Raw genomic sequence first — 144,179 nt, 5'->3', positions numbered from 1 at the left:
GCCCCAGGGCAATTTTTAGATGTTTAACTGCCTACTTTTCTTGTGTCTTCTATCTCTCCCACATGTCCACAGTTCCCTCAGAACTTACACACTGCCCAGCTCCCAGCTGAATGCTCCTTTGCTCAATAAACTGCTTTCTCCACTCGTATAGAGGTATAGATTTAGTGACCAATTCTAACGGAGGCTTGCCCTGGCAGGTGGCACACAGGTGGAAATGTAATTTCATACTGAAGTGTTTGTGGTCAATAAAGCCAGAAAGAAGTACTGCACCACTTAAAAACATTAATAGACTTTGTTTTAAAAAATCTCTTTAGATTTACAGAAAAGTTGAACAGATAGTACAGAGAGTTCCCATATATCCCCCTTCTTGCGCAGAGTTTCCCTATTAACATCTTACATTTTGTTGGTCTCAATTAATGAACCAACATTAATATATGATCACAATATTGACACGTTGAACCAAACATTGATACACTGTTATAAGTATGAGTCAAATAGATACATTGAACCAGTATCAATACATTGTTACACTACGATTAATGAACAAATATAGTTACATTGAACCAATATTGATACATTGAATGATATTGATGCAGCGATATATTGTCCATAGTTTATTCAGATTTCGTTAGATTTTACTTAATGTCCTTTCTCCTGTTCCAGGATCCCGTCTAGGATACCACATTACATTTACTTGCCATGTCTCCCTAGGCTTCTCTTTGTTGTGATAGTTTCTCATATTTTCCTCTCTTTTTATGACCTCGGCAGTTTTGAGGAATACCAGTCATTTATGTTGTAGGATGCTTCTCTATTGGGATCTAATGTTCTTTGTATGGATAAACTGGGGTTAATGAGTTTTGGGGAGGAAGATCACAGAGGTGAAGTGCCGTTTTCATCACTTCATATCGAGGGGACGTACTATAAACTTGATTTGTGACTGCCCTTGTCCTTGATCACGTGGTTTATCAGGTTTCTCCCTATAAAGTTAGTCTCTCTTCCCCCCTTTCCATACAGTTTCTGTGGAAGGAAGTCACCATGAGCAGCCCACACTCAAGGAGTTATGCTCCCCCTCCTTTAGGGTGAAGTGTCTACATAATTTATTTGGAATTCTTTTTGCATGGGAGATTTGTCTCTTCCCCTCATTTTTAAATTTATTCAATCATTTATTTATATTGGTATGGATGCATAGATATTTATTTTATAATTTGGGCTATAATCCAATACTACTTGATTTATTTTTGCTCAAACTGTTCAGCTTTGGCCACTGGGAGCTCTTTCAGTTGGCTCCTATGTCTTTTTGACTTAATCCCTTCATTGTGTGTGTGTGTGTGTGTGTATGTGTGTGTGTTTGAATACTTCCTTACTATGGCACCACAAGATATTACAGGCTTATCTTGTATATCTTCTGCCTAGAATCAGCCATTTCTCCAAGGAGCCCTGGTTCCTTTTATTTGTGAACAGTATTATAAACCAAGATGTGGGAATTAGGTGTGTTCTTTGCTACTAGGGTGTCTTTTCTTTTAGGTCCTCTCAGCTGATGAGCAAAGAAATTTATATGTATATACTAACTCATGTATATACATACATCTATAAGAATTTCTATGTGTAACTATCTGTATTTATATTAAGTTGAACATGAGTTATTACTGGTGTTTCTGACTCTAATCCATCACTAGATGGATCATTATAGCCTCCTTCCCTTGCTTATCTGTCAATTCCTACTCCAATAATGAGAAACGTGTCTCCCACCATAAACCATTCATTTACTTAAGTGTTAAATTCCAGTATACATGTGTTGCAGTATCAGAATTGTTAACACTCTACATGGGAAACAACTTTATCAGCTACAGTATAGTGCTTATTTACAGTTCCTTTTGCCTTTAGTCTTATAGACTCCCTTCATTTCCAAAGTTACTTGAGTCAGCACATTTTCCCCACCCTCTTCAGTGAGGTTGTTTCATACATTTGTAACACAGTTAGATTATCTTCTCACAGTCTGAATTCTTTCCTGGGATCCCACAACCTCCTAAATGTGTTTTTAAAAATTTGCATACATTAAGGTTCACTCTTCCTGTTGTAGAGTTCTGTGGGTTTTGACAGATGCATAATGTCGTGTATCCACTGTTACAGTATCATACAGACTAGTTACATCACGCTAAAAATCCCCTGTGCTCCACCTATTATACCCTCCACCCTCTTCTTATAACCCCTGGAAACCACTTTTCTTTATAGTATTTCCTTTTCCAGAATGTCACAAAATTGGAATGATATGGTATGTAGCCATTTCAGACTGGCTTCTTTCACTTAACAATATCCATTTAAATTTCCTCCATGCTTTATCATGGCTTGATAACGCATTTGTTCTTATTGTTGAATAATATTTGGTTGTTTGGATGTACTACAGTTTGTTTATTCCTATACCTATGAAAGACATGCTTGGTTGCTTCCAGGTTGTGGTGATTATGAATAATGCTTCTATAAGTATTAGCATGCAAGTTTTTCTGTGAATATGTCTTCAACTCAGTTGAGTAAATACCTAGCAGTATGATTGCTGAATTGTATAATAAGACTATGTTTAGCTTGGTAAAAATTGTCAACTGTCTTCCAAAGTGGTTGTACCATTTTGCATTCCCACCAGCAGTGAATGAGAGTTCCCCTTGTTCCACATCCTGACCAGCCTTTGATATTTGTGACATTTTTGGATTTTAGCCATTCTAATAGGTGTGTAGTAGTATATCATTGTTTTAATTTGCAATTCCCTAGTGACATATGATGTTGAGCATTTCCCCATATGCTTATTTTCCATCTGTATATTTTCTTTGGTGAGATATCTGTTCAGATCTTTGGCCTATTTTTAAATTAAGGTTGTTTGTCTTCTTGTTATTGAGTTTTGTTTTGTTTTTTTGTAGGAGAAGATTTGCCCTAAGCTAACATCTGTTGCCAATCTTTTTCATTTTTTCTTTCTCCTCCCCCTACTGCCCCCCAAAGCCCCAGTTCATAGTTGTGTATAGTTGTAAGTTCTTCTGGTTTTTCTATGTGAGCTGCTGTCACAGTATGGCTACTGACAGATGAGTGGTGTGGTTCCATGCCCGGGAACTGAACTTAGGTGGCCGAAGCAGAGTGTACTGGACTTAACTGTCAGGCCATCAGGGTTGGCTCTTGTTGTCGAGTTTTAAGAGTTCTTTGTTTATTTTAGATACAAGTCCATTACCAGCTATGTTTTGCAAATATTTTCTCCCAGTTTGTGGCTTGTCTTTTCATTCTCTTAATAGTGTCTTTCACAGAGCAGAAATTTTAAATTTTAATCAAGCCCAACTTATCAGTTTTTTCTTTCATGAATTACGCTTTTGGTGTTGTATTCAAAAACTCATTGCCAAACCCAATGTCACATAGATTTTCCCCTATCATCTAGAAGTTTTTTAATTTTACATTTAGATCTCTGATCCATTTTGAGTTAATTTTTGTGAAAGGTGTAACATCTGTTTCTAGATTCTTCTTTTTACATATGGATGTCCAATTGTTCCAGTACCATTTGTTGAAAGACTGTTCTTTCTCTCTCGAATTGCATTTTCTTCTTGTCAAATACCAGTTGACTATATTTGTATGGGTCTATTTCTAGATTTTCTATTGTGTCCATTGATCTATTTGTCTATTCTTTTGCCAGTACCAGGCTGTCTTAACTACTGTAGCTTTATAGTCAGTATTGATGTTGGATAGTGTCAGTCCTCCAACATAGTTCTTTTTCTTCAGTGTTGTGTTGGCTATTTTGAGTCTTTTGCATTCACATTTAAACTTTATAATCAATTTGTCAATATCCACAACATAACTTACTGGGATTTTGATTAGGATTACATGAATTTATAGATCAAATTGGGAAGAACTGGCATCTTAACAATATTGAGACTTCCTGTCAATGAACATGGAATATCTCTCCATGTCTTCTTTAATTTCTGTCATCAGAATTTTGTAGTTTTCCTCGTATAGATTCCGTACATATTTAGATTTATACTTAAGTATTTCATGTTTTTGGCACATTTAAATGGTATTCTGTTTTCAATTTCAAATTCCAATTGTTCAGTGCTGGTATACAGGAAAGCAGTTGACTTTTGTATGTCAAACTTGTATCCTGCAAACTTGAAATAATTGCTTACTAGTTCCAGGTGATTTTCTTTTTTATTACATGGATTTTCTACATAGACAATCATGTTATCCACGAACAAAGACAGTTTTATTTTTTCTTTCCCAATTTGTGTACCTTTTATTCTCTTTTCTTGTCTTATTGCATTAGCTAGGGCTTCAAGTACTTTGTTGAATTCTCCTTCCACTGAAGAACTTCATTCCTATTGGTAAACTTGGGCTTGGGATATGAGGACAAATTCATTTTGTGATATTTAAGGATAAAAGTATTTTGGTTATATTTTTTCTGTTTTGAACTAATACTTCTAACACATATATATATATATCTGTGTGTGTGTGTGTGTGTGTGTGTGTGTGTGTGTGTGTGAGGGAAATTAGCCCTGAGCTAACATTCGATGCCAATCCTCTTCTTTTTGCTGAGGAAGATTGGCCCTGGGCGAACATCCACGCCCATATTCCTCTACTTTATATGGGATGTGGCCATAGCACGGCTTTACAAGCGGTGCTTTGGTGTGCACCCAGGATCCAACCTGCAAACCCTGGGCTGCCCAAGCAGAGTGTGCTCACTTAACCACTACTCCACTGGGCCGGCCCCTACTTCTAACATATTTTTATTCAGAATCATTCTAAACTTGTAAAAAAATCAGAAATGTCTAGTTGTTTGAGTTCTCCTGAGCAGAGTGGGATTGTGAGCTGCTGGATGTCAGACAATAGTTCCTAAACACCATTGTGTGCAGAGCACTTAGCTAGATTCTGAACTTCGAATTATTTCTATTTCTCATTGAACCACAATGTTTCTCTATGTCTTTCCCTCTATCTACTAAGTTTATAGATTTGGCTATAGAGCAAAAGGCTTCAACAATAAAGAAATCACTTAATAAGCCGCTTTTCTTTTTTTTTTTTGAGGAAAACACTAAACTTTATTGAATTATCACATAGTTAAAACAAAAACACATGCAAACACTTCCCAGGTGAAAAACTAGAACATTACCCAATCTCCAGAGCGCCCTCATGCCCATTCCATTCACTATCTCCACTTCACTCCCCAAAGGAAATAACCATCCAGATGTCTAAAAATAAAATGTGTTTTACCTGTTTCTGAAATTTTCATAGACTGAATCGTGCAGTACATAATCTTGTCATTTAACCGGTTTGTGAGATTCATCCAGGACATTGCATGTAGCAGTAATGTGCTTCAATGCTGTATAGTGTTCTGTATTATGAATATACTCAAATTTATTGATCTGTTTTACTACTGATGAATATTTGGTAATTTTTATTGGGTTTTATTATTAATATTGCTTGTACAAACATTTTATTTTAGCTATTTTGATGAGTATATCTAGCAATAGAATTCCTGGGTAATAAGAGTAGGTACAAAGTCTAGCAATTTCCAAAATGGATGAACAAATTTAAACTCCCAGCAGCCATGTATGAGAATTTCATCTGCTCAAATTCTTGCCAACACTTGGAATTATCAGTCTGTTTTAGTCTAGGTATTCTGGTAAGCATAGCGTGGTATTAAATTGTGGGTTTAATTTGCATTTCCTTGATGGCTAATGTAGTTGAGCATCATTTTGTATATTGATTGGTCATTTAAGTGTCATTTTTTGTGAAGCACTTCCTCAAGATTTCAGGACATTTTTCTATTTGCTTGTCTGTTTTTTTCTTCCTGATTTCTAGATATTCTTTACATATTCTGGTCTAGATTTTGAAGTTATAATATTATATATATGTGTTTTACCTTTTCACTTTCTTAACAGTATCTTGTGATTAACAGAAATTTCTAATATTGATGAAGTCCAATTAATCACAATAAGTACCTTAATCACTTCTTTTATACTTAGTACTCTTCATGAATTAAAGAAAAAAAAAAACCTTTGGCAACCCCGAGATCAAGAACATAACCTTTAGTGTTATTTTCCAGATGGTTTAATGTTTTGCCATTCACATTTATAATATTTACTATCTACAGGGAAATAATTTTTGAGAGAAAAGTGTCAATATTTATTTATATGGCTATCCAGGTGATAAAGCACTATTTATTTTATTAAAATATTGCTGTTTCCCCTCTTATCTTCACTGCCAAGTTTGTTATAAATCTAATGTGCAGATTCATGTGGGTCTGTTTCTAGATTCTCTATTGTGTTTCATTATTCTCCTTGTCTATTCTTGTACCCATAAGACACTGTTTTAATTGTTGTCTCTTCATAATAAATCTTGATATCAAGTATTCCAAGTCCTCCAACTTTGTTCAAGAGGGGAAAATTACAAGGCCATCTCTCTCATGAACATAATGCAAAATTCTAAGCTAACTATTAGCATTTGAAGTCTATCAATTATGAACAAGTTGTTTATATCCCAGGAATTCAAAGTTGTTTCAACGTTAAAAAGGTAATTGATGTAACATAGTCTTTTCACAAAATAAAGGGAAAATCGTGTGATCATTTCAGTAGATGCAGAAAAACCCTTGATAAAATGCACCTTCCATTCACGTTAACATAAAAACACACTTGGCATACTAAGAAGAAAAGGGAACTTCCTTGTCTGCTAAAGGGTAGCTCTAAAACTCCTACAAGAGAAGATGATCTCTTGTGTCTAACAAAAAACATCAAAGTTAAAGAACGAACAATTTTAATGTAAATTGCCCGGGGTTATAGTTAGCATATGTGATAAAAAAATGAAGCCAAAATATGCTGGACCATACATGCAAGGATATTTGAGATACTTAGCATCTTGTATCTCTTGTACAATACAAAATCAAAATAGATGCCCAATAATCAGAATAGACATTGTTCAACAGCCCTCCCATTTTTTTTTTTTTTTTTAAATTTGAGGTGTACATCATTGTAATTCTATTTCTGCATAGATTACATCATGTTCACCACCAAAATACTAATTACAACCCATCACCACACACATGTACCCAATTATCCCTTTCACCCTCCTCCCTCCCCCCTTCCCCTCTGGTAACCACCAATCCAATCTTTGTCCTTATGTGTTTGTTTATTGTTGTTATTATCTACTACTTAATGAAGGAAGTCATATGGTATTTGACCTTCTCCCTCTGACTTATTTCGCTTTGCATTATACCCTCAATGTCCATCCATGTTGTCACAAATGCCTGGATTTCATCGTTTCTTATGGCTGAGTAGTATTTCATTGTGTATATATACCACATCTTCTTTATCCATTCGTCCCTTGATGGGCACTTAGGTTGCTTCCAAGTCTTGGCTATTGTGAATAGCGCTGCAATGAACACAGGGGTGCATGTACCTTTACAAATTGGTGTTTTCAGGGTCTTTGGATAAATACCCAACAGTGGAATAGCTGGATCATATGGTAGTTCTATCCTTGATTTTTTGAGGAATCTCCATACTGTTTTCCATAGTGGCTGCACCAGTTTGCACTCCCACCAGCAGTATATGAGAGTTCCCTTCTCTCCACATCCTCTCCAACACATGTTGTTTCCTGTCTTGTTAATTATAGCCATTCTGATGGGCGTGAGGTGATATCTCATTGTAGTTTTGATTTGCATTTCCCTGATAGTTAGCGCTTTTGAATATCTTTTCATGTGTCTGTTGGCCATCTGTATATCTTCTTTGGAGAAATGTCTGTTGAGGTCTTTTGCCCATTTTTTAATTGGGTTGGTAGTTTTTTTGTTGTTGAGATGCATGTGTTCTTTATATATTTTGGAGATTAAGCCCTTATCAGAAGTATGGTTTGCAAATATCTTCTCCCAATTGTTAGGTTGTCTTTTCGTTTTGTTGATGGTTTCCTTTGCTGTGCAGAAGCTTTTTAGTTTGATGTAGTCCCATTTGTTTATTTTTTCTATTGTTTCTCTTGCCCGGTCAGACTTGGTGTTTGAGAAGATGTTGCTAAGACTGATGTCGAAGAGCGTACTGCCTATGTTTTCTTCTAGAAGTTTCACAGTTTCAGGTCTTACATTCAAGTCTTTAATCCATTTGGAGTTAATTTTTGTGTATGGTGTAAGGTAAGGGTCTACTTTCATTTTTTTGCATATGGCTATCCAGTTTTCCCAACACCATTTGCTGAAGAGACTTTCTTTTCCCCATTGTATGTTCTTGGCTCCTTTGTCAAAGATTAGCTGTCCATAGACGTGTGGGTTTATTTCTGGGCTTTCGATTCTGTTCCATTGATCTGTGTGTCTGTTTTTGTGCCAGTACCATGCTGTTTTGGTTACTGTAGCTTGTAGTATATTTTGAAATCAGGGAGTGTGATACCTCCAGCTTTGTTCTTTTTTCTCAGGATTCCTTTAGCTATTCGGAGTCTTTTGTTGTTCCATATAAATTTTAGGATTCTTTGTTCTATTTCTGTGAAAAATGTTGTTGGAACTTTGATAGGGATTGCATTGAATCTATAGATGGCTTTAGGAAGTATGGACATCTTAACTATGTTAATTCTTTCAATCCAAGAGCACGGAATATCTTTCCATTTCTTTGTGTCTTCTTCAATTTCTTTCAGAAATGTTTTATAGTTTTTGGTGTACAGATCTTTCACCTCTTTGGTTAAGTTTATTCCTAGGTATTTTATTCTTTTTGTTGCAATTGTAAATGGGATGGTATTCTTAATTTCTCTTTCTGCTACTTCGTTGTTAGTGTATAGAAATGCAACTGATTTTTGTATGTTGATTTTGTATCCTGCAACTTTACCATATTCGTTTATTACTTCTAAAAGTTTTCTGGTGGATTCTTTAGGGTTTTCTATATCTAAAATCATGTCATCTGCAAATAGTGACAGTTTCACTTTTTCCTTTCCAATTTGGATCCCTTTTATTTCTTTCTCTTGCCTGATTGCTCTGGCTAGGACTTCCAGTACTATGTTAAATAGGAGTGGTGACAGTGGGCATCCTTGTCTGTTTCCTGTTCTTAGAGGGATAGCTTTCAGTTTTTCACCATTGAGGATGATATTAGCTGTGGGTTTCTCATATATGGTCTTTATTATGTTGAGGTACTTTCCTTCTATCCCCATTTTATTCAGAGTTTTTATCATAAATGGATGCTGTATCTTGTCAAATGCTTTCTCTGCATCTATTGAGATGATCATGTGATTTTTATTCTTCATTTTATTAATGTGGTGTATCACGTTAATTGATTTGCGAATGTTAAACCATCCCTGCATCCCTGGAATAAATCCCACTTGATCATGGTGTATAATCTTTTTAACGTATTGTTGTATGCGATTAGCTAGTATTTTGTTGAGGATTTTTGCATCGCTGTTCATCAGTGATATTGGCCTGTAATTTTCTTTTTTTTTGTGTTGTCCTTGTCTGGTTTTGGTATCAGGGTAATGTCAGCTTCATAGAATGAGTTAGGGAGCTTCCCCCCGTCCTCAATTTTTTGGAAGAGTTTGAGAAGGATGGGTATTAAGTCTTCTTTGAATGTCTGGTAGAATTCACCAGAGAAGCCGTCTGGTCCTGGACTTTTATTTTGGGGGAGGTTTGTGATTACTGTTTCAATCTCCTTACTGGTGATTGGTCTATTCAAATTCTCTACTTCTTCTTGATCCAGTTTTGGAAGGTTGTATGATTCTAAGAATTTATTCATTTCTTCCAGATTGTCGAATTTGTTGGCATATAGCTTTTCACAGTATTCTCTTATAATCTTTTGTATTTCTGAGGTGTCTGTTGTAACCTCTCCTCTTTCATTTCTGATTTTACTTATTTGTGCCTTCTCTCTTTTTTTCTTGGTGAGTCTAGCTAAAGGTTTGTCAATTTTGTTGATCTTTTCAAAGAACCAGCTCTTGGTTTTATTAATTTTTTCTATTGTTTTTTTGGTCTCTATTTCATTTATTTCTGCTCTGATTTTTATTATTTCCCTTCTTCTACTGATTTTGGGCTTTGTTTGTTCTTCTTTTTCCATTTCCTTTAGGTGCATTGTTAGATTGTTTATTAGAGATTTTTCTTGTTTGTTGAGATAGGCCTGTATCGCTATAAACTTCCCTCTTAGAACTGCATTTGCTGTATCCCATAAATTCTGGCATGTCGTATTTTCATTTTCATTTGTCTCCAGGTATTTTTTGATTTCTTCTTTGATTTTTTCGTTAACCCAGTCGTTGTTCAGTAGCATTTTGTTTAATCTCCACGTATTTGTGGCTTTTCTGATTTTCTTCCTATAGTTGATTTCTAGTTTCATACCGTTGTGGTCAGAAAAGATGCTTGGTATTATTTCAGTCTTCTTAAATTTATGGAGACTTGTTTTGTGGCCTAATATGTGATCAATCCTGGAGAACGTTCAATATGCATTTGAAAAGAACGTGTATTCTTCGGTTTTGGGATGGAATGCTCTGTATATATCTACTAGGTCCATCTGTTCTAGTATGTCGTTTAAGGCCAATGTTTCCTTATTGATCTTCTGTTTGGATGACCTATCCATTGGAGTAAGTGGAGTGTTAAAGTCCCCTACTATTATTGTGTTACTGTCTATTTCTGTTTTTATGTCTGTTAATAATTCTTTATATATTTAGGTGCACCTACATTGGGTGCGTAGATATTTACAAGTGTTATATCCTCTTGTTGGATTGTTCCCTTGATCATTATGTAATGCCCTTCTTTGTCTCTTTTTACAGTTTTTGTTTTAAAGTCTATTTTGTGTGATATGAGTACTGCTACCCCAGCTTTCTTTTCATTGCCATTTGCGTGGAGTATCTTTTTCCATCCCTTCACTTTCAGTTTGTGAGTGTCTTTAGGTCTGAAGTGTGTCTCTTGTATGCAGCATATATATGGGTCTTGTTGTTTTATCCAATCAGCCACCCTATGCCTTTTAATTGGAGCATTTAGTCCATTGACATTTAAAGTAGCTATTGATAAATATGTACTTACTGCCATTTTTTTAACTTTTTTTTTTCTCTCAGTGTTTTAGTACTCCTTCTCTGATCCTTTCTTCTTCTATACAGAATTGATGGTCACTTTAGTTTGACCTCTGTCTGAAAGCTGTACTCTTTAACTCCCCTCCTCCCACCTTTTATGTTTTTGATATCATATCTAACCTCTTTTTTGTGCATTTGTATCCATTACCCTCTTATCATGGAAATAGATAATTTTTCCTATTTCTGGTCTTCTCTTTTCCCCTTAAATCAGTCCCTTTAACATTTCTTGTAGCACTGGTTTCTTGGTGACAAACTCCTTTAATTTTTGCTTATCTGGGAAATTTTTGATCTCTCCTTCCATTTTGAATGATAACCTTGCTGGGTAGAGTATTCTTGGCTGTAAGTTTTTTTCTTTTAGCACTTTAAATATATCATGCCATTCTCTTCTAGCCTGTAAGGTTTCTGCTGAGAAGTCAGCTGATAGCCTTATGGGGTTTCCTTTGTATGTAACTTGACTTTCTCTTGTGGCTTTTAGGATTCTCTCTTTATCTTTAATTCTGGACATTTTGATTATGATGTGTCTTGGTGTGGGCCTCTTTGGGTTTATCTTGTTTGGGGATCTCTGTGCTTCCTGTACCTGAATGTCTGTTTCCTTCCTTAGGTTAGGGAAGTTTTCATCTATTATTTCTTGAAATAGATTCTCTGCCCCCTTGTCTCGCTCTTCTCCTTCCGGGACACCTATAACACGGATGTTAGTGCGCTTGATGTTGTCCCAGAGGTCCCTTAGACTGTCCTCACTCTTTTTAATTCTTTTCTCTTTTACCTGTTCACCTTGGGTAATTTCTTCTAGTCTTTCATCCAGCTCACAGATCCGTTCTTCTGTATCCTCTACTCTGCTTTTGAGTCCCTCTAATGAATTTTTCATTTCCAGTATTGTATTCTTCATTTCTGATTGGTTCTTTTTCATATCTTCCATTTCTTTGTTGACATTCTCACTTAGTTCATCTATTCTTCTCCCCAGATCAGTGAGCATCCTTAACACTCTTAGTTTGAACTCTCTGTTGGGTAGGTTGCTCATTTCTGTTTCACTTAGTTCCTTTTCTGGGGTTTTGTCCTGTTCCCTTACTTGGAATGTATTCTTTTGCCTCCTCATTTTGCCTCTTTCCCTGTGCTTGTGACTACGTATTAGGTAAGTCAGCTACATCTGCTGCTCTTGGATAGGTGACCTTAAGTAAGTGATGCCTTAGGAGGCTTCCAGTGTGCTTCCCTCAGTTCTCAATGTTCCAGGGTTGACCCCTATGTGGGCTACGTGTGTCCTTCTGTTGTGGCCTGTTTGCTCTCCCTGTAGGCACCCAGGGAGGCTGAGTTATGCTCCTGGCCAGCTGTTGTAATGCTCAGCTGCTTGTAGTTGTTGTGGGTCCTTCAGTCTCTTTATCAGGTGTGGGGAGCCCCAGCACAGTTGGCTGCAAGTTCTAATACCACATTTGTGTTGCAGTATTTCTTTTAAGTGAGTGGGCCCCCACCGTGGCAGGTTGTTAGGCTCAGGGCCTTACAATTGCTGTAAGCCTCTAGACTATTAGGTCTCTTGTCAGCTCTCTGAGGATTGCAGCTGGGTGGGGCTGGCCTCAGGCACAGGAGCACCCAATTGTTTCAGGCTTTGGAAGGTGGGGCAAACCTCCTATGTGGGTCTTTGAGAAGCACAAGTCTTCTGCAGCTGACAAGCCCTGCCGCCCACAGGTCCACACACACAGTCAACACAGTCCTGCCCCGTGTACTCTCCCCGACCTCCCCAAGCTGACCTAGTCTCTCCACGGCGGGAGCCCCCCACACTCCCCCACTGCCCCACACTCTCCACCTGCTCCTTGTGCACACCCTGCCCTGCTCAAGTTGGCTCAGTTGCCAGGCTGCAGAGAATCCAGTCACCAATCTATGCAGGCCCACCAGTTGCCTGAGGGCTTGTTGTTGGGTGGGGCCAGTCTCTAGGGTGGGCTGCCTGCCCTGGCTGAGCTGGATTAAATCGGTGCTCTAGCGGGTGGGGCAGACCCTGGGCTAGCAGGCCTCAGGGAGAACTCCAATGGCGTCTGTGTCAGCACGCCCACACCAGGCCACAACAATGGCCACCGCCAATGTCCCAGTCCCTGGAGAGGTCTCACCCCTCACCGAGATGCACTCAGGCCCTATTAGGTGAGTCTCTTGTCACCAAAGCACTGTGCACCTTTCTTTCTGGTGATTTTAGGATGCTTTCTGAAACGCGTGAGTTTGTGCGCGGGCCCTTTAAGAGCCGGTTTTAGTTTCTTTGTGAACCGGTTTTTCTGGGGGTACTCCCCAATGCTTTAGTAGCAGGCACAGTCAGATATTATGCCGCTGGTCTCGATTGTGCTGGGTCCACAAAATGCCCACAGCGGGGGCTCCCCGGCTCAGGGCCCCGCGCCTCCAGGGAGGCTGCGTACCTGTGAGCTGCTCCCGGCGGCCGTGAAGCTGGCGGCTTTTGTGAAGGCGGCGTTTTTCCTCTCCAGAAGGGAGTCTCTGCCTCTTCCCCCTCAGTTAGGATTGTCCGTTGTTGCAGGAGTTCCTCTTATCCAGTTTTCAGTTCTGTCTCAGGGGTAATTTTTCCACGAGTGGTTGTAAATTGGCTGTGTCCACGGGAGGAGGTGAGTTCAGAGTCTGCCTACGCCGCCATCTTGACTCTCTGCCTCCTAAGCCGCTTTTCTACTAGTACATTCATCCATTATCTTTCTTCCCTTTTTAGTGCTATAGTACTCCATATATCCAAACAAAATTCTTGAGGTTCTCTTTTATAATGAAAAAGGTAGTCAAATGATAATAATTCAGAATTATGATTAGAACAATTACAATCTATCAAATGTCAACTTTGTGCATGAAACTATACAAGTTTTATGGTGTTGTTCTATCTAAATTTAGGAAACTTGTGGTCTAAACAGGAATAGGAGAGGCTAATTACGCCAAAGTAAGGATAAATAGGTCTGTCTTGAATAGAGAGTATTTGCATAGATTAACAGTTGCCTACTTTCCAAGGTTGGGTGTGGGTGTGTTGGTAATCTAAGACAGGGCACAGAAGAGTTGTGAACACGTAAACACGGCATGAAGAAGGACTGCTGGATTTTCTACGGTGTTTGAGAGACACCATGATCAGTCCTACCTCTTTAGATCTCAGAGATACATCAATGTTCCCATAAGTTGAGAGGGGTATCTGTAAAATAGTACAGGCACACCTCATTTTATTGAGCTTCACAGATAATTGCGTTTTTTACAAATTGAAGGTTTGTGGCAACCCTGCATTAAGCAAGTCTATTGGCACCATTTTTCCAACAGCATTTGCTCACTTCGTGTCTCTGTGTCACATTTTTGGTAATGCTCATGATATTTCAAACTTTTTCCTTACTATTATATTTGTTACAGTGATCTGTGATCCGTGCTCTTTGATGTCACTATTGTAATTGTTTTGGGGCACCATGAACTGTGCCCATATAAGACAGTGAATTTCAACAATAAATGTTGTGTGTGTTCTGACAGCTCCACTGACTGGCCATTCCCCCATCTGTCTCCCTCTCCTCAGACCTCCCTGTTCCCTGAGACACAACAACATTGAAATTAGGCCAATTAATAACCCTACAGTGGCTTATAAGTATTTAAGTGAAAGGAAGAATTGCATGTCTCTCCCTTTAAATTAAAAGCTAGAAATGATTAAGCTTAGCAAGGAAGGCATGTTGAAAGCCAAGGCAGGCTAAAAGCTAAGCCTCTTGTGCCAAACAATTAGCCAAGTTGTGGATGCAAAAGAAAAGTTCTTGAAAGAAATTAAAAGTGCTTCTCCGGTGAACACATGAATGATGAAAAAGCAAAACAGCCTTATTGCTGATATGAAGAAAGTTTTAGTGATCTGGATAGAAGATCAAATCAGCCACATTTCCTTAAGCCAAAGCCAAATCCAGAGCAAGGCCCTAACTCTCTTCAATTCTATAAAGGCTGAGAGAGGTGAGAAAGCTGCAGAAGAAAAGTTTGAAGCTAGCAGAGGTTGGTTAATGAGGTTTAAGGAAAGAAGCCATCTCCATAACATCAAAGGGCAAGGTGAAGCAGCGAGTGCTGATGTAGAAGCTGCAAAAAGTTATCTAGAAGACCCAGCTAAGATTTCTAATGAAGGTGGCTACACTAAACAACAGATTTTCAATGCAGATGAAACAGCCTTATACCGGAAGCTGATGCCATCTAGGACTTTTACAGCTAGAGAGGAGAAGTCAATGCCTGGCTTCAAAGCTTCAAAGGACAGGCTGACTCTCTTGTTAGGGGCTAATACAGCTGGTGAATTTAAGTTGAATCCAATGCTCATTTGCCATTCCAAAAATCCTAGGCCCCTTAAGAATTATGTTACATCTACTCTGCTTGTGCTCTATGGATGGAACAACTAAGCCTGGATGACAGCACATCTATTTACAACATGGTTTACTGAATATTTTAAGCCCATTGTTGAGAACTACTTCTTAGAAAAAAAGATTCCTTTCAAAGTATTGCTGCTCATTGACCAATGCTCTTGGTCACCCAAGAGCTCTTTTGGGGATGTACAATGAAATTAATGTTGTTTTCAGGCCTGCTAACACAACATCCACTCTGCAGCCCATGGATCAAAGAGTAATTTCCATTTTCAAGTGTTATTATTTAAGAAATACATTTTGTAAGTTTGTAGCTGCCATAGATAGTGAGTTCCCTGATGGATCTGGGCAAAGCAAATTGGAAACCTTCTGGAAAGGATTCACCATTTTAGATGCCATTAAGAACATTTATGATTCATGGGAAGAGGCCAAAATACCAACATTAACAGGAGTTTGAAACAAGTTGATTCCAGCCCTCATGGATGAATTTGAGGGGTTCAAGACTTCAGGGAAGAAAGTAACTGCAGATGTGGTGAAAATAGCAAGAGAAGTAGAGTTAGAAGTGGAACCTGAAGATGTGACTAAATTACTGCAATCTCATGATAAAACCTTAATGGCTGAGGAGTTGCTTCTTATGGATGAGCAAAGAAAGTGGTTTCTTGAGATGGAATATACTCCTGGTGAAGATGCTGTGAAGATTGTTCAAATGACGACAAAGGATTTTGAATATGACATAAACTTAGTTAACAAAACAGTGGCAGGGTTTGAGAAGATTGACTCCAATTTTGAAAGAAGTTCTGCTGTGGGTAAAATGCTATCAGACAGCATGTCATGCTACAGAGAAATCGTTCATGAAAGAAAGAGTCAATTAGTGTGGAAAACTTCATTATCGTCTTATTTTAAGTAATTGCCACAGCCACCCCAACCTTCAGCAACCTCCACCTTGATCAGCCAGCAGCCCTCAACACTGAGACAAGACTCTCCACCAACAAAAAGATTATGACTTGCCAAAGGCTCAGATGATGGTTAGCATTTTTTAGCAATGAAGAATTTTTAAATTAAGGTATGTACATTCTTTTTTAGATGTAATGATATTGCACACAATAGATTACAGTAGAGTGTAAACATAACTTTTATATGCACTGGAAAAGGAAAAACTTCATGTGACTCACCTTATTGTAATATTTGCCTTATTGCAGTGGTCTGGAACTGAAATCGTAAAATCTCCGACGTAACCTGTACTTTTTCTCCTCCATAGATACTTTACTACATTAAGAGCCCCTGTGTTTGTGCCACTGCTCACTTTTTTTTTTTTTGTGAAGAAGACCAGCCCTGAGCTAACATACAATGCCAATCCTCCCCCTTTTTTTTTGCTGAGGAAGACTGGCCCTGGGTTAACATCTGTGCCCATCTTCCTCTACTTTATATGGGATGCCGCCACAGCATGGCCTGCCAAGCAGTGCATTGGTGTGCGCCTGGGATTCGAACCGGTGAACCCCGGGCTGCCGCAGGGGAGGGCGCGCACTTAACCACTTGCACCACCGGGCCGGCCCCACTGCTCACTTTTTAACCCTCTGCAATCTTACTTTGCCCCTTGGCTGTGATTACAGAGGACATCGATGCCTTAGCTACAGCAATGAGCTTTCCTAGTCATCTGTTGCTGGCTTTCCTGCAGCACAGAGCATTGTAGAACCCCTGCTTCTTCTATAAACTGCCCCCCTCTCTGCCCCCGTGTCAGTGCTTGAGTCTGTTTTGCCTCCTATGGCTTTAGTGAATTTTGTACTCTCTTCTTTGTTGTCTTTTCTTCCTCATCCCATCCATGGTTGCCCATATAGTGGGATCAGAAAAGAGGTCCTTACCACAGCCCATCCTGGAGATGATGCCTAAAATGAAGCAAGGGCAGGGGAGGAAGGAGAGCAGATCTGGGTGGCAGACTCAGGAACCTCATCCCTGAGTGATGTGAGAGCAAGGAAGCAGGGGAGTTTAGGAACTCTTAGCTTCCAGATTTCATGAAGAGAGACCTCTGTCTGTCCTGTTCGCTTATGTCTACTTGTACGTAACATCTGTCTGGATAAAAGATTTCTCAGTTTTTGTCTGTGATTATCACAGCTTGAGGGGCAAGAAAAGTAGAACAAGTGCCAAACTGTTTTGTGCTACAATAATGAAACAACAATTAATCCTGAGACCTGGCAAGAAGAATGTTTTAATTTTTAGTATTTATAAGCTATGTCTGCCTAAGCAAGATAAGACAGTTGAGACAATAGACTTCTGCTTCTAATAAGCAGATATTAGGAAAAAATTATACAATAAAAAAATGATCACTCTCCTTTGATGCAATAATTTGGAAGTGGTAGATCAACAGGGAGAGACTGTGCTTCTGACAAGTATGAGGGGAGAAGGTGTCCTATAGGATAGAGCCTCAGGCTATGAGGCAGCACTCTGGTGCCGGGTACATCCTTTCTGCTTGAGTGATGCTGGGAGACCCAAATGGATCTTCCATTCCTTTGATGCTCTCTAGGTTGGAATCTGGGTGGGGTGGGGGAACCATGGAGCAATGTCTTAGAGGAGTGACTAAGGACCACATCCTTGGCCAGTTATATATTTCCTGAAGAGGAATTCTTGAATCAGGAGCATAGGTGGGGGGAAGAATGGGAGGGATACATGTTAGCGTCATCTCTTTCTTTGTCCACTGCACTAAATATGAAGTCCTGCTCTGACTTTTTAAAAAGTCAGTGTTAAGGGTTCAGTTTAATTGGCTCATGTGGATAAGATGGGGGAATGTTCGGGTTGGCTGTTTCCTTATCTCTCTGTTTCTTTAGCTAGCTCACAAGCACCTAAAACACTGGCACATTGCTGGGTGCTCTTGGCTTGTTGAGCGAGTAAATGAATAAAAAATAAGAAATAAAGGGTAAAGGAAGATGAAGAATCTAGTTTGAGGCACTTACAGGACAATAAGAGAATCACATCGGGCACAACAAGTCTCATACCCTTATTTCAATTTTTTAACTTGAAAAGTAAAAAATACCATTTGGTTCAGTATCAGCTTATCAGCAGTGGTCTCAACACTGGGCTATGTGCAGCAAAAGGAAGGAAGAATGAAGCAAAAGTGGTACAGAGTTGGTTGAGATTTCATTCCAGGGAAGTGCCACTTAGATTGAAAAGTTCTTTTAAGACAAATTACATTACATGTTAATGTAACGTAAGAAGTTTAGATACTTTCCCATTAATATTGTCCCATGAACATTACATTCACTATAAATGTATTACATGAATAATAAAACAACAAAATATCTGTGTGATCATTCTTAATCTCAAAAATGTTGACACTGGACTTTATGGATTTTGAGGATATACTAGGCTGTTGTATCAAAGGCCAAGACGTAACAGCCTACTGAAGAAGGGGTGGATAGGGTAGAGGAACCGTCACTGTTATTCTCAACCTTGGCTGCACATTATAATCACCTGGGGAGCTTTGAAAACTAGTGATGCCTTGGCCCACTCCTGGAGATCTTGACCTAGCTGGTCCCAGGAGGGGACCAGACATCAGTGTCTTATATACGGCTTCCTCTATTCCACCTCCACACCCAGGAGGCTAGTTATTGAAGGAAGGAGAGAAGCTGCTCTTTCTGTGACACTTAAAGGTTTTCTTTCCTCTCTGTCCTGTCTTGGGACGGTAAAAAGAAACAAAATATCTCTTTCCTTTAGGATAACTATACAAGAATCACATGGTAATATGCCAAAGTTGAAGCCAAAGTTGCTGTTTGACTTATCATTGACATAATTGTGAATATGATGGCTCATAACTGAACGTGTCATAAAAGCAAGTAACATCAATGGAAAATGACACATAAAGGACTGACTTATAACACAGATGTCCTGTACAAGGTACAGTCACTGCCTTGCATTGTTTATCTTCAGGCTGGAGAGTTGGAAACCCAAGACCCACAAATGGAACAGATAGCGTGAGATAGTTTATAAATCAGTGTAAATATGCATGATACAGACAACACCCTTAACTGTGAAAGTCATGATTCATAATCACTACGGATACACAGTCAATCCTTATTCTAGATATATTTTTATTAAAACAAAGGTTTAATTCTTTAGAATGCCACACAAGTTTCAGAAGGAAAAGCCACAATTGTCCATGGACACGCTTGAGACTCAGAGTCCCTAAGATCTCAGGACTATGGTGCCACCCCCAAATATAATTTAAAAAATTATATTTTTTTACCATGATGCAAGATTTCTGTACATGCTGAAATTAAAATAACTTCTTTCTAGATTTTCTGAGAGTAAAACTCTAGATAAAATGAAAAATGACATTTAAAACAAATTCATTTTATTGGTGGCCCTTCTTTGCCGCTGTCCTCAGCTAGGCCTAATCTTTCTATGGGCGGCCCAGCACTAATCCTACTTTAATGGCCTCCAGGGAGGACTGCGTATCCTTTAACTACTATATTTGAGTTCTTGGAGGGCTGAGATTGTGTCTTGTTCATTTCTGAATGCCCCACGATGCCTATTAACAATATTTATTGACTGAATGTATATACACAGCATCATTGACTCTGAATAATTTGCTTCCGAGTTTAAAATAAAATTCCGTCTTTCAATACTTAAAAGGAACTTCCAGGGGCCGGCCCGGTGGCATAGTGGTTAAGTTCACACACTTGGCTTCAGTGGCCTGGGATTCATGGGTTTGGATCCCTGGTGCAGACCTACATACCGCTCATCAAGCCATGCTGTGGTGGTGTCCTGCATACAAAATGGAGGAAGACTGGCACAGATGTTAGCTCAGGGACAATTTTCCTCAAGCAAATTGGCAACAGATCTTAGCTCAGGGCTAATCTTCCTCACCAAAAACAAAACAAAACAACAACAAAAAAGGAACTTCCAGTAAATTTTTTGAACCAGTCACTCTTTTATTGTTTTGCAGTGCTAATATTCTGGAGATGAGGCCCTAGTCTTAATGATACAACTGTGATTTATCCTTCACTACAGATTAATTTCTTTTAGGAGATAATGGGTGGGTGCTTGTTGCTGGGGAAAGGGGAGGAGGCAGGGGAGAGGTCAGAGAAGAATATATTCATCAAGATAAATAAACATTAAATTGTGCAGGCTCTCCAAACATGCTTTTCTGAAAAGGACCATATTGGCATTATTCCTCTGTTCATTTCCAGCTTCTGTATTTTAATTTACTGAAAATTTTGCTAGCCAAAACCTGCTTCCACCCACTGGAAAAACATTGCCTTTATAATGAAGAACATTTATTGCCAACTGTGCCCTTTGAATTTTATGCATGCTGTTCATTTTGATGCTCAGCATTAAAATGAGTTTTTAGCTTTTATTTGAATTTGTACTCTTGTACATATGTAATTTATTTTTCTTTAAAAAATCATAATTTTGTTTCCAGAGAAAGCCACTAGTGGGAGAGAAGCTGCTTTAAGTATTTTGATATGAATCTAGGTTTTGTAAATAACTTATCTGAGTAAAAATGTACATTATCAGTCTTGCTTCCTCCTATGTTTAAATAATGATTTGTATCTTGTATTATCTGTATACCTGCAACCTAATATTGAAGACAAGTGGTTCTCAAAGACCAGACTATAACAAAATTTTCATTGGCTCATAGTAAAATTTAGCAACTTTAGGTAATATTGATTTTTTTTCCCATAAAGCTAAATTTAGTCAATTTAAAGGAGTATCCTTCATTCTGTGATTTTGGTTAAATATCATTTCTTTCACAAAATGCAGTGATAGGAGAATGCAGCTATTTTAAAAAATGTTCTTATTTAACAAAATAAAATGTTGGAAATCCTCTGGAGCTTGCTTTTTTGTTTATTTGTGTTCTAGGCCATGAGAACCCATGGCAACTACTGTAATAAGAGTGACAAAGACTGTTCCTGATCCAAAAATTAGCAATTGCAAAATAAACACTCGTTATTCTTTAAAAGAAATGTTTTTTGGGGCCAGCCCCGTGGCGTAATGGTTAAGTTTGCGTGCTTGGCTTCGGCTGCCCAGGGTTCGCAGGTTCAGATCCCGGCGCGGACCTATGCACTACTTGTCAAGCCATGCTGCGGCAGTGTCCCATATAAAGTAGAGGAAGATGGGCAGATGTTAGCCCAAGGCCAGTCTTCCTCAGCAAAAAAGAGGAGGATTGGCAATGGACGTTAGCTCAGGGCTATTCTTCCTCACAAACAAACAAAAAAAAGCAATGTTTTGACCAGCCTTATTAGCCTTGGACAAGAAAGGGCTAGCGGCAACTCAGTTCTTCATATATGCTGGAAATCCTCCCCAAAGACTGAAAATTAGACCCACGTGGACATAAGCCCTGGCCTGGGCTGATGGGAAGTCCAGATCCAGCTGGGAGCATGCTCAGGATTAACTGATGCTGGGGAAGTAGGAAAATGGGCTCATCTGTGCAACACAGAATCCCCTGCTGGGAAGAGATGAGAACTTCCTCGGGAGGGGAAAAGCAAGTTATTGGCGGTCAAGTGATATCGGAGAAGACAAACCACTACTTTGTGAGCTGAGTCTAGTTCCACATTGGCCCAGGACCTGGGCTGGATGAGTTCCCTCCATGTGACACCTCTGTGGGTGGCCCACTAGCCTCAACGGTGAACAGAGCAGTGGCAGGCCCTGGCCAGCATTATCCATGGAGGACAATCTCCTGCATCCAGTTCATTTTTCACCATGATTTGATTCCTCCTGGGAGCTGATAGGTGAATGGGTGAGTAGGAGAAGTGTAGAAACATTTCATCGATAAGAAATGGTTCAAGCTTCTAATATTTGCTGTCTGATAAGGACTTTGTTAGTATTGTTCATCTATAAGTTTTCTTGCCTTGGCTAGATTTGTGACTAACTCTTAGCACAAAGCCTGTACCCACAGAGGGCACGGGCATCTTTCCAAGAACATGCCAAGACTGTCACCCTCATGAGGCACTCACACAAGCCCACTGTCCTATCATGACAACGTAGTGAGTGAGGAGGTGTTGCAGGGCAGTTCAGCCCCCTGTGAAAAAGTCCACCAGTTAATGCCTGGTTGGTGCTATGCTGGGGTGGGGATGGCAGGGGACATGGAGGATGTTTGGTGCTTCTTGTGGTTCCTTCATTCTCTTCTTAAATGTTCTCCCTGTGGACCTACTGCTGACGTATCAGCTGTGCTAGTGGCCTGTGGGGTCTAGGAGGCCTTTTATATCGTAAATACCATCTCCTTCCGGCTCCACTTCTGGTGTTCTCTGAGCCACTCACCCCATTTATGATACAGACTAATGCATTGATATAACCATAGCTTCCTCCCGGTCTTAAGAAACTTTCTCATTTGGCCAACGATTTGTTTTTGCTAATTCTTTGTAAAATGAAATCCAGCTGTTTATGCTGAGAGAACAAAATCCTGGCTGTGAAGACCTGGTACTACTCCCAACTTTGAACGTTTCCATATTGTAGGAAAAATGCTCTCCCTTCCCCTCTTCCCCTGGCACAACAGCAACAGAGGAGTGATCACTTAAATGCCATTGCCCCAGGGAGCTTCCTCTCCAGCTCCCTCACCTGCTCCTTTCTGAGGCAGGGCTAGCAACTTATCTGATTGGGGAGTGTAGGGGAAGAAATGGAAATTGATCCCTTCAGACCTCCTGAGCTCTCTCAAAACTACAAAACTCTCAACCTCTTCTACTCTTCTAAGTCAGTTACCACTTTTATATCTGCTTTCCATTTTCCTTTTTTTTTTTTTGGATATTGCTCACTTGCTTTTGTCTTCTCTTTGGTTCTCTCTGCCTCTGTGGAGCTATGCTTGTTTTTTCCCCATTTACCAGTTAATGAGAGTGCAAAAGAGAGAGATCATAAAAATATGTGCTCAATTAACCATATTTATCTAGAAGTTTGCTTTTGTTTTCTTAGGTTACCATTTTTGGTTTCAGATGGGACTTCTTTATAGTCTCTTATGGAAACACCTATTATTGACCCTCATGATAACTTTCAGATCTTGGACAAATCCTGATGCTTGAAGGTACATCCTTCTTAACAATAATGTGTCTATGTGGAAGGCCGTGCTGCTGAGAGTGATGTCCAAGCCTATGAGTCCTGTATCAGCCAACATCTTCCTATTGGTCCAGCACCTATCTGTGTTACCCCCAACCCCTCTCATCCCTCCTGGCCTATGTCCTAGTAAACCTGAGCACGTGATACTTTCTAAAACTTCTGTGTGCGTGATATTCCTCCCGCCCAGCATGTCTTGCCCCATTTTGTTTACCTGGTGAGTGATTACTTGGCTATCAAGACTAACCAAGTGGTCGCACTTCTTTTCAGTCTTTGCTGATGACTTTCCTGCTCTCATCCTTAGGTAGAGGTAGAATTGATCTTCTGTGCCCCAAATCACCTTGCATTTATCTTGAATATATAGTATTGATTGATCAATCAATTGATTGATTGATTTTTACTGATCTGTTTTGACTTTGAGGGCAGTGACTTATTTATTTTCGGATCTTAGTGCTTAGAACTGTCCTTGCCACAGAGTAAGCGCTTGAGACATGTTTGTGGAAAGTACTCAGGATGCATTTCCTCTGTTCTTCTGCTGCTTTTGGGTAGAGGAAAGTCTGAAACAGCCAGATCCTAGGGCTCTTTGCCCTCTCTTGAGTTCTGGGAAAGAAGAAATTATGATCATCATTAGAAGCCATTTACTCTTAGTTGACAACTTTTCCCTAATTGACTGAAATCGCTCATGCTGCAGTTTAAACCTCTTTCCTCTGAAAGAAAGATATATATTCCAACCCCAATGTGTTCCTCCTGGAGCACATTTTCCCTCTCCCTACTCCTCCCTCTCCTCCTCCTCCTCCTTCTCCTTCTTTCACTATTATTTTCTGAACCCAATAAAATGGCATTGTCAAAGTGAGAGAAAAAAAAAAGCAAGGCTGATCCTCTGTCTTGTTGGAGAAATGGCTGTGTGTAACACTGAGGTCAATCCTCTGAGCTTTATTCAGGGTTAGGGGATTACCCTGTCTCTCCACTAGAGTAGCGAATAGTGGATGACACTTTTTCCCAGAGTAAATACTCCAAATGGGTGCAGAGGGGACATTGTCTCAGCAGGATGCTAACGGCTTCAGCACACCTGCTATGTCATCTTTGCTTTCAGAGAACAATGCCTGATAGTTCAAGCCAGAGGGACTTAGTATTGTAGAGCTAAAACTCAGCTTGCTCTAGCCTTGAGTCACAGTGAAATTAGCTTCCTGTGCCTGTCAGCCTGTCTTCTGTGTTCTCCAAAGGCTCACATAATCTGTCATAGAATACTTTAGAGAGGCCCATTCAAAAGAAAAAAACCTGAAAATCCAAAATAAAACAAAACAAAGCAGAAAAAAACCCTCCTTGAATGCTGAATGTATTGCAAAAAGAGAAGATTCTATTTCATCTATTCTACTTATTCTTAACGAATTAAAATTTTATTCAAAAGAGAATACATGAATACAGATAGTAACTAAAGTAGAATTTACAAACTCAGACGCTTTCAGATGGCAGACGTGACTTAAAGGCGTGAGGCCCCAAAAATAATACTAGCAAGGGGTGGGCTTTGAGATAAAGACATGCAATTCAAACTTTTGAAAAGCACCTTGTGAGCAATATCCCACACTCTGGGAATTTGGGATTTTGAAACTAAGATGATGCTATCAAATCAGGCATATAGTCATAAGTATTACCTGAGGTCTGGTTAAAAGTAAGAATCCCAGGGCTATCTTCAGAACTTCTAAACCAGAATCCTCAGAAACAGGTACTGGGAATCTGTCTATTTATTTATTGATCTACCATTTATTTAGATACTACTCAGATGATACTTACGATTGGGAAATCTTGGGAGACCCTGCAATACGGTGTATAGCCTAGTGTTCTATAACCAAGAGCAGATCTACCAGATTGGGGAAGAGTGGAGGCTGAATGATGGGCTCATTGGGATGAGTGTTAGGAGATAGCAGTAAGGGCAGGGAGGACATCCTGAGTGACGAGATGTGAGGCTAGGAATGGCTTGCAGGCAGTCAAGGAGAGTGATTAGGGCTATGATGGGATCCTGCATGTGAGACAGATTTACTAAGATTTCCACAGTCACGGGGACTGATTTGAGATGTTTGGAATCTGCTGAATGGAACTACCTTTAATATGCATTTTTGTCCTGACAGGAAACATGCTTGGGACAGGGAAATGGAGGCTTCTGATGATACACCAACTGCTTTCTAAATGCCTCAGTTGTTTTAAGGTCCATTTGCCATTTTTCTGGATCAAAAGGTTCCAGAAGTTGTCTAATTTTTATTTTTTATTTATAAAGGTCATTGGCAATAGATCACTTGATCTGTCAACTCTTGAAGGAAAGTAAAATTCCATCATGAAAAATTGATGGTCTTCTCTGTGCCTTACTGAAATGTCATGTAGGTGTTAAGACCAAGATTAAAAATGCCCTTACAAGAACTTCTGATATAGAAGGTAGAATAAAGTCAGCTATGGTCACATGCCACTTTGCTGCAGAAAAAAAAGTGAGCTCATGATAAATGAAAGGAATAGTCAAACAAATGTAGTATGGTAAATAAAAATTTTGAAGAAAATCCTCGCTCTATAGATTTCATAGATACAGTACATAAATACAGATATTGGCTGATCAAGCTGGAAAAAGTTCAACATCTTGTTTTGATAACAACATAAATAATTATCAGATAGTAGAAATAGAATTAGAGAGATTCGAGTTCTGGTTTATTATTATTAATTTTATTATTATTAATGAGTAATCTAAAATGTTCATGAAAATATGGTTATTAAAAATGTTGCTCATGTTTTTGTTAATTATAAGAGCTACTGCTGTTGAGTAATAAGTACATGTCAGCTATTGTACTAGTCACTTTGGTATTTCTCTCTTTTTTTTCGCAGCAACTGTCAGGGTAGGTATCATTACCTCCATTTTACAGAGGAGAGCTGTGACTCAGAAGGGTAGAGCTAGAGTTTGTAACAGTCAGCCTGACCCCAAAGCTCATATTTTTGCCAACTGATTGCCAAAATCAGCAAGTATTCATTAATTCCTTCTTGTGGGCAGGGCACTATGCCAGGTGTCAAAGTATAAAATAAGATTCTGGGACTATGAATATGAATGATGACAAATAACGGCCCAAAGTGGCATACAAAAGCCAGGCAAGGAGTAAAGACAATAAATGACAGCAAAAGTCAGAGGAAGGAGTTATCACTGAGGAGTAAGGACAGACTTCATTGACCCTGCCTGGAGGGAAAGGCAGGATTTGAACAAGTGAAAAGACAAGAGGGTTGAGGGGGGCTGTGATGTAGTTTTTGAGGATGAACCTGACTTTGGTGGGAGAATAGATATTTCCTTTTGGAGCAGGTGAGTGGGGAGATGCCTGAGAGAGTTTTTCCTACAGCTTCCTTCCTCTGTCCTTGTCATGGGCTGATGGTGACTTGGAAAAGTGACAACGGAAAAAGACAGATTGTAGAAACATAAAATTATAAGCCTTGTATGCCTCACCTCAGCCTTGTCTAGAAAATGTGTTAGAGCAGAAACTACTATCCTTAGTTAATGGCTGTAAATGAGAAACCTTGGAAAAATGGGGACTGTGGACACAGATGCCTTAGGAGGGCAAGCATGCTGCTAGCCATTACTTAATGTTCGATAAGAATGGTATTAGTGAGTATTTGCATACTTGTCACTAAAAAGTTTAAGTTTAATCAATATTTGCTGTATCCCCTCATTATAAAGTTATATTTCTCTCTAAAACTCTTTCCTAATCAGAGGAAAGGGCTTTCCAGTATCAAACAAAGATTTTTAAATAGTTCTCCAAACTGTTGGCATACAACCTCTATACTAGACTGTTTATTATAAGAAACTACATTTACTAGAACCTTGTTATATAAAATTGTGTTCACTTGAGGTTGTGAGCTGTGTTTGGTTTTACCCATCAACTTTGGTATTTATGAACTTACTATAGCATTACTAGCTTTGATAAACTCTGCCTAGATAAAAGCTCTGTGAAAATTTTCCTAAAAATAGGCAGATATCTGAAGGCATATTTTCTCCTTGGAAATGAATTTACAAGTAAAATACAGTGTCTTACAGACTGACTTTTTAGCTTAGAATTTGTTGTCGGGGGGAAAAGAATCCAAAGACCCAGGAAGGGTGAATGAACAGAGTGTGTGATTAACTGTGAGCAGGACACCCTCTGAGAGAGTTTCCTGCATGAGGTCACATGTTCCCAAGATCTTTCACTCATGCGCCTGAGGCAGAATGAACTGACTTGGGACTTTTGGGTTCTTGCCCTGACTGCCCAACTCCTCAACGTGGATGGATATTGAATAAGCTTTGGATAAAACATTGGATAAATCTTTTAATATCTCAAAAAGATTTCTAAGGTCTGATGAAGTTCTAAAATGCCATAATTCTTTGATTCTTTCATTTTCTTGGGACTGGTGGAATATATTTGTAGGGTGGTTGTTGAGGGTTTGAGAGCAGCCCACTGCGGTAAAACTGAGTGGAACTAATTGGCGCTTACAGAGAATGAGACCATGATCCTGTCACCATGCTCTAACTGACTGCTTTCAGATATATCTGACAGTTCAAAGAAAGGCAGTAACTCGTTCTCAAGACTCTTAGCATAATCTCTGATTTCTCAGGCAGTAATACTGTTAGTTGCTAGTTATTTTAAACCAAGGTAGGCAAAAAGATGCCCTTGGAAATTGTAGTATTATTATTTTATCAAACTTGAAAAAATTTTTTTGGGATTATATTTGCTAAACTGAAGGTTTTGTGCTCAACTCCAAATACATTTAGACTTGGTTTCAATAGTTTCAGGGCCCACATGTGTCTCAGATAATTTAATACCGTATTTCATTTAATGTTCACTTACACGGTCTGTTTTTACTACACTTCTAAGTCACCGTTCTAAATTGATTCTGAAGAATTGATCTTCAAACACTCTTGCCTCCTGCCAGCTGGTCCCTTTGTAGGTTCTTTAGAAGATATTGGACTGGTAAAAATAAAAGTCTTACTTTGTTAAGTGGTTATCCTATCATCAGAAGATCCAAAAAGATTAGTCAATTTTCAGACCAATCAATTGAATCTCCTTGGGTATAAATGGGCAATATGATAGCTATTTGAGAGTTATAAAACTAAGGAATAATTTATTTGGTTAAAGTTTCTTTACTTGTAAAAATGATTGTTTCTTGTTACGGTATTTAAGAGTTAGGCTATGTAATCAGGATGATATTTTTAGATGTGTTTGTAAAAATGAAGTTTTCCTCTGCTGGAAAAAGAATACTTCCAAATTATCACAAGTAGAAGATGCTCAGCGTTAAGCATTGAGCATGGGCATTCTTTTCTTCTCTTTCTTTGGTAAGAACTACTATGCTATGTCATGTAGAAAAAATGTTCAAGATCTTAACTGTGTTCTAACTGGCCCCTTTGTAGTGACTCAGAATAGCTTTCTTTTGGTGGAAAAAAATCAGGATAAGAATAATTCATTAACTTGCTTCCAACAAGTTCTTCTAGTCATACTATTACATACAATGGAAAATACAAACTCTTTTGTACTCAGATGCCAAATTTTCCTTGGAGAAAGGATTAGGAAATGATATAATAAGTGCAGGGTAAAGAAAATGTGCCTGTTCCTGATTCTATACATTTCATAGGAATCTTATAAATTTGAACTAAACATTTAACTCATAAATTAATAAAATATAAGGAATAAATAGGGGAAGGCTGAGCAGAGCAATGAGGATAAATACTATCCGTATTAGTCAGAGTCCAGTCAGGAAAATGGAGACCACCTTAGATATTTCAAGCAGAGAGGAATTAATCAGGGAGTTAGTTCATAACTTGTTGGAAGGATGGAGGAAACGACAATGTTGCTCAGAGATCAGCTACCACCCTTATTACTGCCACTGCAGCCACTGCTATTGGAACCGTGCTGCTGAACTTCTGCCGATGCTGCTGGAATTGCCGCCAACATTTCTGCTGCTGCTGCTTCCAGAGGTACCACCAGGAGGTAAGAAGAGCTGAGGTGTTCTAGTTGAGCTACTGAAGATCCATAGGTGAGACAAAGGCAGAGAGGGTTGGAAGAGTACTCTGATGATGAACTGGAGAATGATGGCTCTGTATTTCTTGTAGATGAGAAGTATTGAAGGAGGTAGACTCAATGACTGAGACATAATGAATTTTTGCAGGAAATTGTTGAATCAAGGATGTTGTAGCCCACTTTAAGAATTTGAGAAATTAATTGATTTTGATACTGTAATCAGGATGTTCTGTTTCACCAGCATGGGGTAGTTATATTTCCTTTAATTATGAAATGCAAGCCCTCTCACATGCCGAAAGTCTAATCTTTTCTTGAAGTTTCTCTCTTTATATAATTCAACGTGTAACTTACTGGTTTATAAATAGTCCTTGTTATTCATCTGCTGCAACTATTCAGGAGAGAAGGAACTCCAACACACCCTTGAAGACCAACACACACTTGAAGTCCACATAACCACTGGGCAGTCCTGTGTGCTGGTCTCTTCGGCCTCCTGTACACTTTCCTATGGAAATCTCTCCTTCCTGGACTGTTCCTTTTTCTGTTTTATCTCTTATATTGGTCCTGAAAAACGGGTGGACACCAGGCATCCTTGCTCACACTGTAGTAGAACTGGAACTAATACCTTGGCATCAGAAATAAATGCTATGAAATTGAATGCTTGCTTCTTTTTTTTGGAGGTGACTGAGAGATGGCTCTATGTAAAACAAAGGAATCAAACATTTAAACTGGCTTGACTAATTAGTTAAGCCAAATAACTACTTGTCTATTTTCCCCTTCACTAACTGACCAGATATTTGACAGAACTGTATGATTCATTAAATAAAAATGGCCACTACAGCACGTAACTTCATTCTACCCCTGTTCATTACTTGAAAAATATTTTTATTGTAACCAGTGAATTACTGAAAACTGGTTTGGAAACAATTTTCTTTGTGTGACAAAATAACCACCACAGCTTAATATTTTTCCAAAGATTCATCCAATATATAGGGACTGGCTTGAAATGCAGGTCATTGGCACTGACATTTTCTTTACACCCTTCACTTATCTATCAACTCTTCCAAGTACAATCTTTTCCCGGTATTTGTCCTCCATGTCTGTGTCTTCTCCCTACTTTTGCCTGACTTCACAGTTCTATTGGGTGACTCCAGTGGCTATCTATAAACACCTAGATCTGTTCCGCAACACTTTGGTGGCGGGGAAGTAGGACTTTGGGTCCACCATTATAGAAATAGGAGCTATCACATTCTCACGACTCCCAATTAAGAGGCTCTTTCTTTTGTGCAATCAGCAGGGTTGGTTGTAGCCTTGAAGGCCCGTTGCAATTAAGGGAATAATAGAAAAATGCTGGGTGTGTTTAATTCCATTCCCTAAGCATACCACCTTACAGTCAAATCATCCCAGCACTTTCTTTCCCTATTAAGTCTCAGGAATTGTCAGAGTGTCTATATGATCTAAGGAAAAATTCCAACTGCATTTGGACCAGTACACAAGATAGAGTTACTGGACTTGATGAGTCTCACAGTTATTCCATGAAGTTTGTAACTTACTGTGAGCCTCCACAATTAAATGCATGGCCTTGATGCATTGTGATTTCATGAGAAATCTTCCTATTTATCATCTAGATATATATTTTCCATACCCATATATGACTATGATTATGGATGTAAATATGAGTATATATACATAACACATGCACACAGACACACACACACACCCCAATATCCCTTGGAGTATTCTTTGTCTCCTTTCCTTTCTCATTAATTAATTCACTTATTTATTTAATTAATTGAATGTTTCCTGAACACCTGTTACGTGATAGATACTAAGGCACCACTGATGCCAAAATGAGTCAGATACATTCTGAGTTTGAGGAGCTTACAATGTGGTGGGTAAGACAAGTAGAAAATGCTATTACTGGTTATGCTATAATAGAGGGAGCCACACAGTAGTATGTAAGTATTAACAAGGGGGTGATTAATTTGGCTTGCTTGGGCAGTGGAAGTGGAAGAAAATAACATTTAAATTGGGTCCAGTGAGTAGGAGTTTGTTAGGTGGAGGAGAAAAGGGTATTCTAGGTAGCAGGAAGGGCATATTAAGAAGCATGGATTTGTGAATGTATGCCCCACATGTAGGACTGACCGAATTTTAGGGTTAGTAGAGGGGATTGGCCGCTGGAGTTCAATGGTGAAGGGCTACGTACACCAGGCTATATCTAAGTTTCAATCACAGTGGCCTGGGACATGACCATTGTAAAACCCATGAGCATATCAAGCCCAAGGGTCATCTTGTTATCTGTTTGATCCAATTAACCAATAACCAATATTCAAGTAACTAATATTTGGGTATGCAAATAAGGCTCTCTCTGTGCAGAAGGCAACTCTCCATTCCTGCTGAAGAAGTACTTTGCCTAAGCCATTTGTCTCTTCAGGTGTACCTCTTTCAGAATCAAATAGTAAATAATACCCAGAGTGCTTTCACAAGACCCTCTCATTTGCAATGACCCTGGAAACCTAAGGTCTGTTAATAAGCAACGAACACCTACTCAGGCTGGCTACTGGGTCAAAATGTTAATTACTCTCCAATAGCCACATTTTTTTTCTCTCTTCATTTGCTCTTTCACTTCTTCAGAGACTTTAATTGAGTTTGAATTTTCCTTACTGCTGAGACTGCTGTGGTGTTAAAAATAAGTTAGCCCTTTGCCTGTCTCCCGGGCACCTATGATCTAAGGCGTCGTTGGCTTCTCTCCCTTTCCGAGTTAATTATATTCAGTGTGAGCTTGAATTTTCAAATCCATCTGTTTTCTCCATCTCTGTAGACAGTTTATTTATATCTACTCTTTCAAATAAAAAAGAGATAGAACAACAGCTTCTTCATACTTCAAACATTTTGAGTTCAATGCATTAGTCATTTCTTTTAGAGTAGAATCAGTAGGAGAGAATTTATTTCACAGCTGCTCTGTGTCTAAGCATTGAGGAAAAACTGTCCAATACCGCTAAGGTATGTCTGTTATTCTCTCCTCTAGGCATCTATCACAATTTATAACTACATACTTATTTATGTGTTAGCATTTTTAATGCTAACTGGACTATAAACTCTGTAAGGGCAGGAAAATGTTTTGTTCATTAATCTATGTCTGAAACTTAGTATATCATTTGGAATGTGCTAGGTGGTCCATAAATATTTATAGAATGAAGGAAGAGGGACGGCCCCGTGGCTTAGCGGTTAAGTGAGCGCGCTCGCTACTGGCGGCCCGGGTTCGGATCCCCGGCGCGCACCGACGCACCGCTACTCCGGCCATGCTGAGGACGCGTCCCACATACAGCAACTAGAAGGATGTGCAGCTATGACATACAACTATCCACTGGGGCTTTGGGGGAAAAATAAATAAGTAAATAAAATTATTAAAAAAAAATAAAAAAGAAAGAATGAAGGAAGAAAGGAAAGAATCAACAATAACTGCAATACTTTAGAGGCTCACAACTTTTTTTTTAATCACCAAGAACCATTTTATTAATTGTTATTTTCATGGATACTATTTCAGTTACCTATTGCTGTGAAACAAAGCACTCTAAAACTTATGGCTTAAAACAACAATTTATTATTTTTCACTATTCTGTGGATTGGTTGGACGGTTCCTCTGTTGCTTTCACTTGGATCGCTCACATGACTGTAAATGCTGGACAGGCAGCTGGGCTGTAAGGTCCAAGATGGTCTCACTCACATGTCTAGCAGTTGGTGCTGGCTACCAGCTGGGATGCCTCAGTTCTCCTTCATGTGGCCTCTCATCCTCCAGTAGGCTAGACTGGCTTTCTTACATAGTGTCTCAGTGCAGGATTTCAAGAGGGCAAAGGTGGAAGCTGTAAGGCCTCTTAAAGGCTAGGCTTTGGAATTCACACAATGCCACTTCTGCCACAATCTATTGGTCAAAGGAAGTCACAAAGTCAGCCTAGCTTCAAGGGATGGGGAAACAGACTCTACTTCTTAATAGGAGGGATTAGAAAATATTGTGCCTGTGTTTTTCAATCCAAGTATTTTTAAGTGGTGATGATAATGAAGATGATGAGGGTGGTGATGATACTGAAAGTACTAAGTATTTATACTATCTAAGCAGTGTTCGAAGTGGTTTAAGTGTTTATATTTCACAAAAAAAGTATGACGTGTGTGATATCATCATGTCAATTTATAGATGGGGAACTAATTGTTAGAACAATTAAAGAACTTGCTCAAAGTCTTGAAGCTAGTAAGTAGTAAGTCAACCTGTGCAAACACAGGTTGACTAATTTGATAGTTTCCCCCTCCCTCCCTTCTCTGTACTCTTTATACAGTAATTAATTTCTTCTGTCTGTGTTATGCCTTTCCATCTCAACATTAATCTTGATTTAAGTAATGGTACAAAACTATAAAGAGTTGATGATTTTATGAAACCAGAGATTATTATTGTGCCTGGGCTGCTAATGAACAATAGAGTTGAATAAGTAAATAGATGTGTATGCACTGCTAACTACTACTTGTAGCCTAATTTTGATAATTGCTAAAAGAGTGGGTTCAGTCCTTTTTCTTTTTAAAATTGATTTAAGTACAGATAGAAACTCCATTTAATGAATACTGATTGCAGCTTGTCCTCCTCCTTGGTTCCCATGTCAATCAGTAACTTTCCCATAGGCTAGAACTTTCCAAGTCATTTCCTATTGTTCCCTTTTTCTCAATCTGCATAACCAACTTTATTTTTGGGAGAGTTCTCCTCTCCCCTCCTTTGCATTTCCATTGAATGTAACTCCTTGCAGCTCAAAGTGACACTTTGGACACTATGGAACAACAGCATTCACATCAACTGGGAGCTTGTTAGAAATGTAGAATCTCAGACTACACATAGACCTACTAAATCAGAATTTGTATTTTAAAAAAGAGAGAAGACAAATAAAGTCAGAAATGAAAGAGGAGACATTACAACTGAGACCACAGAAATATAAAAGATCGTAAGACACTGCTATGAACAATCATATGACAAAAAAATGGATAACCTAGAAGAAATGGACAAATTCCTAGAAACATGACCTACTAAGACCAATTCAAGAAGAAATAGAAAGCCTGAACAAATCAATAAAAAGTAAGGAGATTGAATCAGTAACAAAAAACTTCCCAACAAAGAAAAGCTCAAAACCAGGTGGCTTCATTGGTCAATTCTACCAAACATTCAAAGAAGAATTGATATCAATCCTCCTTAAACTCTTCCAAAAAATAGAAGAGGAGAGAACACTTCCAAACTCATTTTGTGAGGCCAGTATCAGCCAGATACCAAACAGACACCACAAGAAAAGAAAACTACAGGCCAATATATCTAATGAACTTAGATGAAAAAATCCTCAATAAAATACTAACAAACTGAATTCAACAGCACATTAAAAGGATCATATGCTATGATCAAGTGGAATTTATCCCTAGGATGAAAGGATAGTTCAACATACACAAATAGATTGATGTGATATTAACAGAATAAAAGATAAAAACCACATGATCATATCAATAGATACAGAAAAAGAATTTGACAAAATTCAACATCCATTCAAAATATAAACTCTCAACCAAATAGGTATAGAAGGAACTCACCTCAACACAATAAAGGACATATACGAAAAGCCCATAGCTAGCATCATACTCAGTGAAAAACTGAAAGCTTTTGCTCTAAGATTCAGCATAAGGCAAGGATGCCCACTCTTGCCACTTGTATTCAACATAGTACTGAAGGTCCTAGCCAGTGCAATTAGGCAAGAAAAAGAAATAAAAGGCAATCAAATTAGAAAGGAAGAAGTAAAATTATCACTATTTGCAGATGACATGATCATATACGTAGAAAACCCTAAAGACTCAACCAAAAACTGTTAGAACTAATAAACGAATCCGGTAAAGTTGCAGGATACCAAATCAACATACAAAAATCAGTGGCATTTCTATATACTAACAACAAACTATCTGAAAAGGAAATTAAGAAAACAATCCCATTTATAACACCAAGTAAAAGAATAAGATAGGAATAAATTTAACCAAAGAGGTGAAAGACTTATACACTGAAAATTATAAAACATTGATTAAAGAAAACACAGATAAATAGAAGCATATTCTTTGTACATTGATTGGAAATATTAATATTATTAAAATGTCCATACTACCCAAAGTGATCTATACATTCTATGCAATCCCTGTCAAAATCCCAAGGGCATTCTTTACAGAAATAGAAAAAGCAATTATAAAATTCATATGGAAATACAAAGGACCCCAAATGGCCAAGGCGATCTTGAACAAGAAGAACAAAGCTGGAGGCATCATACTTCCTGATTTCAAAATATATTAAAAAGCTACAGTACTCAGAACGATATGGTAGTTGCATAAAGATAGACATATAGACCAATGAAATGGAATAGAGAGCCCAGAAAAAAATCCATGCATTTATAGTCAGTTGATCTTTGACAGGGGTGCCAAGAACACACAATGTTGGAAAGGAGAGTGTCTTCAATAAATGGTGTTGGAAAAACTGGATATCCGCATGTGGAAGAATGAAATTGGACTCAGATCTCACACTATATACAAAAATTAACTTGAAATGGATTAAAGACTTAAATTTAAGACCTGAAACTGTAAAACTATCAGAAGAAAACCTAGGGAAAAATCTTGTTAACGTTGATCTTGGCATTGATTTCATGGATATGACACCAAAAGCACAGGCAACCAAAGCAAAAATAGACAAGTGGGATTGCATCAAACTAAAATGGTTCTGAACAGCAAAGGAAACAATCAACAGAATGAAGAAATAATCTGTACAATGGGAGAAAATATTTTCAAACCATGTATCTGATAAGTTAAAGTCCAAAATATATAAGGAACTCACACAACTCAATAGCAAGAAAATAAATAACCCAATTAATAATTGGCCAAAGGACTGGAATAGACCTTTCTCCAAAGAAGACATACAAATGGCCAACAAGTAAAGGAAAAGCTGCTCAACATCACTAGTCATCAAGGAAATGCAACTCAAAGCCAAAATGAGGTATCACCTCCTACCTGTTAGAATAGCTTTTATCAAAAAGACAAAAGATAAGTGTTGGTGAAGAAGTGGAGAAAAGGGAACTCTTGTTCACTGTTGGTGGGAATGTAAATTGGTACAGCCATTAGGGAAAACAGTACGGTTCTTCAAAAAATTAAAAATAGAACTGCCATATGATCCAGCAATTTCACTGCTGAGTATATATCCAAAAGAAATGAAATCACTATGTTGAAGATACCTGCACTTCTGTATTCATTGCAGCATTATGTACAATAGCCAAGATATGGAAACAACCTAAATGTCCATCAATGGATGAAGGGATAAAGAAAATGTGATACACACACACACGCACCACAATTATTCAGCCTTTAAAAAGAAGGAAATCCTTCCATTTGTGACAACATGGATGAACCGGAAGCACATGATACCAAGTGAAATAAGCCAGACGCAGAAGGATAAATACTGCATGATCTCACTTAAGTGGATCTAAAGTAGTCAAATGCATAGAAGCAATGAGTAAAATGATGGTTGCCAGGGGCTAGGAGGAGGGGTAAATGGGGAGATGTTGGTCAAAGAGTACAAAGTTTCACTTATGCAAGGTGAATAAGTTCTGGGGATCTAACGTACAGTATAGCAATTATAGTTAACAATATCATGTTATATACTTGAAATTTGCTAAGAGGTAAACCTTAAGAGTTCTTACCACAACAAACAAACAAACATGTAAATAAATAGAATGGTAACTGTGTAAGAGGATAGATGTTTTAATTAGCTTGATTGTGGTGATCATTTCATAGTGTATGTATACATCAAAACGTCGTTGTTACACCTTAAATATATACAATCCTATCTGTAAATTATACAGTATAGCTGAAAAAAAATCCTTATCTTTCAAAACATAAAAAAAAGAATCTGTGTTTTAACAATATCCCCAAGTGATTCACATGCATTGTAACGTCTGAGAAGCATTGGAATTGTGCCTAAGAATATCAGAAAGGAGTTTGAATCCTGAGTCTGCCCCTTGCTAGCTATGTAACCTTGGGCAGGTTGCTTAACTCCAAGCTCTCAATTCCTCATCTATAAAATGGTGACAATAATGGGGGGTTGATGTGAGGATTATGCTCAGTGTCTAGCACATTGTATGCGCTCAACAAATGGTAGCTAAACACATATAGCTTTATTGTCATTGCCTCATTGGAAGCATTCTTTCCTCTCACCTGGACCATTGTGGGAACTTCCTGCCTGCTTTTCCAGTCTTAGGCTCTTCCCATTCATCCCATTACATACTCCAGTGTCAGTTATTTCCAATAGCAAAGATCTGCTTGTGATACTGCTCTCCTCAAAAATCTTCAAGGCATCTCATCGCATTTACAAGTGAAGCTTGGTACCTGAGGGGTACTGTAGATATTAAACCCATTTGCTGTTTTTCGTGTTTAACTTGAGGGGTGACTCAGGGGTCTAGAGGATTTGTGAGCTTGTTTTGCAGGAGAGAGAGAATGCCTTTGGGGAGGTTGCGATATCCAGCCCTCAGCAGCCGTTGGAGCCCAGAAGTCAGGTTGCCCAGGGGCTTATCGGGAGCGACCCCTTTGTTTCCCTGAAGCTCCTCCTGCCAAGCCCCCAGCTCTATAAACCCCCCTGCTTTCTGTTCTTGGGGAGATGGATTTGAGTGAACCCCGGCTCCTGCATGCCTTCTCGTTTTGGCTAATTGGAATAAATCTTTCTCCATCTCCAAGCACCAATGTCTCAGTGTTCGGCTTGCTGGGCATTGGGCACACAAACTTGAGATTAAGAGGTTCAGTATCACAAGCATATCACTACATTTATAAGCCAAACTTCTTGGCATGAAATCCATAGCCTCCTATTCTGAGTGCAGCCTATTGGAGAGAGAATGATACAGTGGAAACAGGGAAGGCCTGACTTAGGAGCTTCAAACTTTGCCATTGTTTTGACAATAAAAAGCTTGTTGACTTTGTTTACCCTCTTTGGGCTCCAATTTCCTAATCCATACATTTAAGCAGTCTCATGAATAGTTTTACCAAGGTCTTTTACACCTAGTAATTGATGAGGCTGGAACTTAAACCAGGTCCATTGACACACCAGGGATTCCAGGGCTTTCTACACAATATTGAAAACTGAGGAGAGGAACCTCATTCCTTATTTCTTATTCCTGGAAATAGTTTTGTTAATTGTTTGGGAAAAATCTACATATAATATTTTAGATAACTATTATTAAAAAGTGCCTATTATTACTTAAATCTATCTGCAAAAGATGGATGTTTGCTTTGAATGATCTTTCAGAGAAATAGCAAATGTATTCAGTTCTGTAAATTAAGAGGAGCAACACATTTTACTTAATGTGCTACAGAAACAACTGTATTCTCAGTAAAAATCACAGTGTTTTAGAAATGTTTTTGCTTTTGACTAGGGGGCGACTTGATACTTTTAAATAAATTTCTGATAGAAGAGAACACCGTTGAAATAGTATTCAAGAATTATGTTCCCAGTGATGGTGTGATGAAGCCCAAGATATGTTTTCACCCTCAAGAAACTCAAAGCTTTACTTTCAGGATGCAATGTTAAGTTTTTCAGTTGTTAAGGTAGCAAGTACTTGTGCCTTTGTTGCTATAGAAATACAATTTATTTCAAAATTATTCACACATTTTCTCAATCCTGTGCCTCAAAAAAAGTAAAACATTTTGTGAGATGTTTAATTGATTTTGATCCTTTTATATGACTCATTTATGTGTTTGGATTTAGAAATTTATTAGTAATGAGGAAATCACGGGGTGGAGAATTCTTTCATTGAATGATAGAGACGAGTACATTTCATCTTAGAAAAAAATACATCGATGAGTTGTTAATATTGGTTTTTTTCCCCCTCAATTCCGTGATGTGCCTTTTCCCACGTTAGTGTTTCTGAAATTAGGGTACATTTTACTATTAATGTGAATGTTTAATGTTTTTTTTAATTTCCCAAAGACAATTATTAAATTAATGGTGCATTTTACAATCAATATTGTATTTTAGAATTGAGAAATCACTATAGATTATTCTCTGGTTCACCCAGAGAATACCTACCAGGTAGGTAGAGGTGATCTACAGGAAACACAGGAGACATTGGATTATCAGTTCTTGAGATTGGGTAATGCCTTAGGCATTAAAAAAAAAAAATTTCAGTGGAGCCACGTGTTAAATGATAAATTTACAAACACTAGAAATCAAGATACTGATTTAGCATAGTCTTTTGAATGGACTGGCTGTAGCTGTGGTAATTGCTAGAAGGGCAAATGAAACAATTTGATGCTAGCCTGCTGGGGTTAAGGCATGAAGGAATCATAGCTGTAAGGCTGTTCCTAATCTTAGGTGAGAGAGGAGGCTACCTGCAGAATGAACTAAATTCTTGGTATAGAGAGATAGCAACAAAAAATGTGGATAGTAAAAGAAAATGTTATTAATTTCTATATTTTGCTTTGGGCTCACTCCATAGAACTCTGTGAAGTGAATGGAAAATTAATCTCTGCCATCCTGACAAGAAGTCCAAGCAAATTATAAAGAATCAGTTATTTTTTAAAAAATTCTACAACTTTAAAAGAAAAATTATACATCTTGATTTACTCACTAAACTTTCAATAACTTGTCATAGCCATTAAATGTCAAATTTAATTTTCTTAGTAGTTGTTTTCCATGGTCCCACAAGGGAGGGAAGTTTGGTGGAAAGAACTCAGGGCTGGTTTCTAGCTTCCCGTTAGGTGTGGGTCTCTGAACACACACCAGACTGTGTTAAAAATAATTTGATCTAGCTGAGGTTAGTTTTTCTCATCTGTTACATTTGATAATCTCTAAAGTATCTTTCAGGTCCAAGATTCCATGATCCCTGTGATATCATAACCCATGAAAAGCAGTAATTCCTGGGACTTCAGGTGTAATACAAGTGCCTAGATTTCTGAGAATCTGGTGTGAGAGTGCCTGCAGACTATTAGCCGTATTTAACACACATTTTACTAATTCTGAAATCTTTATTCTTTGTTCAGCAGAAATTATATTAAGGAAATATGAAATCTTTTATATAAGAGAACCTTAAGAATAGAGGTACAAGCCAGAAGTAAGTTAATATACAAGCAATTTTTATTCATTGATTTATATCAATCAATCAAAATTTAAATGAGGCACCTAAAATTGAATAAGCATAGAGGAGAGATACAGTTAGGATTATAACGATTTTATGATTTTATGTAATGACAAATACTCAAGCATTAATTAGATATGTGAAACTGATCATTAACTTCTCTTATAAGTAAACATGTGTACATATCATGGGCAAAAATACAAAACACATAGAGAATCTCTGTCAAACCACCTCTGCAAATCTGCGTATATATATGTTTATGCATAGAAAAGCTATATAAAGGCACAAAAATGAATTTAATAGTCACCCTTTTTATTTTGTCCTTTGATTAGATGCTAAAGTTCTTTACAACTCTTAATAAACATAAATTAAAATAATTCACTGACCAATTTATATATTGGAAATAGTTGAGGCCTATTGGAAATGCTTTTAGAAAAATGTCTGTTGATTTAAAACCGTTTAAATCTTTAAAATCACAATACTTTCTGTATTAGAAAAGACAATGTAAGTTAAATCTTGAATTTCTCTTCAATTATCAAATGATAACATCTGTTTATGACTCATTGTGTAGGGTCTTCGGATGTCAGGGTTCAGTGAAGAACCCTGACTGTTGCACCTTAGAGAAATGAGAATGAAGGACCCCTAGAATTGTAGCCACGACATGGCTTTTGATTGAAATTGTAAATGAGCATCCAGTCTGTGTGTGTAGCTCTCCAGACTTCAGTTACAGAACTAAAATATCTCAGAGGTGACCTGTCTCAGTTTGCAGTTCTCACATTGTTTACATGACCTTTTGTCCAGATCTGCATTTAGATATGACCTTGTTCCAAAATGGTCTCTAAAAGATCTAGAACCAAATACATTGGGTTAAAAGTCATGTGTCTTGACAATTGAGATATAAAAATGGAGATCAGGTTGTTAAAAAAGCTGGTCTCTGTGACTTTTTATATAAAGGGCTGATTAAAAATCAGTTTCAGATGTCCACGGAGCAAGTGGTTTTATGTATTTAGATGAAGGAGGTGGGTTTACAGATTTTATTCACAAACAAAATAACAATATTTACCTTTTTTGAGAATATAGGATTTAAGAACATTTTTTTTTCTTTCCTCACTATATCAAAGTGCATGTTTTATACAATCCAAAAGAGGAAAAGATAGATATAATGAACAGCTATGAATTTAAGGGCTAATTACTTTTTGTACCCTTGAACAAACATGTACTTAACCTAAATAGAATGTGTCTAAGCGTATGCTTAACATCCTGAAGAATACTATTATTAAAATGCAGATGCTGGTTTCTATAATTCATAGGCATGAGAACAAAGCTAAATGCAAAAGAATATGCTTATACCATCAACTCATTTCTTGCAGACTTTCGTTCTCTCTTTGTGGGGCTGTAGGAGAAACCAAAAAAAAACCCCTCCAAATTATTGGCTCTCTCCAGTATGATAAGTACAGGTTGCCAAGGCGTTGCAGTAAAAAGACAGAAACAGGCAGAATTGGATTTTAGCCCAGCTCTCACGTAGCTGTGCAGCATTAGGCCTATCACTTAACCTTTATGAGCCTTAGCAACGTGAGGTAATGCTTACCTCATAGGTTTGTTACATGTAATCTTACATGTTGCACGTGTTCAATACATGGTAAGTGTTATGCTAACAGGTGGAGCTGATTATTGAAGGCATTAGATGGGACTATATGAAATTGACATTTTTGTAGATAAAAATGGCCAAATTTCAGATCTCATTGTCAAGTGGTCCCCTTTTAGGAACCTCAAGGGCACGAGGCCACAGAGTGGATGGCAAGGTCAGATTCCTTGGTAAGTTTTCAGTCAATGATCATGGATAGCCATTTCTTTTTGCTGAGGAAGATTCGCCCTGAGCTAACATCTGCTGCCAATCTTCCCCTTTTTGTATATGAGCTGCTGCCACAGCATGGCCACTGACAGACAAATGGTGTAAGTCTGTGCCCAGGAACTGAACCCAGGCTGCTGAAGTGGAACGTACCCAACTTAACCACTAGGCCACTGGGGCTGGCCCTGGATGGCCATTTTTATCAGTGACTAGTTTATAACATGCTGAGATAATGTCCACAACCACGGAGTTCAAGTGTCTTAGATTATCCCACTCCCTCTCCCAGTACAGATAAGTATTTCACGTTTTACTAAAATTAGCATACTAAACTCATTGCACGTGAATGGTTACACTTCTCTGCCATGCCACTAAGAGTCACAAGTACACAAGAAGAATGGACACAAGCACATCATTTCACCCACCCTTTCTAATAATACCAATAACATAGACAAGCCTGTCTAGACTTTTGATGATCCGTGTACTCTCCTAGAAGCTCGACTTCAAGGTGTTTTCCATGTTGTTGATTTCCTTCTCAGTCACTCTTTTCTGCACTCGAGGTAGGCGTTTCCGGAAATTTCCACTCAGCAGGATGTAGAGAAAAGGGTTAATGCTGCTACTGGCATAGCTGAGACAGACGGAGAGGTAATAGCCCACATAGAAAGCCAGTGTGGGCTGCTCCTTCTGTAAGTTCACCAGCTGGATCACGTGATAGGGGGCTGCACTCAGGACAAAGACTGCCACCAGCACCAGCACCATCTTTGTCAGCTTCATGACTCTCCGCCTGGGAACGCTGGGATTGTAACTACAAAGGAAACATGAGGATAGACAGGACATAAACAACCAGAGAAATTGTGGGGCAATGATTTCCTAGAACTTTTTGGACAGTTCATAATGGCTATGCAGTGGAATATAAAACTCTTTTTTTATTTCTACCTATTCAAAGCATTGTGAAAAGATTGTTTTTCATTCCTGTTAAAAGTTTCCCAAAGCCGGAACATTTTGAGAAACAAAATAATAATATAGTATTGAATTAAAATCCAAAGTATCAAATAAATATACATGAGTCTATATTGACATAAATAAATGATTGAATAAAATGGGAGAGAAGAGATAAACCTTCTTTACAGATGAATTCCAAATAATATATGCAGATGCTCCCCTTTCCAGGAGATGAAGCTTAATTCCCACCCTCCCCTTGCCTCTTTGAGGTGGGCTATACTTAGCGACTTGCTTCCAAAGAGTAGAGAAATGGATAGTTACTTTATAGTGGAGAAACCTGGCAAACACTGCCTTAACCAAATGATCACAGTTAACATCAACAGAGATGTCATGTAGTTATCATGCGCCCCCTGACGTGTTATGATGAGAAGAGCTGATTTTTTCCAAAAACACATAGCTACAGTCTAATTGTGATACGGTATCAGACAAACTCAGATTGGGTGACATTCTATAGGACCCCTGACCAGTACACCTCAAGACTATCAAGGTCATGAAAAACAAGGAAAGAGTGAGAAACTGTCACAGACCAGAGGAGCCTAGGGAGACATGACAACTAAATACAATGTGGTCCCTTGGATTGAATCCTGGAACAGAAAGAACACTTCAGTGGAAAAACTGGTGAAATCTGATAAAGGGTAGAGTTCAGTTAATAGTAATGTACCAATGCTATTTTCTTTGTTTTGGCAAATCCATCTTGGTAAGGTAAGATGTTAATGGGGAAACTGGGTGAGGAGTATACGGGAACTCTCTGTACTATTGATGCAACTTTCTTGTAAATTTAAAATTATTCTAAAATAAGAAAATATTTTAAAATTCCCAAATTTTAGCATGTTATGTCATATTTAGACATTTAATAGAAATTTCCCTGGGACATGGTTGAAACAGATGAATGAGCCTGGGGAAAAATATGAAAAAAGCATGGCAGCTGAAAATCATTCGAAGATGATTCCTCCACAGCTTATCAGAGTAGGCACCATCATTCCTCTAACTTCTTGCATTTTGAGGGATAACTGGGCAGTATGAGCTTTGTTTCATAAGACGCTCTTAGTATTTCTGAAGAAAGTGTTGGGAGCAGTGATCTGATTTGGAGAACCGTTTTGAAATGGCTGAAGCACCCTCTCCAGCTGTCAGTGTCTTAATATTCCATACGATATTTCAACCTTCTCACCAACTCAGCTCCCTGTGATACATTTAGAAGCTAAATCTTTTTCTATAACTTTGGCTGCATCCCTTTCCCATTCTAAATAGACTACCCTTTAAGATTGTAATATTTCCAAAGAACTTCAAGAAGCTAAGTGGGAAAAAATGTCGTGGGGCAAGGACCTACCTAAACCTTTGATACTAGGGTTTGTCACAAATTTTGACCAATTGTGGTCAAATTGTTCATATATTCTTTTTTTTTTTCATCTTCACAGTGTTATATATGGTGTGTGGGAAACTCAGCAATCTTGTCTTTCGAAAAGAAATACAATAATCTATTCTAAAGAAATTTTAATAATGATTTTTTAGCCCAACATGATATATAATCACTGACTTACATGAACAACTTGGAATGTACAATCTCAAGTAGAAAATAATTTATATTTTTTATGCAGTTTTAGAGACAAGTATCTTGAAGAGTACTTTCCCAGTTTATTGTCTTTAGGTAAGTCTCTGTTTTTATTTAGTTCTAATTAACTTGTAAGTATTCAAATATTAATGAGATTCTGCTCCTCTAAATTAAAAAAAATTAAAACACAAAAATTAAAAGGTTATATACAGCATCTGGGATATTTATCAACATATATATATAACTGCAAAATGTACAAAGAAAACATTTATATAACATTGTTATTGTTGATGACAAAAATAAAACTATTCTGTAGATAGAATCTTGAGTTTTGTTTAATTTTTATGAAATGATTACATCAGTGATTTCAACATTTATCACTAAAGATCCTCAAATAGCTGCTTCAGAACACGTCTTATTTTCAGAAAATACCTTATATAGACATTACTGCCTATATGTCTAAGTGTGGTATGTTTCAAGTTATTGTTGCTTGAGTTTCTGTTGTAGATGTCTTAGGATCTCTGAATTGTTCTTTTAACAAATAAAGCAAAAGAAGGCAAACACTTACCATCTGGCATCTTTATTCTGTTGATACATCTCCCAAGTAGAGCATAAAATTAAAATATAGCACACCAAAATCAAGGGCAAAGGGAAAAAAAATGTTGTTATCGTCAAATAAAGTGTATACCTGTAAAATGAGAGAGAAGACATGACTGTTACATTCACAATGCTAGAAACTGGCTTTTATAGTTTATGAGGCATGATTTTCTGATTTTTCAGGGCCTAGGATAAATATCCTTGGGAAAAGTTAAGGATCTTTGGGTGCTTTCATGTAGAGAAGTCCTGCTCTTCGTTGTCCACTGACAGTGATGCCTTTCTCTTCTCTAGCCACACCCAAGTCTACTGAGTATGGAACAAGTGAGGATACCTATTATTGTCATTATCTTTAGTGTTATTAACAACAACAGGCAACAGCAGGTAATGTTTATTATGTAATAGGCACTGTTCTGAGTGCTTTACGTATTTTAACCCATTGAATCTCTGCAGTCTCATGAGTACAATGCCATTAGTATCCTCACATTACAGAAGAAGAAGCTAAGGTACAGAAGAGTTAAGTGGCTTCCCCAAGGTTACCCAGCTAATAAGTGGCAGAGATGGGATTTCAACTCAGACAGATGGTCGAGCTGCACAGCCCACACTTATAACCAATGCTCCAGGTGGCCTCTCAAAGGCCCTGTTGTAAAATCAGCCAGTCTTTTCCTTGGTGCTCCTCTGGGGGGAATTCTCAGGTGAGCCAACTCCATTTCTGCACAGACGCCAGGCGTCCTCCTTCCTGGCAGAACCCTGGCATCAGTGAAAGAATGCAGCCCAGCCTGGGTGGGTATGGACAGGGTGGCAGAGAGAGAGCACCTGGGACCAGAGGGACTCTGAATGCAGCACAGTAGCTCCAGTCCCAGTTTATTGTAAGGACTTAATTCTAGGAGGAACAACAGAGGCTGAAACCCCAGAATATCCTTTATGATAACCAACCCAAAACAGCAGAAGCAGCTGTCAGTGCAAAATAGTTGATCTTTGTCTCTTTGACCCAGGCCAAAGTCATACATCCTATGGTGACCCTCAGGCTGTGTTCTTCTAGATAGGTTTGGGCCCATGTTACTCCTAGCCTCCAGTGATTAAGTACCATTTCACCTGCAGATTGGCTGGTTTTTGTCTGAGAGTGTAGCCAATGCTAGTGGGAGGAGTAATGAATAAACAATGCTATTGATGTTGTACTCCTGGAGACTTTTGTTACTGGATTTGTGTTCTTGCAGGGCCTCTACCTCCATCCCTCTTGGGTTATGTCTATATGATGCAGAAATGACTCACCTATTTGACAAGTGGTAGATAGGAAAAAGGGATGTGCCAGATCAGCTTGCAATAATGTATGTAAAAACCACCTAGCATAGTCCCTGGCCCTTAGTAGGTAATTGAAAATTTTAGTCATAGACTCCACCGTGCTGTCAAAAATTTCAAATACAAAATTTTTGACTTAATTTTTCTTTTCAAATTAAAATGTAAGAAATGCCTGTGTTGGTTGCTGTATTAGTTTTCTAGAGCTGCTGTAACAAATTACCACAAACTGGATGGCTTAAAACAACAGAAATGTATTGTCTCACAGTTCTGGAAGCTAGAAGTCTGAAATCAAGCTGTTGGCCTGGTTGGTTCCTTTTGGGGGTTTTGAAGGAGAATGTGCTCCACATCTCTCTCCTAGCCTCTGGTGGTTTCTGGCAATTCTTCGTGTTCCTTGGCTTGTAGATACATCACTCCAATCTCTGTCTCTGTCTTCACATGCCTTCTCCTTTCTGTGTCTCTTTAAATCTCCCTCTCCTTATCAGGAACAAATCAGTAGCTTTAGGGCCCACCCTAATCCAGTATGACCTCATTGTAACCTGATTACATCTGCAGAGACCCCATTTCTAAATAAGGTCACATTCACAGGTACCGAGGGTTAGGAGTTGAATGTGTCTTTTGGGAGACAATTCAACCAAACTCTAGTTGCATATCGATAAGGTTTGAGTCTGAGTAACTCCTAGACCCTTCTGGAAATTCTGCCCATCCCTTGATGGCTTCCTCCCGGCCACAGCTGGTTGCCAGGGATCTTTAAAATACATATTTAAATATATTTGTGCCCACTGGGATTACATGATTAAACTCAAAATCTTTTTCTAAAGGTTACCCTCTCCTTAAAATCAAACCATCAACTTGATTGTGGAAAGCAGAAAACGAAGCAGGGAGACCGGTCGGAAGAGGATTCCCAAGGACACTGCACGGCTGCTCACGTTTGGACAAGGAGGATGAAGCACTTCACAACTTAATTCCACTCTATTTTTCTTAAGTTTTAACAACCTACCAGAGTACATCGTCGGGGGATGTTAAATCAAAAGCACAACTCTCGATGCCGTCTTTAAATTTGATGACCTTCGAGTAGAGCCAGACAGGCAATGCCAGAATAAAGGAAGCCGCCCAAAGTCCCAAATTGATGCGAATGGTCTTGTACCTCGTTCTCCAACTCGTCAGTCGAAATGGTTGGACGAGAGCCAAGTACCTGCAAAGCCAGTTAAGAAGGATTTGGGAACAATCAATAAAAGCCCTGGGCTCCAAGGATGAAAGGTTCATGACAAGAGTAAATTATTAGCATTATTATCCTCCCTGAAGCACACTTCTATCAGGGTACAAGAAAGTTCTATTTTTTAAGAGCTGGCTGGTACCTGTAGAGAAAACAACTCTTGACCCTGCAAGTCTGAATAAACCACTCACTGAAATAGCTGTCACTCCACGAACACACTGATAATGGTACAACTCTGCCGAGCAGACTCGTTCTTTACAAAGGTGCTTCCCTTGTAGACAAGGCTCTGGAAAACTTGATCTCTGAACAGGGATTTCCTCCAGGAGGGAGAGTAAAGCCCAGTGGGATTTACTGATGTGGAGGCGGGAAGGAGGAAAGGGCGCTGGCTGGTAGGAGAATCCTCCAGCAGGACGAGGTGGAGGCCCACGGGACAGACATTTTGCTCAGATGCCTTTACTGGAGGGTCCCCCGGCTCTTGGAGGTTCAGTTCTCAGAATCACAGTGAAGATAGACAAACGTGATTCTTACAGACAATGCAAATTCCTCAGGGAACTTAGGCTGGAGGCCGGAGGGGGGAAAATGGGCTAATTTCATGGGGAAGGGTTTTTCTTTTTTCATTTCTTTTTTTCTATTTTAGATCCAGAACAAAAGGATAATCATTAATCAAACTTGAAATCCTGACATACCAAATATATTTTGTCCTTTAGCAAATCCAAGAAGAATTTTCCAGAGCCAACTGAAAGCTAAAGCATGAAAAAGAGAACTCAAGTTCAAAGGGAAGGGTATTTGAGAAAACAGTTTTGCTCAGGGGTGGGGGTGGTGGAAGGTGGTATTCATAGAAATTAAATAAATGTAAAATCTAGTTTCGATGGTCATTTAATTTTCTCCAAGTTTTCGTAGAGCTACTTAATGAAGATTTATAAAAATGAAAAATTCCCTGTCCTTTTGCTCTTTCAATTTTGCTCACGAGGCAGGACGTTTTGCACTCAGTTAAGGGACCCCTTGGTGTGCAGGGAGAGGCTGTGGTCCAGGGTGCCTCAGCGCCCCTCCTTCTGCACACGGCACCTGCATCACCTGTGCTAAGGATAGAAGGCCCCCTTCCATCCCTGCTGGGGAAGGGGATGAGGTAGTGATTGTTCAGCAGCCCAGGCATCATTCTGTCTGGGATTAAAGGATGATGAAATCATAGCATCAATTAATTAGGGAATTTTCTCTGATCATATTCTCCTCAGCTGAAAATGCTTCAATGGTTTTCCATCATCTTTCAGGTAAAATGCAGAATTTTTACCAGGACTCACAAAGTCTGTCTCCACCTGGCCCTGCCTGCCACATGGCCTGAAGCTTGTGCCAGTCTCCTTCTGGCCTTCCTTCAAGCTCTTTCCCCTTTTAGGGCTGGGCACATGCTATTTTACCTGCCTGGCAGCATCTGCCTCGGCTTCCTTCCGCTCTTCCTTTGAGTCCCCATTTACCCGTCTCCCTCTCAGTGAAGCCTCCCCTGACCACCGATCTATACGAGGGCCCATGACTAAATGTGGATTGTAGGGGAACTCTACTTTTCCTTTGTAGTGTGTATCACTGTGTGGATATACGCATTTACGCGTGTGACTCTTAATGTCTGTCTACGCCTCTGGAATGGAAACCCCATGATGACAGGAGCCTTGCCTGTTGGTTTAATGTTGCTGTATCTCCTGCATCTGGCACAGTCCCTGGCGTATGGTCCATGCGCAATAAATATTTGTTGAATGAATGAATGAATAGGGAATTTTGGATCCTACTTACTAACTTTTGTTGTTCTAGGGAATTTATTTACAAAAGTAACCACTAATAAAAGTCTAGGTAGCTTTCATCTGGAGGCAAATATTTTTAATATTTTGGATGTTTACAATTTTTTTTTTTGAACTGCTTTGGAGGTAGGAACCCACTATTAAAATGTTCCACATACTTGCAGCTATTATTAATCAGAGACAGAAAAATGAAAGAGTTATGGGAAACACTTGAAATTTATGATCCATTAAACTGACAACTAAAATGACTTAAATGTATAAACAATAAGGCATACTGATGGCACTGATGTTTGGTTATGGCCTTAAAAAAATCCATTTCTCTTTTACAAAATTGCAGATTTTGTTGAATTTTTATGAATTTAGTAGAGTTAGGATTGTAAGAAATGCTGGGGAGGAAAAGGTTCAGTTTTATAGAATCTTCATTTGTCTCTGGCCAGCTGATCCTCTAGCATGAGGACAGGGAGGAGGAAAGGGCCTGAGTGTGTTAAGTCCAAGTAAAACCTTAGCATACTGCGTCCATCAGATTAAAGCAAACACATGCTATTCAGGTGTATAAGACACACACGCACTCACATACACACTCAGAAAAAACTGTGAACGTTAGAAAATATATACAGTTGGTCTGTTCCAAGGCAGACAATGTCCATTCACTTCATTTACAGTGAGAGGTTTACAGAAGAGGTACAATTTCCTCTCTTTAAAAAAAAAAGCTAGTACTCTCCTGCTTTCAGAGCACAGGGTATGAAGAAGCTTTTCTGCAGTGGGCCTGCCCTGTGCAAGGCCTTCTCCTCAGTGTTGGAACCCTGGCAATCTCACCAGACTTTACTCAAGACACTGTCAGTGTTGGCTGGCATCAGCTGAACTAACCAGACCTACACAGTACATTGATTAAAAAATGTGATGTTAATTATAAATTGAGAAGGAAAGCAGCAGGATATAAAAAATGCATTAAACATTACCATCATTATTCATGTCTGAATAATAATGGTCCAGTGAATGATTTATATGAACCTTGCTATTCCTTTGTTTATCCATCTGAAGAACTGCTCATCATTTCCCCACCCCAAAGGCCCACTTGGAAGGGTAAAAGAGGCAGAGCTCAGGAAGAAGTCCTGGATGGACCAGGGGAAATTTAACACAGCCCTCAAGACTGACATTCATTCATTCATTCATTCATTCATCAATATTTTTTGAGCACCCATGTGCCAGGCACTGCTAGACAGATACTTGGGTTGTATTGGCGATCAAAGACCCTGCCTTTGTGGAATTTACATTTGAGGGGTAGAGGAAGCTAGACAATGAACAACACATCCATCTACACACAAAGTAAATTAAACTATGTAATATATTCAAAGCAAGGGAGAAAGAAAAAGTAGATCAGAGCAAGGGAGATGAAGTGTGCTTGAGTTGGGGTGGGAAGAAGGTGGTCAACGGAAATTTGAAGTAAGTTGTTCTCTGAGACCAGAATATTACTGTTTTGCATATTACTACTGTCTTTAGGGCTTGTTTCTGTTTGGGGAATGCTGCTAAGACCTGGTGTGGAGGTCCTGGTGTCTGGCTGATGCAGGACACATACCAGCTCGCATGCTTCTTAAAGAGGCCAGCTGGTGACGTAATTGCCAGCTATCTGCCATCTCTAGAGTCAGACAGCCTGGGTCTGAACTAGGCTCTACCACTCACTGGCTCATAAGTACTCACCCTCACCATCATCTCCTCGAACAACATTGGCTTACATGGTTGGTGAATATGGCTATGGCACATTCCAGGGCACAGTTGAATAAATTTCTAATGATGTGAAATGGCAGCATTTGCATTAACCAATCATAACGATGAGTGTAAAAGATGGTCTTCCCAGTACTGGGACATCTCTTCATAGCTGTATAGGAGCCCATATCTACTCCACTGATTCCTTAGAGCTGCTAGGTAATAACAAGAGTGTGTGAGACAGTGAACATACCAGAAGTAGCCATGGACAGGGAGGGAGGAGACTACTTCAGTTCTCAGCTCTGCCACTGGCTCTCTGTGCCTTCAGCAAATTCCCTCACTTCTCGGGGGCTCAGCTTCCTTATTGCAAGAATGATGGGGGGCATTCATTCTGGTTCCAACATCTCATGATTTTATGATGTTTTTTTCATGCAAATAAAACTGAAGTCAAAAAGAATGATTAGAAGAAAGGAGAATTTAGTGTTTTAAGTTTTCCATTAAATAAAATAGAGTTCTGTGAAAGTTGGAAAAATATTAAGTAATCAGTCCTACAATGAAACAAGCAAAGCAAGAGGAGCTTTGCTATTACAAACCAGCACTGATGTTTCATAAATTGAGGTGACCTTCGGGAACCTCTCAAAGATATTTCATTGTCTCTTCACTTACCTGTCCACACTCATTACAGTCATGATGGCACTACAGGCAAACTGGTTGCAAGTGTCCAGGGATGTGATGATGGTGCAGAGAGGCCCCCCAAACACCCATTCTCCTCCTCGGGCCCACTGGTGAATAAGAAAAGGCATTCCAATTATGTGGACCAGATCAGCCACAGCCAGGTTGCAGATATAAATGTCAGGAATCGTTTTTTTCCTGGACCTGAAACAGAGGGAAACTAAGGATTGACATTGAAAGTACCCACCTTCAATTTATGCCACCTGTTACGCATTCTCAATTGCCAAAACTAATTTTAAAAGTTAAAGGAAAACCTACACAAGTGCACATATGAATGCCTAGTTTTGTGTATATTTAAACATTTTGAATGATTTATCTGATAACTAACTGTAGTGGTTTAGAAATATGTCCAAAAATTCTTGGATATTGCTTTCAAAAGATGGAGCTTATTCCCTCCCTTTGAGTGTGGGTTGAACTTAGTAACTCACTTTTAATGAAGAGAATATGGTGGAATTGACAGTGTGACATTCGAAATTAGGACAGAAAAGCACGGTGGGGTTTTCTCCTGGCTCTCTCTTGGGTCACTTTGTCTGGAGGAAGCCAGCTGCCATCTTGTGAGGATGCTCAAGCAACACTATGGAGAGATCCATGTGGGGAGGAATTGAGGCCCCCTGCCAACAACCAGCACCAACTTACCAAGTGTGTGAGTGAGTTATCTTGGAGTCAATGCCCCAGCCCCAGCCAAGCCTTTAAATAGTCATCTAAAGATGAATAGTTTGACCACAACTTTATGAGAGACCCTGAGCCAGAACCAGCTAGCTAAGCTTCTCCTGGATTCTTGATCTACAAAACTGTGTGAGATAATAAATGTTTATTGTTTTAAGCCTCTAAATTCTGGGATAATTTTTACATAGCAACAAATTACACCAACTCTAAGCTCACTCAGGAAAAAGGCTTGGTCTTTACTTATCCCTACCACCAAACAGCTGAACGGGGAAAATAAATGGTTTCCATTGTGCAATGCATTTTTTCTCACTAAAGCTGTAAGTTCAAATCCTAACTGAGGCCATTGTTAAAAAAATTTCAACCATTACTTAGAAATATTCCAATAAAATCTAACCCACTAGCAAAGACTATTAATTAAGACCTTGAACTGCAGACAGCATGGAGAAGAAATCTGAAACGAGTGAACTGGTAGAGGGCACTGAGAAGGATCTCGTGTCTCCTGCCAGGGAGAGTGAGTTTGATGCTATCTAGATGTGACACTTTCCTCTGTAGGCAAAAGAATTTTCTGAAATCAGAAATTTAAATTTAAAATTCAGTTGGTCCTTATCTTCAAGAATTTGGGACTTGCAATAATAAACAGGTATCATCTTTATCTGTGAGATGTTATTCTTTAATTCAACAAACGTTGTATTGAGCACCAGTTACACGTCAGGCATAATGTGCTCTGGGACTGCAGAGCTAAATAACCCAAAAACCCTAACATCAAGGAGACATGTATAAATAAATGATCACATTACAATGTGGTGAGAGAAAACTAGAGCAAGCACGAGGAGCACATAAAAAGGGCCTCTACCCACTCCCCTGGGTAGCCAAGGGAGATTTCTTGGCAGAAGTGGCATCTGAACTGAGATGCCACTTCTTTAAATTCTTATTGAAAGAATTTAAAATTCTAAAAATTAGAATTTAAAGAGCATATAAGAATTGGTCCTAAGATTATGCCACAATCATTAGTTCACTCTGGATCCAGGGCTATTGTTCTGTTGTTTGGAAGCCTGTATTTGTCTTTATAATTCATGGGCTGATAATTCTACAGCCTGTGAACTTTATATCTAAGCTATCAAATCCTCATGTGAGACATCAGTCTGGGCAAGGATACTTTACTGGCAACACACACTGTGTAGGGAAGTTACTGCCATTGAATCCTTACTTAGCGACCACACTCTGGGCTTTGTTGATGCCACTGATAAAGCAGGTTGGTTCTTGCCCCCAGGAGGTTGATGCCTTGTATCAGAAAGACTAAAAAGGAGAAGAGGCTTGAGGAAAAGATCACGTCAACCAAAAGAGGCGCCAAATGACTGCCCTTGTGTCTCTCATCCTCTGTCCTCTCCAGGCCATTGGGAGTGGGAGATGGAAAGGGGACAGGAGAGAGGAACAGCCACTAGAGGTGAAGTAGAAGGAGTTCCACACTAAAAAAACAGAAACAAAAAGCAAAATCACAACAACAAAAAAACCCCATAAATCTTAGCTTATAAATAGACGTTATTTCCATTTGAATTGGAATATAAACTGTAAGTGGTTGTTTAGGTCCCAATTCTAGCAATTAGGTCCATGGCCCTGACACTCCTCTAGACAGGCACCCATTGTTTACTGATAATGAATTATGGTAATTCCATTGTTGAGGACAGTATAGGCCATTAACTGGCAATTAAAAAGAATTAACTAAAAGTGTTTCTAGATGATATTCTGTATAGTGAAAGAGAATTCTGAAGAAAATGATGTATTCATCTGGGCATAAGGTACTAGGGCAATAAAAATAACACAATATTTATTATTGTTTTCTTTACTGAAAGGGACAGCATAGAAATTAAAAATACTTAAATAGAAATTGTAAAATTTCTAACTATACAATTTGCATTCTTTTTTTAGGTCTAATTTATCTTCAGATTTCCTGTTGCCAGACTTCATTAGATTTCTGTCTCTCATAACTGAATCAAATAAAAAATACAGACTAGTGATCATTTCAGCTAACACGTTTTCTATATGGTTAACATGGCCATATCAAACGCTCACTAATTTGAAGAATGACAAAATAAATTATGTTATTCCACAATACCACACAATAAATGATATAGTTGTTACAAATCATAGTTTGTAAGAATATTTAATAAAATGGGAAAAATATTTATTAAGTAAAAAAGTCCCAACTATGTATGTAGCATGACCTCAAATTTATTTAAACATTTTTTAAAAATATGCTGGAATAATATGTCACGTGATCACAATGATTATCTATTTAGTAATAGTTGTATGACTGATTTTGACTTTATTCTTTGTATTTTTTTACATTTAAAAAAAATTTCTATTAAAAATATGTTTACATTTTGCAATCAGAAATAACAATATAGGCAATGGATTAAATAAAACTAACAAAACATATAACACCACGCGTGCAGGAAGCTGCTTTCCTGATCAGCTTGTTCTCAAATTCGTTTCCCACCCTCCCCCAGCTTTGTTCCTAGTTCTCCTTGTCAACAGGGTTTTGGTTAGTTTTGGCCAATAGGAAGCACTATCAGAGGGAAATTGGAGGAGAGGAGAGACCAGGGTATTTTCTTCCCCTCTCGGCTGTTGGCATCTCTGGCAGTAGCTGCCTCCTTTCCACGGCTCCACCTTCCGCCTGCAGCCCCCACTCCATGGTCCCAGATCCCACTGTGGCCACAGCTTCCACCAGGCAGCCCAGACTGCCGGGGTCTGTAAAACCACCTCCTTTTCTCCATCCAGTTCAGGGCTAGGAGAGGGGTGGTGGTTTTGGGATGCGGGATAGTGGTAGGATGCAGTAGTAGCGTCCTGCTTTTGTTTATGTCTGGGTTGTCTCACCAGTTTCTGTTTGGCATTTAACTCTCATTGAATTAAACTTCTATTGCAACCTCAATGGGTTAGTAGAGATAACGTGAAGCACTGTGCTGAGAAGAATTCTGAGTCCTCACACAGGTACTACTACAGGACAGACAGGTGTGATTAGAGGTGACTGCCGAGGATGGGAGAGTTTAGAGCAGAGTGACATATTTGCCAACCCTGCTCTAGATACATAGTGTAATAAGTGGGAAGAAAATCTAATTGGAATTCTATTTTCTATTTTCTATTTCTATTAATAATTCTATTTCTATTTTCATTACTATGCCCTCATTTATTGTGTCCTTGAGCTAGACATTTAGCTCTTCTAGATTTCAGAGTTGTCTTGGTACATTGGACCGTAGCAATGAGGGTCTCCCACCCACTCTCCAGTTTAGTTGAACAGATGCGGCTGTGAGCCACATCTAAAACATAGAGTATGTGTGCAGCAAGGATATGGGTCAACCCCAACAAGAGCTTACATATGGCTGACACTCTGGCAATGGTAGAGGGCTGGGTCAGAGGGAGACATTAGTTGTGATTTAAGCTTGGTAGGAAAAAGGAAGAGGCCTTGTGCTAAGCATTTTCCCTCCGTCTGTCTTAGCAACTGGTATTCTACCATTAGATCATTAGTGTTCCTTTAGGTTAACACACTGTCCCTCTTGCAATCTCTATAAAAAATGTGGACATCACTGGGAGGGTTAAAAAGTAAGATGTTTCAGTAATTTATGATTTAGTGTGAATTAGTTGACTTGACAGGCAGTTGAGGGCAGGGAATGACAGAACGGGAACTTTTTATTTATTGGGAGACAGGGCATTCCTTAGAGAGTCTCTGCCCACTCAAAGCCATCAGTCAGTAGACAGGAGAAAGATGTGTCCAGGAGGGGGAGGTGGGGAATTGATGGAGAAAAATGTCATCTCTTTTACTGAAGTAGTTTCCCAGGGCCCACTGTGGCTGTAGAGAGCAGTTGAGTAATGGCACTGAGTTCATTAGTCTCTCTCCAAAGGGGGGAAGGGGGAAAATATGTTATAATTGGCCCAATTTTCCTCCTATATTTTCTAATCTGGCTTCCTTTTGACCTGCTATGAATTTAAAGTATGACAGACTGGTAATGATCTGGCCTCACCAATTTCTAGTCACTTGCTTAATGCACAAATTGCTCCTTACTTTTTAAAAAAGCCGCATAGAACATCTTACTCTGGAAGCTCTACCTTCCTTAAATCTACTTTTTCATACAGGTTTCTACTCTTCCTTTGGCAAAGTCAAAAGTTAGTTCATTGCTTGCTTCCCAGCACCATTAATGATCCTACTGACTTTTAGTTCCATTCATCCCCTTCTGATACAAGTATTTATTATAAATGGGAAAGTTACTAAATCTTCTTTAAATATATGTATTGCTCCTTATTTTTAGAGTAGTCTTAATATTTTAATTGAGCCACCTGTCTGTTAAGAAGGTAACAAATAAAAGATCATGACAAGGCGTGATGAAAATATTAACATAAATTGCCTAAAATTTTTAGAGGGCAATTTAAAAAAAAGTGTTAGATAAATTGCAAGCCAAAAAAAAAATTAAAATTAATTCACTTTCAAATAACTTTTGAAAGATTAATATTTTTCTTTGCAAATTGCTCTCCAAAAATTTATTAAAGTCCAAGCAATAAAAATTAAATGAAGTTTGCTTCCAAATATTTTGAAAGATTAAAAGATTCATCTTAAAATCTACATTAACATATATCTGCTCACATATTATCTATAAAATGATAATGATATTAATAAATGACATGTTTTTCATAATTATTGCATATAAATTGGTCAATATGATGGCTCAGATTTTCTTTTTTTTCAGTTAAATAATTATTTGCTTTATGTTGAGAATCTGTTTCCAGGAATTACAGCTCAGTATTGACTTTTAGAAGAGTTCATATTCCTCATTTCTTTCTTCCAGCTTTGTCTTCATATAAGTAGATAGGATCAGGCCATTGTCTACTGGTGTAATTTGAGGCAGACCAAGAAGTTTCTCTGGCCCCAAACATCTCTTCAATAGCTTTTCACAGGGCCTGAAATCCAACACTGAGGAGCTTTGCATATGAAAGTTGTCTGTTGGTGGCCGGCCCCGTGGCTTAGCGGTTAAGTGTGCGGGCTCCGCTACTGGCAGCCCGGGTTCGGATCCCAGGCGTGCACCAACGCACCGCTTGTCCAGCCATGCTGAGGCCGCGTCCCACATACAGCAACTAGAAGGATGTGCAACTATGACATACAACTATCTACTGGGGCCTTGGGGAGAAAAAGGGGGAAAAAAGGAGGAGGATTGGCTATAGATGTTAGCTCAGGGCCGGTCTTCCCCAGCAAAAAAAGAGGAGGATTGGCATGGATGTTAGCTCAGGGCTGATCTTCCTCACAAAAAAAAAAAAAAAAGGAAAAAAAGTTGTCTGTAAAAATGCAACTGTTTCTGAAGGGCTAACACGTGATAAGGACTCGGTTTCTCAATAGCGCAACCAAGGCTCTATGGGCTTGAGACATATCTTTAGGAGAGAATGGCCAAATCCTGAGGGGTGTGAGAGAAGGTGGAAGAAGTGGGCTCGCGCAATGGGCAAATAGGGGTGAGCTAGAAACAGTCCCATGTCTCTATTAACTTTCTACTTGGCACTATTGCCTCTTTTAGGCTTCCTGAGAAGATTTAATTACTTCCATTTTCCTTCCTGGAACTATCTTTTTTTGTTCTTCACTTGATACTATTTAATGTCTTGTATTATTTTTCAAATTATTTCATGTGTTTAAATCTTATCTTCTCCACTAAACTATGAACTTTTTAGAGTTAGATGCTGCCATATTTCTTTGGTGTTCACATAACCCTTAGGACAGTGCTAGGCATGCAACAGGTATTTAGTAATACATATTAAGTCGAACTGCTTCCAGAACTTTAAAAAAATAATTTAAAATGCTTCATATTCACAAATGGCTTTACAGGACACAAAGAATGCCTGCATTCATTAAGAGTAGAATTCCAATGTACTAAATAAATCTTCAATTATGGATGGTGTAAAAAAATACCATTGATATGTTACCCTTAACTGCAGAGATAATGACAATAAAAATTTGAAAATGGGCTGGATGATGAGAAGCCACCTGGGGAAAGTGACCAGTTATGAGCTTTCTCAGGGATGGTGAGCGTCATCCCCATCGCCATCCTCAGGGCTGCTCTTGCTCTTAATTGATCCTGGGAGAATCCTTCCGTCTACATGGTAAATCCAAACATCTTTTTAGTTTTGACGATTTGTTTGTTTGTTTTCATTAATGTGGAGAAAATAGCCTGGAATTTGAAATCATGGGATCTGAGTCAAGTGCCAGGACTGTCACTTATTAGCTTTGTGATGCTGGACAAGTTTTCTCTCCTGAGCCTCTTTCCTCACACGGGTGTTATAATAACAGTACTGTTGTTTTGAGGATTAAATGAGTTTACAGTGGTGCTTTGTAAGTGTAATATGCTACACAAAAGTTTGTTGTAGTTATATGTTAACATAAGGTTAAAACATCTATTAAGTAGTACTCTAGAAGGTGTTTTATAATATATAAATATGGACAAAAATTTTTTAAATGGTGGTTATAAGTATGCTCAGAAACCAGGACAGAAAAAATTTAACATCTTTCATTGATTAAAACAAGAAAACTTAGGGGCCGGCCCAGTGGCGCAAGCGGTTAAGTGCGCGTGCTCCACTGCGACAGCCCGGGGTTCGCCGGTTCGGATCCCAGGCGCGCACCGACGCACTGCTTGGCAAGCCATGCTGTGGCGGCGTCCCATATAAAGTGGAGGAAGATGGGCATGGATGTTAGCCCAGGGCCAGTCTTCCTCAGCAAAAAGAGGAGGATTGGCAGGTGTTAGCACAGGGCTGATCTTCCGCACAAATAAATAAATAAATAAATAAAACAAGAAAACTTAAATGTGAAAATAATCAGGATAGCTAAGATACCAAGCAGTGATGGTATCCTAACTCTATATCCATTTTGTCAAGCCCACAGAAAACAAGCAATCTGTTCTTATTCTCCAGGTTAAACGTTATGCTCTACACTTGAGAAGAAGGAGGAAATGACCTGAATGAGGTGATAGAGGTGAAGCAAAGGTAGGAGGTACTAGGGAGCAGATGTCCCTCAGTGTGGCCTACATGGGGGTAGTCTGTACTGAGGGGAAAAGCCCATCATTTATGACCGCCTGAATCTTTGGGTGATCAAGTAGACTCTCTCTCTTGCCCACATGAGTGAAAAAAGAGTCTCTTCACCAGCCAAATCAGGTCAACATCTTAGGATAACTCTTACTGCCAGAAAATAAAATGGTTGTATTGTAGTTTCAATCCTTGCCTGGGCTCTACCTCCAGAGATTCTGAGTTCATTGGTCTGGGGTGAAACTGTGTATTAGGAGTTTTAAAAGCTCCCTAGGTGATTCTAATAAGTAGCTAAGGTTGAGAATCGCTGCTCTAAAAATTCACTAAACCAGCAGTAAGCATCGGCCTAGGTCTTTTCATTTTGAGATCTGCAAATGATGAAAATATCTGTAGAATCTTCTTTAATTATCTTAAGCAAATATTTCAAAAACATGATTTCATTAAGAAAAATCCTACAAGGGGAAAGGATTCATTTAGGGAGTATAAGATGTCCCTAAATTATGGAAAAGAATAAGAAGCCCTTACCTTATTATAGTGGATACAATGAGGATGTTGCCAACCAGCCCCATTGAACAGATAATTCCAATCATGGAAGGGAGGATGACTGTATCCACAATGCTCAGGGCTTGATAAGCAAACTCTTTATTCCAGGACTTGTTCAAAAGCTCAGCAGAGGTGTTCCAACAGGATGAGTGAAGTGAATTCATTGTTCATGAACTCCAGTGGTTAAAGCTATGAAGGAATAAGAAGTGATTTATTTATTAAATTTTTGAGGCAGTTCCCTCAATAGAGATTTTCTTTAACTTGATTAAAAAAATATTTATTGGGGTCTTCTTTGCACCAAGAATCCATGCAACATAAAATTCCAGGATGAGTATAATTGCTCCCTGTCCATAATGATCTCACAGATTGTCAGAGGAAATATGTAAATAGCAAATTACAGAAGAGTGTACTATGAAAGTGTGCATATGTTATCACACCTTATTGTGGTCCGTGCTTTGAGCATAGCTGATATTGACTCACTACACACTGGTTCAGGTTGTTTACAGCTGGCGCTTGTTCTTATTGACCTGTGTGTCTAGTCATATTGACAAGTATCCCTGCAATACTTACATTGTTAATATATCTCCTCTGTCTGTTACAAAGTGCATGAGGGACACTAACTCTGATTATTTAGGAATGGAATGGGATAAGACTTCCTGAGATGATTCCTGCACTATCTTGAAGGATTAGGAAGAGTTAGCTCAGTCAAGGACACTGTAGGAAGGGAAAAGTGTTGTAGCCTGTGGGAGTACCATGTACAAAGAAGAATTATGGCACAGGAAACAATGCCCACCAATCAACCTACAAATAAACAAGTAAACAACAAAATCAAATAGAACTGGAAAATTATTTGCGTGATCAATCTTCTTAATAAAAGACATTTTAGAAATACCATCTAAGTCATGTTTCTTAATGGTAAGTTGGATAACTCAGACTAACCATCCCAGGGAAAACAAAAAACTATGCTGGACAAAATGTATATATGTATATATATGAATATGTGTGTGTGTGTGTGTGTGTGTGTACAGCAATTTAAAAATATTCAAGGTCTGTAAAGTTAGTGAGCCTTCCTTGGCCAGTTTTTGGATGAGATCCTGTAACTGGGAGGTAAGCAGATTATTGAAGCACCAAGGCTATCTCTATCTAGAAGGCAGTTATTGATGCCACAATCATTAGAGCTCTGTTTCCATGTCTGTATTGTGTCCAGAGGGAAGTCAAGGCCCACAGCCCACTATGGGTGGGGAATTTTGCAAGAGAACCCTTTGTCTGGGCTGGAGCTCCAGGGGCTACACCCTCAGTTAAGGATGAACCGGACTTAGATTTTCCTCTCCTACCTTCACAACAGTTGGAAACAGCTGAAAGAGCTGCCTTGGTACTTTTGGAATGGACAAGAAAATGAAAAGAAAAAGAAAAGCAGACTTCTCCAGGAGGTCGTGGCTCCCAGAGACCCTTCCCTGGGAGGGTCCAGAAGAATCCTCTCAGATTTGCACCCTGAGCAGGCAAAGCCTAGTTTGGCCAGCGACTCTATAGGCTTGAACTTAGTCTGAGGTGGTCCAGGACTAGGAAGCCCCATATGTACCAGGCAGATGCAAATGCACATCCTTTGTGAAGGGAAAAATAACTGTCCTAAGACCTCAGAGAACCCATAAAATATATTTTGAGGGTAATGGCCAACAGGCAGTCAAAGATACAAGCATTGCTTATATACTGCTGGAAATAGATTAAAGACTTAAATGTAAGATCCTAAACTGTAAAACTTAGGGAAAGACATGTTTCTTAGAAGAAAACATAGGGAAAAAGCTCCTTGACACTGGTCTTGGCAACGATTTTTTGGATATGACTCCAAAAGCACAAGGAACAAAAACAAAAATAAACAAGTGGGAATACAGCAAACTGACAAGCTTCTGCACAGCAAAATAAACAATTAGCAAAACAAAAAGGCAACCTATGGAATGGGAGAAAATATTTGCAAACCATCCATCTGATAAGCAATTTACATCCAAAATACATGAGGAATCAATAGCAAAATACAAATAGTCTGATTAAAAAATGGGCAAAGGACTTGAATAGATATTTTTCCAAAGAAGAAATACAAATGGCCAATAGGTACATGAAAAGATGCTCAACATCACTAATCATCAGGGAAATGCAAATGAAAACCACAATGAGATATCTTCTCACATCTGTTAGAATAGCCATTATCAAAAAAACAGAAAATAACAAGTGTTGGTGAGGATGTGGAGAAAAGAGGACCCTTTTGCACTGTTGGTGGGAACATAAATTAGTACAGCTACTATGGAAAACAGTATGGAGGTTCTTCAAAACATTGAACTACCACATGATCCAGCAATACCACTCCTGGGTATATATCTGAAGGAAATGAGATCAGTATCTTGAAGAGATCTCTGTACTCCCATGTTCATCGTAGCCATTACCTACAACTGCCAAGACATAGAAACAACCTAAGTGTTCATTGGTGGATGAATGGATAAAGAAAATGTGATACACACACATATACACACAATGGAATATTATTCAGCCATAGAAAATAAGGAAGTTCTGCTTTTTGCAACAACGTGGATGGAACTTGAGGGCATCATGGTAAATGGAATAAGTCAGACAGAGAAAGACAAATATTGTATGTTCTTCCTCATATGTGGAATCTAAAAAAGCCAAACTCATAGAAATAGAGAGTAGAATGGTGGTTGCCAGAGGCTGGGGTGGGGGCGGAGAAATGGGGAGATATTGGTCAAAGGGTATAAACTTCCAGCTATAAGATGAATAAGTTTTGGGGGTCTCATCTACAGCATGGTGACTATAGTTAATAGTATTGGATTGTATACTTGAGAGTTGTTAAGGAAGTAGATCTTAAATGTCATCACCATAAAAAAAAAAAAAAGGTAATTATGTGAATAGATGAAGGTGTTAACTAACCTTATTATTAACTAACCTGAAGGTATTAACTAACACGTATATGTGTGTCAAATCATCACATTGTACACCTTAAACTTACATATATGTCAATAATATCTCAATAAAGCTGTAAAAGAAAGAAAATGTAGTGTATACGTACAAGAGAGTATCATTTAGCCATAAAAAGAAGGAAATCCTGTTATATGCTATAGTGTGGATGAACCTCCAGGACATTATGCTAAATGAAATAAGCTAGTCACAGAAGGATAAATACTGCATGATTACACTTATATGAGGTATCCTATGTAGTCATACTCATTGAGAGTAGAATGGTGGTTGTTAAGGGTAAGGGGAAATGGGGATTGCTGTTCAATGGATATAAAGTTTTAGTCATGGAAGATGAAAAAGTTCTAGAGATTTGCTGTACAACGTTGTGCCTACTCAACATTCAACATTTTCCGTTCACTTAAAAATTTGTTAAGAGGATTGATCTCATGTTATGTGTTTTTTTTTTTTTACCAGAATAAAAAAAATGTATGTGAGGACAAAAAGAATGTTTAAGAAATGGGACACAGTGAATGTTTCATGTTCTAGACGCAATATTCCAGTCAGTAGCCTATTGAAAAAATATGTTCACAAAAAATAAAAAGTAACATGGAAATTGAAAAGAAAGAGATATCATTAAGATAGAGAAAAGGCAAGCCCCACAGGATATTTCTAAGACATATAACCAACTACAGGCTCTTGTTGAAAATATGTAAAATATGTCTACAAACCAATAAGACAAATATAGACAACTCAACAGAAAAATGGCCAGAGACTTCAATAGGCATTTATAAAACAGGTATCCAGTGGTCAATAAACATTTCATAAGGCATTCAACATCACTAGTGATGAGAAAAAAGGCAAATTAAAGCCACAATGGGATACCTATACATACCCGTCAGACTAGTAAAAAATTTCAAGTCTGAGAGTTCCAAGTGTTGGTGAGGATATAGAGCCACAGAAATTCCCACCACTGGTGGGAGTATAAAATGATATACCACTGTGAAAACAAGGAAGCATTATTTATGAAAGTTGAATAAATACATGTTATCCTATGACCTAGAAACTTCCTGTCGAGGTAGGATATACCTTAGAGATACATATGTTTAATGTACCAGGATAAGTGCTCCAGAATATTCACAGAAATATCTGTTTTAAATATTTTAAATGGAAAATAGTCAAAATGCCCATTAAGATGGGATGGATAAATTGTGATATATTCACACAATTAAATACTGCACAGCACCAGAAAGGAACAGACTATAGTACAAAAAATAACATGGATGACTCTAGTAACTTAAGGTTGGGCAAAAAGCAAAAATTTATACAGTATGATTCAATTTGCATAGAATTTAAAAATACAGGCAAAATTAATCTATATTATTAGGGATACATGTAATAATGGTAAAAATATAAAGCAAAGCAAAGTGATAACGGGAAAAAGACGGACGGTTCCCTCTAAAGAGAGGGTTTTCTGTATGGCTCTGCAGGTTATATTAACAGTAAAAATAGTTTTTAAAAAGCAGTCTAACATCTGACCATACGGTTTCAAGGCAATAATCTAAATCTCTATTTTTTCTTCTTTATTAATACTTATCTCCCTCTTAATTTTCCTACTCTGCTTCTGTTATCGTCTACTTACCTGTCCAGTTATTTCAAACTTTAATAATCAGCTAACATAAATGTTAACTTTGTGTTTCTGTTATGCTGAAATTTGATGCCAAAAGGCATGCAAAAATTTAGTAAAAGACCCATTTTCAGGCAAAACAGGTATATAGGATTGACTGGCTGAACTCACTGAAGAATTTCATATGGCGAAACATATTCACAGTCCGTCACCTCATGTTGTTTTAAAAACAAGAGTCACTATTTGAAAAAGTCAACATTATTTATTTCAATTTTTATTCTGTTATTTATATTATGAAAAACGAATGCTTAAGAGAGATTTTGGGGAATACACAAAAATATAATGTTTAAGATAAGAGGTGAAAATTAACTTTTATGACAACTGTTTTTTAAGCATTTCCACAAGTTTAAAAGAGAAAATACGGATTACGTATTCAAATTAATAGGTTTGGGGAACATGCGCATTTTTGGAAATGATGGTTTAAGTTTAAGACATAGGCAAACTTTTTCCAGTGAATTATGTATATCATAATCCATTATCTCCCAAATCATTTATGTATTTCAATATCTCTTCTGCAAACATAATCTACAGGAATATGACTCCCCAAGTTTTGGCCAACAGTTACGCTAATAAGCGTGTTTCTAAGACTAAGGGCCTCACACCTAAGATTTGGGAGGATAATCTATATGGCTACATGTTAATTTTTTTGTAATGTTACATGTTAATATTTTTTAATGTTTAACAAGAAAAAATTTGCCAAGTCAGAGGGCTCACCTGTTATTGACAACTCTTAGGTTATTGAAATCTCAACCCAAATCTCTTCAGTCTCACCCTTCCATCTCTCTGTACCTCCTGCTCTATTTATCTCTAGCTCTCAAGTTCTCTGAGGAAGATGGGAACTTCAGAGAGTGGGAAAGGAAGTTATCTGTAAAATAATACTATATGTGCAAAGGACTCTGAAAGTAAACTGTAACCTTTAATCTAAAACCTTTACTCACGTCACTAGAAACCTGACAAAGTAAGGGCCTTGTTACACTGCTCTTCCCCAGTGTCAGTTAAAACCTCATGTTTAGCATCTTCTATAAATGTTGGAATTTGAAGTAAAGGCAAACTGGTGTATCTGTGAAAATTCTATATAATTAAAATTGTGTGAATCCTTCTGTCATATTTATAAGAAATTTCTTATTTTATTAATGCACTTAATTTCAAATTTGAGAAATTCATCAGTCAAATAAGAAATCCATGTCAAGGAAAATAACCTCCATGTCCTTCATCTTGTCATGTTAGCTGTGGCAGGTAGCAACCTGCTTTCCCTCTAGGTCTATGATTGCTAAACATGAAAAGCTAGTATCCAACAATATGTGGTGCTTCATAAGGCTCAGCAGGTACCATATTCTTATCTCACAGTTAATTATACAGAAACAAAATATTAATTCACTGATGGTTGTTAAATATTAGCTGTTGAAAAAGTTTTAAGCATTATTATTTAAATTATGTTCATATTTTAAATACTGTTAATATTTACTCAGAAGGTTATTTTTTAGGATCCTTTATACAAAGAACCTCTCAATTGTTAGGTATGATTTCATTATATTTAAGGGTCATTTTCATCCAGGACAATTCCGTCTAATTTTATAACGAAAGCTAGTACTTAAATAAGATTAACTTAATAAATACTCCTTTGGAAAAAACTCCCTGAACTCTGTCTGTCTTCATGTGGTACCTCTGGGGTGAGGCCATCCACCCAGATATTAAAGTACTTTCCTTTTGAAACTTTTCTAAGTGTAGAACTCTTTCTCATTTATTAAATTGCAAATTTTGACACTTATTTGGAATATAACCCAGAACACTGATCTTAAATAGTTGAAGATGACTTTTTGTAGGAAGATTTTTCCTTAAAAACAAAAAGGGAAATTTATGCTTGTGAGGTTGGTGTTGATAGAAGACTGACAGGGTCAGTTTAATGTATTCTGATTCACATCGTTCATCTATATACACTGACATCTTCATACATACACAATTTATTCATGACTATCAGGACAAGCAAAAGGAGGAATGAATTTAAAGGAAGTTAGATTTTTTTAAAGAAAAAAGACAGTGTTAAGAAGTCTGAAAAGTGATAAGAAAACGTGTATGACAAAGAAGAGCATGATGTAGAGAATATATCAAAAGAACTAAGAGATGATGAGTTTCCTTACATTGCAGTGACAATTTCACACAATTTTGATTATTTTTAGAGTAAATGCTATAATAGTAATCTTCAACTACTTTTTAGGAAACATAGCCATGATGATGGGATTAACTGAATCTAATGAGCCAGCTTTATGGCTGCCTGTCTTGCTGAGTTAAACAGCAAGTTTAGCTTGCTATTTTCAAGTAAATATCAGAAGAAAAATCATATGGGAAAAAGCCTACTGCTGGTAACTAGCAAAATCAATAAGGATGTTTTGATAGCCACAAAACACAAAATATAACAATTACATTTACCTACTACACTCCTGTACACACACACACCTGTGGGTCCATGTTGTATAGATTTGTTCTCCAAGTTATGGTCCATCTAACTGGAGGCTCATTATTTTTCAGTTGATCCAGCCATCTCCTTCCTCTCCATTGAACCTCTCTTTGGGGAATCTCTATTTTAATTATCTCCAGGCATGCTCTATTTCATGTCACTCATTCATTCAGCAAACATTACAATGTCTAGAGCAAAGAATAAGATCAACAGGATTTCCAGCTCCTGAGCGGAAGAGCTTATGGTTGTATGTGTGGTTATAAAGGTTTATGGTTTATATAAATGTACTGTGTTCTGCCACTTGCAATCTGTAACTTTGGTTAAGTAATCTAAGTCTTAGTTTCCCCATTATAAAACTAATAATAACAGTAACTATCTCAAAGTATGGTTGTGATAATTAATATGATAATATGAAAATGTGCTGAGAATAATGTGTTCTAGTAAGTGTTCAATTAATTTCAGTCATTATCGTCTTTATCATCATCATCATCGTCATTATTATGCCATAGAGTTTGCTTACTGGGGTACAGAACATGGGAATGGGAATTGAGTGGCAAGAGTTGTAGGAATAAGAATTGTGAACCAAGACAGGGCTGAAGTTAAGGCTGCCACTTTTTAATCTTTAATCTACAATGAGTGGGTTTAGAAACTGTTAAAAGGTAAACTGAGGCACATTAAAATTTTCAAGAGTTTATTTGAGCAAACATCCATTCGAATTAAGCAGCACCAAACCAAAAGTGGTTAGGAGTGTTCCACCAACAGGAAACTTGGGGAAAGGTTTTTATAGAGAAGATGCAGAAGCAAAGCAAGGAAATGATTTGATTGGCAATAGCTTAAGGTTCCCTTATTTGTGAAAGCCTCATTGGCTGTTATGGGTTGTTCTTAAGTGTTATTTTCTCAAACAAAAGTTGGTTTGTTCTTAAGTATCGACTCTGGCTTAGGTTTTGGTTTGCTTACGTTGGCTAGAAGGCATCAAGGCCACCTCAATCTAATGGCCTCCTTGTTGAATTACTTTAACATAACATAGTACCAGTTTTTGGCTGAAAACACTTCAGACAGTAAAGAGAACCAGAGGAAGGGATCACTCTCATGACCCTGTCTCTATTGATTGTCTAGACAGCAGCTGCAATGACCTGATCCAGACTTGGGAAAACCAGGCTTGGTCACCTCTGACAGCTAGAAGAAAGCCTTCTAGGCGCCACACCACCTCTCATTTCTCAGTTTCCAATCTATCTCTAAGTGACAAGGAGAAGCCGGAGAGAAGAGACTAATGGAGTTTATCCTAATGAGGAATACACCAAAAACGTGGTCAAAATGGCCGGGAGTGTGTTTTATAATTTTTATTTATCCCCCAAAGCCCCAGTAGATAGTTGTATGTCATAGCTGCACATCCTTCTAGTCGCTGTATGTGGGACGCGGCCTCAGCATGGCCGGAGAAGCCGTGCGTCAGTGCGTGCCTGGGATCCGAACCCGGGCCGCCAGTAGCGGAGCACGCGCACTTAACCGCTAAGCCACAGGGCCAGCCCCTGGGAGTGTGTTTTAAACCTACTCACCACTTCCTTCTGCCTCACACCTATCTCCTTAGGTTAAGTAGTAGCTAAACACTGTAATCAATGTAGCCTGAACAACTGAAATTTATGCTCACACTTAATTGATACAAAGGCATTTCACTTCTTATCCCAAACATTTATAGCATCCTTAATTTGAATTCTTTTTCTAACTAAGCAGAGAGAAGTCTCTTTCCACTGGAACAAGGAAGGAATTGGACCTCGCATCTAGTTGTGGGCATGCAGACAGCAACAGATGCAGGAGATTTGTGGGTCCTTTAGCTAATACAACAGGGAGGGGTGCGCTTTAAGAAAAAACAAAGTTACAAATTTAAGGGCAAATGTTTATTTAGAATGAGAAAAGACATGACAGCACATTACAAACTTTAAAAAGCTGAAAATACTCCAAACACAAAATCCAGGAAAATAACATAATATTTTTATTAATTGCCTAAGAAACCTCTATAATACTTTTCCCCTGTATGTTTTGGTTGCATAATCTTTATCTCTTCAAATGACAACGATTATAAAATATCATCTCTCTCACAGTTCAGAATCTACAGCCTTAGGAAACTGGCTTTGCACAAGTCACAACCTTTTTATGTCTTTTTTCAGTCTATATGAAAACCAGTTATAATCTGGTGGGAACCAGCTCTGTGCAGATTTGGGGCATCTCGGGTTGGCATTAGCACCCTCGGAGATGAAGCCACTGCTGGTGATGGATGGTGTGTAGAGCAGGGCTGCTGTAGGCTCGACTTGTGTAGCCACAGCTGCTCCACAGCTCCATCCTTCAAACCACTGCCCCCCATGCCCTTGTGCAAAAATTGCTACCCCAGGTGTGGCTGCTGCAAGCTAGCCAAGTTTTTCAACTTTCATGAAGCATCACCTGTGGCTTTTTGACAGCTCTCCCCAGCTCCCTCATGTCTGCTGATGCACCCACCTGACCTCCAGGTGTCTTCAAGCCCCTGTGTCCTACTTCAGCTCACGTTCTGGCAGCTTCTTTAGCACCAGCACACTCCAGTCTCTGCACACGGACTGCTCAAGCTTGCTAAGGTAAAGCATGCTGGCTAGGATCCAGGGCCTGCTGCTCAAATTCGTTTTGCCTTTAATGTAAAGGATTTGCATCCTTTGCTCGCATTCTTGCCTCTCGCACTTGCTGGCCCCTTGCCACACACATTTCTTTGTCAGCAGCTCACACATTCCACAACATCAAAAGCGATCTTAGGCTTAGAGAGGCCATAATACTAATACTTACCTGACTTATTGATTTTCTTTTAACTTAAACTTCACTTTTATTATGAAGTTATATTTAGTGAATTTGGTTTGATGTAAGTAAATGCTTAACTTTTGAGAAGAGATTAAGGTCTGGGATACAATCTGACATGTTATCCCACTCATTCATGAATCACACTCAAAACGTGTGAATAAAAATTAGTTTTCTTCTGCTCAAGTAATATCTAACATTTTAATTAGCACGTTCAAAATCTCCTTTGACCTTGGACTGAATTAGCTGGAAGGGAATGTTCTTTGCGGGTTTGAAAACAGGTTAGAGAATCCAGACTTTCACATTCTATGCCTTATTTTTCTAAACTCTTTAGATTCTCAGGAAAACTCCAGCTCATCATTTTGCTAGAGAGTTTTTTTTTTTTTTTTTCACAATAGCTGGAAAGATATTTGAAGGAAATATACTCTTTGCTTAGGAGGAACAGAGTATCTATGAGACTGTTCCCGGGAGTTGTGGTGTCAACCAGAGCAAGGCTGTGTCATTACTTCCATGGCGCTAGACACTTTTGCTGTCATGACCCCCTCCTCCATAAAAAATATTAAAAATTTTATTTTATTTATTTTTTTTGTGAGGAGATCAGCCCTGTGCTAGCATCTGCCAATCCTCCTCTTTTTTGCTGAGGAAGACTGGCCCTGGGCTAACATCCATGCCCATCTTCCTCTACTTTATATGGGACGCTGCCACAGCATGGCTTGCCAAGCAGTGCGTCGGTGCACGCCCGGGATCTGAACCTGCAAACCCCGGGCCGCTGCAGCGGAGCGCGCACACTTAACAGCTTGTGCCACCAGGCCGGCCCCAAAATTTTATTTTATAATTGCAGTGATATAAAAACAAATATAATCCGGGTTGAATTCTATTTATTTTTTCCTTTTGAATTTAAAACATTTTTGTTGGCCTCTAAAAGTATCGTGGGCCCTGGGCAATGTGGCTTCTGTGCCTATTGAATAAATCATTTCCACTTCTCCCTACATTAAAAAAAATATAGCAAGTATTTAATTAGAAACCCGAAGTGTTATACTATTCCCTCAGCTTTCAATGAAGAAGACTCACGCACAAGGCTATTACCAGTTAATTCAACCACAATGAAGTTTACTAGATGCTAAGTATAATTTATCATGCTAATATTCAATCTTGGGCCATATCATTACTTTTCTAGAAATAAATATAAACTGAATGTAAATACTTCTAATATGTGGTAAACTCAGTAATTATACCCACAAATTGAGTAGGCAAGAAAAAAACACTTGAAGCATCGACTTAAGCAGAGATTCCAATGTTATGTGGCAAAGGTATGGAGAACTGTGAAGGAACAAAGTTGCACTGATGGGCCTGCCTGGCAGAGCCACAAAGGCAAAGTAGCTTTCCACTTAATGAGCAACGTTTCAGCAGCTCCAGGAAGATGCGCCTCTTACGTGCTTGATGATGCTTGAACTTAATTGAACTGAGAAGGTAGACTTTCATCCCCATAGTGAAAATGGTGCTTACAATGTGAAAAACTCTGGGAAAATGAAGTATTGTATTAAATGCATGATGCAGAATTAAGGACTGCCATATGAACCTTCTCCAAAAGCACATTGTGTTAAGGGAGGATGTCCTGGTTTTGCCTAGCTTCTAGAATCTGGAAGAGGCTATGGGAGGTCAAGACAGTTCTTTAGAAGTATAGGTCATCCATTGGCCTTCCTTGAAGGAGAAAGATAGCATGTTGTGGGGAGGGGAGATACAGATAAAGGAGGCTGGAATACTAAAAAAAGTACCCTTCTTCACAATGTGTGCTATAATTCAGGGTGAGCGGGCAGTGGACTTTCTGAAGCAGTATTGGAAAGTCCTGTTCTTCTGATGTGGGTTGGGGTGTGGGCCGGGATGGAACTGGGGAGAGGAGAAGGTGCCATGGCCAGAATTAGGCCAAGGGAACCAGAAGGGCATTTGGTACAATTGTGCAGGTTGTGCACTGCTCAAAATTGCCACATCTAAGGGAGGATGGTTCATTTACTTGTAGATATCATAGGTTTTTATACTTATTAAAACCATTTTCTGGCTGATGGTAGCAGAGTATCTTGTATTATTAAAACTGGTATATTATGTCCATTTCCTGACAGATGGGAGTCAAGTGACTGGGGAAGAAGAGAGTCTCTAGTTTGCAAAAAGTTACTTTTAGGCTGGTAGCCCTGTACCCCCCAGGAAGGTCCCCAGCTTGAAAGAATTCCTGCACTTTGCCCTCATTGAAGGCAGGGGCCATGTTTTATTCATCATTTTTTGCTATCAATTAACACAGTATCACAGTATGCATGTGAAATTGAACTTTCCCCAGAACCATGGTAGCCACTAGCCACGTGTGGCAACTGAGCACTTGAAATATGGCTCGTCTGAATTGAGATGCTATTAGCATAAAATACACACCAGATTTTGAAGACTATGTATAAAAAGAATATAAAATATCTCCTTAATAACTGGTTTATATTGATTATATATGGAAATGATAATTTTTTATATAACAGGTTAAAATGTATTATTAAAATTAATTTCACCTGTTCTTTCTTACTTTTTAAACGTGGCTACTAGGAAACTTAAAATTACATATGTGGCTCACATTGGTAGCTCATATTTCTGTTAGAGCTGCCTTAGAAGGCTGACTAGAGAAAATATCCTTGATAACAGTTTATACAATAATTATTTACATTGTTCCTACTTTAATACCCTTTAAATAATATAATTCTGATTCACCTCATATCCTTTTTAAGAATTACATGAGGTATAATCCTAAATAGGGTTAAAGAAGAAAATTTCTGAAAAATTTATGTTTCTTCTTGGCAAAGACAGTTCAGTTAAAAAGAAAAGATAATTTTTTATTGGCTTGGTACTTTGCTCAGCTAATCTACAAGTTTTTATTTGGAGAAGAGAGTTGTTTGTTGCTGAAAATCTGCTAGCATTATTTAAGTAGTCTCATATGAACATAGTGACTCATGTTTGGTACAGATTTTTGTTTAATTTGATCATTTCAATTTATATACTGGTTATTCTGTTCTGTAGTTTATCTATAAATTAATGAGAAAGGAAGCATTCTAAAAGCACTAGAAGGCTTTACTCATCCAACCATGGACCTTTGTTAAATACTAGTTTCCAAATATATGACTTTTCCACAGCACCATAGACTCTTCTATGGAGATGAGTGAGGTGGACCAACGGAAGGTCAATACACTCCATTGAATCTGGACTATTCTCATGCTCAGTAGAGATAACATTACCTGGGAGCATCTGGGTGCCAGGTTAGGTCTGGGCAGGCTGAGACTGAAGCTGCTTTTCTATGGAAGTGTGCGTGTATGTGAGAGAAAGGGAGAGAGAGAGAGAATTTTCTAACATAACCTTTCCAAGGACTAGACACTACTGCCAATAAAATACCACCTATTTTGGGATTTTCAGAGTTGAATCAAACCCTGGCTGTCTCAAAAATTGGGAGTGAGGTACATAATAGCAATTAGAATGTGGAAGAATTCTTTATTCTGTCAATATTCAGTGTTACACTGACAGGTACTGATTACATAAAACTAATTTTCAAAACATCAAAGAAAAAGTATATTCACTCAGATGGTACAGTCCCAGAGGGAATGCATGCAATATTTAGTATTCATTTCTGCTGCAGGTTTTATGATAAAAAATGATTGTGTATTTGAGTGGATGTCAAAACAGGGTTGTGAATTTAACAAAGGAAACCCTTAGATAATTTACACTTCTTTCAAACAGGTCAAATGCTCATAAAATAAGAGATATTTTAGTTTGACAATCAGAAATCTACTACAGTAAAAACAAGGGTCTTTCTAGCTGCTAATCCTTAACTTGGTCACCAAAGGTAACACTTCATTTGCTTGTTTATTATCATCATCATTATTATTATTATTTGGTGAGGAAGATTGGTCCTGAGCTAAAATCTCTTGCCAATTTTCTTATTTTTGCTTGAGGAAGATTGTTCCTGAGCCAATATCTGTGCCAATCTTCCTCCATTTTGTATGTGGGATGCCACCACAGCATGGTTTGATGACTAGGTCTGCGCCCAGGATCCGAACCCGTGAAACCCCTGGCTGCCAAAGTGGAGCATGTGATCTTAACCACTATACCACCAGGCCGGCCCTGCCATTATTATTTTTAATTTTAAAAGTACAGATTGTCCTAAGCTGTGGTCCAAATAAAAATTTAGCAATTCATATATCTATCCCCTATATTCTATACTGAAGACAAAAAACAAAGATGTTTTATTTAATAAAAAAAAAAAAAAATCACAGGCACCTGAGCCTCCATCCTGGAAAGAAAAAAAGATTGTTGCTGAAAACATTATTTAAATAGTCTCATATGAACATAATCACTCATGTTGTTTTTTTTTTTAAAGCACACACGTGGTTTTAATCCCAGGCTTTTTAGGACTTGACCCTCTCTCTCTAGAGTGTATTGAGTGGTGTCCCCTGATAAAGAGTGTTTGTAGGAAAGAATGCTTGATATAAACCCAGCCATAGCCCAAGAAATATTCCTGAAACCATTCACATATTAAAATAATCTCACAACTCAACTAAGAGGACTTAGATTTTATGTCCTGATAAATACTGTAAGCTCTGGAGCCTGAGTGCCTAAGACTGAATCCTGGCTCTGACACCAGCTGTGACTTTGGGCAGGTCACCTCACTTTTCTATGCCTTAGACTCTTCATCTGTAAAATGGATGATAATAACAGTACCTACCTCATAACGGTTGTTTTGAAGACTGAATGAAATAATGCATGTAAGCACCATGCCAGATATAGAGTAAGTGCTCATAAATATTAGCTATTATTTAATTCTCCTACAGTGCCTCACAGTTCTATGACCATCGTCTTTAAAGTATTTGTGGAACAAATGAAATGGACAACTATTAGTTTATTTAATACATTTTCTTAACATGCTCTTAGCCTACTGAATTCCCAATGATATCAGAATATCTGTTGTTACAATGACCTAGCTCTTTCCCCCCAAATTAGTGGTTCTGCCTTCCTTTCCCAAAACCCATTTGCTGGCCCCATCTCTGCCTCCTCTCCCACTCTGTCAGACTTGCTCCTACACAAGTACCCTGTGTTGCTTTAAGATTTCAGAGGGTAAAAAGAGAGTAGTCATTTAAAGAAGTGTTTGCAGGTGGAAGGGGGCACTTCCTCTGCCCCACCACCATATTCTACAGTTCTTTCTTCTCCTGTGCATCTAGAAGATTGCTGTGGAACAGAGAGACCGCCACCTATAGGAAGTTTTATGGATGTTTTCTTTAATAGAGTTGAGATAAAGTTCATTGATACTTTTCTGCTAAACACTTCCCTGCAGGGGTAACAGTTTCAAGAACAAGGAAGAGAGTGGCCATAAAGAAAAAAAGTTCTGCTGCTGGGTATCAGCTTGTGGCTGGAGCTGTTTTCCTCAAAACTGGGGCCTAGCCTCTGGGAAAATCTTCGTCTACTCTGAGCATTTGGCCAATGGTGTGTGTGGTTAAGCCTGGGGATGCTGGGACTGAATCCAGGTTCTACCCTACCAGGAGTGAGAGTGTGGGCAAATTACTTAACCTCTTTTAACTTTAGTGTCCTACCCGTCTAATGAGAATAATACAACCCATCTCATAAGGTCATTGTGAGGAAATGAGATGGTGCAGGCAGAGCCCCTGGCACACAGTAACCATGAAATAAGTGTTGGTTATTGCTCTTGTTACTATTAATTTCATATCCGTGGCTTTGCTCATGTCCTCTCTTCACGAAAGTCTCTACCTCCTCGTTGTTGTGGAGAACTCCTCTTCTTTTCAGGCATGGCTCACGTTCTTGGAGAAATGTCCCCTGGTTTATCCAGCGCTGTGCGTCTCGCCTGCCTCTACGCTCTCAGGTTTTGTACATGTCCCATGATTTTTAGTTGTGTTCACATTTCTCTTTCCCCAAACTGTAAGCTGCTGTCAACACGGGGCACAAGTTCAACACAAGCTTGTTGACTGATTAACAGACAATTTTCTCTCGCCAACCCTTATCCCTCCTGACAACTCCACATATATCTTGCATCTGATTCCATGGCCCTGAGACCCCTTGCTCCCCACCGATCTTTGAGACCCCTTCTTTGGGGTCTCATCCTCGTAGCTCCACTGCTTCCTTCAGTTATGGCAGCCTCCCCTGCCCCTGCAACAAAATTCCTTCTTGGTCTTTCACAGTCCATTTCAAAGCTGCCTCCCAAATTAAGCCTCAGTTAATCACTCACGTCAACCTATGTTTCCCCAACTCCACTCAGGATGACTCTTCATAAATGTAACCCCTATGGCATAAAAACAGTCTCAATTGGGGCACTGTTACGGGTGCCATCTGAATGGATGGATATACCGTTGATGGAGAAGTAACTTTTTCCACTCCTCCCTAAATCCCCAATGTGGGCTGACAACATCAAAACACTAGATGTTAGGGAAGGAAGCCTACCCATTAGATGCTGAGACAAGAAGAAAGTGGCACCACATGCTCTTATCACCCCATTGTCTCCCTTCTGGACTCAAGGCAGGGCACTCTTGTGGCGAGAGTGCTCTTTCTCAAATGTATGTGGCTGGTGTCAGCCATGATGTTAGTGACCCTTCCTGGAAAAGGACTTTTCTTGCTCCTGAGTCCTTGCTTAGATGTTTGCTCATAGAGGATGTGATGAGTAGAATTAGGTCTCAAAGCGCCATCTGAGCTAGCGGAATATGCACGGCAGCCAGCCTTCCTGTGACTTGGGGCCCTATTCTAGTATAGCCCTGTCCCCTACTCTGAACTATAAGAAGCAAGCCTTCTCCTAATTGTTCCAAAAAAAGAACTTGAAAGCATCATAGTCTAGCTTTTGCCTCACCACTCTAATGAAACCATTCTTGTCAAGCTCGCACAATCTTCTGGTTGGTTAAATCCAGTGACTTCTTCTCTGTCGTTTCAGTTGGTTTCCTGGCAACATCTAACATCACTGCATATTTTCTCCTTATAATACTCTTTTCCCTTGACTTCCTTGACATCACACTCTCCTAGTTTTCTTCTTACATTCTGGGTGTCCTGCTCAGTCTCCTTTGCTGCTGTCTCTTCTCTTGCCAGTCCTTAAATGTTGACACTCCTTAACGTTTGGTCCTAAGCCACTACTTCTTGCCCCTTCTCCATCCTCTGCAAGGTCTCATCCATGCCTGATTTCAATGATTGTGTGTGTGTGTGAGTTTGTATTGTTGCTAAAATGCTAATCATGATGTTGACGAAGATGATATGTACTAAGCTCTCATTATATGCCAAGCACTTTAAGAATTTCATTTGTGTTGTCTCATTTAGTGTTCACAGTAAGCCTACGAGGTGGAACTATTATTAATCCTATTTTACAGATAAGTGCAGAGCCAGCACCTCACCAAACAGTCTAGCCCTAGATCAGTATCTTGCACTGCCTCTTTCAAATCTACAATTCTGTCCTCATTCCTGAATATCACCCTTGGATTTTCCAAAGGCACCTCAAATAATATATTAAGAACGAAACTTATTATCCTCCACATACTGCCCTTTCTCCTGTGTTCCCTATCTCACGGATGGCACCACTTCCACACAGTGGGACAAACTGCACCCTTGGCATTGTCTTTGCCTTCACTCTCACTCTCTATTTAATCAGGTACCAGATCTTGTCCATTGTCTTTTTCTCCCAGATCCAACGACTGTCTCTAGCTTTATTGCTACTACCCTGATTTTGGACACTGTTAAGTATCCTTCAGTCTGCATTACTGTAATAAATTCATAACTGGTTTCCCTGCTTCTTATCTTCCTCCCCTCTGCAGTCAGTACTAAACAGATGATATCACTTCTCTGCTTAAATTCCTTCTCCCTTTAATGCCTCCATACTGCCCCCAGGCCAAAGCCTAACCCCCTCAATGTGGCTGCTTCTCTCTTCTGCCTCAACTTGCATAGGTGCTATGCCCCAGAGCTCTAGGCTTCTTTCAGTTTCTGGAACTTGCCACAAATTCTTCATCTACGAGTCTTCACATTCGCTGTTCTCTTTCCTTTAAGTAACTGGCCTCTCCTCTTCAACTGAATAACTCTGATCTCAACTTAGCTATCACTTCATTCTACAAGCCATCCCTGACTCCGAGACTAGATGATTCTACTATGCACCCTGAATTGCCCATCACAATAGTTATTATTCCATAGTGAACCTGCCTGTTTTGTGCCTAAATCAGTTTCTCAATCTTGGCACTATTGACATTTTGGGTCAAATAATTCTTTGTTTGGAGGCATGTCCTGTGCATTGTAGGATGTTTAGCAGAATCCCTGACTTCTACCCACTAGACACCAGCAGTACCTCCCCAGTGGAGACAACCAAAAATATCTTCAGACATTGCCATATACCCTAGAGTAGGAGGTGGAGGCAAAATCACCTGTTGTTGAGAACCGCTGGTCTAAATGATAAGTCTCTTTTATTCCTTCTTGTATTCTCACCACCCAGCTTGTTGGCTGGCACCTAGAAAGTGCTCAGTTAATATCTGTTGAATTCATTACAGAAATGCATATCTTAAAAGAAGATTAAATATAACAAATTAGGAAAATGAGTAGATGGCTCCTGTTCTTTTTTTTATTAAAAAAGAATTTTATTTTTGAATGATTCAACAATCAAAAGTCATTTAAAAAGTGTGCAGTCAAAGGTCATTTTATAGTTCCTTTATGATTCAAGAGTTGTGTAAGTTTTTCCACCTTATTAAAAAATTTCCAGGTGGTAGGTCTTTTTATTTTCTAATTTTGTCATTAATTTCTAGTTTTGTTGCATGTTGCCTGTACTATTTCTATTTTTTGGAATTTACTGAAGTTTTCTTTATGGCCCATTTATAGTCATTTTCTTCACTATTTAAAAAATATTTCATGCAAAGAAGATATATTTACTATTATTAAGTTCAGAGTTAGATATATATCAATTACATCTACTTCATAATTATGTTATTGAGGTCTTCCATAGTCCATTTTATGTTTTGTTCCCTTATTATACTATGAAATGAAAGAGATAAATTAGTCTTCTACAATATGTATGTTTCTATTTCTCCCTGGCTCTTCTGTAGTTTTTATTTTTAGTGTTGATTCTACATTATTTGGCGCATAAATATTCATAACTGTTATAACTCTATTAGAAATTACACATTTTAGCCCTATACAGTATTTTTTGTTTTAACAATTTTTGCCTGAATTTCACCTAATTAACATAAGATCTTTATTTATGCTTTATTTTTGTTTGCATTTATCTGATATACTTTGCACATACTTTTAATTTACAACCTTTTGGAACCACTTTAAGGTATGTCTCTTGTGTATCGTATAGAGTTGGATATTGTTTTATAAGCCAATCTGATATTCTTGTAATAGAGGTGGAGTTGAACTCTTTTACATTTATTGGTATGACAGATATGTTTGGTTTTTGCTCTGGAAGAAAGATTTGTGTCTTGCCAGGGGCTTATGGTTAGGTATCCTTTAGCTGGGAGGTGAATCATTTGGGATGCCTTTGACAACTAGTTTCAAAAGACCCATCCCAATGGCTTAAACATGAAGGGGATTTATTATTTTGCATAATGAAAAAGTCTAGAAGTCTTTCATATTTTGTCTTCTGTTACACACACACATGCACATGTATGTGTATGTATATGTACATGAAACATTATCTACTTATCTAAGGTTTTTACTTTTTACTTCTTCTTTGTTTTGGTTTTTTAATGCATTTAGGAAGCTGTGTATTTTTGTTCTATATGTTACTTTTGTTTAACTTTATATACTACTTTTAGATTTTAATTCTTTAGACATTATCTCTTAGTTCTTTAATATGGGCAATGATAACATTAGCATATTTCCTCTTCCTTGCTCCCTTCCTTCTGGCCCTCCCCTACTCGATTTTGGTCAACATATTATATGTTTAGTTTTTAGCTTTGTACATTTTAGTGTTCTTATATTTTAAATACTTGTTTGATAAGCTTGAATAATATATCCTTTGACTAACATTTATTATACATGAGACCATAAGTGAATTTACTCTACCTCCCACCTTGTTTCCCTCTTCATCTTCCAAGTTTTGATAGGTATGTAATTAAAAGTTTCAGGGCATGTAGCATGCCATCTAATCCCTATACTTGCTTCAGGACTGGTTCTACAATTAAATACATTCCATGCTTATTACCATTCCTTTTGCTTTAGATTAAATAATTTGCCAAAAGCTACACAGAAAGTAGGTAGTAGAGCCAGTATATAAAAGAAAGTATGACACAAAACTTTGTGTATTTTCCACTACCTCATGCCTGTTTTGAAAGTAGAAATATACATACACACACATTTAAAAGATAAACCATACTGAAAACGATAGAGATCAAGACAGTATATGGAAAATATAAAAAAAAGTAAAAAGGAAACATAATAAAATAGAAATAAATGGGTAAATATATGAAAGAGACTAAAAGTCACTTCAGTGGCATAAAACATGCAAAAATAAGTATGATTTAAAAATTTTTATGTGGGTGCAAAAGATTATATACTTCTTGATATTTGTAAGCTAATAATAAAATAAAATAAAATAAAAAGGCAACAAGGGATTAACAAGCCTTTAGAGGGTTAACATTTTTTTTTCAAAAAGACATTAAAATAGACCACAGGTTAGGTTAAAAATCATTAGAGATAATCTGCATTCCTTGAACACAGGCAGCTATAGACTCTAGCAGAATATTTAACCCTTTTGATCGCCGAAGGGATAGGTTTCTTGCAAGTAATTTCTTGTTTGGTTTCCTTTGGCTTGTATGTAAATCATATCAGATGCCTTCAACTGCCAGTTTCAGGAGATCCAACCCTAAATAGCTTAAATATAACAGAGAAGTCCAGAGATAGGGTGGTAGATCCAAGATTGTTTATTTCAGTGGCCTAATGGGGACATCCAAGTTCTAGGTCCTTTCCATCTTCTTTACTGCAGCCACCCTCGTCAGGTTAGCTTTTTCCCAAGGCTGGTCCCCTCAGAGATACAAGATGGGTGCAGCAGCTCCAAATACCACATCCTCACATAACCACAACACAGGCCAGAAAAGAAACCACCCCTTCTTTGTGGATGTTTTAAAGAATAAGTAATCCTTTCTGAGCGGCCTCTCTTGCAGACTTCCCCACAAGTATCAATGGCTGGAATTGTGCCACATGCTCATTGCTAAACTAATCAATGGTGGGAGGAGTGCAATTACAGTGATTGGCCTAACGTAATCTAGATTCCCTCCCGTCCACCCTGGGGCTAGGGGTGGACACAGACCTGCCTGAAGCACACAGCCACCCAAACCCAATGCAAAGAAGAGGGAATTATCAACCCACAGCATTTGTCACAGATGGAGACAGGACAGAAAGACTTCACCCCTTACCTTCCACCAGTCTGCCTCTCGCTTTTGACTCTCACATACCAGTGAGGGGCAGCATGTACTGGGTGAAGACACACAGCTCCAACTTTTTTGCATATATCTTGCAACAGCTGATTGTTACTGGGTACAAGTTGCTCCATTAGGTATATAACCTTTTTCATATAATGGGTAACACATTGGATTTCTCTTCAAGAATCGCCATAATGAAATACTTACCCATGACTAATGTTAAATTCTTAAAGTATTTATGAGCCAATGAAGAGAGCAAGCTTAATGTCTCCATGAGCAAGGTGGATATTTATACACACACACGTGCACAGTCACACTCACAAACACACCTTTGATTCCAAGGAGAAAAATAAATATAAAGGACATGTTAAAAACAAGCATTACCAATGGTTAAAGAGGGTTGAAGATCATATGTACAGAAATATACCCTAAATTTAAAATTACTGCCCAGATTTTCATGAAAAAGGAGAAGACATAAAAACCAACACAGAGAAGTAAAGTGTCAATTATAATAATAAGCAAATTTACAGAATGCTTGTAATGCACCAGATACTGTTCTCAGCTCCTTATGTACATTATCTCATTTAATTCTCACAATAAAATCACAGGCAGAACTACTATTATCTTCATTTTGCAAATGGGGATACTGAGGCCAAAAGGACAAGGGTATTGCTCAGGTCACCCTGTTAGTGAGTGGTAGCCCCAAAAATTAAACCCAGTTCTGTCTGCTTCCAAGGCTCTGTGGTTGACCTTTGACCTCTATCCTGAAAAGATGGTAGAAACAATCAAACACAGTCCCCCCCTAAAATGTTTCTTCTCTTTTTAGGGGCCCAAACTGCTCCTAAAAGCTGCTTAGACATTGCATTAATAGATTATCATTGCTGCTTGAAAAGAATCAGGAAATATTTTGAGAAAATCCCATGTCTCAGATATAGAAGCTCTCTATAAAGAACAAACTGTATAAATTCCCCTTCCAGATTTTGAAAATATAAAATATTTTAGGTGGAATTTATGCAATGAACTGTTTAATAGCATATAGTTTTGTACCTTTTCTTTTTGAAAAAACATTTTTATATGTGTTCTGTGAAATAATCTCCCCCAAAGAAAGCAACTGCTCTTTTAAATTTCCAAAGAATTTTAGTTGGAGGAAAAATTCACCTGGACTATTAAAAAGAGTAAATACATGATTTTTTTTACATTTTCAAGATTAAAAGGCATTTTTTGTGCAAGTATATTTGCGTGTTCATAGGCTTTAAAAACAGAAACTAAGTTCCATCTTAATGAAATTTATCAGAACGTTGTTAAATGAGTAGCCCAGTTATTTAGAAGGTTTGGGACATCACGCATATTTAGGATAGAATGGGACCCAGCTGATGAGACTTCAACGTATTCAGTGCTCCACAATCCAATGGTACTTAGCATGTACGTATTCAGTGCTCCACAATCCAATGGTACTTAGCCTACATGCTTAAAAATTGGGGTAATGAGCTGCTAAATGTATGAAATGAGTTCAGTGTGGCAAAAGCTTTGCCAATGTTTTACACGCTTAACATAAATCCCCAAGGATAAAGCTCCTTCTCACGAAGCATGGATATTAGAACGTTAGAGTCACAGAATAAACACACTATTTACCTGTGTGTGTGTGTGTGTGTGTGTGTGTGTGTGTGTTTATTGCAATGGGTGATCTGATAATCATGCCAAACACTGGGATCCATGAGCAACTCTACTAGGTTTGAGTATATAGGAAAAGTTGAGATTTTATTATTTCAGTTCACTAAAATGTACCACAAAGTTATTCTGACTTGTGTTTAATGAAATACACAATTGTTACTGTGCTGCATGGTAATTAGCTGTAAGTCATAAGAAATTTACAAAAGACTGTCATTTTGTCAGCATTAATTTAACACAGTCAAATCTAATTTTTAAAAACTTCTCTATAATCAAAGTTTTCCCTGGATAAGAACGATTCTCTTTCTCCCTCTCTCTCTCTGTCTCCTCCTTTTCCTTTTCCTCCTGCCTTTTCCCAAGATAGAGGGACCCCCAATTCTGCCCAAGCATTCTCACTCATCTACCTTCTCCCCCTTCCCGCCCTCATCAGGGGATCCAGCAGCTGGGAAGCACCAGGCCCCGGATTCTGCGGACCTTGAAGCCATGCCTGGTTTGGGCCCTTAGATGTACATCTCCTGCTTTATTGGGAGGGGTCTTTATAACATCCCCAACTGTTGGCGAGGGATAGAAAGGAGAAACCAGGCATGAGGTAAAAGAGTGGTGCCCCGGGGAGAGAAAGGACAGAGGCCAATGGACCTGGAACCCTAGCATTTGACAGTTTGGGGTCAGAGGGATGAGAGAGTGCAGGGCTGGAGGTGAGGGTGGGGGAAGGAGGGGAGCAGAGCAGCCTGTCGGGTAGGCACTTCTGTAAGAGATCCTTGGTGTCTATACACACCCCTCGGACATAGCTTTTGGCAGTTTTAGCACAAGCTCCTCCTCCTCAGGAAAGCTAGGAGACAGACAGAGAGGGAGAACAAAGCCATTCGGGCTTTTCTAACCAGCCCTCATGAGCACAGCATGCTTACCTTCCTGGAGAAATCAGGAGATTCAGACAGGACAGGCCTAATCTTAGCCTTACCACTTTCTAGCTGTGTGACTTCAAGTAGTCACCAACTTCTCTGAGTCTCATGTTTCCCACCGATGGTTTCCCTATTGGTGAAGTGGGAATAATACTCTCCACATAGTTCTTGTGAGGATTTAATGAAATGAAGCACCCGAACATTCCTTAAAACAGAGTAGACCCTGGACGAAACTCCTTTTCTTCAGCCCTGAGGCATGAAGAGGGCTTCCCCTTTGCTTTCCCCATCTCCAGCTTCCCTGGATTCCCGCACCCATATTTATTTCATTGCACTTCTGAGGATCAGAATGTTAAAAATAAATACACAAGGGATTGGGGGTGAGTAAGTTTGAGACACAAGGCAAGTGACAGCCTTTGGTTCCTTCCAGGTGGGTTGCAGGAGGGGGTGTCATGGTGGGGAGGGGGTGTCATGGTGAAAGGCAGAGGCACCCTGGTGTCTAACCCATCCTAATCCTATCTGCATTTCCAAAGGCAGGGCACAGGAGCATTTCTCATCCTTTGTCCTCTGTGGAGTGGGAGCTGTGACTGGCCTTCCCAGGGCACCTAGGACCTCTGACCAGACACTGTCCTGGCCATCAGGTCTGATGGGCTTCCAAAGGTTCCGTGGAGGTAAAGCCCCATACCCTATTCTGGGACTAACCTAGCAAGCTGGGGACTTTGGGACTGCTGGTAGGACAATTGCTGCACCTTATACATTTAGCCCATCACTTGTGTTATGTGCTACAGGCTCACTTCTCAAAATAGATCCTGGATGTATCACTGTACTGTAATAGACCTCCCCCTAAAATCCATTTCTGGTGTTGGAGGAACGCTGGGCTGATACTAAAAATGAAATTGGTTCTCTCACAGCAACTTGGACCCACAGGACTATTCCTGGCTCCTCTTTAAAGTGCCTGGTGGTTTTCCTTCCCTACTCAATCTCTGTTTAACCAACTACACTAATATTTCAGAACCATTAGGTGGCCTGTGCATTGGCGGTACTTTATTCCCCAGGCTAGAAAAACTCTTTTCTTGGGATTGCATTGCTTTGTGCAGTTTAACGACCTGTGCTAGACTAAGAGTCAAACAGTATTGCCCTCGTAATTATCTTGTCATAGCCACGAGATGATAGATGAGGGCATGTCTGCTCTGCAAAAGGCCAAATTCAATTGTGACATTAAACAGATGTCATGATCCAAAGGAAATACAAATAATGAGCTATCAACCCAATCCAGTCATATCCAGCCAGTCAGCACCCCCTCTCCACATCTCTACCCACTAAATTTTACTAACAAACAGGGGATTTAAGTTGAAAATGCAATATTAAAAAGTTATAAAACATTCACTGAAAACCCCCAAATTTGCACTGAGCTAAGTTCAGTGAAATTTCTGTGCGAGCATCAAATGGAAACAATTTCATGTTTATGCCTATTTCTTTAGTAGTGGCTTCAGGGGTATTTTAATAAGATCAGACTTTGGGGAAAAACCTTATTAAGAAGCATAAGAAAGCACATTTCTCTCTCTTGTTGCTGAAGAAAGAGCTTGTAGAAAGAATTTCTTAAAGGCTCTCAGGAGCCCCAGGCTGATGTGCAAAAGCCCACACTTCCTCCTGCCCACTCTCCCCGGTCCCCTGACAGCCACTAACTTCCTAAGGGCATTGGAGGAGTTCAGATGGTCTTGCAAGCTTCGTGTGACATGTGAGTAATATAACGTTAACCAAATGGGCAGGGGGCTTCACAGAAGGCCGCCCAAAGGCGCGAACATCGGACACGGGGATTTACTTGGGTGAAGAACTGTATTTGGCTTTTCTAGTTCAGAAAAGGCATCCTGAACTCTTCATTAGGAAAACACGAGCCAGTGATCAATGAGTCGCCTTCGCCACTCTATTTCAGCCTGTTCACTCCAGGAAAGACCGGGGATGCATGAGCTCCGCGCGCTCCAGCGTTCTGAGCTGAGGCTGCCGCTTCCCTGAAAGCCGTTCTGCCTTTCTCTTCCCACCCGTGTTTCCATTTTCTTTACCGACTATGAACCAGGCGGCCCCCGCCCCGCTCCAGGCCGCCGGTGCCTCCACAGGAGCACACTCTGTATCTTGCGGGGCTGGGGAGAAGACGCTCACAGGGATCGGACACCTGCCGGTGAGCCCGCCCCTTGGGAGGAGCGGCGGGTGGAGCCCGCGCCAGGCGGTCCCCCCGCGCCGCCCGCCGCCCCCCGGGCGCGCCCGCTCTCGGCGCCCCCAGCCCTCGAGCTCCTGACCGCGGAAACATCACCTGAGTGCTCACTGTCCTCCCTCTGTGGAGTGACCCGGCGGCAAGCGGCACGGACGCCCCTCTTCTCTTCGGGACTGCAGACCTAGCCAACGAGCCCTCGTCGCATAACCGCGCGCAGCTGGTTCCAGCTGCAGGAAGGTGGGGAGGGGTGGGAGGGTCTGGATCGGGACCGCACTCTAAGACAGGTCCGGAGCTAACCCTATCTGCATTTCCAAAGGGAGTGGCAGCAGAAGGAAACGGCCGCAGCCCCAAGCAGCTGAGCTTACCCTTTCCACTTAAAGCGCCCTTCATCCAATCAGCGCATCTTTATTGAGCGCCTGCTGTGTGCCCGGTGCTCTTCTAGGAGCTTGGGAGGCCCGTAATGAAGAAAATGTTAAAATATCTCTGCTCTTGCAGGGCTGCTTTTTTCCAAGTGACTCTGGTAGTCGCATAGGTTCCTGTGAATATTTGTAGGTGTTTTCAGCTAAAGAGTGAAGGAATAGAAATCCGACCTTCTTTTTATTTCAGCAAATGTTTATTGATGTTCCAAAGAAAGGGAGGGAGGGAAGAAGAAACCTATAATATCACCAAGGAACTAGTTTCTTTTTAGGAACTTTGGCTTAGGCTGATTAAATCTCTTAGGTATCCTCCAAACTATTAACTCAGGCCAGCAAAACTGCTTGAGAATGACCTTGAGCTTCATGTTTTCCCCTTGGTCAAATCTGCTGGCTTCAGTTGCTGCTTAGCAAACGTGGTGACATTTATAAAGCTGGAGCTGGACCATTTCTTCTTCCCCAAGGGAGACTCGTAGTGTTTTGAAGACAGCCCTGATTCCATCTCAGCGTCATCATTCACTATTAGGCATACGACTTTGGGCAGATTCTTTAATGTCTCTAATCCTCAGTTGCTCCTTCTGTAAAATGAGGATTGCAATATTTCTCTCGTAGGGATGCTGGGAGGCTTCATTGGGATGACATATGCAAAAGCACTTTTGCCCTACATATGCTGGGCCTGGCGTGTGGAAAGTGCTCAGTAAGTGGTCCTTGTGATAGTTAATGGCAATTATAGCACCTTTCAGAATCCTTCCTCCTTCTATAATCTGAGTGGTCACAGCCACATGGTGAAATGTCATGTATTTACACATTAAATTAGAAAAGTCAGAAAAACTTGAAAGATTGAAGAAATTGGCTCCAAAATTCAGCAGATCAGAATTTTTAAAAGCAAGTGTAGTGCCAATGATTATACATTTTAGAACTGGAAGTTAACTTAGAGTTAGTGTTTTATGCAAAAAGATTCTGCCTTTAAATGAGTATTGCTCTAAAATCTCTAAGGAAAAACCAAGGGCATGAGTATGGGAAATGGAATTTAAAGAGAATTTAAAGAGTTCGAAGTGGGAGACTTAGTGGCCACGATCCTAGAAGGGTGTGGGGATGGTTAGTAAGTGGTTCAAGTGAGATTTCATCACAGCATCTTTGAGGAAAGAAAAAAACAACCACCGCATCCATCTCTTAGGCTGATTCTCACCTATTATCGAAACTTCTGCAATACCCTTGTTGAAAAGCATTTTCTATTTCTCTGTAGTATAAAAATGCAGTCCACTATGAGTTCATACACCTTACATTTTCCCCAAGTTAAGTTCTTGAAGTTTATTTCCCTGCCCAACTTTTCTATCCCTGACCAGATTTTGAGTGTTTTTCAAGTAAATTCAAGGGTAGCTGGTCTTGCAGTTCCCCTGTGGAGGCATCTATCTTAAAAAGGCAGTGCCATAGTAATTTTTGCCACTTTGTTGCAGTGATTGATAATGATGATGACAATCAAATTCTATCTAATCGCATACTCTGTATAAGGGATAAATAAATCTCTTTTTGTTGTTGTTGCCATATTGTAAAAGGAAAGAAACTATTTTTTTTTTTTCTAGCCCAATGCATTGCCACCGATAGCTCAAAGGCCTGTGCTGGAGGCCACTACTCAGGAAAATATCATCCTATGAAATTTAATTGCATCCTTGCTTATGTTTGACAATTTCCATAGATGTCAATGGAGGATATGTGGCCTCATCTTTTATTGTGGTGGCACTTTTACATATAATTTAAAAAGTGTCATTATATATATTGTTTATTTTTATAACAACTCTGGAAAGTACACAGGATGGGTGTTACATCATTTTACTAATAAAGAAACTGAGGTAAAAGTGAAAATAAATGATAGGCAGTGAAATAGGGGCTGAACCAGGAAGAGAATCCCATCCAGTTCTTACCTTAAACCATGAGTTCTTTTGATGATGTCACCTTCTTTAGAGAGCACTTGGGGAGCCAGAATTCAGAGTTTGAAACATCTGTGCCTGTTTTTCTTGGCTGGAAACTGGGCTGGGGGTTAAGGCAAACCCTTCAGTGTTAGTGGTGACGTGTGAGGAAGCTGCTGGTGACCTGGTTTTGTCCCACTCTGGACGCAGATTTTGACCATGCTTATCTGAGAAACTTCCATCTGGTTCAAGAAGTTTTGATGAGTTCATTGATTCTGGTCTTATGAAAGTAACAAGAGGAATGAATGAGATGACTGACCACACGTGCTGATGCAAATGAGGTTCATTGTGCTCCACACGTGTGTATACGTTAGGAAACCTGAGATGAACAATTGACAATGATTTTCAAGCCTTGCAAATCAGACTCTCTAAAACAGTCCCTATTTACCTTCTCATGGCTGCTGAATTTCACGTCAATGACGTGTATTGTATGGCTCCAAATTACTCAATGACTAGAATTTATTTTCCACTGTTGATGCCAGCTGTATTTCAGAGTGATTTTGTAATCAGTATAAGAACACTTATTTTTAAATAAATGAGCAATGAATTAGATTGATCAATTTTAATTACTTTCATTGGTTTTTTTCAAAAATCACATATCTAGTAATTACTCTTAAAGTTACTCAGAAGCCATGTTGGTGTCAAAAATAAGAATGAATAGCCTGAAATACTGGTTAATCCCTTTTTCTCCTCAATTTTAAGAAATGTGGCACACATACAGGAGAACTGTTTTTCAGGCTTAGTCACAATGCCAAGCACCAAAGAAAACACAGAGGTTTCAGGAAACAACTCCCTTTTTATTTGTTTTGGGTAACTGTGGGTCGTTGATAACTGTTTATATATTCTTTAAGCGCCTTGGCATATGCATTCATTTCAAACATTCACAGGTGCTTATGTTCAAAACTCACCATTGGCAATGAGTTCTGTGCAACAATTTATACTTGTATTTTTTTCCAACTTTTTGAAGAGTGGTCATTAATCCTCACGTATGCTGTCTTAGCAACCATAAATCAATATGACCTAAAATGTCTTAAAATCAAATGAAAAATTAATTGACCTTTTATGCCTTTTCCTCTTCTTAGGTGAACTTCTTTCTTTTCATATATTTGCCCATAGCTGGTTGGTCTATGGTAAGGTGTTATGTGTTAACTAAAGTGTTAGTAAAGCTTCATGATTCTTTGTAAGCAGTATTTAAGTGGTACTTTTTAAGGGCATGCTTAAAGACATCCATTTCCAATGACAAAATGCTCAGAGACTTGAAGAAAGCAGTCTATAAGGGTAGAAAGACAAGTGATGAACTTGACAATATTCTGCTCAATAATCTCTCAGTCATATCTTGTGTGCAGTTGGCAAACTCTGACAAATACTCTTGGGGATAAGGCCCATGCTACAATTGGGATTTCACACCTTAAAGATGTTATACTTTGCTACTGAAGTGGGTTATAGTTAGCTACTTAACGTTAATTTGCTTGGGATTTTGTGGTATAATAAAGTTGTACCAATGTAAGCTTTTGGAAATTTTTAGAATGGACAGTTGCAAAAGTTAGTTTCAACTATTTAGGAATTTAGCAAATTTTATTAAAGAAGATATTTGTTTTAATTTGAAATTCTATTCATAACATAAAAATCATTCCCTAGAATAATTCATCCAGAGGCTAATGGGTTGAATGTTTTCAATTTACCTTGAAGACTTTAACTGTCAGAACTAAGTCATTCATTCATTTGATCAAACAACCAGTCAGCCAGCTAGGTATCAACCAACCTACCATTTAGCCACCCAGCCAACCAACCTATCCACCCATCAGTCAGCCAACCAAGCAATCAACAAAACTGACTAATCAGCCAATCAGCCAACCAACTAATTGGAAACCAGTCAACCAACCAGCCAACCAACTAACTAGAAAACAAGCCAACCAGCCAGTCAGCCAGCCAACCCATTTACTACACACTAGTCATGATTCCAAGCACTGCGGTGTACAAGGATCAACAAGATATCATCCCTGCCAATGAGAAGAGATGTTTGCAATCTTGTGGGGAAAATAAACACATAAATAATTACAGTACAGCATGAAATGGAGGTATGATATGCATTTCCAGGCAGAAATAAAACATGTTAATTCAGTATTCTTGACGGAGGTCTACTTTAATGGGTTTGTTCATTTTGGGGACCAGAATTTTGACTGGTTAGTGAGGTAGAGAACACTCAGCCTAGCTTTCATTCTTTGAAAAAACATGAGAGGTGCTTTAATTTGAGTTTCAGGGAAGACAACCACAAAGACTTACTGTGAACTACTGCCTTTAATCTTTGGAACGAGAACTACATACTTTGTACTAACCGGTTGCCCTAAGCATAAATGCACATAAAACACCACACATCATTTAGAAAGAGTAGAATTTAATTTAATATCCAACTCCATCCTGAAGAATTTGTGAAAAAATTTGACCAAGTAAACTCAAGTGAACTAACTCTTGTTTAATTCAGTTGATATTTCTCCTGTTGCATCAGGTGCAATAACCCTCTTCCATGTCTCCATTGATTCCTGGGCTGAGGCAGAAATGCCAGGACTTCATTTTCAGTCTCAGCTAATTCACTTGCATAAGTTTCACATTGAGTTCAGAGTTTGTAAGGATAATTGCCTTCCAAAGTGCTCTGAGAAGTGCATGCTACTTACTACTCAGGTTACCATATATCTCAGTTTGCCCAGGACAATTCCAGTTAATGCCTTTGACCCAATGTGATTATGAATAGTGTCTAATGCCACTGTTGTGAGCCCCAGGGGCAGCCACCTATGTGTCCTACTGATCCTATGGGGAAGGGATAGGAGTGTTAGTCTACTCCCTTTGCCTTCAAGATTAGCTATCAATAGGAAACAGAGAGAAATGTGGGTACCATGATACTTTCTGTGGGGTACCATTAATATCTTCCTTGGGGGCATTAGCTCAGAATTCTAAGGTTTTATCATTTCATTTCCCCATTAAATAAGCTTCATGAACATACACACATACACACATTCTCTGAGAGCACAGAAGAAGGCATGACTTTGCGGGAGGGCTCTGATAAGACTCGGCAGTGGTGGTTTGAGCTGGGTTTTGGCGGATAAGCAAAGAGGGTAGAAACAAACATGTCATCCCATGGTATGAATGTATGCAAGGTGACCATTTGGTTTTGTCTCCTTAGCACAAGTCTTCATATATATGTTACTGCTTATGAATCATAAATGTGCAAACTTACAACTGGTTATAGAGAAATGTGCTAGCAAACATGCACTCAATGGTAAAGTGAGCAGTCTGGATACCCAAAAGGATCTTCTGCAAAGGGATCCACCCCAGTAAGTCCATCATCAGCAGGAACAACCTCACTCTGTCTAGGCTTTGGGTAGACAATTGAAGAAATCATGTGCTCCATTGAGCAATACCTCTCCAATCTTAGGTTTTTAATGATTCTGTTCTTAGAAAGGTCCAATTCTCAATTCCACTGCAGTAAGCTATATGAGCTCACTTTTTAAAAATTTTTTTGAGGAAGATTAGCCCTGAGCTAACATCATTGCCAATCCTCCTGTTTTTTGCTGAGGAAGATTGGCCCTGGGCTAACATCTGTGCCCATCTCCCTCTACTTTATATGGGACACTGCCACAGCATGGCTTGATAAGCGGTGTGTAGGTCCACACCCAGGATGTGAACCTGTGAACCCTGGGCTGCCAAAGCAGAACTCGAACTTAACCACTACGCCACCAGGCTGGCCCCTAAACGAGCTCATTTTTAAGAGAATTATGAAATGTTTAAAAGCTCACATTTTTCTATTTACACATTTATATTTTCAAATTATTGTTTTAGTAATTTATAAATGCCCTTGATTTTATTGACACAGATACTCAGAAAATTATTTAATTTATCCCAGTTTTAGTAAAGAGTCACCATAAAGCTAAGGGGGAGATTGAAGAGAACTCACTGATTTGCTATTTGTTTCTCAATCCTGGCAAATTTCATCTCTTTTTATTTCAAAGGTACACTGTGTCCTTGTGTATTGAGCAAAAATAACTCTACTATACAGTAAAAAAGGCCTAAGGTATTTGACATAATCCAGATTACAAAACCCGTTTATGGCCAAATTGATATTAAAATTTAGAGGAGCGTCTAAAACCAGTCTTAATAGATATAATCTTAAAAAAATTTAGAGGAGCAGCATGATAAGAAGACAGATCCAAGTATGAGTCTAGGTACGAATTGCAATCAAGTCCAAGCACCCCTTTTATAAGTTGTATGCTTTGTGGAAAGTCACTTAATGTTTTTGAGTCTCAACTTCATCATGGAGAAAATGGGGAAAATAAAACTTGCCCTACCCACTTTACAAGGTAGACAAACAAATGAGATTAAATATAGGAAAGTACTTTATCAAGTGGTAGTGGTGGGGTTTGAACTTCAGCCTATTTTGAGGTATTATACTCACAGAAGAAATAAAATATATCTGCCTGCAAGGCTGAGCTTCTTAGTCTTGCTCTCTTTCCTTTGCCAAGTCCATCCCTCTTTGCAGACTAAAGTCAAACAAGTTCAGGTCAACAAGAATATACAGAGAATCTGTCAGGATATAGCGGTGGGGGTGAGATGGGCGGAGGGTGCTAGTCAATGGGCACTTCAAAGATACTAGTCTTTGTAAATTCTGCACCGCTGGGGCCTGTGCTTGCCAGTACCTGAGCATGTCTTCGGGCACAAAGAAAAGTAAGACATAGTTCCTTCCCTAAGGAGCTCACAATCCAGTAAAGGGGATAGACACATACATAGATTAGTTTCAATATAATGCAGTAAATAGTATAATAACAAGACAGTCACAGAGGAATGTGGAGGCACTTAGCTAAGTCTGACTCTCATCAGGTAAGTTTTAAGAGATAGATATTTTAGGTGCCAAGGATATTGTGTGTGTCACAAAGACCATTATGGTGGAATTTGCAGGATTTACAAATGGGACAGAGGTTACACCTCCCAGATTGTAGTATACAAATAACAAGCACAGGATTTGTTATAAGACAGACTTGCGCTTAAAACCTCATTATGTCAATTACTTGCTATATTTCTGAGCTTCAGCTGCTTTAACTGGGACACAGGAGTAATAAGATCTACCTCAGTCCACTGGAGGGTAAGCTTTATGAGGGCAGGGATTTTGGCCTCTCTTGTTCATTACTGCATCTCTATCACTCAGAATATGGTAAGCACTTAGCTTACCTGGAGTAAGTGCTCAACAAAGAATTGCTGAATTTGCTGAATAAATGAAGGTAGCTATTCAGCTTCTAATCTTTACTTTTCGTCTAGTTTTAGTGGAAAAGCCACAATAATGTCAGGGAGAGATTAGAGATGGCCCACTGGTTTAGTGCATGCTTCTCAATTCTGACCAATTTCACCTCTTTGTCTTCCAAATGGGTATTTCAAAGGTACACAGTGCCCTTGTGTATTGAGTAAAAATAGTTCCATTATACATGAAAAAGGTGAAAGGTATATGAGAAGGCTATGCTTATGATGTTTCCCCTTGTATATATATACATCATCCATCATGTTGTAATGTCCATCCACATTGAGAAGTTTGTGAGGATCTGAAGACTTAGGTCTGTCTATAAAGATGGCATGACCAAACATTCTTATTTTTTCTGTTTTTCAATGTTTTGGAGTTTTTTTTTTTTTATAAGTGTACAATTCTTCTGAAAACAACCTTTTCCCAAATTGCTAGAGAAAATTGTGAATGTGCTAGAGTAGATCACCTCTCAGGCTAAACCTTTTACGTAATTTCTCATTTAATGGATTGACATATTCCGCATTTCACTGGGAAGCTGTCACACAAATACTACCCTAGAGAGTTGGTAGTCCTCTGCAGGTTGAAAGTTGGGTCTTGAACAGGCAAATGCCTCATTGACAATTGAGTCTAGCACCAAATGCAGTTCTCAAAACTGACCACTTGGTGGCAGTACCAACTAAGTCCCAACTCAAGAGGTCAGGGTTCACACAAATGTGTGATCCCAAATTTCTCTTTATCCATTCAGATTTTAGGACCTGCAAGAGGTGTTTGGTCAATCCTATGGGTTAGGATAAACTTTTCTAGTTGAAAAAGGGGCTATAGTAAAATTTTTAGTAAGTTTCTTACTCTAGTTTATTACATTAGGACAGGCCCCTAGTTAGTAACACCTGGCAAAGTGAATAATGAAAATTTCTGCAGTGTCCTTTAATAATCTTTACCTCTACTCTACATCAGTCACACACTTTCTGGGCTATATCCCAGAAATAGCTATCACCCTGAACTTCTCCACCTCTGAAATCTGAAACTCTGCTCTCTGACTGTAAGCACTGACCGTCCCTCTTCACTGTAACTGCAAAGGTTGTGTTCTCTCAAAGACCAGTCTGTCGAGTTCTTCTCTTTACTCCTTGATTCAGTCTAGGCTCCAGGGTCCACCCTGCAACCCTTCCCTCTGTAAACCTCTTTGTCCTTCTTTGATGCTCCTGTAAGATTGCAGATCCCTAAGCCAATCCTTCTCCTCCTTATATTTTCTAGCATCTCTTAGCTAGGGGTGGCTCTAGGACTAAGTTCTCACCAATGAACGTGAGTGGAAGCGATATCTGCAAATTACACTTTACTTTTTGAAAAGAAAATTCCTTGCTCTAGACTTCTTCTTCTGTCTTCCCCGTGAGCTAGAACACAGATGAACCAGCGAACCAACTTTGCACAGATGAGGATGAGAGGAACCTAGGCCCCTGACTAAACTCATGAGTCCACACCTCCTGGCCAACCTGGACTTTTCATCTTGTGCCTATTATGTGAGAGAGAAATAAACTTCTATTTTATGAAAGCCACTGTGGGTTGGGTGTTTTTGTCGTAGCTGCTTAACGTTTACCCTAACCGATACAGGGCCCACCTGGAGGAACCCCATGTCTAGATCAACCCAACTCTCTGCTTTCTCCACGTTTACAGGATGAGGGCTTCCTGACATAAGCAGCATACACTGATTATCTTCATTACATGCAAACAATGGCTTTCTCCTCCAGTTAGGCCCTCACACTGCCCAGTGGTTTTTTTCAGATCCTTAGTTGGCTCTCTTATTCTCCCTGGTAGCTTGTTCAACTCTTTCCTAAAACCATCTCCTGCTTTACAGAGAAAATAAAAGAGATAAGGAAGTAACTCCTTCAACTTCCTGCCCCAATCAATATAATTCCTTGCTGCTCTCCTAAAATTTTTACCTCCTGTCATAATGGAATTGCTTTCCTTCCCTTCCCTAACCTCATCCTTCCACCTACCCTGGACCTCATGCCCTTCTACCTCCAGGGGGACTTGACTCCATCAGTTTTCCTTTGGCTTTCTTACACCATCAAATACTCCCTCCCTATTTACTCTTTCTAATCAAAATTTAAATCTACCTATTTCCCATTTCCTATTTTAAAACAACAACTCAAAACTTTGCTTTGGTTCCATCAAGCTAATGCCCTATCTTTTTCCTTTCATGGTCACACTCCTGAAAGTCTTGTCTACATTGGCTGTGTATATTTTCTATATATACTGATTTTTTGGAGAATATTATTTAGAAACCAAAATACAGGAGCTGGGTGCAGGCTTTATTTTGAATAATTTCAACTCAATACATGCTTCCAAAGCTGGCTTTTTTGGCACTACATTAAAAAATAATTTGATGGTAGGTTTATAGCTGATTTTAACACACACACAAATATATAGATATTTTGAGAACAAATGGGGGAAAAGAGACAAAATCTTCCTTACAGAGGAATTCCAAATAATGCATATAAATACCAGGCCCCTTCCCTAGCAATTGGAACTTAATTCCCTCCTCCTTGAGTGTGGGCTGGACTTAGTGACTCATTTCCAAAGAATAAAGTATGGACAGGAAAAAAAAAATAGTAACTTGACAGTAGAGAAATCTGGCAAACACTACCTTAAGCAAGTGATCAGTATTAACATCACTAGTGATAAGTCGTGTTACTATCACATGCCCTCTGTACTATGTGATGAGAAAGGCACTTCATGTCTGTGATATTCTTCCCTAAAACCGATAACACCAGGGTAATCATAAGAAAAACAACAGGCAAATCCAAATTGAGGGACATTTTATAAAATATCTTACCAATACTCCTCAAAACTGTCAAGGTCATCAAAAACAAAAAGACAGACTGAGAAACTCATAGACCAGAGGTGGCTAAGAAAACATGACAACTAAATGCAATGTGGTAATCTAGATGAGATCCTGGAACAGAAAAAGGACATTAGGGAAAAACTAATGAGATCTGAATAAAGGATGGAGTTTACTTTATAGTAATTGTTATGGACTAAATGTCTGTGTCCCCTCGGCCACCCCCCCACACCTCCCCCCGCCCCGTTCCCCCAATTCATATGTTGAAGCCCTAATCCCAATGTGATGGTATCTGGGGGGGGGGGGGTTGGGGAGGTAATTAGGTCCTGAGAGTATAGCCCTCATGAATGGGATTAGTGTTCTTATTAGAAGAGGACAGAGAGCTAGCTAACTATCTTTTTGTCATGTGAGGATACAAGAAGTCAGCCCTCTGCAACCCGGAAGAGGGCTCTCACAGGAACCCAACCACGCTGGCACTCTGATCTCGGACTTCCAGACTCCAGAACTATGAGAAATAAGTGTTTGATGTTTAAGTTACCCAATCTATGGTCATTTGTTATAGCAGCCCCAAGTGACTAAGACAGTAATGTAGCAATGTCAATTTCTTAGTTGTGACAAATATACCTTGGTTATGCAAGATGTTAACAATAGGGGAAACTGAGTGAAGGGTATACAGGACCCCTCTGTACTACCTTTGCAATTTTCTGTAAATCTAAAATTATTCCAAAAGAGAAATTTCATTTAAAAAAGATTGTGTAATATGGAAGACATTGAAATTCATTCCTCCAAAAGCACAGAGGAACTGAAGAAACAGTGGAGAAACAAATAGCATATACAGGTGTAAATTTTGAAATTTATAGTTGAACTCTTGAATATCTTGGCTTGTGGGAAGAATATATTGATGGAGCTCCTATTTTTAATTGGATAAATTTATATTGTCAACTGGAACTGAAAGATATTGAGAAAGCTTAGGGTTCATAGTATTTAGATATTTGACAAAATATTCAAAAGAATAATAAATACAGGCTACTTTATTCACAAGTTTTTTTTCTTGCAAAAATCATTTGTCAAAGAGATGTACTCTGAATGGAAGCAAAAAGCAGTGCCTGTGACAATGTTTGGGGTGAAATATTTACACATTTCAAATAGAAAAAATTGGAATTGAGAATATTCTCGATAATTGGCTCTGAGTTTACAGGTACCTCAGCACCAGTGGAGACAGCATTTTATCAGATAAAAGTATAGGGAAGTGTCAATTTCAGGTGTCAGCAATTGCAAATGTATAACAACCAAAGTAATATTTGAAGATTACAATTGTTAAATAAAAATAATATGATCATATTGAAAAAAACACAGTCTTCAAGAAAATACTACTGATGTATTGACAGATGCAATTAAGCAACTGATAGAATATGTACTCCAAATAACTGTTCTAGTTCCCTTTTAAAACATTCATAAAGTCAATATAACAAAGGCTTTTTAAGAAATCCTTGAGCCAGCCCTGATAGTCTAGTGGTTCAAGTTTGGCGCATCCCACTTCAGCGGCCCAGGTTTGGTTCCTGGGCACAGAACCACACCACTTGTCTCTCAGTAGCCACACAGTGGCTGTGGCTCACATAGAAGAACCAGAAGGACTTACAACTATAATCTACAACTTTGTACTGGGGCTTTAGGGAGGGGAAAAAAAAGAGAGGAAGATTGGCAACAGATGTTAGCTAGGGGCAAATCTTCCCTCCCTCCCCCAAAAAGAAATTCTTTAATGTGCAGTGATGCATGTTATTTTTAATTTTTAGAATTTTGTTTTAAAAAACAGTTTTGAATAGAACTACTAATGTAATAAAGTAGAACTACTAACATAGCAAAAACAATTTGTTGCTCAATAAATATTTTTAAAATGGTAAAATTTTAATTGTTGTTGGCATACTCGTTTTCACTCTCAAACATGGTTATGTGGATAAAGTCTATGGTCACTCAACATATAGATCTCCCTCAGCAGCCTGCAGGCAGGCATTGGTTCCTTATTCATTGTTGCATCTCCAGCGTCTAGCATGAGGATATTTAGCATATGTTTGTTGAAGGGATAAATGAATGAACGTACATCTTTAGCCTGTGGAATATTCAGTGGTGTTGCCACAAATGAGAGGTAAGCAGTAGCAAAGTTTGACATCAATGCTTTTCCTGTTTGCAGTATATGGACATTTAACACCTGGGTAAACCTTGCCCAAGCGCTCATGGTGGAGACCCAGGCACAGAGGGTAGCACCTCCACTCTCACACTTACTCCCCCCTTCTTGGGTTCCTATCTCCCCAATTTTTTATTTTGAAGATTTTTAAATCTACAAAAAAAGTTGAGTGAATAATATAATTAACATCCACATTTCTTTCATCTAAGAAAATTATAATTCCATATGATCAAAAGTGCACTTAAATTTTCCCATTTGTCCCCAAAACATCTTATTGTATAGCCTTTTTTTCCCAATCCTGTATCTAATGAAGCTTCATGCATTTTATTTGCCTGTGTCACTTTTACCTCTTTTAATCTAGAACAGTCCACTGCCTTCCTTTGTTCATTTTTCACATCGTTGACTTTTTTGAAGAGTCTTACAGAATGTTCCACATTCTGGATTAGTCTACTCTATAGCTTTTAAAATATTATAAAGTAAATTAAGAACATGTGGCCAATGTCTCTTATTAGACAAAGATGTTTTAGGGAACTGGGCTTTTAGGTATAAATGCCAGTCATAATGTGGAGAGATTTCATCTAACATAGAGGAAAGAGAGTCTCCTTTCCACACAGTCAAGGAAAAAAAAAAGTTACAGTTATGCACTGTATAAGGATGTTTCTGTCAATGACGGACCACATACACAATGGTGGTCCCATAAAATTAGTACCATATAGCCTTGGTGTGTAGTAGGCTATACCATCTAGGTTTAAGTACACTCTATTACAAACTCTTCCAAAAAGTTGAAGAGTAGGGGAAGCTTCCTAACTCATTCTATGAAGCCAACATTACCCTAATACCAAAACCAGACAAGGAAAACACAAAAAAAGAAAATTTAAAGCCAAGATCACTGATGAACATTGATGCAAAAATCTTTAACAAAATACTAGCAAATCAAATACAACAATACATTAAAAAAATCATACACCATGATCAAGTGGGATTTATTCCAGGGATGCAGGCATGGTTCAACATCAGCAAATCAATCAATGTGATACACCACATTAACAAAATGAAGAATAAAAATCAGGTGATCATCTCAATTGACGCAGAGAAGGCATTTGACAACATACAGCATCCATTTATGATAAAAACTCTGAATAAAATGGGTATAGAAGGAAAATACCTCAACATAATAAAGGCTATATATGACAAACCCACAGCTAATATCATTCTCAATGGTGAAAAACTGAAAGCTATCCCTCTAAGAACAGGAACCAGACAAGGATGCCCACTTTCACCACTCCCATTTAACATAGTATTGGAAGTCTTAGCCAGAGCAATCAGACCAGAAAAGAAATGAAAGGGATCCAAATTGGAAAGGAAGAAGTGAAACTGTCACTATCTGCAGATGACATGATTTTATATAGAGAAAACCCTAAATAATCCACCAAAAAACTTTAGAAATAATACATGAATATGGCAAAGTTGCAGGATACAAAATCAACATACAAAAATCAGTTGTGTTTCTATACACTAACAATGAAGTAGCAGAAAGAGAAATTAAGAATACAATCCATTTATAAGTGCAATAAAAAAAATAAGATACCTAGGAATAAACTTAACTAAAGAGGTGAAAGATCTGTACACTGAAAACTATAAAACATTGTTGAAAGAAATTGAAGAAGACACAAAGAAATGGAAAGATAGTCCATGCTCTTGGATTGGAAGAATTAACATAGTTAAGATGTCCATACTTCCTAAAGTAATATACAGATTCAATGCAATCCCTATCAAAGTCCCAACAACATTTTTCACAGAAATAGAACAAAGAATCCTAAAATTTATATGGGACAACAAAAGACTCCGAATAGCCAAAGGAATCCTGAGAAAAAAGAACAAAGCTGGAGGTATCACACTTCCTGATTTCAAAACATACTACAAAGCTATACTAACCAAAACAGCATAGTACTGGCACAAAACAAACAAACAGATCAATGGAACAGAATCAAGAACCTAGAAATAAACCCACACATCTATGGACAGCTAATTTTCAACAAGGTAGCCAAGAACATACAATGGAGAAAGGAAAGTTTCTTCAATAACTGGTGTTGGGAAAACTGGACAGCCACATGCAAAAGAATGGAAGTAGACCATTATCTTACACCATACACAAAAATTAACTCAAAATGGATTAAAGACTTGAATGTAAGACCTGAAACCATGGCATTTCTAGAAGAAAACCTAGGCAGTACACTCTTTGACATCAGTCTTAACAGCATCTTGTCAAGTACCATGTCTGACTGGGCAAGAGAAACGATAGAAAAAATAAACAAATAGGACTACATCAAACTAAAAAGCTTCTGCCCAGCAAAGGAAACCATCAACAAAATGAAAAGACAACCTAACAGTTAGGAGAAGATATTTGGAAACCATACATCTGATAAGGGGTTAATATCCAAAATATATAAAGAACTCATACATCTCAACAACCAAAAAAACTAACAACCCAATTAAAAAATGGGCAAAAGATCTGAACAGACATTTCTCCAAAGAAGATATACAGATGGCCAACAGACACATGAAAGGATGTTCAACATCACTAACTATCAGGGAAATGCAAATCAAAACTACAATGAGATATCACCTGACGCCCATCAGAATGGCTATAATTAACAAGACAGGAAACAACATGTGTTGGAGAGGAGGCGGAGAGAAGGGAACTCTCATACACTGCTGGTGGGAGTGCAAACTGTGCAGCCACTATGGAAAACAGTATGGAGATTCCTCAAAAAATTAAGAATAGAACTACCATACAATCCAGCTATTCCACTGCTAGGTACTTATCCAAAGAATATGAAAACAGGAATGTATAAAGATACATGAACCCTTATGTTAATTGCAGCATTATTCACAATAGCCAAGGCCTGGAAGCAACTTAGGTGCCCATCAAGGGATGAATGGATAAAGATGTGGTATATAGACACAGGGAATACTACTCAGCCATAAGAAACGATGAAATCCAGCATTTGACAACATGGATGGACATTGAGGGTATTATGCTAAAGCGAAATAAGCCAGAGGGAGAAAGTCAAATACCACATTATTTGACTCAAAAGTAGAAGATAAAAATAACAACAAACAATCACATAGAAACAGACATTAGATTGGTGGTTACCAGAGGGGAAGGGAGAGGGGAGGAGGGCAAAAGAGATGATTAGGCACATGTGTGTGGTGATGGATTGTAATTAGTCTTTGGGTGGTGAACATGATATAATCTCTACAGAAATCGAAACATAATGATGTACCCCTGAAGTTTATATAATGTTATAAACCAATGTTCCCACAATAAAAAAAAGAAAAACAAACATACAAAAAGTACACTCTATTATGTTCAGACAATGATGAAATCGCCTAACGACGCATTTATCAGAATGTATCCCCGTCATTAAGTGACAAATGACTGTATTTCAATGAAGAAATAATCATTTAGAATTTGTTGATAATTTTTTTTCAAAAACATTAGGTAAAATTACCATTAAGTAATTTCGGAAGTACAATAACTAGATTTGAAAACAAATATTTTATACATTTAAATCACATTGCTGTAACTTTATATTTTCAACAAACCTTACACATGAGCACATTTGGAATAAAATGACCTGTCACCACATTCTGATTAAATTTATGCTAATAGATAGCCAAATAGGGTGATAAAGAGGTATTTTAATTTTATTCCATTTTCATACACAATATCATCATTTTTGTTTCTCTTGGTAGGGAATTAACTACTTTTTTTTTTTTTTTTTTGGCAGAGAATAAACCAAGCATAGGTATCAAACCAAATCAATTCTTCTTTCATTTAAACAGACTGACTTGTATTGAATCAGTAAATAGCATTTATTTGGTTTTACTGCATTAGGTGATGAGAAAAGATAAAGACAATATAGCAGGCATGGTTCCTGCTTTGGAAAATATTATTTTCTAATAGTATAAATAAGAGAAACACACTATATTTCTCCACTTTCCACTTTTTGTAGTATATATATATTAACTTTGGGGGATATTAAATTTTATTTTAAATGCTTCATTATCCATGGCCTTAAATCAGCCATCTTTCAGCATCTTGTGCAGAAGATGGTATGCACTCAATAAATGGCTTTTGCACAAATGAACTCCAATCTGCTCCATGCATATTGCTATTTTCAAATTGCTGTCACACATGGTCTGAGTGAACTTCATCTGCATTGAAATTTGGAGGAAGCTCTTGACAGATGACAATGTGGGGCCCTGCAGGGTGAGATGAGAAGCGGTGCCAGCCTAGTGGAGAATAACGTGACCTTAGAGCTGCCCTCGAAAGACAGCGGGAGTGTGCGGCTCACACAGCCTCCCCAGCACCTCCACACGGGGTGGTGGGTCCCAGGATGTACACGGGAGAAAACAATAACTACATTAGCATTCAGAGCCACCCACATCAAAGTGCTGCCTCCTCCAGTGTCCTCTGCAGGGGGGAAATCTGGGGATTTTTAGAGGGTTTTCATGATAATTATAATGCTGCTTATATGCTCATCCTTCTCTACAACATTTCTCATGAAGTAACTACCTAACCCATTATGCTGTTGTTAGAGAATGAAAAAAATTAAAATTATCCAATTTCTTTGTTTACATGGAAGTCTCACCCAGCAGCATACATTTACATACATTTAGAGAAAATGTGTCCCTTCTGGCACCAAACAGTGTTGGATCAGTCCCTTCACCTCTCTGCGATTTAGTTTCTTCATAAGTAGAGAGGGAATAAAATATATCCACTCTTTTTATCTCTCAGAGTTGCTAAAAGATCAAAGGAGAGAATAAATGTGTATGAAAGTGCTACAACCTGTACTATCCCCACCCCCATCCCCATATGTATATGACCTACATACATGTATGTAGTATGGTCACCAAGAGTATCACATTCAAGCACAGACTGCTGTGGGCAGTTGGGCTGAGTAGAACAGACTGGTGGGGATGATGAAGCTCTATTCACTGGAGTCAGAAAGTCTGCCAAGAAAGGCCTGGGATCCTTCTTTAAAGTCAGGAAAGAAGACTGCGCTAATGGTATCCTAGAGGCTCTTTCTCACTCTCTATCCATCAAAGCCCAGCCCAGCATTTCCTCATCTGAGTCTGCATTGGGCATCCCTGCCCAGAAAGACATTATGGTGTGGTGGAAAGACTGTGAATCCAGAAAACAAAAAAACAGGGCTGGAATCCTGAATTCCCCTAATTTGGTGTGTGACCTTGTACAGAACACTGAATCTTTCAGAATCCCTTTTTCTTATCTGTGTGAGAATCTTAGTATTGTTATGACAGTTGTGTAACACAGAAGGTGTGAAGCAGCACACAGCAGGCTTTCAGAAATTGTATACTTTCCTTCACTCCAAAGCTCTAGCCCACACAACCTGAAAGTCTTCATTTTTGCAATGGGGATTATGTTTATCTTATGGAGATGCTATTCAAATGAAGAAGGCAATATATGTAAGCCCCACACATGGACGATAATTAATTCATTCAGACTCCAACCTTAGGATGGTAATACAGTTAAGAACAGTTAAGAGGAAAATAGGAGGGGTTTGTGACTCAGACAGAGACCCAGCTCATGAGGAAATTAATCTGAGTTGTATGTAAGAGGCTTAAATTGAGGCTGCATGATCAACAACTTCTGGGCACAACACACACATTTGGTTTCTCCCTTGGTTTAAAAATGTGAAGTGCCAATCATTAAGTATTTTCACAACTGACTTGCCTGTTGACATTGCTCCTTAGAAGGCACTTGCGTTGAAAAGCAGAGGGGCTTGTTCTCTGGTGTAAGTGGGCTGGGAGCTAAGCCCACCACTCATAACACTTTCTTGATCTTTTTTTGCCTGGAAGAGAACTAGGAGCAGAAGAGGGAGACAATCAGTGTTTTTTAACCTGTTTTTCATACTAACACATAGCCCCTGGTCCCAATCAAGCTATAAATTCTCTTGACTACTACCTTCAAAAAACACTGATTCTATTCACTTCTTTCTACCTCCACTGCCACCATCCCAGGCGAAGCCACTCTTATTTTTTAATTGGACAGTTGTGTCAAAAGTATGCTAGGGGCCGGCCCAATGGCATAGTGGTTAAGTTCGCTTGCTCAACTTCAGCAGCCCAGGGTTTGCAGGTTTGGATCCTGGGTGCGGACTGACGCACCGCTCATCAAGCCATGCTGTGGCGGCATCCCACATACCAAATAGAAGAAGATGGGCACAGATGTTAACTCAGAGCCAGTCTTCCTCACACACACACACACAGAAAAGTATTCTCTCTTGTTCTGCTCTTTTCTCTCTTCCTCCTTGTAGTAGATATGGTGATTGTCTGGACAACCTCCAGTCACCACTCTCTACTGTGGCAGCTGTGTGGTTTGTGTGGGATTGACCCCACCCCTAACTCCAGGGAGAGCCCTGATAATTTAAAGCCCATCAGAAAAATCCAAGCCCTGTTGTAACAGTAATTGGTTGAACAACCCAGGACTAATCCAATCAGCCCCTGACATCCGTCTGGCCAAAGGACTGGTTCCAGGTAGTCCAGTTAGTGCAAAACTTGGGCCATTTGTCAAATGGTCAATGGAGGCATCCTGTTCTCTCCTCCTGGATGTGGAGGAGAAAGCATGAGGTGGTATGCAGACTAGTGGCCCTCTTGCACAGCCAGCCTGAGGACTGTGCACAGCCACACCACAGTAGGAGGCAGAGCCAGCAGAATTTCAGAGAAATGGAGTAAAATCCCCAATTAAACCATACCTAAAACCCTTCTTCCTCTGAACTTGTCAGTAACATGACCTAATCAATCCCTACTAAGCCATTTTTGGGTCTCTTACAAAGCTTCCTAATGGCTACATTCCCCACACTACAGACAGAGTGGTCTTTTCAAACACAGATCAGACCATGTCATGCCCTTCTATGCTGTCCAGTTCCTTGGTCTTTCCTTCTCCATTAGGTTCAACCTCAGTTTGGCTGTTGTAAGCTCAATTGCATAGACTATAATTTGAATGGTGTCCCTGGAGTTTTTCAAGGCCCAGACCCAAGTCTGATCCTGCCTACTACTTGGTTGTTTCTCACCCCTGGGCTGGAAATGTTTTCTTCACTTTAGCCACCGGCTGGAATATGGACCCAAACTGCCAAATCACTGGACCACCATGAGTTGTAAGGCTGCTACCAGCTTGTCCTTAGCACAGCTACTGCCTTGGGGATCTTAACATAGCCACTGCTTTGCTGCTTTCCTCAACCCACTAGATGGGCACCCCTTGGACTCTGTTGTCTGCCTAGAGAAAGTCAGAATGTGCCACCCATTCAGCCCACCACACCCCACATACATAAGAGCTTCTTAAACTCCCCCTCCTTCCATCTTTTTGGGTAGCTTCTCTTGTCCTCTAGTCTGTTTTGGAGGAGTCAGAATGGCTTGTAGCTGATCCCACTTCAACCCTGGGGAGTTCTTGACCATTTTCTTCTGGAGCGCTCTTGACCAGTCTCCTCTGGGTTGTGTTGTCATCAAAGGGGACAGAAAGTAAAGAACCAATCAGTCTAGGAAAGTGGATTATGGAGTAAAGGAACACTTCAGTTGTGAAAAGAGGCAAATCCAAGAGGTAAGCTAGCTACATTTTCTGTTAACCAGGGACATAAAGGAAAGACAAATAACATAACTATGCAGCTGTACTCTCCTTTCAGCCCCCCGGCCTGCCTTTCTTTTTGTTGTTACTCACACATGAAATTGAGGCAGACCAGAGATTAATGGGAGCAGATGTGGTGGAGAAGCCCTCAATTTAGAATGCACTGTTTCTTATACCACAGAGGATTTATATTGTAATGTGTAACTGAGAAATCTGGGGAAGGGACACTTGCGATCATCAGATAAAATATCATTTGGGAAAAGGACTAACACTACGCAAGAGAAAGCGGATTGACTTGTGATCTAGAATTTCAAACACTCAGATCTTTCCTTTGATAATAGAACTGAGAAATGTCTTTTAGTCTGGCTCTTCCTTTTAAAGATCCCTGCCATTTATTTTTATTTCTAAAATAACAGACGTGAAATCTTTTACATGCAAGACTTTAGTACTATAATGTAGATTAATCAAAGATTTGGGCAAGAAGCTCCAAAAAGTACTATCATCTTAAATCTCCTGACTCTCCTCATTCTGTTACGTGATTGGAAAAGGACATCACCACTTGTAGGAGGCCTGGGCTGGGAGTCCCACCACCCACTTCCTGGGTGACCCTGGCACCAAAGCCTTGTTTCTCTGAGCCTCACTTTACACATCTGTGAAACAAAAGATGGCTGAGTACACTCTCAACTCTTCCTATGATTCCAACTTTATTTGGGGCTCTGTTTGGGAGTAAATTCAGAATAAAGGTGGTAGTGTTAATGCTTCTACTCTACCAAAAAGGTCAGATGCTAATGGACATTTAGTCTGGACATTTTGTGACACACTAGGTCACTATTGGAGCTTTAAAAGTTAGATAACTCCTTAGAATACTGCTGATTGGGTTTCTCTGATGAACTTAGGGTTTGGTGATGATAGTAGGCAAGATAAAATTCTTTCTCTTTATTAAGGAATCTCCAAGACCTATAAACTTCTAATTTATGAACTTTCACAGTTTGAAGAAAGTTGCCTACCAGAGCAGAAGTGTGTCAGCTCTGCCCCACAGGTGGGGTTAGTGGGTGCTTGCACACTTTTAAACAAAAAGATGGAGAAATGACATTTGAAACTTTAATCTGTTCATAAAGATCTGGTTCCAGTTCAATCTTGTCTCAGGTTCACATTGCACAAATATATCTAAATTGGACCAAGATAGCTTTAAAATGATGTGGGGATGTCTAAGGGCTAAGAACCCCGGTGGGCTTTTTACTACCACGATAATACCATCCTTTTAACACTATAATTAGTCTCCAGGAAGAGTAGATTCTCATCTCACTTTGGTGTGTGTGGAGGGAAGTTAATAATATATCACTAAAAAGGTAATTAAAAATATCCTGGGTCCTTATTTTTACAAGAGAAGAATATTCAACTAAGAGAATTTGTGAAATAGTCACTCTTCTAATGAGGATTATGAAATTTAGGAGAATTTTTTAAAATCCACAATTATTTTTGTCTAGCAAGGAAGTCCCAAGGCTTTCTTATGAAGGGCTGAAAGTGTCCTAATGCAGTCTCAAAGGTCTTCCTGGTCTACTCACCTATTATTCTGTTAGGAGGCACCTTTGAATAAAGAGTAGAAACCCAAGACGGCATTCAGCAACGTGTAAAAACATCAAGAAATGGTCACACTGTTTTATATGATGGCAAATAAATGTTCAAAAATTTCCCATCGATGATGTCATAACTCAGGTCTGGGGTACAATGAATAATGATTTCTCTGGAAAAACATAAGGCAAGTGAAGAAAGAGGAAGAGTAGGTGAGACCTGAGGTAAGGGAGTTGGGGAGAGGGATGAAGGAGAGAGACCTCCCTAAGTCCTACTGGGCTGTGGAAAGGAATTCTTCTGTGCTGAGCTGAAACATGAACCGGGACGAGAGGGGCCCCAAAGGAGCGTCACTGCTCTAGATAATCTGAATTTATTACATTAATAAGTGTTTCTTAAGATCTATTTGTATTAGAAATATGCATGTTGACTCCAGTACACCGTATGCCTAGGAAGGGTATCCCAGTAACACCACTGGCTGGTGACAAAGAAAGACCCACTATGGGAATGGAGGAACTAAGGAGATGGACAGGAGTCAGAGGACAACCCTGTAGAAGGGTAAAGGCCCAGAGGAGGAGAAAGAATCTCAAATGTCAATGGTGGAGACTGGAGGGCCCACAGCCACTCTGCTGGTCACACTGCCTGCCTGTGTGGGGCTGTGCTGAAGTTACAGGCCACCCGTTCTCTAGGTAGTGTGGGCAGTTTCACTAGTGTAACTCATAATAATCAGATCTGTGGTTTTAATTTTAATAATATAAGTTATTTATTTACGGCAGAGACTATCGTATCAATCACAATGTCAACAAGTTATTTTTACTAATGACTTTTTGAGATCTAAAACATTTATAAGATAGAAATCATTTAGGCAGAACAAAGCGTATATAAAAAACAATGTACAAACCATTTGAGCAAGTTGGGTACATTTGAAAACTCCTCATATATGCTAAGAGCATCAAGTTTTATATTCACAGAATAATGCCTTACAGATGAGTTACAGTTTCAGAAAAACACATAGTAAAAAGCTCAATATGGATAAACTTACCTTTTCATATTTTTTCCAAAAAGTGCCTTGAATTTAGATATCATTATAATAGAAATTATATTCTCAAGATACTCATTTTTCTTTCCTTAAGTATTAAGGCAATATTTTCTAGTATCCTAAAAAACAAGCACATTGTACACATTACACATTTATACATATAACTTTGATAAATTTCTGCATATTGCCTAGTTCTGCATATTGCTGAGAGAAACTTGAGTATCTCCTTTCAGTTCAGTAAGCAGACATTAATTGAACATGTAGAAAACACAAGGCAGTGTATCTACTATAGAGGGAGCATGTGGGCAGAGAAACTCTGAGTCCAGGCTGACCTAAAACAATCTTAGAACCACTTATGAACCATTTATAACCTGGGAGGCAAATCAGGCTGGAGTGAGGTGTGTGCTATGCCACGGGTGTTATTGAAACTTTTATGAAAAGTCTAATGGAAAATTAATGGCTACCATAATATATAAAAGCCGGATAGGATCAATTTAAAATTGGAATTGTTATCTTGGCTAGATTAAAGAAGCAGAATACTAATTCTGATGACTGTGAAAAATATACTACTGCAAGAAACAAAAGGAATATATGATACTATACAGTCTAATAATAATTTGTTGAATATGGTCACGAGAGCCTGGAAATGCCAGGTAAAAGCCAAAGAGTTCAGGTAGAAGAGATTGATTTGTTTAAAAAATATGTTCTCCACGTTACTTGAAAAAAGCTGTATTTAATAACTACAACTTAATCGTTGGCCTAATTACAGACTTAACCATACACAGAGTTGTTCTGGTTATTTCCTACAATGCATAGGAGTCTTTCGAGACTTTGAAACTTATCAAGCTTTAATGAGCTTAAGCTATTTTAGGTGTTAAATTTCAACTAGAATTTTATAAAATATCTTCATTACATCAATATAATTCAGTGCCTACATGACACCAATGACCACATGAAAGTAAAACATTAAATTATTGGCATTAATTGCATAATTTGGCAGATATCATTGAGCACCGACTTGTGTCCTTATGAGGCCTGCAGTCTGATGAAATGTGAGTTGTATAAACTGGTGCTTCACCAACACTTGAGTTCTGGACTCACTTGTATGCTTCTCAATTTATTACAACCGTGGTGGCAGAATTTGGATGAGAATCCTTTCTGAAGAGAAAATCTGCATATATCGTGGAAAACTGAACAATGAGAAACCTTCTGGAGGGATTAACTGCTGATGGGCAATAATTGACTCCAGTAGGGGTTAATGCACTTGTGGAGAGCTTAGAGGGTGAGATGTTGGGCTAGGACTTCGAAAATCCTATATTTGACTATAGTATTGAAGCATAAGAAATAGGAGGATGGGAAGAAGAAAGATGTAGAGGCACTAACCCATTCAGCTGGGAGGAGGGTAGAGCTGTGTCAGCTCAGACCTCTTGAGGCTGGGAAGCCCCTGGGGAGGCTCTGAGAGCAGAGGGAGAGACAGGGAACATGGGGCAGAACACATCGTGTCAGGAGGGCCTGGTACACTCCAGTGACGAAAAACCTCTGGTAGAAATTAACCAGATAGATGCCCTGGTTGATAGATTCCAATACCATTCTTTTTTTTCAGAAAAATATTTCATTTCTCCACATGCTTTATTTAAAAACATTCAGCAAACATCACTTATTTGAATTCAAAACACGTTACTAATTTTCATCTTGCCTCCTTGTTTCTTATTTTGTGAGCTAGGAAACTACTCCACACAAAGGTAAAATACAGATTTTATTATATGCACAAAATTAAGTCTGGAGTGTAAGCAGATAAGGAAATTAAGCAGACTCCATTTTAAGGAATCAGACAACTTGAATTTTGTGGTTCATTCTTGCAATAGTTACTAAGGAAGAAATCCAGCCACTCATTAGCCGGTGTTTGTTGCAAAACTGAATATCGTTTCAATATAGAAAGCAGTAATTCCACCAATATAGAAAGCAGAAATTTAGTAGAATGAAAATAAAATATATATATAATCTACGATGTTTTATTTTTAATCATCTTCAATAGTTTAATCCTAATGTTATTCATTGGTTAATAAATAGATTTTCCTACCAAAGCCCTGACAACCTCCAGTAAGATGTGAAGTCCTTAAGATCATAATAGACACAACTAAAGAATTTTGGTTATGGACACAGTTCTGATATTCATGCAGCACATCCTGTATTTATTGAAAAGAGCAGGTAATTAAGCATAATTAAGAGCTGGTGTTTGCATAAGGATTTCTTATTCTTGAATATCATATTATCATAAAACACATCCGGCATTTTCCAGGGACAGAACACATATGTATTTTCTAAGTCCAGAACACACTGGAATCTTAGGGAAGAGGAGATACACAGAATGTTTGAATTGTTGGTGAATTCATAATGCTATTAGTTGGCATTGCTTTGAAGCCGTCCTTTGCTTACAGGTATAGCTGGTTTAATCTATTAGCCTTGAAAAAGACTGTGGGGCTCTAATTTTTACTTGTGGTCAACACACATACAGAACCAAATGACAACTTATCTTTAGGATAAATGAAAGTGGTATTGCTATGGTGAAGGCTGTGGTCAAGACACAAGAACTGGAGACACCTGATTCAAAATTCTAGTGGGGCAAAATTAGAGCTAAATTAAAGGCTGCTCTGGTCCTGCCTAACAAAGCTGAAAAGCAAGATCTGAAAGATCAAACTATTTCCAAGTAAGTGAATCACATCCTAGAACAAAGCTCAGGAATATTTATAGGAATACAAGAATATCCAGCACCCAAAATGGTAAAATCCACAATTTCTGGTATCCAATAAAAAATTACCAGCATGCAAAGTAGTAGTGATATATGTTTTTGAATATACAGCATATTAAGGAGAAAAATCAATCAATTTGAAGCCTAACCATACTTGACATAGATGTTAGAGTTAGCCAACAAACACATTAAAACAATTATTATATGTGTATTTCATGTATTTAAAAGTTAAGTAGAGATATAGAGGATATAAAAACACCTCAATCAAACATCTAGAGATGAAAACTCTAATGTCCAAGATGAAAATCAACTGTAGGCTAAAAATATAAAAATCTTGTTGCTGGCCTAAATGTCAAAATGGAATTACTGATCACAAACATTTATAAGAAATGTTCACTCCCCCCCATCAAAGGTGTCAAAACAAGGCACACTGGGAAGGTCATCCAATTATTTTCAGGTTGGCCCAACCAGAAGATCTTCGCAGCTGTAAGCCCCAGGCAGAATGATAATCAGCACCTCTTCTAACTGATAGTCTTAGATATTGGTTTCACACTGGTTTACTGGTGGGAGGAGAAATTGATTTTCAATTAGTAAAAGTTACATATTTCTTTATGTTGAAAATTCAAGATTTATTACAGTTACTGAATATAAAATATATATTTATATATTATATGTATTTATATATTTATAAAATATATATATATATATATTTTTTTTTGTGAGGAGATCAGCCCTGTGCTAACATCCGCCAATCCTCCTCTTTTTTTGCTGAGGAAGATGGCCCTGGGCTAACATCTATGCCCATCTTCCTCCACTTTATATGGGACGCCGCCACAGCATGGCTTGCCAAGCAGTGCGTCGGTGCGCGCCCGGGATCCGAACCAGCGAACCCCGGGCCGCCGCAGCGGAGCGCGCGCACTTAACCACTTGCGCCACCGGGCCGGCCCCTTATAAAATATATTTTATATATGCTTTAAAATATATATTTAGAATAGTCTTTCTTCTCAGTATTTCTACTGCTTGTAACTGGATAGTGTTAATCACACACAGTCACTAAAGATAGAGGCACATTTGCTGGATATTCTGCATTGACTCCTCCATATCCACTCACCACTCTTCTTCACCCTACTCTTTGCTATAGGAGGCTGTAAGGGTTGCATCTATGGGCTCCCTTGTCCTCTGGCTTCCATTTGGATTCAGATATTGGAAGTATCAGCAGGTAATGGGAGGCCAGGAGGAAAGATTGGGCTATATATTCCCCTAGGTCCCTCTCTGCTGGATTGCTGCAGATTGACTTCATCCTTCCACCAGGTTCTGGAAACCACTCTCTTCCGTTGCCTCTGCAGGTCTAGGAGAGGTGAGGGCTCACTGAATGGCTTGTTGGCCTCCCTAAACCCTGCTCACCACTTTGTAAATATTCCCTCTGTTAAATTCTAGCAGTTTTAGTTTGCTGTCTCTTTCGTGATGGACTCTGACTGATATAGTTTGTTTCATGACCTTAGTTGTGAAGTCATTTTCGAATCACAGTCATGTCGAAAACTTATTTTCTTTGGCTTGCATGTGTGCAAAATATTTTCTATATTTCTGTAGCTCTTGATCTAGTCAGTTTCTTTTGTGAAAATCAAAAAACTTCTAAGGAAAGTTAGTAAAGGTCTTAAAATTTAGTTTATACAATAAATTACTCATAATAAGTTACCAGTAAATAGCTTTATGTACTATATTATTTGGCTTCAGAATTTTAAATAACTGCATGTTGACTTCAGCCAATGTCAGGCTGAGTATTGAGAGTCTCAACATTGATTTCCTAGCTTGCGATTGCATCCTGTGACATGCCCAATTTCGGCAGAGATAGTTTAATGCCGCCAACCTGCCCCCTCCCTTAACTCCAGGTGCCAATGCCACACACTTCAGTAGGAAAGGGACCAATTTACAATTTGTCTGTTTTATATAAGTAGGTGCATGTAGAAACTAAGTTATGTGGTACCGTCTTTTTAATTTATCCCAGTGATGTTTTAGTTTTCCTTAAAGACCCATACTTTAATCCAGCTCTAGCACACCATTCTTCCTCCAGTTCAAAACAACTTGAGTTCAAGCTGGAAACAAGGCAAAGTGTGGCAAAATTTAAGACTATGTCTTTGGAAAGAGTTTGGGAAAGGAATAAAAAATGAATGATGATAGCAAGTGGAGAAATGTCTTAATCATAAATACAGTCATGAGGATTGCATTGGGAATTCTCTCATGTCACAAAAGGGAGACATCAGAATTTTATTGGCTTCATCTTACCCTGAGTATATCTTAACTATTGAACGAGATTAACAAGGTGAGAATTCTGGCTGATTCCCCGGTAATCTTGATATCTGACAACCATAAGAATGTTATTTTGGCTGCTTAGGCTCAGCAAACTCATTCGCAGATCTGGAATAGCAACTGTGGTGAGATAAATGTGGGGCAATGTTGAGGTCATTTCAATTAAAGTTAATTATAAAATTTCATAAATTAAAAGCATTGTCAGCCATCTTGTGAGAGATTTGGTTAACAGACAAACCCATTGAATAGACATGTTTATGATAATTAAGGTCATTTAATTAGATAATTAATTAAGGTCATTTAATTAGATAATTAGATAATTTAATTAGATAATTAGATAAGACTAACCACTTCACACCCGTTAGGATGGCTATTGAAAACAAAACATAAGACGAAAAGTGTTGGCAAAGATTTAGAGAAATTGGAACACTTTTGAATTGTTGGTGGGAATGTAAAACAGTGCAACTTCTGTGGAAAATAGTGTGGTTATTTCTCGAAGATAAACACAGAATTACTATATGATCCAAAAATCCCACTTCTGAAATACTGAAGGATACATCTGACAGAAGTTGTGCAATGCCTGTTCACGGAAAACTAGAAAACATTGCTCAGAGACATTGAAGTGGGATTGCTGGATCGTGTGGTGATTCTATGTTTATTCTTTGAGGAGTAACTATACTGTTTTCCACAGCAGCTGCACCATTTTACATTCCCACCAACAATTCAAAAGTGTTTCAGTTACTCTAAATCCTTGCCAACACTCGTCATCTTACAGATATATACCCAAAAGGAGTGAAAGCAGGAACCGGAAGAGTTATTTGTACCCCGATGTTCATAGAAGCATTATCTACAATAGCCAAAAGGTGAAAATAGCCCAAGCATCCATCAATGTATGAAAGGATAAACAAAATGTGGTATATCCATACAATGGAATATTATTTGGCCTTAAAAAGGAAGGAAATTCTGATATATGCTACAACATGGATGAGCCTTGAAGACATAATGCTAACCGAATAAGCCAGTCACAAAAGGATAAATATTGTATGATTCCACTTACATGAGGTATGTAGGGTAATCAAATTCATAAAGACAAGAAGCAGAATTATGGTTGCCAGGTGCTAGGGGGAGGAAGAATGGGAATTAGTGTTTAATGGGTACAGAGTTTCAGTTGGGAAGATTGAAAAAATTCTAGAGATGGATGGTGGTGATGGTTGCAGAACAAAGTGAAGGTACTTGATTCCACTAAACTGTACACTTAAAAATGGTTAAAATGGTATATTTTATGTTATATATATTTTACCACAATAAAACTAATCATTGTTTACTAGTGAGGGCTGTGCATTTTTATTGGTAATAATTCAGAATTGGTCAATACCGGGAAAAGAAAATCTGATAAATGCAGCAACAAACCTAAAGTACCTCAAAATGCAGGGAATTTCAATATCTCTCTTAAAAATATCAATTATCTCACTGGATAAAAAAAGGCCATCACAAATTAGATATTATATCCAGCAATGTCTTTGGGTTGTCTAAAAACAGTTTAAAAAATTATGTGCATAAATTTTATTAAATAAGGAATTAGAGGACTTTCCACCTATTTCTTTATGCTGATTCTTGCTTTCTGAAATACATGTCATCTTCCTAAAAATTTTTTTTTAAATAGAAGGTGTGATAAAACCAATTATGCTAAGTAGGGACACTGGAAAGTAAATGTTAGTTCAGAGGAAAAAGCAAGCATTTCCTTCTTTCTTGCAATGATAGGAACATTCATTTCCTCAATAATTGCTTTTCCAAGATGCTGCCTCATTTTAGAGCCTGTTTGCCTCAGTGAATGCTTATATTCTTGACACTCTCTTGTGACTGATCTTTTCTGTGGATGAATTTTGTGACACCCTGCTTAAGGTTCTGAAGGGGAAAATTGTTTCTATGTTTCTGTTTTATAAAAGCCAAAACTCAAACAAAAACATAAAAGAACATATTATTAGTGTTTCCAGTAAACATGTTTTCTTTATTCCCCTTGGATATATAAATTTGCATATTTTAAAACTTCATTAGGTGTTGAATTTGGTTAGCCTTTAACTTAGAAAATAGAAATGTATTAAAATGAAGAATTAGGAAAATATAATAGTCACCTGCTTTCACTTGATGCAGAAATTTCTGTCTTCTTATGCAATCCCTGCATTTTCTTGCCCCATCCAGCCTCTTTGATAGTGTCCTTAGCCCAGGATGCTGCTTCCTACCTGGGATCAGGGCCTGGACCCCTGCTTATCTAGGCGTTGGGGTCTGACCATGAAAGCAGGGTCTTGGGAAGTTATCCATGCCATGGTATGCAGAGTGCCCTGGAAGCTGGAAAGAGGTTAGAAGCAGAGACACTGATTTATTGCAGTAATCTGGAGATTGAGCGTTGAGTTACTGCACTCTTTTAGAAACATATTTTATAAAAAAACAAATTGAATTTAAGAACAAATTGGATAGTAAGTGAAGGAAAACTAAAAACTGATCCCAAGTTTTTAGTTTAAATGACATGAAAAATGGTATTTTTACTGAAAAACATGAGGAATTGGAAAGGGAGAATGAGAAGAGAAATTTGATGATGAATGTATGATATTCTCTGTGAGAATAGAATATTCCAATGGAGTTATCATGGAAGTAGTTGGAGAAATGAGGCTGGAGAGATGGAACTGGAAACCCTAATAAACAGGCCTATGTTGAAGCTTTACATACAAGTGAACTCTGCAAGGGAGAATATCAAAGAAAAGCAACGGATCATTAGCACAAGAGTTAGTAGTTGGGAGGAAGTGTCTACAGAGAAATCTGGAGATGTAGTAAGGCACCAGTACAGTATATGAGAACGGTGGTTAGGAGAGAATGAGCTTTTGAAAATTTTTCCCCAAAATGGAAAATATAGGCTTCAAAGGGCCATGGATTTGGGTCTGTTTTATTCACTTTCACATCCCTAACCCCTAGAACAGTGGCCCACACATAGTTGCTCCTCAATACATATTTCTTTTTTTTAAATGTTTTGGAAGGAAAGTCACCTTTTTTTTTGGCTGGGAAAGAGTTACCCTGAGCTAACATCTGTTGCCAATTTTCCTCTTTTTTTTTTCTTCCCCAAAGCCCCAGTGTGTGGTTATATTTCTAGCTGTAAGTCCTAGTTCTTCTGTGTGAGCTGTTGCCACAGCATGGCAACTGACAGACGGGTGGTATGATTCCACGACCAGGAACGAACCCAGGCCACTGAACCAGTGAGAACACTGAACTTGAACCACTAGGCTATCAGGACTGGTTCACATATTTCTTTATTGAATGGAATAGAAAAGACTGTTAGATTTTCTAGGAAATGCAATACTGGTCATTTCAGTAGAGCAGTGATAGAAGCCATGTTTCAGAGGATGGAGGAGGAAATAGATATCAAAAAAGGGAAAAAGCAAGCATAGACCATCTGCTAAGAAGGCTTGTGAGGAAAGATGAGTGAATAAGAGAATTGTAAGTATATTTTATGACCAAAACATGCACACCTCTTTCTTTGGTAATGTAATTTTATTTATTTATTTATTTTCCCCCAAAGCCCCAGTAGATAGTTGTATGTCATAGCTGCACATCCTTCTAGTTGCTGTATGTGGGACGCGGCCTCAGCATGGCAGGACAAGTGGTGCCTCAGTGCACGCCCGGGATCCGAACCTGGGCCACCAGTAGCGGAGCGCACGCACTTAATCACTAAGCCATGGGGCCGGCCCTGGTAATGTAGATATCAGTGCCCCCAGACCGGTGGAATCACTCTTTAACTTTAATATTTAAATTGAACTGGTTTAACTCCATATCCCACATGTAGCAGAAACCCAATATTCTTATTTCACTCCCTTTCTTTCCCCACATAAAACACCTCTGGGGAGTTTCTGAACTTGGCTGTCCCAGTCTCCTTTGGCTCTGAATTCCTCCCTCCACTGATTTCGAACCCCACCTTGCCTCCTGCAGCCCATTTCTTCTCTCTGCCCCACCCTGACCAGTGTGGAGAACACACAGCCTGGATTTCCTCTCAGTGTGGTTCATACGGGGTGGTCAGGTGCAGTAGACTTTTACTCAAGTTCTTGAGTCAACGAAAGGAACAACACAAACATCCCTATCATATTTCCTTTTTTATTATTTAACAAATATTCAGGAAAAATGCATAAATCATAATTGTAAAGCTCAACGAATTTTCACACACTGATCATAGTTGTGAGTGACACCCAGGTCAGGACATAGCACGTTAACCAGCATCCCAATGTTCCCTCACTATGGCCCCTTCTAGTCAAAATCCACCCAAGGATAATCACTATCCTGACTTTTAACAGCAAAATTAGTTTTACTTATTTTGAACTTCGTATAAAAGAAATCATACAGTAAGCATTCTTTCATATCTGGCTTCTTTCGCTTAAAATTATACTTGTGACATTCATCCATATTGTCTCTTGGAGTTGTGGTTTACTCCTTATCATTTTTGTATAGCTTTCCGAAATGTGGATGCAACACATTTTATTTATCTACTCTATTGCTGATGGGCATATGGGTAGTTTCCAGTTTGGGCTATTACGGATAAAGCACTATAGACATTCTTGTTCGTGCTTTTTGATAAACATATGTACTCATTTTGAGGGGAATACAAAGAGTCTCCTATTCTTAAAGATCCTGGGAATCTGTGATTAGCTGACTTTCTCCGGTACCATGTCTCCCTGGGCCCTCAATTCTGTCTCCCTTAACATCATTTTACTCTCCATTCTACGAATTTCTTCACTTCTCCCTCTCAGGGTGCCCCAGAAACTCAATCCCCATATCTAATATGCTGAACAATTTAGCTATCGCTGTTATTGAGTATGAACACACCTTTGCACAGACAAGACAATGATTCCCATCCGTGGGCAATGGACCAATTATTAGAATATATAATTTTCAAAGAAAGCTGTCATTTAAAGATATCAGTGGCTTTCGGGTAAAATTTGAAAGATATAATTAAACATTTCATATCATCTTAAAAAATGGAAAATGAAGAAACATGCAACTGGCTCAGTTTTTTTCCATGTATTTATTTGAAATATTTTATTTAAAAATAAAGTAATATATGTATCTAAATATGGGTCTATTCTCAAAAATTTTTCAAGGAATAAAATGAATCATTTCAATTGACATACTTAGCTAATTTTGTCAGTTTTTGGAATTCTTTCTTCAATTATTTCTTTTATTGTTATGTTGTTTACAACCACCCTAAATTCTTCATTAGGAACATCTGTCACTTGGGGACTGGTCTGTTGTCTGGTCTTCTTAGTATCATCTTTCTCATTTTGCATTTTTAATTCCTTTTAATCATTCTTTATCTCCCTCAGATCCCTTTTCATCTCAACATATTGTCTTTATAACTTATTGTGTTGTCATTTTACCTACATATTCCTTCATGACTTTCTTCTCCTGTTTCAGAGAAATCATAAAATCTGTACCTTATTGATAATTGATTCTCTTTTTAAAAAAATCTCTGAGGGGCCGGCCCGGTGGCGTAGTGGTTAAGTGCGAGCACTCCGCTGCTGGAGTCTGGGTTGGGATCCCGGGGCGTGCACCGCTTGTCAGGCATGCTGTGGCCGTGTCCCATATAAAAAGTGGAGGAAGATGGGCACAGATGTTAGCCCAGGGCCAGTCTTCCTCAGCAAAAAGAGGAGGATTGGCATGGATGTTAGCTCAAGGCTGATCTTCCTCACAAAAAAAAAAAACAAACCTCTGATTACTGTAGTTAATGATTTTCAAAAGCATGCTTTTACTCTAAGCTTTCAAGATGATCTTCCATTTCTTCTGCTGCTCCACATTTTCAGGATTCCGTGTTATTTTCCTTCCATTTACCCACTCTGGAATGGTATGAGTGCTTTCTAATCCTGCTGTTTGCCAATAGGAAGGGTAAGTGTTTCCCGCTTCTCCTGGTTCCTTGACTACTTGGGCGTTAGTAAAATTCCCTTCTCAGATCTTCAGTGGGAAGACAGGTTGATGTTTCGCAGCATCTCTTCACATTCCCATGTTCTAGCAGGCATCTCTTTAGGGGGGTTCTTTGGAGTTAGTGGGTTTTTTCCCCTGACAGGGGCACTATAACTTTCCATCTTGGTATATATATGCCATTGCCAGGCTCTTCCTGTTTCTGTAGTTTGTTGTTGTTATGACTCTAACAAGTAAAATGCTGGATCTCGCACATGGTGGTGTATCGTGGCTTTCTTCATCTCTCATTTCCTGTTGTGTTGGTTTCCAGAAATTTCAGTCTCTGAAGAGAGGTAGAAAGACAGGCATTGGGGAGGGGCTTGTTCCAAAAGCATCCTGTTCTGAAGGACAGCTGCTGAGTCCTGTTGCTGTGGCCTCTGGGTCTCTGTGAGGGATTTAGGAAGTTATAAGGGTACAGCTTTTCCCTCTATTTGTTTTCATTCTGGTAGGCATGCTCCATTTATGGCAGTAAAATATAAATGAGCCACCACATGGAATTCTGAAGTCAGTGCCCCTGATCATGCAGAGAGTGGAAAATCTTCTCATTTCCACAATAAGTTGGCTTTGAGTCTTGATTTTCTGTTATGACTTGCAATCCTTTTCTTCCTTTATATGGGTTTATTAGTGAAAAATTGAAAGAGATCAAATCTGAAATGGAAAACTATGTCCTACACTTTTGAGTTATGGAATTGCCATGAATATTTTAGTTGACCTATCTGAATAGATGGAGAACCTGTGACTTGGAAGTACTCAATGACTTACTTGGTCACAAAGTCAGAAATAAGAAGAGTACAATATTCAACCCCAACTCATGGGATAATTTGTAGAAGAAATAACTAAAATCAACTCAATTATGAAGAAGAGTTGACTGTCATATAGGTCAGGCAGGCCCTTACTTTTCTTTTCCTAATGTCCTGTCAGGCCCTTGTCATATTCATTTCCATTAACACTTATATCAGAGGGCAGAAAGAGGTGACATTTCAATCTGTCAACTTCACTGCTCATTAGCAACTCACGTAAAGGGCAGTAAAGGGGAGTATCAAAGGTTAAATTGAGGTTACCAGTTTTCTGTGGCTCTCACTTACCCTGGTGTGCCATTAGTACAGATAATAGACAGGGAGCTGTATTAAGGTATTTAGAGTTGCAGGGAAGGAATGCATAGTGAAAATCTGAAGAAGAGTTGAAAACCTAGATGTGGTAATTCCATCTCAAGAGTGATGGGAGCTACAGGCATGCATAGGAGCTAGTATGACTCTGTGCAACGTTGCATACAGATGAGCATGATTCATGGTCTTTGTGTGGTTAAGAAAAAAAGGATATACTAGTAGACGACATTTAAAACCCACATCAAATGGCGAGGTGTTGAAAGAAGGCAGAGAGGTCAGCTTTAAGGATGTGCTGAATTCACCTGTGAGAAGGACTGTGTGTGGATCTGTGCAAGGAACATATTTGAAGAAAGTAGGAATATTTACCATAGACCTAACACTACCTTCAGATCAGCGGAATGTACTCAATTACTTTTTCCACTTTTCACTAGTTCTTATAAAATAGAAATCCTAAAGGTACAGTGTGCAGAATTTAAATTTACCTTTGGATTGATTTTTACCCTGATACATTATGCATCTTTCATCAAACCTTATTTGATAATTTTGGTCTTTTCAGAAAGTATCAACATGAGAATAAAATCATGGGCACTATAATGATCAAATTAAATTGTTTGAGTGAAAGGACTAGGTAAACAGTAATGTGTTATATAAATATGAGCAATTTTACTTTCATAATAAATTCCTTATCTAAGTTATCATGTATTATTATTATTGTCAAGATTTATATAAATAGCACAGGCTTTTTATCTTCTTTCCCTTCCATATTAGAATTCTAAAATAACTTTACATTTACATTATTTGTAGACCACTTTCAACGTTGGATGCCAAGGAAAATCAATCAATCAATTTTTTAAAATATCAATACTTCTATTTTATTCCAGGCAACATTGGGGATACAGATGCGAGTCTGTTTTCTGCTATCAAGGATTCCCAGTGCAGTTGAGGAGTCATAAAAACCTACACAAAGATAGAAGAGAAACCGTGTGGCATCAAATATAGTGCAATAGGATTTCAAATAAGAGCCAGAGTAGTTTTTGGAACTCGATATGGACTTTGAAGGATGGACAGGGCTTGAAATTTGGCTATAAAGGCAGTTTTGCCTTTCAGAATTTGAAGCCTCACTTCATGAAATGATCTTCCATTTTTAAGCCACAGTTCATATGGACTGCATTAGATACTTTTTTGAGTTTAAAGCCTTCTCAGTGAGAGGCAGCAAACACAATGGTTAAGAGCTCAACTTCTAGAGGCAGCCTGGAGGACAAGTCACTTCTGCTTTCTAAGTCGCTGTTTCTTCATCTGGTAAAACCTCCCCTGCAATACATTGCTGCTACACCATCATTTCTTCCTGGATTTGATGCAATAGGTTCCTCACTGATGGCCCTTCTTCTATCCTTGTCACTTCATGATCTATTCCCAACACTGCAGCTGGGGTGATCTTTTTAAATCATAAGACAGATCCTAGTTTTGTTGAAAACGTTCCAAGGTTGCCCATTTCACTTGGAATCAAAGTCAAAATCCTTACACTGGCATAAAAGGCCCCCTTACCCTGTGATCTACTCTCTCTGCATTTGCTCACTCTACAGCAAACACTTCACCTCCCTTTCTCTTCTAGTTCATGACAGGCATGTTCTCTCCTTAGAATATTTTTGTGGGCAATAGCCCAGATATCAACGAAGTTAACTTCCCCATCATCTTGACGTCTTTGCTTAAATGTTACCTTTTCAGTGAGAATTACCCTGATCATCATATTTAAAATTGCAGGGGCTCCTGTTGTAGTATCTTGTCCTACTCTTTTTTGTCCTCATAGTGGTCACCTAACATATTCCATAATTTGCTGATTTATTGTGGCCTTTGTTTAGTGTCTCTCTCTCTCCAGTAGAATATGTTTTGTTCACTATTATATCTGAAGTACCTAGAATATTCTGGAATATTAGTCTAGGCACTTGATAAATATTTGTTGAATTGAATGCAAAATAATTAACACAGTGCTTGTCACATAACTACACATCCCATAAACAGCTATTACATGGCTTGTGAACTGTGCAGATCAAATGCTGTCTTAGTAGACCAGAGCATTCCTACTGAGTAGTGGAAGGGTTCCTATTGAGTATAAAATCTGGCAGAAGGGCTTTCCCTGAGGGCAGAGGGAAAGTGATGAGTCAAGGATGGATTCACAGGATGTCAAGGATTTTCTGGAAGAGGATCAGGTTAAAAGAGAGTATCTAAATGGAAGTGCTTTATATGCATCTGGTAACAGGAGAATAAAATTCAGGTAGGACTTAAGGGATGAAGAAAAGAATCAGAGGTCATTTTCTTAGAGGCAAAATTTGAAACCATAGGAAAGAATAAGGAATGGAAAGAAGTGAGAAAATGAATGACTTAAAATTTCTTGGAATTTGAAGATGGTTGATGATTCAACAAATGAATACACCCCTACATATGGGGCAGGACATAAAATAAAACCTAATTAATTTTAATTCTTAGAACAGTGTGTTGCACACAGTAAGCTGAAAAAATATATATTAAATGAATATGAATACCTAGAAAAAATAAGATTCTAAATACGTGAAAAGTATAATTATAAACCATTTAAAAGCAGAGTGATTTCAAGTAATAAAAGTATATGTTAAAACTAAAATAAAACAATGTCAGCATCACGATAATATGAAAAATAACATACAAAATTATGAATCCAAATGAACACATTCTTTCAAAAATTTTATTATATTGTATCTGGATTTCCTTAAACCATGAATGAATTGGATCTAAATTAGATACTTAAGGTTTGTGTGTTTGCACTTTTTTAATGCTTATGGTTTCTACACCAGCAAATTGCAGACCTCCTGAAAGCAAAGACCTTATCTTTTCTTTAATCCGCATTTCTCAGAAGACCTAGAGTTAAGCCCAACTAGAATAATGTTTTGGCAGGAAAAAAAGACATATTTGCCTAATAATGCTCTTCATGAGTATAAAAAGTGTCATTTTTATACATTCGGTTGACTTGACATTTATACATTAAGATTTCATGCACTGGTATATTTAGCACAAAATATATGATTTTAATTGTGCTTATCTCAATTTATTGTTGGTTATAAAAATGCTGATAATTGCCTGTTATACGAAAGATAAACAGTTTTTGTGGCCACCACATTCCTTTCTGCTTTAATTCTGCTTCAGTAGGTGCCTTCCAAACCTATTTTGAGCTTTACGCATAATTAATTCAAGAAGGTGACATTTAAAACTCTGATCGCAGGTGGCCTAGACATTTCAGATGTCAATCACTATTAGACTATGGTTGGAGAAAGAAGCAGTTGATAAGGGACTAAAACCAAGGTTGAAATACAATTATTTAAAACACTTAAAATAAAGGCAACTCCATGCTCATTTTACATGAAACATATTAAGCATATCAATTTATATCGAGATTCTAGAATCTTAATGTAAGTTGGAGCAGAAGTCTCCCAAGTTTTAACAGATCTAAACCAAAGAGGCTGGGTTTTTAAATACCATGATTAGTTACAGTAAATGTCTATGTGTCAGATTTTGAACATAGATTATCCAATATATAAGAGCTTATTTTTAAAAATATGTTAATCATTCATTTGGAATCTACATATAAAATGATAAAGCTAAGAAGAACTTCGCCAAGTCATGTCCCTACCCCAATTAGTCCTATACTCCCCTCCTAATCCTTTCCATCATGATGAATGTCTGTGCTATGTTTAACCGTCTCTCGAGAATGGCCTCTTTCTCAGATTCTCTGAGAAATTCCATTTTGATGTTTAACTATTGTCATTGTCAAGTAATGCTTCTGCACATAGTATAAGCTATGATCGCCTTGCATTACATACACAAACACATGCAAATATTCCCAAAACAAAATCTAAAGGGATGTATTTTTGTTCAACAACCACCTTGCAGCATTGGGGATTTAAGGACTCAAAAGTCGAGGAAGTATCTGGGTTTGAGGGGCCATACGAAATATTCAGTTGACCTTAGATTTCTGATTGTCACAGGAAGGCCATCTCGACTGGAAAGTGAAATAACTGGTCCCACTCTGCAGGCACAAGTAGTTGCCTCCTAATATCCATTTCCCCTTTTTTCCTTTGTAACATGACCTTGAAGAATGTGGCCAGCTAAAAGGCTATGTTTCCCAAACTTTCTTTCAGCCTTATGTAGCTATGTGATTAAATTCCCAGCAATGAGATGTAAGTGGAAAAACATAGAACTTTCGGGAAAGATCTTTGAAAGCATAGGTACTTGCCTGGAATATAGACTGAAAGGCTGGATCTCTAGCAACTGTCTTGGTCCTGGAAGTGCCCTTGAATATGGAAGCCATGCACAGAAGATAATGAAGCATAAAAATTGGAGCCTGGGCTTCCAATGACATAGTGGAGCTGCTAAACCAGCCCCGAACTTTCTACCTCTGGACTTCATTTAGATGAAAATGAAATAAACTTCCCTCTTGTTTAAGCTACTGTCATTTTTTCTTTGCAACTGAATCTGATTTTAACTGATATATTATGTAAGGGCTATGATTTGACTAGTTGGGAAGGTAGACAATTCCAAAACTTTCTCCTCTAACAGCTTACCCTTATGCCTAAAATTCTCAACATTAAAATTAAGTTCTTCTGTGGGTCAAAGCATTATTCCTAGATGCTTTTATTAAGATACATGTGTTCCATAAGGGATGAACTAAGTAAGCTTTGCTTTACGAGAGCCTTGAAGTAGAGCTCTGAGAGTGATGGAGATGGTGAGCAGGAATAATGATGGTACCCCGGGCATCTTGAGTTCAATGGCATATGGTGGATCACCGTCTCAAGCTGTCCATGTCCAGCGTGATGCCATAGGTGGAGGCCACGGGGGCCTTGTGGCTGCAAAGTCCCCATAAGTGACATCAGGAGGTGGACACTACTGAGGCATCCTTTGGAGGACAACAGCTCTTCGCTGATGTTGTGTGTCATGAGAAGAACAAAGCGGGAAAATGACTTGTCAGCATATCAGCAGGTCTTGGTTAGTGGATGAGCCATTCAAGTGCCTGGGAGAGGTAGAGCCTCTTGTGGAGGAAGAAACAGTCGCATACTGGTCAGTGGCCACCCTGAAAGAAGCTATCAATTAATTATAAACTTACTTCATAGGGAGAGCATACATCACCCAGCGTCAATTTATTGTTCACAAGATTATTCACATACGTCTCAGTTCAATTATAACCTGTATCTAGTGAGCACCGATACTTGGAACAGCCAACAAGCAATCCAACAGGTGTGCACGAGGGGGCTTGTGGCTAGATTTGGTGTTTTTTGTCCTCCCACCTCTGAGAGGGGCTGAGGGAGGTAGCAGAGCACTTGTCCCTTACACCAGAGGACGAGTGCAGCAGCGTCCAGGGGCATAGGTTCACCTTGGGGATAAGGAAGTGGTTCTTTACCTGGAAAGCAATTTTCCTCTGGCCTCTCTCTAATTCCAAGTTGACAGTTCAGAACACTTTCTAGAGGTCTGCATAAATTGCAACAGGAAACAGCCTAATTCCAAAGCAAACCACCTTGCACGTGTTACTCCAGAACTGAATTCCAGGAGGACTAGAAAGTCATTTCTGGGGCTCTTCATGAGAAGAATGAGCTAGAGTCTATGTGATTATTTCACGAAGGAGATTCAGTCTTTAGAGATCTTTTGGTTGTAAAATGACCACACAGTAGCTCTTTAGGAGCCGTGCTAAGGCTTGTAATGCTATGACTGAGGAAATCATATTACTAAATGTTTGAACCTCTCTAGTCCTTAAAAAGTACAAACTTCTGAATAGATTTACTTCCACTTTATTTCTATCCCTACTTTTAGGAATAAGTGATAGATTTGAGTATCCAAATTTGAGTGTTTTTTTTTTTTTTTAACCTTCTCTGCCACAAAACCTGCTGGATAAATTGCCTCTTTAGTAGATTTATATTAAGGTTGCCAGATAAAGTACAGGACATCCAAATATTGCATGGAACATAATTATACTAGAAATTATTTGTTATTTATTTGAAATTTAACTATATTTTCCGTATTTTTATTTGGCAGCCCTAATTTATATGTATCTTGTAAAGATATTCTTATTTACCACACATATGTCTTTTAAGAGGAATAGTATTTCTGGATTTGTAGACTGTTAACTAAGCTAGCAATTGATACTATTAAATGTTGATAATTGTCACAGTTTCTGAATTTATAAGGGTTGATTCTTGGTGCTTTGGGGCTCAAATATTCTGTAATTATAGCATGTCAAAAACACATCATCTTTTTTTCTGAAGAGTCAGAGTTGTTTGTTTAATTATAGAAAATGTTACCCTCAGTAGTTAGTAAATATCTGGCAAAATAGCATTCAGATGGCTCTTTTTTTAAAGTCGGAAGACCTCTAGTTCCTAATTTTTTTTTTTTTTTGTGAGGAAGATCAGCCTTGAGCTAACATCCATGCCAATCCTCCTCTTTTTGCTGTGGAAGACTGGCCCTGGGCTAACATCTGTGCCCATCTTCCTCCACTTTATATGGGACTCTGCCACAGCATGGCCTGACAAGCGATGCATCGGTGCGCGCCTGGCATCCGAACCCAGGCCAACAGCAGCAGAGTGCACGCACTTAACCACTACGCCACGGGACTGGCCCCTTAATTTTTTAATTATGATTTTTTATTATTATTACTAACTTTTCTTCTTTTTTGGAAGTCAAATCGAGAATGACAGAAATCTGAAATTTTGAATCCCGTATGATTGCTATACTTTATTGAGCCTAAAACAAGATTATTGCTCTACTGTATGTGTAGATGGCCTTAGTAATTGGGTATACATTAACATCTTCTGAGGAGAATTACCAGAGAGACAGAGCTTGAATAAAACATTAGATTTTTAAACAACATAAGCTGAATGCTATTGAGCCAACTCTTGCTTGGCTCATTTTACTTGCATTTGTATGTGATGAGTGACTACAGAGCCGAATATGGATATTACAATGTGATGAGGAATGTGTGTGAGTGTGAGTGTGGATGTGGGTGTTTGTACTGGAGGGACTGCATATAGAGTGAGAAAGAGAAATAAGAAAATCTTGTAGGCGTCCAGTCTTGATTCTTAGAAAGAAAGATTGAAGTAGCACACAGATAAATAACACATGGGTTCTCCTAACAGGTGTCAAAGTGGATAATTAAGTTATGCGTTATGGAGGGCAGAATAAACAAAGAGACAGGTGGTTTATCTGATACTCTATGAACCAGAGATTTGCACTAACTGGCATGCCTGCACATATTCTATGCAGCAGCAATTGACATTCGTAATGATGACCCTAAGGCTTGGCAAATGCTATGTCAATTATCAAAGAAAAATGAAATCATGTTAATGTAATTCAGGTATTAAGTGCATTTTGTTGTATATTCTTTTATTAAAATTGGCCATTTATATAGAGTAGATATGTTTTTTTATTTTAATCAGAATAGTTAACTATATTTTCTGACCAAATCAGATGACACAGTCATTGTAGAAATTTAGCTTATATTAGCAGATTTCCTACTGCATGATAGGCTCTGGACAAGCGATGATGAATAAAATTTTCTCTCCTCAAGAAATTCACAAGTGTACAAGATATTGATCCATATGGTTATTATAAAAATATAAGACCCTAATAGACATCCACATACAATGGCAATCATACTTCTAAAGGTGATTGATAAGCCCTGGGGAGTCAAGGTATTGTCACCGGGGAGGTGACAGCTGAATTCCACATTGAAAGTGAGTAAGATTTTTCTAGCTAAGTAGAAATTTTACTGTCATTTCCCAGGAAGAGGATTTTATGTACTTTGTCCCTCCCTTTCTCTCCTCCTCTACTCATTTCCAGAACTTACAGTAGCTACATCAGAGAGTAGAGGATGGAGTCTGATGTCAGTTAGGAAGCACTGCTCTGAGTACCCTGAGGTGTGCCTTCAGTTGTCATTTGTGTATCGGAGTGTACACTGTGGCAATGTGGAAATCTGTTACCTCAAGTTGAGGAGAAAGACCCAGGAAATTAAACAAGGGATCCTGGAGACATCATGGTGGCCTATAGGATTATTGGCGTAGTTAAATAATCTATTCTCACTGTTTTAAAGTAAAGTTATTGTGGGCCGGCCCTGTGGCTTAGCGGTTAAGTGCACGCGCTTGCTACTGGCGGCCGGGGTTCGAATCCCAGACACGCACCAATGCACCGCTTCTCCAGCCATGCTGAGGCCACGTCCCACATACAGCAACTAGAAGGATGTGCAACTATGACATACAACTATCTACGAGGGCTTTGGGGAAGAAAAAGGAGGAGGATTGGCAATAGATGTTAGCTCAGAGCCCGTCTTCCTCAGCAAAAAAGGAGGATTAGCATGGATGTTAGCTCAGGGCTGATCTTCCTCACACACACACACACAAAAATGTTTAAAGTAAAGTTACTGTGGATTTGTCTTTGCTACCAAATTTTACATTATGGACAGAACATCTAGTAGAGCAGAGCTGCCCTCAACACTGAGAAGGGTCATAAATGGCTCAAGCTTTATTTCTCTTCAGGTCATTGTCCATACAGGCTGCTTGTTTAATAATAGTTAATTATTTTTGGACAGCTGCTAATTCTGCTTGACCCAGCAAGTGGTTATGAGGCATTGGCATTTTCCAGCTGTGTTTTGGCCTGGGCTGGGGTGCCCACGCAGAGTGCAGGGCAGGTAGGGCGCCTCTTCAGTCAGTAACAAATCAGGGTAATTCAGGCCCCACACCAGAGTCGGAGTCTCTCATCATCCATCACACGAGGCAAAGATTTACCAACTTCCCCTGCACATCTGACTCTATGGGTGCAAAGAAACTAACAATGCTTAGTTGATTTATTTTTATTGATTCTACAGTTAATTAAGACATTGGATTGGGTATATGTGCCTAGATTCCGATGTTATCTCTGCTACTTACTGGCTATGTAACCTTGGGCAAGTCACTTAGTATTTCTGGACCTCATTTTCCCGGTAATAAATGGACTAAACGACCTGTTCAGTTTCTTCCAGTTCTAATGTGCGAGGATTCTTAGAAGGCACTTTTACAGACATCTATGTACATAAGCAAATTTGTTCATGCTCTTTCATTTTAAAAAGAACATTAATTCCATTCTACTGAAAAACTGAGTATCTCAGAGTATGAGCTTAAAACATTATTACATTAATGTGCTTTTTTTGAGAAACACAGACTTTTAAAAAATAAATTTTGATGCACTAGGAGAGAAGCACCAAAATCTATCTCTACCTTCCCCTCCACCCGAGACATGAATGAAACAGCACCCATCAGTTCTTCGGCTACCCCGGGAGTAGTTGAGGCTGAAGACTCTGAAATGTGTAGCGCAACTCTCAGGTATGGTCCTTAGTCTATAGCCACAGATCTACCTGGTTCATTCTTGATATTTCCCACGTGGAAATTTATTTTCATACTTAGATGTACACATGTTGAAAGCCTCCCTTGCTTGACACTTAATCACATTTTCTAAATGTATGTCCTACAGTTAATTAAGTTTCTAAATAATTAAGTTTATTAAATGGAGATAAAACAAAAGAACTTAGCCCTAATAATAGCACCAAAGAAAAATTGCCAAAATTATACTTGATAAAAATAATAGGAATAAATAAGTTTTCACATATTAAGGTATATGGGGAAGCCATTCTGGTTTAAATCTGTTTCAGCCTAAAACTTGTTTTTTGCAGAGTAGCCTGACTTATGCCCATCAACCATGAATTGTACATCTGCTTCAAATGTTTTCACAAAGCAAAGAGTATACTCTTTAAAGATAGGGATGAATGTCTTCCTCTCTCTGACACCAATACCAGAACTTCTTTGAAGATAAGATTTTCTTCCCAGAGAACCAAGGTCAAGTTGACCTGCTGTGTGTGTGCTAAACTATAGCAAAATATCTCCTTGTGAATTTGGGGGAAAAAAACTGTATTCTTGTCACGCTTGATGTATTTTCCTTGTTCTGAAATGGTATATAACTATGCTGTAAATCATACTTCCCTGGAGTGCTTTCTTCCCTGGGGAAGAGAGCGCTTCTGGGCTAGTCCTCAGCATTAGCTCATCAATAAATATCACTCTATCTTTCTTATCTATAGATCGGTTAGTGATTATTTGCATTAACATATTTTATAATTTGTTTTTCTTTTAGCCATATAATTCAAAATTCTGTGTATACACATGATTGTTTATCACAGCAGTATTTAAAATACCTAAAATTGGAGACAATCTAAAAGTTCATTGAGAGGTTGAAAAATGCAGGGTACATGATGGGTATATACATACTATAATCAACTTATGGTACATATTATGGAATATTATATAACTGTTAAAAAGAATGAGAATTTATGTGTACTCAGAGGAAGGGGAAAAAATCAAGCAGAACAAAAAGCTAGTTGCAGAACTATGATTTCATGGTATTGAGACATACTTATCAAAGTATCAACCGTGGTTATCTCTTGAGGTCAAGCATGTGGGTCCTAGGAGGGAGTACAGAGGATATTTTCACTTTTTTACATTATATATTTTCTTATTGCTTAAATTTCTTACAATAAGTATACATTACTTTTAAAACTAAAACAAAAAACTCTCACATCAGCATTTGGTATTACCTTTTAAATATATGAAATTCAAAAGCATTGCTAATATTAATTCTTTAAACATGTAGCTATTATTAATTCTTGTAATACTTGTGAAATTGCATCCTCTAGTCAGGAACTGAACAGAAAACTGATAGGAATTAGTTTTTCCCAGAGCTATAGACTGGCCTGTTAAAAGGTTTCAGCCCAAATATACTCTTTCTTTATCTCATCATTCTCTTCTTTATCAAAGTCTCTGAAGGCTGAATTTGCATGTTACTTTCCTGCAGTAAATGCTGTATAACTATATACTGGCTTCAAAACTGAATTAAGTCCTTCATCTCATCTTTGCCTTATTCCTCAAATAATTCAGGGAATCAATAACATGAGTTAATCATCCTCATCTACAGCCTTAATATTTCCCTTTGTCCACTGATGCCAACATCATCTTTTCCATTCTTTATTAGCCTAAATCTATACTTTTCCCCCCAGAAAGCCTTTTAGTTAGCCACAACCCAGATTGGAGGGACTGTATATTATTTTATGCAGCCCAACAATGTTTTAATCAGAGTTATTTATGCAAAAGTCTCTACTAAAGCTATGAAATGTTTAGGTTAGGATCAAACACCTAACCTAACGGTTATCAAACACTCTTTCTACAGTAAGTGATCTTTCCTGAAAGTCTTATCTGTCAGTTGTATTGTCTACACTTCATTGACTATTAGCTCTACCAGTGAAATCTCATGCAACTTGTGTTCATTGTCTAAAAATATCCACTGAATAGCGGATATAATATGCAGCAAAATATTTGAATAAGTCATTTCTATATTGTGACTTAATGTTGCTTTTCTTTGAAAATTTGTACTAACCCAACTACAGATGATCTTTCTCCCAATATTCCTGTTTGGTAAGATGATTTTTCTTCTACTTTGGGGAGGGGTTAGGGATATCTGAGAGTAGAGAGGTGTGTAATGCCAGAAAGTCCAAGGGGGTTGAACAGGTGTTTGGGAGGTACTAATTTTGCAGTGAGTATTAGCCACATCTGGAATTTCACATTTCCAGAGTTGGATTTCACTGATGTTATGGAGTCATACGGGCCTGGAATCCAGGCTCTGCCTTTTACTGGCTGTGTAGTGTTCAACAACTTACATAACTTCCTGAGTCTTTGTTTCCTCATTTACAAAATGAAGAAAATAAGACCCACTTCAGTAGTTTGTTGGCAGAATTAAATAGGAAGACTTATGAAAACACCTAGCACAAGTCTAGCATATAGTAGGTACCCAGTATGTTCATTCTTTCTTTTTTTTTTCCTGCCAAAAGAAAAATGGAAACAAATAGGACTCAACCATTATATGAGGCATAACGATGGAAATATTTACCACACTGGGCCTTCCATCCAGTTAAAGAATCTCTTACAAGAATGAAAGTAGATATTTGGTGTTATTATTCAAAGGAACTGTAGATTGTGAAAAGATTGTGCCAGCTTCACTCAGTAAAACTCAGGTGTCATGAGGAAAAATTATCATTTGTGCCTTAGTGAAACATTGAGGAGATTTTATGAGATGGAACTTGAGTTGTTCTGGGTATTTACAATGGACTCAATAAAAGGAAATGGGATTAACATAGGGGAAATTTTGATTGGAAATAACAAAAAATTAGTGAATGAACAGCAAAGAAGAGTTGTGTTATGTCTAACTCTTAGAAGTTTAAGAGAGCAGAGACCTCCAAGTACTTCAGTAGATTTATGATGAACTTCTAGATTTATGAGTCTTTGATTGCACTTCTTATCACTACTTAATAGGAATTTATGCCCATCATCACAATATTTAAAGGTTAATTAATTTCTTAATATGTTCAGATCCAGCAGTTCTTCCTTTATTGTGCCTTCATTAAGAAGCTGTGACATGTAGATGCAGAGTGTCTCTTATCTGAATTAGGCATTTTAAATAGGATTAACGAAAGGAAAAATTCTTAACTGCTTCTTCCACACCACACGTGCTGAAATGATAACTTCAAGCATCATACTACACAAGGCCATGCACAAAGGATGCATACTGATAGAGTGGCCTTTGTGCCTAATTTCTACATGCAAATCAAACCCAGAGGCTTCCTTCCAAGTCACAGTTTTCATCATTCCAGATAACCTTCTCCTCTTTTCAACAACTCAGATGTGGGGAAACTATAAATGCTATTATTTAAAATCAAGATCTAATCATGAGGAAATAAATGTTCTCAAGAATATTTTAGTTCTGGAATTCTAGACTTAGCAGTGTGCTTGCACTTTAAGATCAGTGTCTGGATTAGATTGGTTTGTTACATGGATTAAATACACTTTTTTATCCCCACGTGATTTCAACAAAAGAATTTTCAAATTAACTCTGATCTGGAGTATAATTTACAACTATAAATATATCTCAGATTAGAGACCCAAATTACTTAAAAATGTTATATATACGTATATACACACACATATCACACAAACATAGATATCTTTCAATGATTCTGGGATATGAAAAAATTATGTCCTAGGATCATAACCGAATTCTTTGTCTTTTTATTACACAAATAATATCGGAATTGATTCTCATTATAAAGTGTTCAAACAATATAGAATATTTAGAAATATGAGAATTCTCCCCTTCACTTATTTTTCTTCCCAGTTTCTCTCCCTTCCCAAGAGGTAATTAATATCAAATATTTGGTACACCTTTCCTCAGGTCCTTTCCTATGCATTTACACACGCATACACTTTTATTTTTAAAGAAATGATATCATACTATACATGTTGTCCTTTACCTTGTTTATTTTTACCTAACAATGTATCTTTTCATTGGAGAGCTTTTCATACCAGTACAAAAAAATTTACCTTATCCTTTTTTGGTGGCTCCATACTACTACTAATAATTTACTTAATTATTCCTTTATTGCTAGAGTTTTAGCTTTCCCTCCTCCTGACTTTTCACTATTACAAAGAATGCTACAATGAATGTCCCTGTACATGTATCTTAAAACATACATGGGTAAGTATTATTGTGGGATAACTTCCTAGAAGTGGAATTGCTGGGTCAAAGGATATGCACATATTCAAGACTGAAAGGTTCTGAGAAATTGGCTGAAATCAATTTATTAAAAATTCACTGAAACCTCCTGATTGAGTTCTTGAGAGTAGATTGTTGACATTTCCCGCTGCTATCAGCCTGCGTTACTCTCGCTAACGGAGATGGATTACATGTGTCTGTGATGAAAGTTTAGCATGCTTAGTATCTTCAGAACTCAGGGATTTGTAATCCGAATCCACTACCACTCAACTCTGAGGACAGGTGGACAACCAAATGGAAAGAGTAGTGGCATTAAGATTACATGACAAATAGTACTGTTCACTGCCTCAAACTCTTTATCTTTCCGAGATTTCCCATCAGTTGTTAGTTTAAATTTTTAGCCATTTCTAAATATTTACTTGTCCCGTAACACTCAAGCCTATTATCATCCTCCTTATTATCATTTTTCTTTTAATATAATATGTCTGTGATAAACACAGTTTATTTATTTGTGATTCTTATTCAATAATTATTTGGAGCTTCAAACTATAGCCAAGGATGAGTTGGGAAATATATATGTACCAAAATTGGTTGTATATTGACAGAAAATGTCATAATCTTGGTTAACTTCAGGAATTTCTACGTGAAAAGACTTTTGGTTAGGGAGACATTAATTGTTTATTGTGTTGCCACCTAATTTTTCTCTGTACATATAAAGTGTCAATCTTAATATCTGCACAAGATCAACAAACTGCACAGTTGTATGGACAGCTTAGTTCAATGATAAATGGTCATAAATTATTTGATATTTAGGATATCTGTAGAAACCTGAGTTAACTAGAGTTTATGGCTCCACGTCAAATTCACCCTGTCGTTAGGGATGTCTTGGACAAGTTAGTCCAACTACTTAGCTCATGATATTAATGAAGGAAAAGATTTTAGAATTCACCCTGAGACTGAATGACTGGCTTTGCTCTAAACCACTGCCAAGAACTGAACCCTATACCAGACCAACCACTTCACAAATGGTGGCTGACACAAATGGATTCTCACTTGAAATACTTCACAGTGTAGAGAAAAAGGACAACATTACAGGTAGACATCCTTGGGTTTAAATCTTAGCTCTGCCGCTACAAGCTGTGTGATCGTAGTTAAGTTACTTAAACTCTCTGAGACTCAGTTTTTACATTGATAGAACTGGAATAATGCTATCTACCTCAGTAATATTGTAGAGATTAAATTACATGAGATATAATATGTAGAGCATCTGATGTGTCCCTGGTACTTAACAGCCTCAATAAATGGCAGCTGTTATTACTACTAAATGTGGCTTCATATTTAATTCAAAGATCAGATATTATTATTATCTTGGATTCAGTCAGAGTTTCTCTTTATTGAGAGGAATGAATATTTTTGATTGGTTGGCTAATTAGTTTAATTATGTAGGCTTTCCGAATGATGAATTTATATCCCCACATCACAGATATGATTAAATTATAGTCTCTAAATTTAGGGCCAAAATATTCACTTTAGTGATTGCCTAGAGTAGTCAGGAAAGATACTATGCTTTTTTTTTTTTTACACTATTCCACCATCTTTTTGATGTGAGAGCTAATAGAAATACCTAAATACATAATGACTGATATGAAAAATGTAATGGAAATTTCTATATATGATACAGTATTCTGTCAGCAATTTGTGTGTGTGTGATGAACAAAGAAAAAAGGTATTAAAATTGAACATAAGTTATGCCAAGTGCAGCTTACATTTTGTATTTTAGGTTAAGTATTAGAACTTAATCAGTGAACACAAGTTAAATGGCCAATATAACTTATCTCAGAAAAGTTTTAAAATTTATTTTCAGAAAAGCTTCTTTTTGGAGGCTCATTTGCATTTGTAAATAACATTCTGCTCAAGCTTGATTTTCTGTTACTGAAATCACTAAGTTGTAACACACTGGAAGGGCCGTATGAAGAAGCCATATTTATGAAACTTCCATTGATGTTGGTATCTGATGTCACCTTAATGAGAATGGAGTTTTTTTGGCGTGTGGGTACGACTTTGGTATCTCATTAATTTAAAAATTAGTGAAACCTCATTAAACAGCTGCTTTTCTATTTTTTGCTGACTTGTGTGAGATGCCAAACAACTCCATTCTTTGTCTAGCAGATTAAATATTTTCAATCTGGTTTATATGGCAGGCTTAATTTTAATGTATAATCACCTATGCAAATAGATCCTAGAGATTGGCGGTATTAAAAATAATTTAAAATATGCAGAAGGAAATATATTCACACTTAGTACTAGTAATAAAATAGGAAGCCTAAGGTATTTTGTGTTTTTATGCAACCGATGTTAATTTCATTCTGTCTATAGTCTATTTTTTGTGGACTAATTTTAAACGCTTGGCACTAATAGTCAAATAGATTTTTACATATGCAAATACTTTAGGATAAGTGTAAAAATAATGAAAATAGACATAATTCTCATACTTCCAAATGTACTTATAGCTAAATCTTCCTAAATCAGAGCAACCATAGCCTTTGTACTGAGCTTTTATGAGTGAAACTGTTGTTGGGAATTTAAAGGGATCCAGTAAATGGTACGTGTCTTCTCCACCTGAATTTGAAACTATTTAAAAGATAGACAAGGAGTAGAGCATATGGGAGATCAGAACATTACCTCTATTACTGATAAAGATGGTATTGAAGTAGGTTGCCTATATCTGTGGGATACTGGGTTTTCCAAATGTGAATCCTAGAATTTGGCAGATTTGTCCTCCTAATCACATACAGAACTAAACCACCAGAGAGCAGCGACTTTATTTGTAATCTGACCACATGTCCTAGAACCACCTAGATTACATGGGCTCTGCTGTCAGCCTGGCTTGTTGGGGAAATGGAAGGGAAGAAATTGGACTTTGCATGCCCAATTTTTTCCTACAAACTCATCAATCAGATAAGGCATTCCATCCCTCTATGGAAGGAGTGAGTGAAGGAATAGAGAGGAGTCAGGAATATTAACTTCCCTCTACATGGAAGGAAATGTCAGGAGAGGAGAATATAAATGTGCCTCCACCAACGTTTCCCAGATTCGTTCCTCTTAACACTTTGGGCTTAACCAATAAGCCCATGGTTAACCTGGATCCATTTTCTTGGAGGAGAAGATCAACAATTGATCAGGGTAGTCCAGCTTTCTGTTAGTGAGGCTGCTTCACGGACAGAACTTAGGGTATCCTAATAGGACCAACAGGGCACAGTACAGCACAGTGCAGATTCTGCTCACAGAAGACAGTGGGATAAGTTTAATTAATAACCTCTTTCCCAAATTTAAATATACCTTTATAGGAAGATTACAATCCAAAGATTAAAAATGGCTCCTTACTTGTGGAAAAGCCATCTTGAATGTCAGTGAGCTCCCATGGTAAAAAAAAAAAAAAAAAATCCTGTACTTCAAGTCTTGCTAAAGCCAACTCATAAAGCCACCTGTCCCAGATGCACCAGAAACCTCAAACACTGTGAGTATCATGCTCCCCAAGGTCCATTCCTTGTCTTTATCTTGAGATTCCTGGTCAATGCATCAGATGTCAGTGTTTGAGGGTGTCATAAATGACACCTTGGTCTGAATTCAGAACAGCTGAGGAATTACCCAGGGCCTATGCAGATAAGGTGCGTCTGCGCCCACGCGCTTGGCCCTCTCTGCTGTTACTGAGGATGTGCTGCCATATGCCATGTTCCTAATCAAGGTCAGTGCCTCCATTTGAGCAATGGATTCTACCCTTGCTCACCAACTCCAATAGTTCTCCTTTTTCTCTTTTGTAACGTCAATTTACTACTCTCTATCAAACATTTCAATTATTTTTATTATCTTAAAAAAAAAAATCCAACTCTTTCTTAGTCCTTCCAGCCACCAGCTCATTTCTCTCCTTCTCTTTATAAGAAAATCCCTTGAAATAGTTGCCTGCCTTTGCTATCTCCAATTCCTTTTGTGCCATAATCTCTTGCACATCTGAAGGGTTTTGCCCTCTCCACCCCACCAAGCTTGTACTTGTTGAGGTCCTACTGACGACACGTTACTAAGTGTAATTGTTAAATCTTAGTATTCATCTTTTTTGATCTTCTACTAGCAGTATTTGATCCATTTGATCACTGCTTTTCCTTAAAACGTGTCTTCTAGGACACGTGATTTTTTTCATTTCCCTCTTGCTGCTTCTTCTCAGCCACTTTTGCTTGTTTCTTCTCATCTCCCTGACCTCTTAATGTTGGAGTAGCTCAAAGCATAGGCTTGGACCTCTCCTCTTCCATATCTGTATTCTTCCTGTGTGGTTGCATCTAGCTTCAAGGCTTTAGTTACCATGTATAAACTGATCATTTTTATTTCCAGCCCAGACATCTTCTCTGAACTCCAGTCTCGTATTCAACTTCTTATTCATCATTTCCATTTGGATGTCTAATAAGCATCTAGAACTTAACTGTCTCAAAACAAACTCTAGCAGCTCCACAGTCTTGTCTATCTTGGCTGATCACGTCTCCATTCTTCTAGTGTATCAGTCTGAAAACTGTGGAGTCACCCTTGAATCTTTCCTTTTTGCCACACTCCATATCCAATCTGAGAGGAAATCTTGCAGGCCATATCTTCAAAATATATTGAGGATCTAGACTCCTCCCACTATCTTCCCTGCCTCCACCCTAGTCAAAGCGCCCCTTATCTCTCTACTGAATTCTTGCAGGAACTTACCAATGGGCCTCTCTGCTTTATAACTTGTTCCTTGGTCCTATTCTCAACACAGCAACCAAAGTGATCCTGTCAAAAACAGAACCAGCCTTGGAGAGTTGTAGGGAACGAGTATTCTATGCAGAGGAAACAGCAAGGGCCCTGAGAGAGAAGTTTGAAGTATTTAAGAAAGAGCAAGAAGAGAGCGTGGCTGGGGTGGGGTGACCGGGAAAGTGAGTGGTAGAAAATGATAGGGAAAGATCTACACGAATGAGACTGGGCAAGGTCTTGAGCCAAGCTGGGACTTTGGATTTTATTCCAAATCTAATGAAAAGTTCTTGCAGGGCTTTGAGCAGGGGAGGCACATGATCTGCTATAGTTTTTAAAAAGATAACTCTGGCTTCTCTGTGTAAAAAATGGAGGCAAGAATGAGGGTAGGGAGACAATTCAGGAGGTTATTATTGTCCTCCAGACAAGAGATGACAGTGGCTTAGGCCAGGGTGGAGGTGGTAGGAGTGGTAAGAAGGGACAGACTCAGGGCAAATTGGGTCTACAGGACATGCTAAAGGATTGAATATGAAGTAAAGGAAAAAAGAGAAATGGAGGATGGAGCTTAGATTTTGGTCTGACCAGTTGGGTGAATGGAAGTACCATTCACTGACGGGAGGAAGCCTGGGGGAGAAGCACATTTAAGGACATGTTTAATTGAAGAACCTTTTTGTGATGGTTAATTTTATGTGTCAACTTGGCTGGGCCACAGTGCCCAGATATGTGGTCAAACGTTGTTCTGGATATTTCTGTGAGAGTGTTTTTGGGCAAGCTTAACATTTAAATCAGTGGACTTTCAGTAAAGTAGATTGCCCTTTATAATGTGGGTGGGCTTCATCCAATCAGTTGAAAACCTGAACAGAACAGAAGACTGACCTCACCCAAACTCGAGGGGATTCTGCAGCAGCTGGCCTTTGGACTTGAACTACAACATCAGCTCCTTCCTGGATCTCCAGGCTGTCATCCTACCCTTCAGATTTTGGATTTGCCAGCCTTTATAAATGCCTGGGCCAATTTCTTGAAATAAATGTCTTTCTCACTACACACATCCTATTGGCTCTGTTTTTCTGGAGAACCTGACAAATACACCTATGAAGCCTTCAAGTGAAATGGGTAGGCAGTTGGATATAGGAGTCTGGAACGCAAGGAAGAGGTCAGGATGGAGAAATAAATTTGAGACTCATCAGAGTATATGTGGTATTTAAAGTTATGGAGGTAGATGAGATACTTAAGGAGCTAGACATGGGAAAGAGAAGGGAAACCAGTACTAAGCCAAGAGACTTGAAAAGGAAACTGAGAAGGAGCAATAGTTAGTCAGCATGAACACAGGGAGAGTATGACATCCTTAGAGCCAAGCAAGAAAAGCCAAGAAGGAGGTAAGCCAAGAAGTTGGAGGAATATGAAGATCAAAAACTAACCATTAAATCCAGCAAGATAATCCTTGGAGGCCTTGGCATGAACTCTTCTAGTGAAGTGATTTGGATTAAATATGGAGAGAATAAGTGTTAAGGAAGAATGACAGCTAGTATAGAAAACCCTCATGAGGAGTTTTGCTGAAAAACAGACCAGAAATGTGGAGCTTGGAGGAGGATTTGGAGTCAATGTGTTGATGTTATTGTTGTTTTTAATGGGAAAATTTGTGCATTTTTATACTGCTAGAAAGAGCATCAGGTAATTATGGAGGAAAAAGCAGATAATTGCAGGAGCAAAGTTCTTGATCAGGCAATAAAGTATGAAATTCAATACATAAGTGGAGGTAGTGGCCATCCCTAACAATAGGAGGAAGGCAGTGTTTGTGGCAACATAAATGGGTAGGTTAGTAAGTTTGCTGGTGGGAAAATGAGGTGGTTTTCTTCTGATTGCTTCTAATTTCCCAGCAAAATGAAAAGCAAGGTCATCAGCTGAAATGAAAAAAGTGGAGAGGATATTGAAGATTTGAAACAGAGGAGAAAGTGTAAAGTTGTCATCTTGGATCGAGAGTGAATTTTCTAGGATTGCTGAGCAATGGCCCATTTTAGAGTTTTAGTCACACATTTAAAGTATGACCAGTCAGTCAGTTATGCTAAGTCACAGAGTAGGGGAACAATTGGGTGAACCTTGGACCTGTGTTTTGTCAGTTGAGTACATGGAGAAAGAGAACAAGGAAATGGAGCATATTTGCAAAGGAGCAATTCTGGTGATGGACTATTGACTTTAAGCTCGGAAGCTGAGATGTGAGAACAAGTATGTGGCAGAGTGTGACGGGCAGTGTAAATTAGGGAGATCCATGGGCTCCAAATGCTTCCAGGGTCAAAGAACTGTGTGTGTGCACTAGACTAAGGAGGCTGGACAGAGAGGAAAGAGTGATGGAGCTGGGATCTGTAATGTCTGGGTTTCTTTGACTGAGGAAAAGAACACTTGCTTCCAATTTTAAATATTTAAATTTTTAATTTAATAATTTACAAATCTGTTACATTTTAAAAATTTAAACATTTAAACCCTACTTACCAACTAACAAAGTATCAGTAAATAAAAATGTATTAATTTTATAAATAGATTTCTCTTAAACATTTAGATGTTAATTTCAAACTAACACAAATCTCTCAAATATTAGAAAAAACATGATTTAACATATCAGAGTTTCTTAAGTGCTTCTTCTACCTTAAACATATACACAAATTATTATAGTGATAAACATTTATTTCATTTATGCTATTTCAAAGTAGCAAAATTACAGGTTTGCTTCTTTTCTTTATTTGTAGTTCTTTCTCTATTTCTTCAAGGAGTCATTAATCATGTCAGATCCAAAACAAAAAGGATAATGTTTCAGACCAGCTGAGTTGTTTGTTTCTGAGTTACTGAACAATTGATTCTTGATTGGGCCAATTGAGCATTCCCAAAGCAGCAGCACTGTGGCCAACAGGGCCACCAATATCACTACTGCACCTGTTAGCTTGGCTCACCACACACCTCCATGGCTTCGGCTGGTAAGAACACAGTGAGCCCAAATGGATTCAGACAGCAAAAGCAAGCAGCATGGTGTCAGCTCCCTGTGTCCCTGGTACCACATGATGTCACCAAATCAGAGTCCAGATGACACACAATATGAGTGGTGGGCTGCTCTGTTGCAGAGGAGCCAACTCTAAACTGCAGCCCAAGGAGTTTTATAGTCCTGTACAGAAGCCTGCAGCTGTAACCTAAGGAAGGGTCAAGGTCGAAGTCCTGTGACCAATTGGAAGAAGGGAGGTGGATGAGAAACAGCCTTGTGGCAGTCTCCCATAAGACAGGGATAAGACACTGTCTCCTGGTGGCTCCTCACCAGGCTCATTTCCCCTTGCTCTGTGAGAAATTACAGGACATTCCACCAAGCCTGGTCAGACTGCGATCAGGCCTTGCCTACGTGACTTAAGTGGAGAGATGCAAGCTCACCAAAACATTGTGGCAAAGCCATTCTCCTACGAGGACCTGGTTGTTACCTCAAAGCAAAGTCTTTTATAGTCAGTGTTTAATTGCTACTTGTATGGGACACTCTAAACCAGATTTTTCCTTGACATCTGATGATGCTTCTCTCTTCACTCCCACCAAAATTTACCACAGGTATTCTTCCTCAGTTCACTGTTTATTTTGTTGGGCATTCTTGCTATTTCATTAGAAACAGAAAGGCCATCCAAAGGATGAGGAGGTAATTTTGTGCAGTGAGCTCTCCTTTCAGGACATTGGGTTAATCCATTATTTGACCTCTAGCCATTTCCCCTTCTTGTTAACTGGTTAATTAATTAATTAATTAATTTATTTATTTATTTTTTCCTGAGGAATATTTGCCCTGAGCTAACATCCGCTGCCAATCTTCCTCTTTTTGTATGTGAGCTGCTGCCACAGCATGGCCACTGACAGACAAGTGGTGTAGGTCTGTGCCTGGGAACTGAACCAGGCTTGCCAAAGCAGAGCGCCCCAAACAGCCTCTAGGCCACTGGGGCTGGCCCTCTAACTGTTATTTTAGGTGATCCCTAGAACAAATCATCTTTTACAATTCTTTGTGCAGTTTCTAGTTGTTGTGGCTTTTACAGTTATCTGTTTACACTATTTGT

The 144,179-nt window shown here is 38.5% G+C and overlaps 1 protein-coding gene across 2 annotated transcripts; it reads right to left on the bottom strand.

Moving 5' to 3' along the window:
• Nucleotides 1-40,538: 40,538 nt before the first annotated feature.
• Nucleotides 40,539-86,901, bottom strand: MCHR2 (melanin concentrating hormone receptor 2). 2 transcript variants are annotated; one of them, XM_058566573.1, is made up of 6 exons: nucleotides 86,731-86,901; nucleotides 60,525-60,731; nucleotides 52,221-52,430; nucleotides 47,998-48,045; nucleotides 45,529-45,648; nucleotides 40,539-43,214 (listed from the first exon to the last, which is right to left on the bottom strand). In XM_058566573.1, exons 2-6 carry the CDS (start codon nucleotides 60,704-60,706, stop codon nucleotides 42,899-42,901), a joined length of 876 nt encoding a protein of 291 aa, XP_058422556.1. In that variant the 5' UTR covers nucleotides 60,707-60,731; nucleotides 86,731-86,901; the 3' UTR covers nucleotides 40,539-42,898. The 2 variants fall into 2 exon arrangements, with proteins under 2 accessions (XP_058422556.1, XP_058422555.1); XM_058566572.1 differs by having other exon boundaries at nucleotides 47,851-48,045; nucleotides 86,731-86,899.
• Nucleotides 86,902-144,179: the final 57,278 nt, after the last annotated feature.

Source organism: Diceros bicornis, chromosome 23 (genome assembly GCF_020826845.1).
Source record: "Diceros bicornis minor isolate mBicDic1 chromosome 23, mDicBic1.mat.cur, whole genome shotgun sequence".
Taxonomy (NCBI): Eukaryota; Metazoa; Chordata; class Mammalia; order Perissodactyla; family Rhinocerotidae; genus Diceros; species Diceros bicornis.
Note: the sequence above shows the minus strand (reverse complement) of the source record. Positions and strands in the feature narration are given on the sequence as shown.

Coding starts and splice junctions, on each gene's coding strand:
- MCHR2 (XM_058566572.1), bottom strand. CDS start 60,706: ATGAATTCACTTCACTCATCCTGTTGGAACACCTCTGCTGAGCTTTTG. Junction 45,649..47,850: donor TCCCCCGACGATGTACTCTG/GTAGGTTGTTAA, acceptor CTCATTTTACAG/GTATACACTTTATTTGACGA. Junction 43,215..45,528: donor CAGAATAAAGATGCCAGATG/GTAAGTGTTTGC, acceptor TTTCCTTTGTAG/TTACAATCCCAGCGTTCCCA.